Source organism: Somniosus microcephalus, chromosome 5 (genome assembly GCF_052327205.1).
Source record: "Somniosus microcephalus isolate GS21.2 chromosome 5, FLI_Smic_1.0, whole genome shotgun sequence".
Lineage (NCBI taxonomy): Eukaryota > Metazoa > Chordata > Chondrichthyes > Squaliformes > Somniosidae > Somniosus > Somniosus microcephalus.
This window is the reverse complement of record NC_140991.1, coordinates 172164368-172308546: the sequence shown is the minus strand read 5'-3', so window position 1 is coordinate 172308546 and position 144179 is coordinate 172164368. Positions and strand designations below refer to the sequence as shown.

Sequence of the window (144179 nt, the reverse complement as noted above, 5' to 3'; positions counted from 1 at the left end):
AAGGGGCGATCGGAACGCAGGTTGGGGGGTGATCGTGGTTCAAGGGGCGATCGGAACGCAGGTTGGTGGGAGATTGTGGTTCAAGGGGCATTCGGAACGCAGGTTGGGGGGGAGATCGTGGTTCAAGGAGCGATCAGAGCACAGGTTGGGGGGGAGATCGTGGGTCGAAGGGGCAATCGGAGCGCAGGTTGGGCGGGAGATCGTGGTTTAAGGGGCGATCGGAATGCAGTTTGCGGGGGAGATCGTGGTTCAAGGGGCGATCGGAGCTTAGGTCGTGGGGGAGATCATGGGTCAAGGGGCGATCGGAGCGCAGCTTGGGGGGGAGATCATGGGCCAAGGGGGAGATCGGAGCGGAAGTTGGGGGGGAGATTGTGGGTCAAGGGGGAGATCGGAGCGCAGGTTGGGGGGAGATCGTGGGTCAAGGAGCGATCAGAGCACAGGATGGGAGGGAGATCGTGGGTCAAGGGGCAATCGGAGCGCAGTTTGGGGTGGAGACCGTGGGTCAAGGGGCGATCGGAATGCAGGTTGGGGGGGAGACCGTGGGTCAAGGGGCAATCGGAGCGCAGGTTGGGGGGGAGACCATGGGTCAAGGGGCGATTGGAGCGCAGGTTGGGGGGGAGACGGTGCGTCAAGGGTCAATCGGAGCGCAGGTTGGGGGGGAGATTGTGGGTCGAAGGGGCGATCGGAGCGCAGGTTGGGGGGGAGATCGTGGGTCAAGGGGCGATCGGAGCACAGGTTGTGGGGGAGATCGTGGCACAAGGGGCGATCGGAGCGCAGGTTGGGGTGGAGATCGTGGATCAAGGGGCAATCGGAGCGCAGGTTGGTGGGGAGATCGTGGGTCAAGGGGCGATCGGAACGCAGGTTGGGGGGGAGATCATGGGTCAAGGGGCAATCGTAGCACAGGTTGGGGTTAGATCGTGGTTCAAGGGGCGATCGGAGCACAGGTTGGGGGGAAATCGTGGCTCAAGGGGCGATCGGAGCGCAGGTTGGGGGGGAGATCGTGGGTCAAGGGGCGATCGGAACACAGGTTGGGGGGGAGACCGTGGATCAAGGGGCGATCGGAGCACAGGTTCGGGGGAGATCGTGGTTCAAGGGGCGATCGGAGCACTGTTTGGGGGGGGATCGTGGGTCAAGGGGCGATCGGAGCGCAGGTTGGGGGAAGATCGTGGGTCAAGGGGCGATCGGAACGCAGGTTGGGGGGAGATCGTGTGTCAAGGGGAGATCGGAGCGCAGGTTGGGGGGGAGAACGTGGTTAAAGGGCGATCGGAGCGCAGGTTGGGGTGGAGATCGTGGGTCAAGGGGCAATCGGAGCGCAGGTTGGGGTGGAGACCGTGGGTCAAGGGGCGATCGGAATGCAGGTTGGGGGGGAGATCGTGGTTAAAGGGCGATCGGAGCGCAGGATGGGAGGGAGATCGTGGGTCAAGGGGCAATCGGAGCGCAGGTTGGGGTGGAGACCGTGGGTCAAGGGGCGATCGGAACGCAGGTTGGGGGGGAGACCGTGGGTCAAGGGGCAATCGGAGCGCAGGTTGGGGGGGAGACCGTGGGTCAAGGGGCGATTGGAGCGCAGGTTGGGGGGGAGACGGTGCGTCAAGGGTCAATCGGAGCGCAGGTTGGGGGGGAGATTGTGGGTCGAAGGGGCGATCGGAGCGCAGGTTGGGGGGGAGATCGTGGGTCAAGGGGCGATCGGAGCGCAGGTTGGGGTGGAGATCGTGGGTCAAGGGGCGATCGGAGCACAGGTTGTGGGGGAGATCGTGGCACAAGGGGCGATCGGAGCACAGGTTGGGGTGGAGATTGTGGATCAAGGGGCAATCGGAGCGCAGGTTGGTGGGGAGATCGTGGAGCAAGGGGCGATCGGAACGCAGGTTGGGGGGGAGATCGTGGGTCAAGGGGCGATCGTAGCACAGGTTGGGGTTAGATCGTGGTTCAAGGGGCGATCGGAGCACAGGTTGGGGGGAAATCGTGGCTCAAGGGGCGATCGGAGCGCAGGTTGGGGGGGAGATCGTGGGTCAAGGGGCGATCGGAAAGCAGGTTGGGGGGGAGACCGTGGATCAAGGGGCGATCGGAGCACAGGTTGGGGGGAGATCGTGGTTCAAGGGGCGATCGGAGCACTGTTTGGGGGGGGATCGTGGGTCAAGGGGCGATCGGAGCGCAGGTTGGGGGAAGATCGTGGGTCAAGGGGCGATCGGAACGCAGGTTGGGGGGAGATCGTGGTTCAAGGGGCGATCGGAACGCAGGTTGGTGGGAGATTGTGGGTCAAGGGGCATTCGGAACGCAGGTTGGGGGGGAGATCGTGGTTCAAGGAGCGATCAGAGCACAGGTTGGGGGGGAGATCGTGGGTCGAAGGGGCAATCGGAGCGCAGGTTGGGCGGGAGATCGTGGTTTAAGGGGCGATCGGAATGCAGTTTGCGGGGGAGATCGTGGTTCAAGGGGCGATCGGAGCTTAGGTCGTGGGGGAGATCATGGGTCAAGGGGCGATCGGAGCGCAGCTTGGGGGGGAGATCATGGGCCAAGGGGGAGATCGGAGCACAAGTTGTGGGGGAGATTGTGTGTCAAGGGGGAGATCGGAGCGCAGGTTGGGGGGAGATCGTGGGTCACGCGCCGATCGGAGAACAGGTCGGGGGGGAGATCGTGGGTCAAGGGGCGATCGGAGCTTAGGTCGGGGGGAGATCGTGAGTCAAGGGGCGATCAGAGCGCAGGTTGGGGGGGAGATCTTGGGTCAAGGGGCGATCGGAGAGCAGGTTGCGGGAGATCGTGGGCCAAGGGGCGATCGGAGCGCAGGTTGTGGGGGAGACCGTGCGTCAAGGGGCGATCGGAGCGCAGGTTGGGGGGGAAACCATGGGTCAAGGGGGAGTTCGGAACGCAGGTTGCGGGGGAGACCGTGGGTCAAGGGGTGATCGGAGTGCAAGTTGGGGGGGAGATTGTGGCTCGAAGCGGCGATCGGAATGCAGGTTGCGGGGGAGATCGTGGGTCAATGGGGAGGTCGGAGCGCAGGTTGGTGGGTAGATCGTGGTTGAAGGGGCAATCGGAGCGCAGGTTGGGGGAGATCATGGATCAAGGGGCGATCGGAGTGCAGGTTGGGGGGGAGATTGTGGGTCGAAGGGGCGATCGGAGCGCAGGTTGGGGGGGAGATCGTTGTTCAAGGGGTGATCGGAGCACAGGTTGGAGGTGAGATCGTTGGTCAAGGGGGAGATCGGAGTGCAGGTTGGGGGGAGATCGTGGGTCAAGGGGCGATTGGAACGCAGGTTGGGGGGGAGATCATGGGTCGAAGGGGCGATCGGAGCGCAGGTTGGGGGGGAGATCATGGGTCGAAGGGGCGATCGGAGCGCAGGTTGGGGGTAGATCGTGGTTCAAGGGGCGATCGGAGCGCAGGTTGAGGGGGAGATCGTGGGTCGAAGGGGCGATCGGAGCCCAGGTTGGGGGTAGATCGTGGTTCAAGGGGCGATCGAAGCGCAGGTTGAGGGGGAGATCGTGGGTCGAAGGGGCGAGCGGAGTGCAGGTTGCGGGGAGATCGTGGGTTAAGGGGGAGATCGGAACGCAGGTTCGGGGGGAGATTGTGGGTCAAGGGGTGATCGAAGCACAGGTTGCGGGGGAGATCGTGGGTCGAAGGGGCGATCGGAGCGTAGGTTGGCGGGGAGATCGTGGGTCAAGGGGGAGATCGGAACGCAGGTTGGGGGGCAGGTTGTTGATCAAGGGGCGATTGGTGCGCAGGTTGCGGGGGAGATCGTGGGTCAAGGGGGAGATCGGAACGCAGGTTGCGGGGGAGGTTGTGGGTCAAGGGGCGATTGGAGCGCAGATTGTGGGGGAGATCGTGGGTCGAAGGGGCGATCGGAACGCAGGTTGCGGGGGAGATTGTGGGTCAAGGGGATATCGGAACGTGGATCGCGGCAGGTTTGCTTGAGAGGCTGGGGGAAGCACTCCTGCTCTTCCTCGCCCACAAGCAGTGCTGGAAAGGCACAGCTGATGGATCCAGCCTGTCTCACCTCCCTTCAACTGCTGGGTTTCTCGAGCCCTGGGAAACCCAGCCCGCAGCTGTTAAATCTGAAAGGCTATTGAAATTTGAGGCACGCAACCTCATTAACGTATTTAAATAACTGACCCGCCTCACGAGTGCAGATTAGGCACCACACACACTGCCCCCTACCCCCCAACCCACTTCCTTTTAAACGGGCGCATTGGAGGTGGGTTGGGGTCTGGTCAAGATTTTTGAAATTTTAACCTAGCCCCTCCCCTACCCATTGTGGGGTTTAAAATGACCCCCTTGGTGTTAGGAAGAGGGATTCTACTTTATGAGACGTTAGCAGCAGTTTTGGGACCGAGTTATTCTGTAAGGATGGGCTACATCTGAAAATGAAGGGAGCTAATGAACTGGAAAAATGATTAAGGAGGGAAGTGAAGAGATATTTAAACCAGGAGGGGAGCTAGAAAAATAAATCTAACCAGCATCACCAAATAGTGAAGGGAGAAATAGATGAGGATAATATTTATGCAGAAGATAACTTGGCAAGAGGGATATAAAGTAGAGGAATGAAATCAAATGGACTAGTTATAACTGGGGAAGATTGAAGGGGGTAATTGAGACAAAAATAATCATGGGACAAGGAATAGTGTTAAAAAAAAACAAACAAAAAGGTAAACAAAAAGGTATACATGCTTGTATTGCAATGTGCAGAGTGTGGGAATTGGAAGCAATTCTTTTCCAGGAAGAGCTGGACTTTATAACGTTAATAGAAACCTGGCTGCAAAACAGGCAAGAATGGAAAATAAACATATTGGGATACATTATAATTCAGAGGGATAGAAAAAATAAGAAAGGAGATGGATAAAAGAGGAATTACAAGCTGCAGAGAAGATTGATGCGGATAAGGGTTACAGAGTCAATATGGTGGAAGCTGAATGATAAAACAAGGCTTATTATATTAGTAGGGGTATATTACAGCCCTCCAACTTGTCGGAAGGAAATAGAAGAGGAAATTTGCAGTCAGATTAAGACATGAGTATGAATAACAAAATTATTGTTCTGGGAGATTTTAATTATCCACTTATCAACTGGGTCAGACAGGGAATAATTGGAGAAAATGAAATGGAAATTCTAAAATGTGTGCAGCACTCATTTCTCAAGCAGTATGTTAAAAGGCTTACAAGGCAGAGGCTTTGCTAGATCTGGTTATGAGTAATGAGATAGATCAGGTAGATGAGCTAAATGTGGCTGAGCACCTTGGGAGTAGTGACCACAATATAATAAGTTTTAAAAGGCAAGTAGAAATGGAAAAAGTCAATACACAAACTAAATTACCAGATTGGATTCGGGCAGATTTCAGAAAGATGTGGAGTGAGCTAGCTGAGGTCAGCTGGAAAGAGAAATGGGCACACAGAACTGTAGATCAATGTGGGGTGTTTTGTAAAAAGGGATTGTAAAGGTACAAAAGCAAAATACTGCAGGATGCTGAAAATCTGAAATAAAAACGTTCTGATGAAAGATCATTGACCTGAACTTTGTTTCTCTCTCCACAGATGCTGCATGACCTGCTGAGTATTTCCAGCATTTTCTGTTTTTATTACAAAATAGGTATATTCCATAAAAAAATAAGGAAACTACTCAGAGACCATGGATAACTAAAGAGGATAGAGTTCAATTTAAATTGTCGTAAGCCTATAGGGACTATAATAATAATGCTAATATAATAATGTAAAAACTAAAGTAGAATATGAAAAATAAATAGAGGTTAAGAGAGATAAAGAAAGCTGAAAGGGAGTATGAGGAAAAAATTTCAAAAGGGACATGGGACCCTGAGAGGAGAGGATAGCCAATTTGTCGATGAGGATCAAAAGATGGCGGAGGTATTTAATAAGTACTTTGCATTGGTCTTTACTAAAGAAAAGGATATCGGAGAGGAGGTGAATCCTGAAGGAGTTGAGAGTGAGATGTGTGGCATTATGATAGATAAGAGGAATATTTTAGATAAGTTGATTAGGCTGAAGGAAGACAAAGCACCAGGGCCTGATAGGATACATCCAAAGATCCTGAGAGAAATGAGGGAGGTAATTGCCGAGGCCGTAGAAATGATATTTCAGGGCTCTGCTGAGAGTGGATGTATGCCAGAAGACTGGAGAGTGACCAATCTAGTACCCTTTTTTTTAAAAGGGAGGCAGAACTAGACTGGGTAATTACAGGCCAGTTATCTTAACACCTGTGGTAGGGAACTTTTTAGAGTATTTAATTAAAGATGAAGTTACCGTGGGGTAAATTGTTGTTTTCACCACCTGAGCATTAATATGCCAAGAGTGGATCGTCCACCCACTGTAGAACCTGCCCAATTTTCATTTAATGTAAATGTAAATTAGGCAGGCTCTACAACAAGTGAGCAAGCCGCTCCACTGGACTAGAATCCAGGTGATAAAGACAAAGAATTACTCCCATGTATCCATACCAAGAGCAAATAGTTAGAAGTAGCCAGCACAGATTTCAAAAGAAACGATTGTATCTGATAATCCTCGATTCCTTTAGCAAGTAACAGACATGATTGATGGGGTAAATGCAGTGGCTGTAGTCTACATGGACCTCAGAAAGCCTTTGACAACATATCACAGGTGAGATTATTAGAGAAAAGTAAGGGGTATAGAATTAGAAAGACTATAGGAAACTGGATTAAAAATTGGTTAGAAGGGAGAAAATGGAGAGTAGGAGTTAAGAACAGTTTTTCAGAGTGGTCGGAAGTGGGTAGTGGTGTCCCACAGGGTTCATTTCAGGGGCCACTTCTGTTCACTGCATGTATCAATGAGCTGCACATAGACCTAGAGGGATAGCAAAATACTGCGGATGCTGGAAATCCGAAATAATAACAGAAAATGCTGGAAAAACTCAGCAGGCCAGGCAACATCCGTGGAGAGAGAAATAGAGTCAATATTTCAGGTCGAAACCCTTCGTCAGGACTGAAAAAACACAGGAAATGAAACAGATTAAAAGGCCAGTTTGGGGGCTGGGAAATGGGGATGAAAGAACAAAAGAGAAGTGAAGAGATATTAAGAGGTATTCAAAATGAGACGAGATGGTGATAGGACTAGTAAAGAGACAAAAGACAGCTCTGGATTAGGTGTGAAATGCGCTGGCAGAATGGGAGACAGCTGCCATGTGGGAGAGAAAAAAAGGGGAAGGGCACAAAACAAAGGTGTGGTTAAAAAATATATATAAAAATGTAATGGGGGCCGAGGTTATGATCTGAAATTGTTGAACTCGATATTGAGTCCGGAAGGCTGTAAAGTGCCTAATCGGAAGATGAGGTGCTGTTCCTCGAGCTTACGCTGGGTTTCCGTGGAACAATGCAAGAGCCCGAGTACGGTGAGGTCTGAGTGGGAATGGGGCGGTGAATTAAAATGACAGGCAACCGGAAGCTCGGGGTCACCCTTACGGACTGAACGGAGGTGTTCCGCAAAGCAGTCACCCAATCTGCATTTGGTCTCCCCAATGTAGAGGAAACCACATCGTGAGCAGCGAATACAGTATTCCGTAGAGACTGCTCCCTCCGAGACACCCTAGTCCACTCCTCTATCACCCCCAGCACCCCTTCCCCTTCGCCCGGCACCTTCCCGTGCAAGTGCGGGAGATGCTACACCTGCCCTTATACCTCCCCCCTTCCCACTGTCCAGGGCCCCAAACACTCCTCCCAGGTGAAACAGCGATTTACTTGTACTTCTTGCAATCCAATATACTGTATTCGCTGCTCACGATGTGGTCTCCTCTACATTGGGGAGACCAAACGCAGATTGGGTGACCGCTTAAAACTTGCCGTTGAGGGCCTCTGCTTCTTCCCCTAGATGTTTTACTATAAATGGGGCGGAATGGTGGGAGCCCTACGCAATACTCCATTAAAATGCCATTGGTGTCCTATGTATGTTACATATTAGCATATTAATAAGACTCCCGCCTGAGACAGGCAGGTGCTCTGCCTAAGGGCAAAACAGGTTAGATCTTCTGCGGGGCGGAATGGAACACTCGATTTTAACTCCCTTTCTGCCTAGTTTTCGCCAGGCAGATGGAGCTAAAATTTCCCCTTACATCAACATTCAAGATTAGACTGCATAGGTGGATGAAAGTACAGGGATAAACGGATATGGGAATAGGGTGGGTAAATGTGATTGGGATATTTGCTGATATGGCCTGGTTCAGCCAAGTGGCTTGTTTGATCTTGTAACTTTTATGTATTTCTATGACAGTTGGCAAGTGTTATATGATTCATGATAAATGGGTTGCTGCGCAACAGAACATCACTTGCCTTAATTATAAATTGTCCTGATCAGACTGGAATAATTGAGAACAGTGCAAGATCTGAGACCTGTATTAAACTTACATCAACTAATTTTACAGTGATTTTCTTCCATCAAAGTGACACCATCTTCCAATGCAAGTGCCTCTTGCAGCCAACAGCAACCCCAAGCTAAAGTTTTCAGGTCAATGACCTTTCATCAGAACTCAGTTCAGATGAAAGGTCATCAAGCTGAAACGATTACTCTGCTTCTCTCTCCACAGATGCTGCCTGACCTGTTGAGTGCTTCCAGCATTTTCTGTTTTTATTTCAGATTTCCAACACCTGCAGTATTTTGCTTTTGTTCCAAATTAAGCTTGGCAGATTCACTAAGTCTTGTGGTCTCAGCCACACTTATGCACTTTGTGTTCATGATTTCCAACACATCTTTGGACTGCTCCTGTTTCCGCAGGAGAATGCACGGTTTACATATATAGCTAAAAATAGCGATATGGGGAGATAGTGGGCAACCGAGAATTCACCGAAAACTTTTAGTAATCAGCAGTCCATCCATGAATTATGCAATAGCTAAATTGCTAAATGCATCTCTTGCTGGGCCATACAGAGTGGGAGGAGTGTGCGTTTAGGGAGGGTTTGCTGGTATGCTCCAATTAGCCTCAGGACCCTGGCTTGTGAAAAGAAATATTAGTGAGAGATCCTGTTTCTGATAATGATCCAGTAACTTCTGCAATACAAGGTTGGGAGCAGTTGTGCTGGAACGCATGATGCAATAGCTCATCAGCACACATTGTCTAGCCTCATGAATAAAGAATAACAATTGGGAGAGGTCGTGGAGAGCAGCTACCTGCAGAACTATCTCCCAACAAGAAGAGAAAGATCAGGGGAGATAATTGCAGGGCACACCTTAGAAAAATAAAATAAATTAAACAACGGTGATAGCATATGTACTGGAAAAAAATGTTATCCTTCCAGAAGATTTTACTGATGTTTATTTCGAGTTTTCGGCTATGTAATTTCCCGATCATTCAAAACCTAAATAATGTGGAAGTGAATAAAAACATCTTGCATTATATGACAGACAGGTAAATTGCAAAGCGTTCTGTGTCAGCAAGTGTAACACTGAAATTTTTGGCAAGTTCTGCAAGTGTAGACAGGCTTCCAAATTACAGTAATCTTGCAGTAACTGAGAGTGGCATTGTTTAATTTATATTTCCTTTTGACTTGTTTTATTCATGCATTTCTTACAACTGTGTCAGCCTAAGTAGCAGTAACTCCAGTTCAAAGTAATTCATTATACTAAAAGTGCGTTGAGATGTGTTTGAGACATCCTAAATAAATGCTTTTGCTTTACTTTAATTTTGTCATAACATTGGTTAGATTTTCTCACTGACATTCCTGGGTAGACGGAAATATCATCAGTTAGCTAGGCAGATATTTTTAGCATGAGTACACTGAAGGATCAGCAGCCTTACTGAACTTCTCTTCCAGGACCGCCACCAACACAGAAAACAATGGCAAGAATCTGCCACCAAAACAGACATTTAAATCATCAGCTGCTTCTCATATTCTTTCTAGGTGGCTTAAACATCCACCCCATCCACCATTGATGTACCATGGTTGCAATGGGTACTATCTACAGGATGCACTAAGGCAACTCACCAAGGCTTCTTTGGCAGCACCACCTAAACCCGCAACCTCCACCACCTGGAAAGTCAAAGGCAGCAGGTGTGAAGTGTTAGATCCGTGTGTTAATGGAGACACGGAATGCAGGAGTTGATTTAAAAAGTGTTTACTGAACAAAGTCTGGAGGTGAACTAACAACACAAGATGCTACACAGGCTTATATACCCGAGTGGTCACTACTGGTACTACAGTATACAGGGGCTTCAAAAACATAGTTCCTCTTAAAGGTACATACACTACAATTCCTCCCCTTTTAGATAAATAGTACATAACATTTTAAGTAATCATTAAATAACATTTTTACAAGAACAATAATATACACATTTGCTGAAGTTAATCAATTACAAATTCAGTCTCTCTGGAGGCTTCCTGACTCGGTCCGGATAACGCCTCGGTGGTGTAGTAGGTTCGTTTGGCAAGGTCGATTCGGCTTCAATGCTAGTGTCGGGTTCATCTGGTTCCAGTGTCACCGGATCGGAGGTAGATACTATGGGTATCTCTGCTTCATCACTAGGCGTATAGAGTTGTGGTGTAGGTTGTCCTTTTTCGGATGACTCTATGATCTGGTCAGCATGGTGCCTTATTATGCTTTCTCCAATGTTCACGGTATACATCAGCGGTCCTAGTCATGTGCAAATAGTTCCAGGCTGCCATTTCTCGGTACGGTAGTCCCGGGCTAAAACTGGTCGACCTATCTGGAAGGTTCTAGTTGGCCTTTCATTCATGCTTTGAAATTGCCGGTTCTCTACGTCCCTTCTGACGTTTGGCTTGACCAAATCCAGCCGGCACCTTAGTCTTCTATTGAAAAACATCATGGCGGGGGTTTGGTTTGTAACCACATGTGTTGCATTCCTGTATGCAAACAAGAAGTTATCTACCTTATGTTGTAGATTTATGTCTTCATTACCCATGGCCTTTATGGCCTTCTTGAAGGTCTGGACAAACCTTTCAGCCAATCCATTGGTGGCGGATGGTATGGGGCGGACGTGTAGTGCTTAACCCCATTGTTTTTTAAGAACTTCCTGAATTCTTCGGATGCAAATTGCGGTCCATTATCAGAACAGATCTGTTCAGGCAGCCCATTCCTGGCAAATATGGTCCTTAATACTGTGATGGTTTTTTCCGTGGTGGTGGAGGACATCTTTATTACCTCCGGCCACTTGGAGTGTGCATCCACCGTGATTAAGAACATTGAGTCCATAAATGGACCAGCAAAGTCGATAAGTACCCTTTGCCATGGAGATGAGTGCTACTCCCATGGATGTAGAGGGGCTTGTGGTGGGGCGTTTTGGACCTTCTGGCATCCTAGACAGTTCTTGGTCATTTCTTCGATGTCTCCATCGATACCTGGCCACCACACAAACGCTCTGGCTAAGTTCTTCATTTTCACTCCACACAGATGCCCCTCGTGAAGCTCCTTTAGCACTCTATCCTTGAGCTTGGGTGGAATCACCACTCTGGATCCAAACATCAAGGTTCCTCGGCACACTGACAGCTGTTCTCTTCTTTGCGAGAATGCTGGCAACACTGGTTCGCCATGTGCTGGCCATCCCTTCACCATTAAATCGTAGACTCATGAGAGTCGGGTCATTTCGCGTTTCCTTTTCAATGGTAGAATTTGTCACCGGTAGACATTCCACTATGATCGAGTGAAATATCTCCACTGGGTCCACTGTAGGCGCCTCTTCCACCGTTGGCAACGGTAGGCGCGATAACCCATCAGCATTCCCATGCTGTTTTGTTCCTTTGTACTCTATGTCATATTGGTGTGCCCCTAGGAAAAGGGACCACCTCTGTAGCCTTTGCACTGTCATAATGGGAACACCCTTTTTAGGGTTGAATATGGAGACGAGGGGTTGATGGTCAGTCAACAAGGTAAACTTTTGTCCGTGTAGGTAATGGTTGAATTTCTTCACCCCCCACACCAGGCTGAGTGCCTCCCTGTCGATCTGGGCATAGTTACGCTCAGCTGAGTTCAATGAGCATGACGCAAAAGCTATCGGCCGCTCCGAGCCATCAGGGAATCTATGCGATAATACCGCTCCCACGCCGTAAGGGGATGCATCGCACGCCAGTCTGATTGGCAGTGATGGGTTGTAATGAGCCAACACTTCCCTGGACATAATCAAGCCTTTGCATTTATGGAAGGCACGTTTACTGTTTTCGCTCCATTTCCAAACTACTCCCGTTTGTAGCAGTGCGTTAAGCGGGTGCAGAACCGTCGACAAGTTTGGTAAAAATTTATGATAGTAATTTACTAATCCCAGGAACGACCTTAATTGTGAGATATTTTCAGGCGCTGGGGCCTTTACGACCACTTCAATTTTTTCAGGTGACTTATGCAACCCTTCTTCGTTAATGACATGGCCACAATATGATATTTGTTTCTGGAAAAATTCGCATTTAGGGCGATTTGCTCGTAGGCCCCGTTCTCTCAGCCTCATGAGCACCTGCTCCAAGTTGGCAAGGTGCTCGTTGTCGTTTTCTCCTGTTACAAGGATGTCGTCTAGGTAGCATTGAGTCCCCGGAGTCCCTTGCAGGACTTGCTCCATAGCTCTTTGCCAGATAGCCGGAGCTGATGCCACTCCGAAAACCAGTCGATTGTACTGGTACAGGCCTTTGTGTGTGTTTATCATGAGATACTTTTTAGAGGCCTCCTCAACCTCCATCTGTAGATATGCCTGTGCTAAGTCAATTTTGGTGAAACGTTTCCCTCCGGATAGTGAGGTGAAAATATCTTCTATCCTCGGAAGAGGATACTGTACCGTGTGAAGAATCGGGTTTACAGTCACCTTGAAGTCCCCACAGATGCGAACTTTTCTCTGTTCTTCAGATTTATCATTATTCAACATTTTCTTCATGACCGGGCTGGTGGGTATTGCCCACTCACTCCAATCTACCTTGGCTAACACGACTTTTTCCAAATTCTCCAGCTCTGCCTCGACGGCTGGAAGAATTGCGTATGGCACCGCCCTTGCCTTAAAAAACTTGGGAATTGCCGCATCTTCCACTTTTACTGAGGCGGTGGTGCCTTTCAGGGTTCCTAGTTCCTGTTGAAACACTTCTTTGGCGTTAGCCAAGATTTCTTTTAATCGTCCAGGTATGACGTCATCATCATTTTTTTTCTTACTGGTCACCGTCAGTGCCTGAATGGACTGCCAGTCTAAATGTATCTTTCTGATCCATTCACGTCCCAACAACGGCGGACCACCATCTTGCAGAACGTATAAATACAACTTCTGTATTTCCTTGCCGTTGTATACAACAGGCACCCTTATTTTCCCTCTGGGGTATACTTTCTGGCCCGTATATGTCTTCAAGACAATGGATGTGTCTTTCAAAGGTATATGCGGAAATAGCCGCTCGTAATCCCGTCGACGCATGACGGTCAGAGCTGATCCTGTATCTAGCTCCATTTTGACTGGGGACCCCGCTATCGTGCGGGTAACCCAAATGGTCTGGTAATCTTCTTTGGCAATTACATGATGTAATTTGAGACAGCTTAGTCTCTTGTTTCCGGAGTCGCTATCGCTCTTCTGGTCTTCGGAGCTACTGTCCGTCATCATTTGTACCTTTCTGTACTTTTCCTTATTGACCTTTTTACTGTCAGCGGATTTCTTTCCAGATCTGCATACACGTGCAATGTGTCCCATCTTTCCGCATTGCCTGCATGCTTTGTCCTTGAACCAGCAGTCCTTCTGGTCATGGGTGGATCTGCCGCAGCGATAACATCTCTCGAAACCCCGTGTCATTTCGTGGGTGCCGAAGTCCTGTGGCTTTTGCTGTATCTCTGCAGCTCCTCTTGCTGCTGCTTTGTATGATACAGCCACACTGAAAGCCTTGTCCAGTGTCAAATCTTTCTCAGAAAGTAGTCTTTTCTGTGTTCCTTCGCTTAGGAGGCCGCAGACGAATTTGTCTCGTAGCGAATCTGCCAGTTCTGCCCCGAATTGGCAGTGCTTTGACAGCTTTCGTAATTTGGTGAGGTAATCAGCGTTACTTTCATTCTTGTGCTGATTCCTCCTGAAGAATTTGAATCATTCCGCTATCAGCAGCGGTGTTGGGTTTAAGTGCTCCTGTAGGGTATCAACAATCTCCTTAAAATTCTTGTCCATCGGTTTGGCTACAGTGATCAAGTTTCGTAACAGCCCGTATGTCCTTGCGCCCATCAGATTTAGAAGTACCGATGCCTTTTTATCATCCGCTACTTCATTTGCCTTGCAATATACCTCCACTCTTTCCACATATGTGGTCCAATCTTCTATATCACTATCGAAAGCAGTAATATTGCCAGTCTTCGGCATCTTGAAAATCTAAAATGGCGCTTCCCGCACTTTTCTTTCTTCCCCGCCGAGTTAAGATGGTGCTTCCCGCGCTTTCCTGCTGCTGCTGCTGCCAACGCTGTTCTCTGCGGTTCCCGTTGCGACCTGCAGCTTTTCGCTGTATTTCTATTTTTTTTTATATATCGCTTCAATAGTTTCTCCGTTACTTGGAGAACCGTTCCCATCATGGAGCGGACCCTCTGGGACTTTCCCCTCCCTCTGCTCAGTCCGAACGCCGACCTGCTTTGCAGCACCGGCCGCGCCCTGAGTGCTCCAACCTCTCTCTCTCTTTGCTTCTGCTTCCCGACACGCTGCCCGGCCCCGTTGCAGAGCCACCCGATCGAGCTCTAGCCCGCCGCAGCCCAGGAAGGATCAGTGCACTACCTGCCACCAGCCCGTTTAGCTGGGGAAACCACAGACTGGAGACCAAGCCTGGCCCTCGTTTTCGAGTTTCTTCGAGTTATTTTATTTATTTATTTATTTTTTGCTTCTGGCTTCGACCTTCGTCTGAGGAATCGATCCCCTTGAGGTGCTGCCGAATTGCAGGTAAGTTTGTTTCTAACTCGTCGCCACTGTTAGATCCGTGTGTTAATGGAGACACGGAATGCAGGAGTTGATTTAACAAGTGTTTACTGAACAAAGTCTGGAGGTGAACTAACAACACAAGACGCTACACAGGCTTATATACCCGAGTGGTCACTACTGGTACTACAGTATACAGGGGCTTCAAAAACATAGTTCCTCTTAAAGGTACATACACTACATGAAGGAATAAGCCATATAACATATTGAGAAAAATACACCATTCTATGAAAGAATTCTGGCCTTATTAAAACATGAAGAACTGGGACCGGAAATCTAGAAACCTAACTATGAAAAAGCTGTGCTAGTGTCCTGGCTATAGAGATAAGATAGTTGTTGACACTGAATCAATAACCTTATTGAAACAGAAGGTTAAAGGCTCCAGTAAGCTGACCTTTCAGAACAAGACAATGGTTCACCCTGGTTAAGGTGTTCTAATTTACACCTTGTAAAGAAGCACAAACATCTGCCTTCGTAAAAATGACATCAAGTAAAACGCACCTGCCTTTACACCGTTTTTTATGGTAAACTTAGAACACCTGGAGAAGAGACATAATTCTGTAATGCTACCAGCTGAGGTGACTGTAAGAATTGCAGGGGTCAGCAGAAAAATGACTAGAGATAATTAACTTACATCAGCAGAAAACTTTAAAGGAAATACTATTGGAAAAGGGTATAAATATTGAACTCTCTCAAATGGGATAGTAGACTCGCTTTAAAGGGGCAAAGCGATTCTCGGTTTCAGAGGCGGCTCTGTAAGTCTCCAACTCTTTGTACCTCAAGGATCAAAGGTATTTGATTTTGGTGGATATCCTGTAGAAAATTAAGAATTTTAAAACTGTAGTGAAGTTAAGGTTTGGGAGTAAGGTTCTCTGATAATAGAATTGTAAGCTTTCTCTTTTTGGAACTGTTAATGTTGCGTTTGACTCACCAACTCTAAATTATATGTCGGTTCTTTAATAAATCTATATATTTTTAGAATTGTCTCACAAGACTTCTGTATCAAACTCACAAACTCAATCTCTACACTCTTTGGTGAGGAGTTGCAGAATTCTGGGGGAGTTTTCCGGACCCTCATAATATCCGGAATGTTACAGTCTAGCTAAACTTATTAAAAGTGCTATCTGGAGGACGGTAACATTTTCAGGTTGTTCCCTTCCTTTAGACCCAATTAAGTGTCTTTAGGATCGGCTACCTCTATCTTTAGTTGAAAGTGAACATCTGGGGAATACACCTGATCTGAGGTAGCCCTAAAGGGGCTAGGACTGGTAATAATCCCTTCACAGGTACATGTTGAAAACATCACCTCCAAGTTGCCCTCCAAGACGCATACCATCCTGACTTGGATGTATATCGCTGTTCCTATATAAGGCTGCTAAAAAATCATATGGGATCCTTGGCTTTATTAATAGAGGCATAAAATATTAAAGCAAGGACGTTATGCTAAACCATTATAAAGCATTAGTTAGTCCTCATTTGAAAGTATTGTGTTCAATTCTGGGCACCACACTTTAGGAAAAATGTCAAGGCCTTAGAGAGGGTGCAGAGAGATTTACAAAAATGGTACCAGGGGTGAGGGACTTCAGTTATGTAGAGAGACTGGAGAAGCTGGGGTTGTTCTCCTTGGAGCAGAGAAGGTTAGGAGTAGATTTGATAGAGGTGTTCAAAATCATGAAGGATTTTGATAAAGAAAATAAGAAGAAACTTTTTCCAGTTGCAGAAGGGTCGGTAACCAGCACACAGCTTCAAGGTGATTGGCAAAAGAACCAGATGAGACATGAAGAAACATTTTTTTACGCAGCGACTTGTGATCTAAAATGCACTGCCTGAAAGGGTGGTGGAAGCAGATTCAATAGTAACTTTCATAAGGGAATTAATGTAATACTTGAAAGGAAAATGATTACAGGGCTATGAGGAAGGAGTAGGGGAGTGGGACGAATTGGATACTTCTACCAAAGAGTCGGGACAGGCACGATGGGCTGATTAGCCTCCTGCTGTGCTGTATCATTTCATGATTCTATGAAAAAGGCCCACCATCACCTTTTCAGGACAACTAAGGATGGGCAATAAATACCGACCTTGCCAGCAATGCCCACATTCCGAGATTGAATAAAAGAAAGTACAGAATCTTGAGAATGAGCTTATCACTTAATTTATCAACATCAGCATTTTTAGAAGCCTTTGATTAGAAGACGTCCTCAGCAAGGCAGGTGTCAATGAGGTGAACTCCCTGTGGGCCAAGAGTCACCTGCCTACTGCCCCATTTTTCACTGTGAATGGGTGGTAGCAGAACAAAAACTGCAAACAAAAATAGCAGAGTTTCTGCCAGCGGCCCACCCATTGCAATTTCCAAGCGGGTCTCAATGTAGGCGGCCAGCGCTATGGGCCGAAAAAAGGTGGGAATCTAATAAATATATTATGATGTGATTAGGACCCAGACGCCATTTTTGTGTGAGTCAGCACTCCCACCACTGCTTCCTAAATGCCCCCACAAATCATGGATGATGCAGGGTGGGAAACAGCCAGTTGGAGAGGATTTAAAGTTTTATTCACTTGCTCCAATTTAAATCGCTGTAAACATTTGGCAGACATCTTGCATGTGTTTCTCAGTCATTTTTGTGTGCATAATTGCCTTTTCTTATTACTCGTAGTGGCTGGGCAATCTTCAAGAAGATTAGGGGCTTTTACTCTGAAAATGGGAATCATCTTAGCCACTTTCAGTGTCCAGGGTGAACACGTGTGCAGGAGGCATCTCCAGCTGCAGCTACTCGAAATCCGCATTTCAGATCTGGAGCTGCGGCTGGAGTCACTGTGGAGCATCTGCGAGGCTGAGATCTACGTGGATAGCATGTTTAACGAGGTGGTCACACTGCAGGTAAAGAGTGCACAGGCAGAAAGGGATTGGGTGACTGCCAGACAGAGTAAAAGAACTAGGAAGGTAGTGCAGGAGTCCCCTGGGTCCATCTCCCTCTCCAACAGATTTTCCGTTTTGGTACTGCTGGGGGAGATGGTTTCTCAGGGGAATGCAGCAAGAGCCAAGTCTGTGGCACTACGAGTGGCTCAGCTGCACAGGAGGGGAGGAAAAAGAGTGGGAGAGCAACAGTGATAGGGGATTCTATCGTAAGGGGAACAGATAGATGTTACAGTGGCCGCAGACGTGACTCCAAGATGGTATGTTGCCTCTCTGGTGCCAGGGTCAAGGATGTCACTGAGCGGCTGCAGGACATTCTGAAGGGGAAGGGTGAATAGCCAGAGGTCGTGGTCCGTATCGGTACCAACGACATAGGTAGAAAGAGGGATGAGGTCCTGCAAGCAGAATATAGGGAGCTAGGAAATAAATTAAAAAGCAGGACCTCAAAGGTAGTAATCTCAGGATTACTCCCAGTGTAATGTGCTAGCGAGAGCAGAAATAAGAGAATAGATTAGATGAATGTGTGGCTGGAGAGATGGTGTAGGAGGGAGGGATTTAAATTCCTGAGGCATTGGGACCGATTCTGGGGAAGGTGGGACCTGTACAAGCTGGACAGATTACACCTCGGCAAAACCGGGACCAATATCCTTGCAGGGGTTGTAACCGGTTTTTGTGGTGGCCAATTTCCTATGGACCCTGCCGCAATCGTCAATTATTGAAAGTGGTTTCGCCCCGCCCGTAGCGAGCATGCAAACCCCCTTACTACAAGTTCTGGACGATAGAGATTACTGAGGACAGATTTGAACACGGACAGCATTTTCAGGCTCACCCGTACAGTGTTTATTAAGGTTAACAAAAACCACTCCACTCGCATACAGTACAAGCAGTGTGAACGCAACAGTACAGTTCAAAACAGTACAACCCTGACTTGTCCAACAAGCCCCTGCCATGCTGACTTACCACGGCCACGCACCGTACCACACACACGCATCATTTTTCGCTGCCTGCGCCGAGGCATTCTGATCCTCCCTGATCAAACTATTGATTGTCTGAGCGTGTGCCTCCAGCTCGGCTATGACTTCGTTTAAATGTATCGTCATAGCCTGATCTTCCCGTAACTCCGACTCCTCTAGCACATTACCCTCCCCCAGTATCCTTTCGCAGCTGGTCCCTTAAGGTGTTGACCTGCATCTACAACTGTGCATCGTCCATACTGTTGATAATGGACGTGCCCGTGCTGAAGGCTGTAGCCGCATCATTAAATACCACCCCCCGTCTATATCTCCCTGAACCAACGTGATGGTTTACCGTTAAATCGTACAGACTTTCCCGATTCACGTCCCCATAACTTAATTCATAAAATTGTCAGAACATTTCCTTCAACAGGGCCTCATATAATTTTTCAGTTTCCACCGGACACCACCGGGGCAGCTGTACCCAGGTTAAATTTAGAATGACCGACACGACTTCATAGTGAACGTCTTCGTACAAGATCTTGCTGCTCGGGACTAACACTAACCCATTCCTTGGTCCCGGTGTGGTGGTGGGTCAACTAATCTGTGTTTCCTGTACCAGTGGGGCTGTGGGCAGGGGCTTCCTCTCATGTGCTACCAGTTCTGTGGAATTCTAACAGCAGCCGATTTTTCTGGTGCTGGCTCCCCAGGTTACTGGCTGCTTGCCAGTGAATCTGTTTTAAAGTCTCGTAAAGATTCTGGACAAACCTGTCTCGGTTTACCTCCCTGGCCTACGCTTCGGTGAGGACAGGCGCCAACACATGGGTTGGGGTGCGCATAATCCTCCCGGTCATAAGCTCATGTGGAGAGTACCCTGTGCTTCTGGAGGGGCTGACCCAGACACCCATTAATACAAGAGGCAAGACCTCGTCCCATCTCTGCGGGAACAGGCTTATTCCCTTCCTCAGTCTTTCTTTCAGTATCCGGTTCATGCGCTCCACAATCCCCGATGACTGGGGGTTGTGACCACATGCCATTTCCCTTGTATTCCCAAGAGTTTTAAGGTGGCCTGCGTCACCTGCCTCATGAAATGGCTCCCTTGGTCGGACTCCACGACCTGTGGCATCCCCCATCGGGAGAACACTTCCCTCACCAGGATTCTAGCTGTTGCTAGTGCCGTGGCTGCTCGGCAGGGGAAGGCTTCCACCCACTTGGAAAATACGTCCACCAGGACTAAACTGTACTTGTTGCCTGCTTTAGTGGTGGGCAACGGTCCGATGAAATCGACCAGCAGGGACTGCCACGGCCCCTCTATCCTCCTGGTGTGTCCTATGGGGGCTTTCCTGCGCTACGGATCAGGGTTATTGGCTGCGCACACCAAACAGTGCACACAGAAAACTCGGACATCCTCCTTGAGCTGGGGCCACCACCCTGCCTCCTCTACCCTTTGCCAGGTAGTTTCGGCCCTGGGTGTCCCACTCCCAGGCCCCCATGGGCCAACTGGAGGAACTCCTCTCGGTGCTGCTCTGGGACTACCCCCAATCCCCTTTGAAAAGCATCCCCTCATTGATACTAATGTCTGCTGCCCCTAATGGACCTTCTATGGACTCCCCCTTCTCTCTCTTTACCAGGACGGCCTTAAGGATGGGATCCTGGGCTTGGACCTGCTTTAAGTCCGGGGCCAAAGCTACCCCCTGTGTGCCTCCCTTGTCCCGGATTGCAGCTACCAGACCTGCTTTGTACGGATCCAAGAATACTCCTTCCCTGGCCCCCTGTTTGGCCAGCTCGTCTGCCTTTTGGTTGCCCTCCCACTTGGGCTCTGTCTTTGAATGGGCTTTAACTTTGTGATTATAGTGATCTCCCCGGGTGCCTGTGGCCTCCAACATTTTACCTAGCAGCGGTGCTGTTGCTAGGGGCTTCCCATCTACGGACTTGAATCCGCGCCTGGCCCAGATTGCCAAGTATTCCGTGCATGAGTTGCAGGTGAACATAGAGTCCGAGCAAATGGTGTAGGGGGTGGGGAACTCGTCAGGGTGGGTGACCACGTATGCCACTGCCGCCAGTTTGGCGTGCTGAGCGCTATGGTTGCTGGGGAGTTTAATGGCCTTTGCTATTTTAGCCGTAGGGTCATAGATTCCGCACCCGGTCAGGCGCTCCCCCTTCATGACTGAACTGGACTCGTCTATATAGATGTCCCGGCCCGTCGGGTGTATCCTGGCCCGGAATCCTTCATCTCCATCCCACAACCCTTCTACCATACACGTGTGGACCGTCCCTGGGTAAATCATGTTGGCTGCTAGCTTTGGCTCGGTCAACCCTGTAGGATTCGCAAAAATCCATGAAATACAGTATATGGGTAGGGCCCCTGAAGTGGCCACATTGTGAGAACACAGAATGGAGTTGGCAGTTCTCATGGCCCAGTTCAAAAGGACACACACACAGTACCTAACAGCAGTCTGAGTCATCATCGATTAGAAGAATCCAGAACCTTACTGTTTTTGATATTGTAATGTGGTTACAGCAGTAAACAAAACTATTAGCACCTGGAGGTGCGCTAATCGCTGGCAGAGCGGTAACCGATCTCAGAAACCGCTGAGCACACACAAACGGAGGGACACTAAACGGATTCCCATTATGGCAAAGCGGTAACCGATCTCAGAAACTGCTGAGCACACACAAACAAAGGGACACTAATCGGATTCCCATTAGTTCGATTTGCGAGCAGTTAAAATTAATGTGCTTGCTTTTGTTAAAGCAACCTTAACAAAGGAAAACGGTTGATTTGGCGCCAAGATTAGGGCCAGAAAAGAGTATAACCTTTCAGGTAAATCATCAGCAAGTCAGTCTAAGATTCGACCAGAGTAAGGAAGACTCCTCCGGAGACGGTTCACACCGTGAAGTCCAAGTCCAGTTACCATCAGGAGTTCGAGGACCGTGCGGAACAGAAAACGGCTCGAGGATTTCGGAGGACCTCCAAAATTTGTACAGGAGAGCGAGTCCAGGAGCCGGTCCCATAAGGAAGGTCGGAGGTCCCGGACGACACCAAGTAACAGGGTCCAGGAGCCGGTCCCATAAGGAAGATCAGAAATTCCAGACGTAACAAGAAGTACCAAGGTCCAGAAGGGTTTTGAAATTATGGTGAGCATAAAGGCCCAACTCTACCTAACTGACATAATTGAGGTATATTCAGTAATGGGAGGGTTTGTAACGTTAAGGGTATTTGTAAGTCAGGAATGTGATTTATCCCTGGATGTGTCCGTGCGCTTCCCTCACCCCCGCTTTTAGCTTATCGCTATTTTAGAACTGTTTATATGCTTTAAAGTTATTTTTCTCAGTGTATAATTTAGTCCTCTGTGAGAAACGTTATTTTTCGTCTGCATTTATTCTTGCCATTTTTCTCTGTGTACATTCTCTTTCAAAAATAAAGATGGTTTTGATTTAAAACTCAATCTGTCTCATCTGACCATTTGTCTTCCGAGTCACGAGTTGGGCCAACACACAAAGGTTGTCTGGCAATAAGCCCAGTGTCTAGAACCGTGAGGGGGGAGCGCTTCGAAACCGCTCACGAGTAGTGCGAAAATCAAAACTGATTTAGCACACCATAAGCTCGTTAAAACGACCACTTACAGAATGGCGACCGCAGCAGGACACTGGCTACAGAAACCTTGTGTGGTGGACAAAGACTCGGGTGAGACAGATGTGATGGAAGATAAGTTAGCTTCTTACGTGTGTGGGAAAGTCAATGTAGCGAAAAAATGGGTGTATGACATGTTAGGAGTCGAGCGTCCCCTAAAGGCAGCCGCTCAGTGGACGGCTAGTAAAAAGCACTGCAAGGGCATTGAGAAAGCGGTATGGCTCATGTGTTATAAAAAGCAGGTTCTGGTACTGGACCACGCGGTGGCCAGTAAAGAATCTAAGATTAGGTATTTGTCCCAAGAGCTGCAGGAAAAGGTTGCAGCAGAAGGGAAAGTGCTAGTGGCCCTGGAGGCAATAAGCCAAGAGAGGGCAGTGATGGTCCGGGATCATCGGGGGAAAGTAGAGCACATGGAAAGCCAGGCCGCTGAAGTACAGCATGAGCACCAAGCCAGGGTAGAAAGGCTAAAGGGCAAGATAGCTGAGTTAGAGGGGAGTGCTAGTTTTAGGGTAGAACATGTTGAGTACCAAGCAAGAGAATCTAGGGAAAGAGAAAGGAAGTTAAAGGTGGAAATTAGCAGTCTCATGGGGGAACTTAAGGCACAGGAGGAGAAAGTAGCTGATGTAAAAGCAGCTTATAAGGTGGCTTGCGCTCAGGGGTTTGAGGAAGCAGACCACGGCCCCTGTAGGCAGGAAATTGAAAGCCTACGCATGGAGTTGGCCAAAGCAAAGGGGATGATATGTCTCATTAGCCCAAAAATCGGCCAGGCCGAATTTAACGGCAACCCAGTCAGGGCAGTCCCGCAGGCAGCCCCTAGAACTAAACGGGTTAGGGAACCTGAGGTTGCACAGCCACCACCCCTAGCCCCTAGTTTTCCAGAGGTCTGGGAACAGGAGCAGGTGGGGGATGAAGGACCCCAGGTAGACCAGGCTAGCCCAAGAGAGAGTCAGGGACCGGGACCGGTGTACCCCGTTATACAGCAGAGGTACGGACCACCCGGTAACGACGGGGAAACTGGGGACATCCAGAACCAATTCCAGATTCCACATGGTACGCAACAATTGCGTTCCATGGTGAGCTACATCCCCAAGCTCACCATGAGGGGGGACCCTTCCCTGCACTTTAGGGAGATAGAGCAGGCGGCCTGTGTGAATGACTGCGACGAGGCAGAAAAGGCCAAAATGATGCTGTTCTCCCTGGGTAGCGATCTCCTTCAGACGCTACCCGATGAGTGTAAGAGGGGTCAGGAGAATTATGGCAAGCTCAAGGAAGAGATCCTGGAGGCCATGGGGATGAACGAGGGGAGTGCGTTCTCCCAGGTAGAGAGAACAGTCCAGCTCCCCGGGGAATTCCTGCAGGCGTTCGCGGACAGGCTGTGGCCAGTCTACCAGGATGCGTGCCCGGGAATGCCGGCACGAGCGCACCTGGATGGGGAACCGTTAGTTCACTGGCTAAGGTGCCTTATGAATAACTCCCTGCCCCGCGTTCGAATACAGTCAATGGCTTGGTTCGACCCCCGAAACCCTCTGACCACGGAGATGACGGTAATCCATCAACTCACAGTCACTTTTAGAAATGGAAGAGATAGTGAAACCCCCCCGAAAAATGGGAAGGTTTGTGAGGTCAGGCCTGGTGACCAGCCCCATAAGGAGTGGCGCCAGGAAGGGAGCCGTCCCAACCAAAGCAGGCAAACTTGCTACGGTTGCGGAAAGGAAGTGCATTGGCGCAGGGACTGCAAAAATCCTTGGGTGGATAATAGGGAGAAGGTCCCAACAGCCCCAGCCCAAGCCCCGGCTACAACTCCGACCTCTGCCCCAGAAAAGGAAACGGAGCCAAATGCTCCTCAAGAGCTGCTGGACATGCTGCTAGCTTCAGTGAGATCATTGGTCCTCACAAAGGGTAAGATAGCAGCCACCACCAGTCCAGTGGTTCCCCCAACCCCTTTCCAAGGTGGCCCGCAATGACTGGAACCCGCGCAGCCCATCTATCAGTGTGCGCTCCGGTATGACGGATGGAAGAGACCACTCGTGCAGATGGAGGTAGAGAAGGGTACGGGGACTTATCTGTTGGATACGGGGGCTTCCTGCACCGTGATTCATACGGAGAATCCCACCGCCTCACCTCTGTCTAGCGGGGTTCCATACGTCTTATCGGGGTTCACAGGGGCAGAGCAGACGGGTGCGTTCTCCAGGCCGCTCTCGATCCGCTTGGGCACACTACACACAAAATGGACATGTGTCCTGGCGAGATGGGACGCGGAGGGAGGTAAAGGGATCCTAGGGGCCGACTTCATCGTGGGCCATGGGATCCTCGTAGACCTCAGGAACCATTGCCTTTGGGGGGCCAATACCGGGAAGGAATGTGGAGTAGTGGTAATCCCGGGAAAGGATGGGAAGGGAACCCTGTGTACCATGAAGCCGAAAGGGAGCTACGACCTCGGTGAAATGATGGAGGGTATTCTGGTAGTATTTAGGGCCGAAGTGCAGGCTCAGTTAGGTGCGTTCGCCACGCACAAACACGACTGTGGGAGAGTCGTCAGCTTTGAGGTCAGGGTAGATGGGGATCCCATGGCCCGGCCCCAAAAGCAGTACAACTTCCCAAAGGAGGCAGAGGCTGATATGGAGGTGGCCATATCAGCGCTAGTACAGCAGGGGGTGCTAAGGCCTATAGCCACCCATGTGAACTCTCCGCTTTGGCCGGTTAAGAAACCGGACAATTCCTGGAGAGCCACGGTGGACTATCGGGTGTTGAACAGCAACATCCCCGCATGTGCCCCTACAGTGGCAGCAGTGGCCGACCTCATTGGGAGTATTCCCGCATCCGCGACCACGTTCACGGTGCTGGATATTTCTAATGGGTTCTGGTCAATCCCTGTGCGGAGGGAGGACCAGTATAAATTTGCCTTTACTTTTAAGGGGCAACAATATACTTGGAACTGCTTGCCACAAGGCTTCCACAATAGTCCCAGCATTTCCCACCAATGCATGGCGGACAGCCTGAAGGAGTTCAGTCAGCCCCTTCAGTTAGTGCAGTATGTGGACGACCTGCTCTTGTTTACCGACACGGTCGGAGAGCACGGCCCACTGCTGGCTGAATTGTTGGAGCTGCTGACCCGAAAGGGGTTTAAGGTTAACCCAAAGAAGGCGCAGATCGGTCAGAAGGAAGTCAAGTTCCTGGGGCTGACCATCCGTGCCGGAGAAAGGGCCATCGATAGGGCTAGGAGGGAGGCGGTACAGGAGTTACCGGTCCCCGTCACTATAAAGGGTGTGAGGTCGTTTCTAGGGCTAACCGGGTACTGCCGAGACTTCATGGAGGACTATGCGGCCATGGCAGCCCCGCTACTCCGACTCCTGCACAAGGGAGTGGAGTGGTCGTGGGATGAAGGATGCCAGGCCGCGTTTGAGCTCCTAAAAAGGAAGCTGCAGACTGCACCGGCCCTGGGAGCGATAGATGGGGGAAGGGAGTTCTTCCTGGAGGTGGCGGCCAGCGGGGACAGCCTCAGCGCTGTGTTGCTCCAGGAGCGGCATGGTAGGCTGAGACCCGTGGTTTACTCCTCCAGGGTGCTCACCGATGTGGAGAGGAGCTACTCGGTCTGCGAGCAGCACCTCTTGGCCACACACTGGGCCTTGAAGAGATCCGCAATCTTCATGGGCACCTCCCCCATCACCCTCCTCACACACCACACGCCTACCAAGATGCTGTTGGATGGGAGGATCAAGGATGGGACCGTGAGCAGTGCCCGCATTGCGCACTTGACCCTACTCCTCTCCCAAATGGATCTGCGGGTAAAAGGCCTGTGTGAGCCCAGATTAGCCGCCAACCTGGCTTACCCTGGGACAGCCCATCAGTGTTCTGTAGAAGGGGTATGGGAGGTCAACGTGGGTCTCCGGGCTGGGATACATCCCACCGGCCGTGAGATCTACGTGGATGGTTCCAGCATGGTATCTGCTGGAAAACAGCTCACGGGGTGCGGAGTTTATGACCCACCGGCAAACATTGCGTTGGCAATTAAACTCCCCAGCACCATGAGCGCCCAGCAGGCAGAACTGTCCGCTGTGGCGTATGTGGTCACCCATCCCGAAGTCTTCCCTACCCCGTACACGATTTGCTCGGACAGCATGTTCACATGCAATTCGTGTACTGAGTACCTGGCCATCTGGCCCCGTGGTGGATTCACTTCTGCGGATGGGAGACCCTTGGTGGTCAAGCCCCTGCTGGAAAAGATCCTGGCAGCCGTCGGGGAGAAGGGTGAGGTCTTCATCCACAAAGTGAAGGCTCACTCCTCCACAGAACCTCGCGGTCAGGGAAACCAGCGAGCTGACGCACTGGCGAGAAAGGGTGCCATGTCCGGCATTCTCTGGGACCCCTACGGGCCTGTGCCAGTGGCAGCTGTAAAAGGCAGGGATGGGATTCAGAAGAGTGTAGGGGTAGCACTAGCCCCGGACCTCAAATCGGTCCAATCTCAGGACCCTGCCCTGAGAGGGGTATTTAACGCGGTTAGTGAGGGGAAGAAAATAGAAGGCCCATATGGCACAGCATCTCTTTCCATAAGAGAGGGGATGCTGTTTAGAGAAGAGCAGTGGGTGGTGCCTCAGCAGCACCGGAGGGAATTCCTTCAACTGGTGTGATGAAATATTTCCATTCATCACTGCCTGTGACTGAGATCGGTTTCAGTGTCATTTCCCTTCCCCCAGACCTCATTGTATTGTGTACTGGAATGTGCTGTATTGTATACTGGAATGTGCTGGAATGTGCTGTGTGTAGGGCTCCGCCCATACCTGGCCCCGTTTGTAAGCTAGCTTCAGTCTAGCCCCAGTCTCCAGAAGGACGACATCTCTCTCGCTTACGTGTTTCGTTCTAAGTTAATAAAAGCCTTGTTTTGTTCTGCTACCTTCGAGTCTCGGAATTATTGAGGCACATCAACTGGCCCATGAGGGACCAGGAGCAGGGCACCCCGGGCCTGAGGTCACCTGGCAGCGGGTAGAGCAGGCAGGATGGTGGCCAGGACTCCGGGAGGACGTCCGGGAGTTTTGCGCGAACTGTCTTGTGTGCGCGGCAAATAACCCTGACCCTCACAGGAGGAAGGTGCCAATGGGATACGTTAGGAGGGTAGAGGGACCATGGCAGTCAATCCAAACTGACTATATCAGACCCTTACCCGCCACCCAGGGAGGCTATAAGTATTGCCTCGTTCTGGTGGACGTGTTCTCTAAATGGGTTGAAGCCTTCCCCTGCCGAACAGCCACAGCATTAGGAACTGCAAGAATCTTGGTGCGGGAGGTGTTCTCGAGATGGGGACTGCCCCAGTTCGTGGAATGCGATCAGGGAAGCCAGTTCACCGGCCAAGTCATGCAGAATACCCTGATGCTGCTGGGCATTCAAGGGAAATGGCACGTCGCCTACAATCCCCAGTCATCTGGGATTGTGGAGCGGATGAACCGCACCTTAAAAGAGAAAATAAGGAAGGAGATAATGGGTTCGCCCCAAAGGTGGGCAGAAGTCCTGCTTCTTATCCTCATGGGGGTCCGCGCCAGCCAATCAAAGAGTACGGGGTACTCTCCGCATGAGCTCATGACCGGCAGGATCATGAGAACCCCCACTCATGTCCTGGCCCCAGTCCTAACGGAGGGGCAGCTAAGGGAGGTGAATCGGGACAAATTTGCCCGCACGCTCCTTGTACGCCTCCAAAGGATTTATGAGGGAGCCGCAGGTAACATGGGGAGGCAGCATCAGGGAAATAAAATGCCGCTCGAGCCCAGTAAAACCCATCGCTGGGAGGTAGGGGACCTAGTAATGGTAAGAAACTTTGCCCGTGTAGGGAGTTTTGAGCCACTTTACATGGGTCCCTACAGTATTGTAGATCAGGCCAGCCCCATGGTGTATGCTGTGAAACTGCCCCGGCGCACTAAATGGTTTCACATTAACCAATGTAAACTGTTTAAACCGGAGGCAGGGAAACAGGCAGCGGGGGCTGAAAAGGCCAGTAAAGAATCAAACGCTGTAGGGGAGCTGCAGCCACAGGTCACACAGGCTGGACATGCAGCCTGCGGGAGGGGAGGAGTTGTCCCATCTAAGCGGGAGACTCCCCCATTGTTCTGGGACCTAGGAGGGGAGGAGCCGGAGGTCCTAGGTCCTGTCCCTGGCCAAAGTGAAGCCAAGTCGGAGGACGAAGGTCCCGCCCTCGACAGCGGTGAAGGGGAGGAGCCAGAGGTCTTAGGTCTTGCCCCTCAGTGTAGCATTGAAAAGGCCTGGTCGCCGGTTACTGTAAAAAGATACCCCCGTAGGAAAGCTGTGGGAATTTTAAACAGTTTACAGCCAGCAGCTACAGGCTGCTAGGGACCAGCAGCTGAAACTGAGGTGGGAACGCCGCAGGGGGAGGCCTGCGACAGTCCCCACAGGTTTTAAGCTGGCCGTCCGGAGACGGACGGCACATGTACATACACCATAGTTTGCTAAGTAAGGTTTAGTTATTTGTAAATTTAGTATGTATGTATAAGGTTTTTCTGAGGTATGGTGGCATTTTGGAACGGTACAGAGTGGCAAGTTAAGTGAGCTAGGGTCGCGGGACCCACTCACCCCACACCCAAGCCGAGGAGCCCAAGGAGCCCGGCTCGAACATTCTCTTTTATCTCTCCAACAGATATTAATCCAATGATGCTACTAAGAGGCATCATCGCGCGGCCCTGGTGGGCCTCAACATCGCGTGGCGAGGGGAAACAAGGATCACCACATCTTCGGATGTACCGGGGAAACAGCGCACCTGGCCCACGACGGGCAGGGCCTGCGCAAGGCAGAGGAAGTCACTGGATATACCCACGAGGGCAACTGGCCGGGTTGGCTGGGATCGAACGCCACTAAATACTCTAATGGCATTGGTTTCACTTCTGGAGAAGTTTCACTATCGTGTCCGCGGGTCACGAGCAAGGCCACGCGGATCAGTGTTACTGTGGGAAAACAAATTTGTTTAACGTGCAGGGGGAACGTCCCCCTGGATAGGTGGTGGTGGCTCAGGAAACTGAGCAAGGACATGGGGAACCCCAGAGGACAGTGGGAAAGGTTAGGGAACAACACTCACCGGACCATCACAGGGACCCAGGGAGGGCTGACATTGTGCTGGGATAAATGGTGGGAACCCGATCAAGGGATTTACGTATGTATGTGGGGTTCAGGAAAAGTCTGCCCCGCAGGTGTTTCCATCATTTTCCACAGCCAGTGGCAAGATAACGGGAGGGGGATGGACTGGGAAACGCGCTTGGACGCATGCGCGGTCCCCTACTCCCCAATCGCAGTTAATGCCACTGAGTTAGTGACCCGCCCCCGACAGCCCCTGCCCACGACCCAGACACCACGGACGGTAACAGAGGGGTGCCCCACCACCACCAAGGGACCGGGGAACGATTTCGTTTTAGTTCCGACTGATCAAATGGTTTACCAGGGGGTCCATTACGCAGTGGCCTCGGTCATCCTCAACCTGACCGAGGTGCACCTGCCAGAATGGTGTCCCGTAGAAACAGGAAGGCTATATCAGGCCCTGCTAAAAGGGACCCTGCAGAAGTTCTTTGAATTTGACTTCGCAAGGGTCAACAGAACCAAGCTGTATACCGAAAGCCACAAGCAATGGGAGCAAGCAGGGAGACTAAAGAGGGGCACCGTGAATGACTGGTTCACAGGGTTTAACACTGGGTCGTCCATCATAAATAGTATGGACGACATCGAATTGCAACGGCAGGTTAACTGGTTAAAGACCCAGTTGAGGGGGATCCTCACGGACTAAAATCGGGTGGTGGGTTCGGAGCTCCATGAGGATCAGGCTATGACTCTCCACTTAAAAGAGATCATAGCAGAGCTGGAGAAGCAGGCTCGGACGGTCAACGCTCTCATTAGGGAGGACAGGAATGCCTCAGATCAGGCTGCACAGAATGAGGTGTGCGTGCTGTACGGGGCATTGTTGCTGGGCGAGGGCCGCAGCAATCTGGAGGACTTGAAACAGGGTTTGCTCCCCTCCTGGATCAGTAACAAACACCTCGCAGCCCTCCACCCTTTTGAGAATGCGTTGAGTCCCTGCCAGCTCCGGCTCGCTTCTGAGGCCTATCCAGTCCCGGTGGACTGTGGCCGCTCCAACCATACCATCATGGGGGTCGTCGTGCGGATCCCCATAATGAGCAGGACAGCCTGACCTGCGCCGGTGTATAGGGTGGTGAACATTGGAGTCATTCGGGGGGGGAGCTCATGTCCGTTTTGCAGAGGTCCCACCCTACGTCATTAAGTGGGAGCATGCTATGACGGGGACTGACTTCTCGGGGTGCCGTAGCCAGGGAGCACACATAATCCTGTGTCCCCAGCACTTGAATGCCTATTCAATACCACAATGCGGGTTCAGGTCTGCTGATGCTAAGCCTATCAATTGCACTATGGAAGCCATGGCACAGGGCCATGTTCCTCCACAGGTGGCATACATAGGAGTTGGGACATATTGTGTCGCCACCGCAGCGTCTCACTACCGGCACGGACAGCACGGCTGGTGCACGGTCAGTGACAGCAGCTTCTGTTTTAAACCCGAGGCAATAGTTCAAGTGGCACAGCTGCAGATTATCCCGATCCCCGAACCATCCACTGTTCACTTCACCGTTATGGAGAATTTCACTGATCTCCAAAAGTATGTAGCACATTTTGGTTTTACGATTCCCCCTCTCCCAGAACACCTAACCGCGCTGCTCAAAGCGGTCGCCATCTCGCAGAAACACTTTTTCACTTTGGAACAAAAGACCGTTGATATAGGGGCAGAAATTCAGGATATAGTGGTTCCACCGTGGTGGGAACTTTTTGATAATATAGAGGTCCCATCATGGATCCGACTGGCTTCCCACATTTTGGTGGTGTGCCAACTGGGGATAGTTTTGTACCTGGTCTATGTACAGTGCAGAAAGAAGGGACACAGCAGGGAATTCCCTAGTCAGCCGAATTGGCGGGGCCACTATGTCAGTATAAACGGGGAGTCGCCCGTGTAATTACTGTTGTTTTAATATTTTGGATTGTTCTGTACCTTGTTTGATTTTGCATTATATTGTATTATGATTATTCTGTTATGACTCTAGGTGAGTCTGTATATTGTTTAAAGGTTTGTCTTCAATAGGAAATGTTTTCTCAAACTTCGTTGTTCGGAATGAGGAAAGTGCGGGCGAGGTACACTCCTTAACAAGGTAAATTACGGGGAAGGTCAGTTGGGGAGGGAACGGATTTGTGCTCACCCAAAGACATTTTATGATACAAAGATGATTGAAGATGCTCATTGTATCACGGGGAGGACTATAGGATTCGCAAAAATCCATGAAATACAGTATACGGGTAGGGCCCCTGAAGTGGCCACATTGTGAGAACACAGAATGGAGTTGGCAGTTCTCATGGCCCAGTTCAAAAGGACACACACACAGTACCTAACAGCAGTCTGAGTCATCATCGATTAGAAGAATCCAGAACTTTACTGTTTTTGATATTGTAATGTGGTTACAGCAGTAAACAAAACTATTAGCACCTGGAGGTGCGCTAATCGCTGGCAGAGCGGTAACCGATCTCAGAAACCGCTGAGCACACACAAACGGAGGGACACTAAACGGATTCCCATTATGGCAAAGCGGTAACCGATCTCAGAAACTGCTGAGCACACACAAACAAAGGGACACTAATCGGATTCCCATTAGTTCGATTTGCGAGCAGTTAAAATTAATGTGCTTGCTTTTGTTAAAGCAACCTTAACAAAGGAAAACGGTTGATTTGGCGCCAAGATTAGGGCCAGAAAAGAGTATAACCGTTCAGGTAAATCGTCAGCAAGTCAGTCTAAGATTCGACCAGAGTAAGGAAGACTCCTCCGGAGACGGTTCACACCGTGAAGTCCAAGTCCAGTTACCATCAGGAGTTCGAGGACAGTGCGGAACAGAAAACGGCTCAAGGGTTTCGGCGGACCTCCAAAGTTTGTACAGGAGAGCGAGTCCAGGAGCCGGTCCCATAAGGAAGGTCAGAGGTCCTGGACGACACCAAGTAACAGGGTCCAGGAACCGGTCCCATAAGGAAGATCGGAAATTCCAGACGTAACAAGAAGTGCCAAGGTCCAGAAGGGTTTTGAAATTATGGTGAGCATTAAGGCCCAACTCTACCTAACTGACATAATTGAGGTATATTCAGTAACGGGAGGGTTTGTAACGTTAAGGGTATTTGTAAGTCAGGAGTGTGATTTATCCCTCGATGTGTCCGTGCGCTTCGCGCACCCCCGCTTTTAGCTTATTGCTATTTTAGAACTGTTTATATGCTTTAAAGTTATTTTTCTCAGTGTATAATTTAGTCCTCTATGAGAAACGTTATTTTTCGTCTGCATTTATTCTTGCCATTTTTTCTCTGTGTACATTCTCTTTCAAAGATAAAGATCGTTTTGATTTAAAACTCAATCTGTCTCATCTGACCATTTGTCTTCTGAGTCACGAGTTGGGCCAACACACAAAGGTTGTCCGGCAATAAGCCCAGTGTCTAGAACCGTGAGGGGGGAGCGCTTTGAAACCGCTCACGAGTAGTGCGAAAATCAAAACCGATTTAGCACACCATAAGCTCGTTAAAACGACCCCTTACAACCCCTGCACACTCAAGTTCTCACCCTCACTACACCCATTGATCCCCCCTACTTGCTCGACCTCCATAAAATGAACTGAGGGGTCCCCATCCTGTTTTAGTTTGGGCAACTCTGCTACCATGGCTTGCAACTGCGGGGTGGTGAATGGGACCACGTAATCACTCTGCAGCGGGCCCTAGTCCCCGTGTGGTGTGGGTGGACCACACTTTTGCTTCCGCAGAGGTTACATTGGTCTCGGTGGCGCTTCTGGCGCCAGTGGGACCTCCCTGTCCTGAACTTTATCCTTTGCTTCCTGATCCTCCTCGTCCCACTCCACCCGGGTTTGCCCTGGTGCCATTAAACAGACCATGCCTCTGGCCCCAGACAAGGCTTGGGTCAATTTTTTAATCCTTTCTTCGCAGGGACCGTGATCAGAGTCTTCATAGCCCCTACTTCTAGCTATCTTATGAGCTATTTTAATGTCCCTTAGCTGACCCTCCAAACTGCCAGCTCTCGTTGTTAATCTTGTGTTCTCCTCCCGTAAGGCCTGCTCATTTAACCTGGTCTCCGTAACCTGGCACCGCAGGTCTATATTATGGGAGGTCTCTTCCTGTGCGCATCTTTCCTGTCTTTCCTCCCGTAACTCCTCCACTAGTCTACTCCCGACTATCCCCCTTGCGTCTGCCTTGTCTTCAGACTCCTTCAGCTCGTTTTTGAGCTTTTCAACCTGCTCCATGAGCAGTTGAACAGGCTTTTGGAAGCACAGGAGCCAAATCGTCTTCTCTTTGGACTTCCTGTGCTCCTTGCTCCCTGTCCACTCTGCGGCCCTATCCTGGGGACTCTCAGAGCGCAACATCTCCAGCACCCATTGCTATGACACGTTAACCTTTTTAAACACGTAGGAGGAAATTCTGTCCTCCATTTCAGATCTCTTGCCCTCCAAACTGTTCATATCTAATCCACAACCTATTGGCCTGCCAGCGGTCGCCAAATCTGTAACCGGTTTTTGCGGTGGCCAATTTCCTATGGCCCCTGCCGCCATCGCCAATCATTGTAAGTGGTTTTGCCCCGCCCGTAGCGAGCAGGCAAACCCCCTTACTACAAGTTCTGGACGATAGGGATTACTGAGGACAGATTTGAACACGGACAACATTTTCGGGCTCACCCGTACAGTGTTTATTAAGGTTAACAAAAACCACTCCACTCGCATACAGTACGAGCAGTGTGAACACAACAGTACAGTTTAAAACAGTACAACCCTGACTTGTCCAACAAGCCCCTGCCGTGCTGATTTACCACGGCCTAATAAACACCCTCCCGTGAACTAAACTATCACAGAACCCTTCCAACGCTAAACCCCCTCTGGTTTGGTAGGAACATACAGGCACCCCCTCACACAGCTAAGTGATCTTGTGGGTGTGTAGGCTTGGCAATGCTCACCTAGATTGCCCTTTTGATCTTGCTTGCAGCTTTCTCCCGTACGTCTTGGCTACCTGGTTCCATACCAGCCTTGCGGCATGCGAGTCCCAGCACCAGTCGAAGTCCATCTCGGTTGGAAGAGCAAGGCTCTGCTCCCCTTGATGTTCCGTTGTGTGGAGGGCAGGAGAGAGAGAGAGAGAGAGCTATCCAAACTGCTCTCTTTTATACCCCTCCAATACACAGACCGCAGCCTGTGGTATTAATGGACACATGGCCTGGGGGAATGTTTTTCGATCTCCTGAATGGTTTGAATGGTTTTTGATCTCTTTTTGATTTTCCAGCTGATTAACTTAACGAGTTCATCTTGACTAGAACAATGAGTCGTCAGCCTTGTTAATCAAGACTTGGGAGTGGGCCTCTCGGGCCATTGTTCCCAGGACAATTCGTTTCCATACGAATGAGTCATCTCCAGCTTGAGTGGTTTTTCACTGCTTCCCCCCCACCCCGCAACAGCCTGTCCAGTTTTTAATAGGGGTTAAAAATCCAAAAATCCATGAAGTCTGCGTCGACTGCCACAGGGTTTTGCTAGTGCTGTTGGGAAGGATTTAAACTAGTTTGTCGGGGCTGGGAACCTAAGTGTGGGCCCAGAACGGAGAGTAACAAAACTGGAAGTGCAAGTTAGAAAAGTAGTCAGCAAAACTAGTAGGGAGCTGAAACAAAGGCCAACAGTAAAGAGGGTCAAAGTGCAGAAAAATATTAAACAGGCCAAGTTGAAGGCACTTTATCTAAATGCACGTAGCATTCGCAACAAGGTGGATGAATTAATGGCACTAATAGAAGTAAATGGGTAAGATGTAATTGCCATTATAGAGACATGGTTGCTGGGTAACCAAAGCTGGGAACTGAATGTTCCAGGATACTCAACAGTTAGGAAGGACAGACAAAAAGGAAAAGGAGGTGGTGTAGCGCTGTTAATAAGGGATGAGATCGGTATGGTAGAGATAAAAGATCTTGGCTCGGCAGATCGTGATGTAGAACTGGAATCAGTTTGGGTGGAGCTAAGAAACAGCAAAGGGCGGAAAGCATTGGTGGGAGTTGTGTATGGGCCACCAAACAGTAATGGTAATATAGGGCACAGTATCAATCAAGAAATTAGAAGTGCATGTAACAAGGGCAATATGGTAATCATGGGGGACTTTCATCTACATATTGACTGGGCAAATCAAATTACCACTAATGGTGTGGAGGGCGAATTCTTGGAATGCACGTGAGATGGTTTCCTGGATCAGTATGTGGAGGAACCAACCAGGGAACAGGCTATTCTGCATCTGGTACTGTGTAATGAGAAAGGGCTAATCAATAATCTTGTAGTAAAGGGGCCTTTAGGGACAAGTGACTAAAGTATGATTAAATTTTACATTAAGTTTGAGAGTGATGTACTGAAACTAAGGTCTTCAATCTGTACAGAGGAAACTACAAGGATATGAGGGACAAGTTGGCCATGGAAGATTGGGAGACTACACTAAAAGGTATGAAGGTGGACATACAATGGCTAACATTCAAGGAAATAATGCATAATTTGCAACAATCATATATTTCTCTGGGGCATAAAAACCCAAAATAAAAGTGATCCAACCATGGCTAACAAAAGAAATTAAAGCTAGCATTAAATCAAAGGAGGAAGCTTATAAAGTTGCCAGAAAAAGCAGTCAGCCTGAGGATTGGGATCTTTTTAGAAATCAGCAAAGGGCGAGCAAGAAATTGTTAAAGAAAGGGAAAATGGAATATGAGCACAAACTAGCACAAAATATAAAAACGGATTGTAAAAGCTTCTATAGGTATGTGAAAAGGAAAAGACTGGCGAAGGTAAATGTAGGTCCTTTACAGTCAGAGGAAATGGCAGAGTAATTAAATAAATACTTTGTTTCTGTCACATAGGAAGACACAAAAAAATCCCAGAAATACAAGAAAACCAAGGGTGTGGGGAGAATGAGGAACTTAAAGAAATTATTATTAGTAAAAAAAAGTACTGCCAAAATTAATGGGACTAAAAGTCGATAAATCCCAAGGACCGGATAACTTACATCCTAGGGTTTTGAAAGAGGTGGCCATTGGGATAGTGGATGCATTGGTTGTCATCTTCTAAAATTCTATAGATTTTGGAACGGTTCCTGCAGATTGGAGGATAGCAAATGTAACCCCGCTATTTAAGAAAGGAGGGAGAGAGAAAACGGGGAACTACAGACCTGTTAGCCTCACATCAGTAGTTGGGAAAATGCTGGAATCTATTATAAAGGATTATAAAGGATGCAATAACTGGGCACTTAGAAACTAATAGTAAGATTGGGCAGCGTCAACATGGATTTATGAAAGGGAAATCCTGTTAACAAACCTATTGGAGTTCTTTGAGGATGTAACTAGTGGAGTAGACAAAGGGGAACCGATAGATGTGGTGTATTTGGATTTTCAGAAGGCCTTCGATAAGCAATAATCCTGAGGATTGGGAGCAGTTTAGGATTCAACAAAGGAGGACAAAGGGATTAATTAAGAAAGGGAAAATAGAATATAAGACTAAGCTTGCAGGGAACATAAAAACTGACTGTAAAAGCTTTTATAGATATGTGAAGAGAAAAAGGTTGGTGAAGCCAAGCGTAGGTCCCTTGCAGTCAGAATCAGGGGAATTTATAATGGGGAACAAAGAAATGGCAGACCAATTGAGTACATATTTTGGTTCTGTCTTCACAAAGGAGGACACAAATAACCTCCCAGAGGTGCCGGGGAACATAGGGTCTGATGAAAGGGTGGAACTGAAAGAAATCAGTATTTGTAGGGAAATGGTGTTAGGAAAATTGATGGGACTGAAGGCCGATAAATCCCCAGGGCCTGATAATCTACATCCCAGGGTACTTAAGGAAGTGGCCCTAGAAATAGTATATGCATTGCTGATCGTCTTCCAACATTCAATGGAATCTGGAACAGTACCCATGGATTGGAGGGTAGCTAATGTTACCCCACTATTCAAAAAAGGTGGTAGAGAAAAAGCGGGGAATTATAGACCGGTAAACCTGACATCGGTTGTGGGGAAAATGCTAGAGTCCATTATAAAAGATGTAATAGCAGAGCACTTGGAAAGCAGTGACAGGATCGGACAAAGCCAACATGGATTTACAAAAGGTAAATCATGCTTGACTAATCTACTGGAATTTTTTGAGGATGTAACTGGTAAAATAGATAAGGGAGAACCAGTGGATGTGGTGTATTTGGACTTTCAGAAGGCTTTCGATAAGGTCCCGCATAAGAGATTAGCGTGCAAAATTAAGGCACATGGGATTGGGGACAAGGTATTGACTTGGATAGAGAACTGGTTGGCGGACAGAAAGCAAAGAGTTGGAATAAACGGGTCATTTTCCGAGTGGCAGGCAGTGACTAGTGGGGTACCGCAAGGATCGGTCCTAGGACCCCAGCTGTTCACAATATATATTAATGATCTGGACGAGGGAATTGGATGTAATATCTCCAAATTTGCAGACGACACAAAGCTGGGTGGGAGGGTATGCTGTGAGGAGGATGTCGTGAAACCCCAGTACGATTTGGACAGGTTGGGTGATTGGGCAGAAACATGGCAAATGCACTATAATGTGGATAAAACAGGAAGGCAGATTATTATTTGAATGGCAATAGATTGGTAGATGGGGAAGTGCAAAGAGACCTGGGTGTTCTTGTGCACCAGTCGCTGAAGGTAAGCATGCAGGTGCAGCAGGTGGTTAAGAAGGCAAATGGTATGTTGGCCTTCGTAGCAAGAGGGTTCGAGTACAGGAACAAGGATGTCTTGCTACAGTTGTACAGGGCCTTGGTGAGACCGCACCTTGAATATTGTGTGCAGTTTTGGTTGCCTTACCTGAGGAAGGACATTCTTGCCATGGAAGGAGTGCAGCGAAGATTCACCAGGCTGATACCTGGGATGGCAGGAATGACGTATGAGGAGAGATTGTGTCGATTGGGCTTATACTCACTGGAGTTTAGAAGATTGAGAGGGGACCTCATCGAAACCTATAAAATTATGTCAGGCCTGGACAGACTAGATGCAGGAAGGATGTTTCTGATGGCCAGGGAGTCCAGAACCAGGGGTCATAGTTTAAGGATAAGGGGTAAGCCATTTAGGACTGAAATGAGGAGGAGTTTCTTCACCCAGAGAGTGGTGAACCTGTGGAATTCTCTGCCACAGAGGGCAGTGGAGGCCAGTTCATTAAATATATTCAAGAAAGAGTTGGATATATTCCTTAAGGCTAAAGGGATCAAGGGATATGTGGAGAAGGCAGGGACAGGGTACTGAATTTGGATGATCAGCCATGATCTCATTGAATGGCGGAGCAGGCTCGAAGGTCCAAATGGCCTACTCCTGCTCCTATCTTCTATGTTTCTATGTTCCTATGTCCCACACAAGAGGTTGGTGAACAAAATTAGGGCACATGGAATTGGGGGTAATATACTAGCATGGATTGAGAATTGGTTAACAGACAGAAAACAAAGAGTAGGGATAAACGGGTCTTTTTCAGGGTGGCAGGCTGTGACTAGTGGGGTACCACAAGGATCGGTGCTTGGGCCCCAGCTATTCATAATCTATATCAATGATTTGGATGAGGGGACGAAATGTAACATTTCCAAATTTGCTGATGATACAAAGCTAGGTGGTAGTGTTAGTGGTGAAGAGGATGTGAAGAGGCTTCCAGGTGATCTCGACAGGCTCAGTGAGTGGACGAGAACATGGCAGATGGAATATAATGTGGATAAATGTGAAGTTATCCACTTTGGTAGAAAAAATAGAAAGGCAGAGTATTTCCTAAATGGGGAAAGATTGGGGAAAGCAGATGCACAGAGGTACCTGGATGTCCTTGTACATGAGTCACTGAAAGTGAATGTGCAGGTGCAGCAAGCCATTAGGAAGGCAAATGGTATGCTGGCCTTCATTACAAGAGGATTTGAGTACAGAAGTAAAGAAGTCTTACTCCAATTATATAGAGCTTTGGTGAGACCACACCTGGAGTACTGTGTACAATTTTGGTCTCCTTACCTAAGGAAGGATATACTTGCCATAGAGGGAGTGCAACAAAGGTTCACGAGATTGATTCCTGGGATGGCGAGACTGTCGTATGAGAAGAGATTGTGTAAGCTAGGCCTGTATTCTCTTGAATTCAGAAGAATGAGAGGGGATCTCATTGAAGCATACAAAATTATTACAGGGCTTGATAGGGTGGATGCTGGGAGAATGTTTCCCTTGGCTGGAGAGTCTAGAACCAGGTGCACAGCCTCAGGATAAAGGGTAGGCCATTCAGCACTGAGATGAGAAGAAATTTCTTCACACAGAGGGTGGTGAATCTTTGGAATTCTCTACCCCAGAGGGCTGTAGAGGCTCAGTCATTGGGTATATTCACAACAGAAGTCGATAGATTTCTGACTAGTAAAGGCATCAAGGGATATGGCGATAGGGCCGGTGAATGGAGTTGAGGCAGATGATCAGTCATGATCTCATTGAATGGTGGAGCAGGCTCGAAGGGCCGAATGGCCTACTCCTGCTCCTATTTCTTATGTTCTTATGTTCTTAATCCATTCTAGCTAGAGGAAGAAAAGGAAGAGGCGCAGCAGCAACAGATGGAAGGAAAACATGGTGCTGCAGCTGCAGGGAGAACACAGAGAAGAAGTCGGGCTTGCAGACGTCCTTACCCTGCAAATAGGGCATATAGACTCAGAGTTACATACCTGCACTTCTCAGAGGAGCTCTGTATAAGGAGGCTGTGATTCTCTAGGAAGGTTGTCCCAGGCCTGTGTCACCTCCTGCAACAAGACCTGCAACCAAACCTGACACTGCATTGCCTGTTGCAGTCAAGGTAACTATGACATGCAACTTATTTGCCTATGGCTCCTTCTAGATTGGAATAGGTGTTATTAGCAACATCAATTAATCTTCATTGTACTGCATTAAAGGTGACTGATGCCATGAAGCAAATAACTTCATTACGTTCCCCATGGACAACTGGAATCAGGAGTATAGGGCTCCGAAGGTCATGCAGATTTCAGACTTCGACCAAGTCTAGGGCATCATTGACTGCACACGTATCACCATGAGCCTGCTGCCTCATGAATCGCAAGGGCTTCCATTCCATTAATGCGCAACTGGTGTGTGATCAGCAGCTGTGCATCATGAAGGTAGTTGTCCCCTGTCCAATATATTGACAAATTGCTGTTGCGCAGAAAACACTTATCTTTTGAAGGCTGGACCCCTAAAGTGTGTACCTTTTTCTCCAGTAGAGCTAGAACCCGAGCTTGCCCCCCAGCAAAATGTTTCCTGGACTATCCTTTCCACTTGCACCTGCTACTACTCACTTGTGCTGTGAATTGCCCTGTGAAGACCCGTCTAACCCATTCTCTATACCACCCAGGGTGTCCATCTCCATGCTGGTGGTCGGGAAGCTATCAGCGAGTGACGGTGCTTCTCTGGGAGGTTAGTTCCCCCTGCTCCATCGGCGCAGCTGCAGAGCCCGAGTTGTTGGAATGACTTAGAAAAAGGGCAGAAGGACTAGGGTTAGGAGGTAATGGCAAGGGTGCATGTGTGTGAGCTAGAGAGTTAAGTGGAAAGAGTAAACCAAGGGAAAATGGTCAAACATCCTGGTGTGCATGGCCTCCAGCCTCGCCACTGCCAATGCTGCATGTGCAATGGAAACGGAAATCAGGAGAGCTGTATAACTGGTGGCTGACCCAATAACGCCCCGTTTACACTATTGCCAAAAGTTAGTTATCCCTCACCCCCCAGAGCTGAAAGGTTACTATTCAACTCATTGTATCATTCATATAAATTCTTATTGTGGAGTAAATAACTTTACAGAATTTTACAGTTTGTAAATGTAGGATAATTTAAATTAAAAAAAGATAATATATTACAATCCCTACCATTAAGTAACATAGTAAACCTTATGGTTTATGTGAGGCAGTTCTTTTCCAGGAGCGTAGTTACAAATTATACTGAGTGAGTGATTAATTGCAAGTTGTGATTGAGTGATGATCATGGCAACAATGATTTAAATACTGTCTGTCCATGTTCATGCGTTTATCTCACATCTGTGGCAAAATTTTGGAGGAAGTGCATTTCATCAAACCATGGAATCTGTTAGAGAAAACTCCTCGTTTTCTACTAAGTGAAACTTTGCCTTATAACTGCAGCTGCACCTTTTGTCTTTATTCAAAATTATTACCTGAAAATCAATAATTATTGGCCATTAAATTGACTTCAGAGCTTGATGCTATGAGTCAAAAGCATCCTAAATAACTAGAGTAATCTCCCAGCAAAGAATGAAAAATATGATTTTCTTCCTTCGTAGATGTCAAGAGAAATGAGTTAAAGGCAATTGGCTTTTATTGGTCTTTTAAAAGATATGTTTCTATTTACATTGACATTAGTCAAATTTGTTAAAGACAAGGACCTAGAAATTCAGTGCCCTTAGCACCGATTTTGCGGCGCTAGAGGGCCTAGCGCTGCAATTGGCGCCGGTTCCTAAATTGCCTGGGGCCCTTCCGCGGCAGTAGACCGGTAGCGCTGCGCCGGCACCGATGACGTCATCGGTGTGCGCAGCGTCCCGGTTGCCGTGGTAACCCGGCCCCAAGCCGAAATTCAGTTGCGCCCGCCTCGCCCGTGGCAGGCGCAACTAAGACTCTGGCAACAGAGTCTTCCCCCAGTGTGCGCCGGCGCATAAAGGTGGAGCGGCGGCCGGCCGCGTTCCCGGCGGCCGCCTGCCCGCACCTCCCTTCCCGGACTCCTGCATTCCCCCCCCGCGGCCCTGATCAGTGTCTCATGCGAGCCCGGCACTTCCCCGAGGTGCCGGGCTCAGATGTCGGGTCAATCCGCCGGACAGTTGTCGGCTGCAGGCAGCTCCTCCTTAACAGGAGGAGGAGGCCTGCAGTTCCCCCGCCTGCCGCACCGCATCGGGTGCCGCAGCGGGGGATTAGCGCCGGGAAACCCAAGTTCACGCCCGTTTTGAGGCGCTAAAGGAGGGTTTTAGCGCCCGCCGCCGTCTGGGCCCGGCGCACCCGAATTTTCGTCGGGCGCTGCCGCATTACCGCTGGCGCAAACTTTCTGGCGCTACAGCCCTGGCAAGACCAGAACCCAATTTCTAGGCCAAGATCTTGGTGCATGAATTTAAGTTCAAACGTAATAGCAAAATACTGCAGGTGCTGGAAATCTGAAATAACAACAGAAAATGCTGGAAATACTCAGCAGGCCAGGCAGCATCCGTGGAGAGAGAAACAGGGTTAACGTTAACTCTGTTTCTCTCTCCACGGGTGCTGCCTGGCCTGCTGAGTATTTCCAGCATTTTCTGTTGTTATTTAAGTTCAAACGTGTTTGTTTTTAAAATTCCGAGACTTAGCATGTGTCGTAAAACTTCAACAGGACCTTGATATAAAATAAAAAGAGAAACACAATGGCAAATTCTAGAAATGTGATAGTAAAACAGAAAATGCTGAAAATGAAGTATGCCTGAGTAGAGAAAGATAACTTAATGTTTTGGGTAGAGACTGATGAACTCTGCATTTCCACCTTTAAAATGAAATCTATGGCAACAATTAACTTAAGGATTTTAGCACAGTGACAGATATAGGCCCAGGAATTCGGGTCTCCACGGGTGAGGACGCATGGGGTACTCACCCGTAGGCCCAATGGAAGTGCCGGTTTCCTGCATGCACTGCGCATGCGCGGGAAACCGGCACTTCCGTTCCCCTGAACGAAGAGGTTCAGAGGTTGAACGCATGCGCGGGAGAGGCTGCGCGTGCGCATCGAACTTCGTTTTTTTTTGCAGGTTTTCCCGGGAGAGTAAGTCTCCAGAAGTTAGACATGTAAAAAGCAGGCGTAAGGCCTGCTTTTTACGGTAAGTAGTGAATTAATTAAAATTAAAACATTGTTGCCACAGGTTTATTATTTTTAAATACTTTAAAGCAAGGTAAGTTTATTTTTAGCCCCGTTAGAAAATAAAAAACAATTTTTCAAAAATTTAAATTATTGTTTAAAATAGTATTTTCATGTAATTTATAGTTTATGTAAAAAATGTGATTTTTAAAAAAAAATGTATTTGAAGATTTAGTGCTGTTTTGGGGCCATAGTATTTATAACTTTTGACAGGTCTTCCTGTCAATCTTATGAATGGAGCAGTCCCTGCACCGACTGGCTCCCTATGGCCCACATGATCCCAGGGGATGCATTGAACTAACTGCGTCCCTGGGATATGCAAGCACTGCGTGCCGGCAGTTGGAGCAGGCCCAGGATTGGAATCCCACGTGGGTCCACAGCACAATGGCCGGCGCGCAAGGTAAGTGCAGGTAGGGGGCTTGCACCCGCTGGAAGCCCCCGACCCGAATTTCTGGGCCAATACTTTTTTAGATGCAGTAGATAGCTTAGCAAGTACCTGAATCAATTGTTATCAGCTACGTTACATACAGTATGATGCAAAAATACTTTGAATGGCTGAAATGTGAGTTAATTGGACAACCCTGAAGAAGGAATATGTAGTGTTAGAGTAGTGTCCAATCATAATGTACATAAACAAGGTACTCAGTACATAACAGAATAGAAAAGATGGAAGTTTTTTATTATCATTTAAAGTTAATCCTGGTTATCCCCTCTTCAGAAGATAATTCTCAATAAGTAACACAGACTGACACTGAATCAACTGTTTCTGTAAACTCTCCTCAAAAGTTCATCCATTGCCTGTTGTGGAATCTAATGAGTGGGCAACTATATCTTAATCAATTCACTGACTCGATTACCTGCTTTGCCATAAGAGGCCTTAAATTAAGAATTTCAACACTTTATTCCCAAGCAATACTCCCTTTACAGTCATTCTATAATTTGCTTGCAGTATTCTCTCTCTTTCCCTACAAAGCAGCATTGCAGCCGATTAGCATATACCACTCTGAGTCACTTCCAGTTTTTGCCTGCAGGCATTTCAATCTGTGAAATGAAAAGTGATAGCTACCTTACTGGTAATAATATAAGTGTTATGTTCATAAATAAATACATGTTTTCATTATGAACAGCTAGCTTGAGCTAGTCATTTATTCAGCTATGTGGACTAGTGTACAGGCATCAATCTTGACTATTGCTTTGTGGGTAGCCCCCTACTAAACATACAGCTCCACCTAGTGTAACATTCTAGAATGACATGTTACTGATCATTACATCCCCCTTCCTTAGAGGTTAAACAAAATCAATATCAATCAATCATAACGACATAAACATCTTCACAACAGTCAACACATTTTCAAAGCTTTACTTTATGAACTCTAAGCTTTTCATTCTTTTATTATAGTTTACTTTGTGCTCAAAGATTAAGTCTATCAGGCTTTTTTACTTCACGTGTGGATCTTCTCAGCACAGGTAAGTCTGATGTGTTTTCATGAGAGCCTGTATGCGGTTTGTGTTAGATTGTTCTGGTGGTGAGTGACAAGATTCAGTTGCGACATTGTCATCAATTTGCTCTTGGATAGTTTCTTGTGTTTTCAGGAGGGAACGGCGGTTCCTCCTGAGAATCTGTCCTTCCTCAGTTCTAACAGTGTATGACCTTACTTACTCAAGAACTGTAGCTTTCCTGTTCCATGCATCTGGATCCTCAATCCTGACAGCATCATCCCTTGTCAATGGTTTCAGAGTTTTGGATAACTTGTCATAGTGTGATTTCTGTTTCAGCTTTAATAGTTGAAATCTCTGTCTCAGTTCCTCACTCTGCTTTTCTTTTGCACAGCAGGGTAGCGTGGTGCGTAACTTGCGACACATTAGGAGTTCAGCAGGTGAAGAACCGCAGTCTAAAGGGGAGGCTCGGTAGCTCAGCAGGGCGAGATAAGGATCAGACTTGCTTTCTGTTGCTTTCTTCAGTAGCTGTTTGAGAACTTGAACACCTTTCTCTGCCTTACCATTTGACTGAGCATACAGAGGACTGGATGTGATGTGCTGAAAGTCATAATGTGCTGCAAACTGTTGCCACTCATACAGTTGAAGCATGGACCATTGTCGCTAACGGTGTAAGGGGTCGTTTTAACGAGCTTATGGTGTGCTAAATCGGTTTTGATTTTCGCACTACTCGTGAGTGGTTTCAAAGCGCTCCCCCCTCACGGTTCTAGACACTGGGCTTATTGCCAGACAACCTTTGTGTGTTGGCCCAACTCGTGACTCAGAAGACAAATGGTCAGATGAGACAGATTGAGTTTTAAATCAAAACAATCTTTATTTTTGAAAGAGAATGTACACAGAGAAAAAATGGCAAGAATAAATGCAGACGAAAAATAACGTTTCTCACAGAGGACTAAATTATACACTGAGAAAAATAACTTTAAAGCATATAAACAGTTCTAAAATAGCGATAAGCTAAAAGCGGGGGTGAGGGAAGCGCACGGACACATCGAGGGATAAATCACACTCCTGACTTACAAATACCCTTAACGTTACAAACCCTCCCGTTACTGAATATACCTCAATTATGTCAGTTAGGTAGAGTTGGGCCTTTATGCTCACCAGAATTTCAAAACCCTTCTGGTCCTTGGTACTTCTTGTTACGTCTGGAATTTCCGATCTTCCTTATGGGACCGGCTCCTGGACCCTGTTACTTGATGTCGTCCGGGACCTCCGACCTTACTTATGGGACCGGCTCCTGGACTCGCTCACCTGTACAAACCTTGGAAGTCCTCCGAAATCCTCGAGCCGTTTTCTGTTCCGCACTGTCCTCGAACCCCTGATGGTGACTGGACTTGGACTTCACGGTGCGAACCGTCTCCGGAGGAGTCGTCCTTACTCTGGTCGAAGCTTAGACTGACTTGCTGACGATTTACCTGAACGGTTATACTCTTTTCTGGCCCTAATCTTGGCGCCAAATCAACCGTTTTCCTTTGTTAAGGTTGCTTTAACAAAAGCAAGCACATTAATTTTAACTGCTCGCAAATCGAACTAATGGGAATCCGATTAGTGTCCCTTTGTTTGTGTGTGCTCAGCAGTTTCTGAGATCGGTTACCGCTTTGCCATAATTGGAATCCGTTTAGTGTCCCTCCGTTTGTGTGTGCTCAGTGGTTTCTGAGATCGGTTACCGCTCTGCCAGCGATTAGCGCACCTCCAGGTGCTAATAGTTTTGTTTACTGCTGTAACCACATTACAATATCAAAAACAGTAAGGTTCACGATTCTTCTAATCGATGATGACCCAGACTGCTGTTAGGTACTGTGTGTGCATCCTTTTGAACTGGGCCATGAGAACTGCCAACTCCATTCTGTGTTCTCACAATGTGGCCACTTCAGGGGCCCTACCCGTATACTGTATTTCAAGGATTTTTGCGAATCCTACAGTGGCAATCCTGGGAAATCCATGTCTGGCGAAGATGGATTTAACATGCATTATGACATTGCTTGCTGATGTGCTTGAGAGCAGTGCCATCTCAGGATAGTTGGAATAGTAGTCAATCACTATTAGATAGTCTTTACCATTCAAATGAAAGAGGTCCATACCAACCTTTTGCCATGGTGCTGTTGGTAAGTCAGCTACTATCACTGGTTCCTTTGCTTGTTTGTTTTGGTGTTTCTGACTTGTCTCACATTTGCCTATCATGTTCTCAATGTCCTTACTTATGCCAGGCCAATAAACAATGTCTCTTGCTCTCCTTTTGCATTTTTCAATTCCGAGGTGTCCCTCATGAATCCTTTTGAGCATATCTCGACGTAGAGCCTGTGGAATGATTATTCTGTTCTGTTTTAATAATAGTCCACTTGCGACACTCAACTTTGACCTGATGTGATAGTACTTTGGACAGGAACCTTTTGGCCAACCATGATGAATGTTCTCTATTACTGTGTGCAACACTGTGGCCTAGAAATTCAGTTGGTTGCGCCAGCAGTTAGCGCCTAAAGAAAAGTGAATGTCGGGCGCTATGCATGTTGCGCCCGGGAGCAGCGCAGTTTGCGCCTCGCCCCAAATTAAGTTGGCCGTTAGCGCCGGCGCAATGTTTAGCGCCCGCCCGGATGCGCGCGCAGAAAATGACGTCACATCCTCGTGCAACGCCCTTTCGCCGCCCCGATTCCAAACTTCAGTCGGACCGCCCCATTGTGCGGCTGGCGGCCGGAGCGTTTGAAAAAGGGAATGCAACACAGCCAGCGCGGGCCCCGGGGGGCGCAAATTAAAGGGGACGTACCCTCCAGTATAAAGGCCAGCCATTTTGCAGCAAACACTCTTGTGCAACGCATTTCTGGACACACAACAAGGAGGATAGCTAACTGGTTTCAAGCAGCAACAGCTCAGGTATTTTTGGACTCAGGCCAGAGCGCTGCAAGTGGCCTTTTGGAAATTTGACTGTTTGCCAGGATTTGATGGGGGTTGCATGGGGTGCCAACGCGGAGCTGCAGCGCCATGTCCGTAGGGCTCGCAGACGCATTGTGAGAGGGGCAGCCCTGGCTAGAGGCAGAGGGGGCAACAGGCGTCGGCCACGTAGGCCTTACCCAGTCAGGCTATACCGCCAGCAGCGCTCCTACCTCAACATGACTGGCGCGCGATGTGTTAGAAGGCTCCGATTCCGAAAGGAGGTGGTTGCAGAGATCTGCCACCTGCTTCGCAGAGATCTGCGTCCAAAGCTCAGGTGCAGGACGTCTCTGTCGGTGGAAGTGAAGGTGACGGTGGCATTGAACTTCTATGCCACCGGCTCCTTCCAATCCACTGCTGGGGACATAGCTAACATCTCCCAGTACGGCGCGCATCGCTGCATCCGCCAGGTGACCGAAGCACTGTTCAGAAGGAGACGCCAATTCATCTCCATCCCCATGGCCCTGGAGAGCCAGCATCAGCGCGCATTGGGATTTGCAAGACTCGCGGCCTTCCCCTTGGTGCAGGGCGCCATTGACTGTACGCATGTGGCTTTGCAGGCCCCTCTGGAGCATGGCGAGCAGTTTCGCAACAGGAAGGGCTACCATTCTCTGAATGTGCAGCTGGTGTGTGACCACAAGCAGCGCATCATGGCTGTCAATGCCAGCTTTCCAGGCAGCAGCCACGATGCGTTTATCCTGCGGCAGAGTACTGTGCATGACATGTTCGAGGCACAGCCTCCCCCAAGAGGATGGCTACTCGGGGACAAAGGCTATCCTTTGTGTACCTGGCTCATGACCCCGCTCCGCGCGCCCAGGACCGCTGCTGAAGAGGCATACAACGAGTGCCATCAAACCACCCGCAACATCATCGAGCAAACTATAGGGGTCCTCAAGCAGCGGTTCCGCTGCCTTGATCGCTCCGGAGGATCTCTGCAGTATTCGCCGGACCGGGTCTCTCAATTTGTGGTAGTTTGCTGCATGCTACACAACCTGGCTCTCCGCAGGACTCAGGCACTGCCACCTGACGTTGGACCACCTCCTCAGGAGGAGGAGCAGGAGGAGCAGGAGGAGGAGGAGCAGGAGTACGTTCCCAGGAGGGAGCGACCAGGGCCAAGGGCCGCACGACGCCACCTTATTACACGTTACTTCTAAGCCCCCTGTCAGGGAATGCCTTGTGGCCATGAGGGAAGATGAATGCAGCCGCTCCGCAAGCCCTCAGCCGGCGAAGCCAACAAACACTTACAAAAACAACCATGGAGACTGTATGAATAAAGATAATTATTTATTACACAAAAATGAAAACCCCTTCCCACATGAATCCCCAAAAACAATCAACGGGCCCCACAAAAAGCCCAACAAACGACTCACTCCCACAAACTGGGGAGGAGTAACTCCACATTTGTACAAACCTGGCCTCAACCTCGGCCTTAACGCAAAAAATAAGCCCACGAACCAAACAACCATGGGTAAAAGAAAGATGGCCACCGCCATATAAAACGAAAGCTGGCCACACCCTCTACTGAGTGGCCCGTGAGGGCGAGACCTTGTCCAGCCTTTTGCCTCCCCTGCCCGGCCTGCTGCTCCTTCGCAAGCTCTGCCCAGTGGCTGCTGCGAGGCTGGGGGAAGGTGCCTGAGGCTCAGATGTCCTTCCACCAGATGCCCTTGGGGGGCACCCTACATGGCCTTTGGGCCTCGAGGGGCCGGCTGCTGAGTGGCGCACCTGAGCCTGGCCACCATCAGCTCCAGCCGCTTGCCCTTGACGCCCCAGTGGGGGAGTGGCGGCGACGGATGGCGCAATGTGGGCAAGCTGGCGTCTGGGATGTGCTGGCTGGTGCTGTGGCGCGCTGGCACTCGGCCGGGCCCGCACTGCAGGATCCGCACCAATCAGCCGAGGGGCGACTCGCTGGGATGCTGCAGCGCGGCGGGTGCCCTGGCGATGCCTGCCTGAGACAGCGCGTGTGGCAGCAGTGAGTGCCCCTGTTGTCCTGGTGTGCGCCCGCATCACACCCACCAGGGACTTGACGGCATCAGTGAGCATGCGGCCACTCACGGCAGTTGATGCCCCGAACTCGCGCACACTGGTCGCCAGCGACTCGATGGCCTCAGGCATGCGCCCCACCACGCGCATGAGCTCCGTGTGGCGCCGGTCCGAATCCTCGGCCATTTTGTCCAGCTTCCGCACCTCCTCCGAGGTGAAGGTGTCCGGACTGGAGTCGGGACTCTCCCGCTGGGGAGCAGGGGACCGAACTAGGGGAACCTTGCCAGGTTGGTGGCGGCGAGTGTCCCGATCAACTGCAATCCCCTCTGATCCTTCCCCCCTTTGGGGGGAAGGCGGCGGCCCACGCGCAGGGCTCCTGGGTGGCTGGACGCCACTGGTCCCAGCAGCTGCAATCCCCTGCGACAGTTGGTCCAGGCACTCGTCCAGTGAGGACGTGTCAATCATTTTGTCCTCTCCTGCGGGACCTGAGTGTTCCCCTGATGGTCCGGCTTGCTCTTGCTCCTCCTCCTCCTCCTGCTCGGAGGGGCTGTCACTGGCAGCTTCAGGGACCTGGTCGTCACCAGCTGAAAGCAGGAATGCACAAGAGTAGCTTCAGAGTGAGGAGACGGCGTCAGCGAGGGAGTCAGGACTGGTGGCATTCAGCGCATTGGTGGGACAGTGGCAAAGGAGGTAGCTCGGATGCGCAAGTGCGACACGAGAGGGCCAAAAGGTGAGGCCCTTACCATTGCCGGGCAGTGGAGGGTCGGCTACTCCGCACACTGTGGGCACGATCAGCCGGGCTCCCATGAGCCCACTCACGCGCTCCTCCAGGGGAGTGAGCTTCTGCAGCTTGGCGCGGCCTCCCCTGGTCTTGGCACGGGCCTGGCGATTATTGGCAAGTTTAGCCTGCAAGAGAAAGGACGGGCTGTAAGTATGGAGTGTAGCCCTGATGTAGTGTGCACTGCCTCCCATGGTGGAATAGCTTGGCCAGAGTGTAGAGTGCAGAATGGGCAATTGATGCTCATGGCTGTCCCAAAGCTGCTGGCTGAGGGTTGGCCATTAGGCCTTTCAGCTCCCTTTGCCCATCATGTCAGGTGTACATGCAAGGATGAGGAGGAGACTGGAAAGGGTACTCACCCTGACAATCCTGGTCAGGTTGTTGTATTTTTTCCGACATTGGGTGTGGGTCCTGGGGGCATCGCCGGTGACCGTCACCTTGTTGGCGATCTGCTTCCAGGCTCTGGTGTATTCTTGGTGGGTCGGATTCCTCCCAGTCTCTGGGAACAAGATCCTGCGCCTCTTCTCCAGAGCTGTCACCATTATTCCCAGATCACGCTCTGAGAAGCGCAGGGCACGCTCACGGGCCTTCTCTGGCGTTGCCATGACTCCCTGGGGCTGAGCAGCAGTGTTGAGGCCTATTTGCAAAGCTGCAGTGTGCAGGGCGTGGCAGCAGACCAAATCGTCCCTTCCCCCTTTAAGAGCTGGTCGGCGCCACGGGGTCTGCTGTCAATCAAAAAATGACCGCACCCGCGCTGCGCCCCGCCTCGGCGCTATCCCTCTGCACCGCCAGCTTAGCACCTAAAGATAGTAGTGGAACGCCTCTTTTAGCGCTCCAGCAACCTCTTAGGGCGAAGCGACTGAATTTCCGGCAAGGGGGCGCAACTTTGGGGCGGGCGGTAACTTCGGGCGGGCGCTAACGTTAGCGCCCCAAAACTGGCTATACTGAAATTCTAGGCCCGTATCTTTTACTGTTTCTTCTGCTATTTGCTTTGATTTTGTGTCTGACACGGGCAGCGCAGCAGTGACCATACTCACATGAACATCCACGTCTTCCTCAGTAGAGCTCACATGACTCATTGTGGGTGCTCGGGATAGTGCATCTGCTAACACTATGGCCTAGAAATTCATTGGGCTTTGTGCCCAGTTACCGCCCAAATAGGGTTTCTGCGCCAGTGTAAGAGGGTGCGCTGATATTCAGCGCTGCGGTAGTGGCGGCGGTAGCCGGTAGCGCTGCGCCGACACTGATGACATCATCGGTGTGCGCAGTGCCCCGGTTCCGCCCCGCTTCCGTCCCAAACCCTATATTTAGTTGCGGCCGCCTCTTCTGCAGCGGCCGCAAACAGCGATTGAAAAACGGGGCCGTACTGCTGCGCTACTGGGGCGCTTTAAGGTGGAGGTGCGGCCGGCCGCTTTTTCGGTGGCTGCCTGCCCGCACCTCCTTCCCCGGCCTCCTCCACCCACCCCCCCCGCGGCATTGCCGGCTGCTTTCCGCGAGCCCGGCACTTCTCCGTGGTGCCGGGCTCATTTGACTGCACAATCCAGCGGCGATCTCGCTGTTGCAGGCACCTCCCCCTTAAGAGAAAGAGGAGGCCTGCAGTACCGCAGCCTGCCGCTCCGCAGCGGGTGGCGCAGCGGGGCCTACAGCGCAGAAATTCAGTTTCAGCGCCCCAAGCGGGGGCGGGCACACCCTGGAATAGCGCCCGGTTCTGACTTGGGGCGCAAAAGCCGAATATCTGACGGGCGCACCTGGCTCCACGCGCAGCGCTAACTTTTGGGCGTTAGCCTGCTGGCGGGCCTTAACTGAATTTCTAGGCCTATGTGTTTGCCTGGTGTGTAGATCAGTTCAAAGTCATATTTTTGCAGCTTCATCATGAGTCGTTGAATCCTTGGAGACATCTCATTCAGATTTTTTTTTATGATGGCAACCAGTGGGCAGTGGTCTGTCTCAACTGTGAAGGTGGGAAGTCCATATATGTCGCCATGGAACTTTTCTAGTCCAACTACCAAGCCTAGACATTCCTTTTCAATCTGGGCGTATCGACACTCAGAGTCAGTCATAGACCTGGAGGCATAGGCAACAGGCTTCCAAACTTCACCCTCTGCTTGTAGCAAGACTGCGCCTAGGCCATCTTTTGATGCATCCGTTGACACTTTGATTCTCTTTGTTGGGTCAAAGAAGGTGAGTACAGGTGTGGTTGTCAGCACTGTTTTAAGGTTCATCCACTCTTGTTCATGTCTTTCAGTCCATGCGAACTCATTTGTTTTATGTAGCAGGTCTCGCAGACAGGCTGTCTTGACTGACAAGTTAGGAATGAACTTTCCAATGAAGTTTATCATTCCCATGATGTGTAGCACTCCTTTTTTGTCAGTGGGTCGGGGCATGTTGAGTATGGTGTTTACATTTTCCATATCTGGCTCTATTCCTTTACCAGATAGATTATCTCCTAGGAAAGTGACTTCCTGGACGTCAAACCGACACTTGGCTTTGCTGAGCTTCAGTCCATTCCGGCGTATGCTCTGTAGCACTTCAGTCAGTCTCTCATTGTGTTCTTTCAGTGCGGAGCCCCAGATGATGATGTCATCAACATAGACCCGAACTCCTTCCAGACCTTCAATTATGTGTTCCATCGCTCTATGAAAGATTTCACATGCAGATATTATCCCGAAAGGCATTCTGAGGAAACAATACCTGCCAAATGGTGTGTTGAAGGTACAGTATTTGGTGCTCTCTTCATCCAGTTTTAGTTGCCAAAATCCTTGTGAGGCATCGAGCTTTGTGAAGTACCTGGTACCTGACATTTCACTGGTGATTTCTTCTCGCTTGGGAATCTGGTAGTGTTCACGTTTTATGTATGCATTTAAGTCCCTTGGATCCATGCATACTCTTAGATCATTGTTCTTTTTCTTTACACATACCATGGAGTTAACCCAGTCTGTTGGCTCTTCGACTTACCTGATGACTCCTAGTGTGGTCATTCTGTCCAGTTCTTTCTTGAGCCGGTCACGCAGGGGTGCTGGAACTCTCCGTGGAGCATGTACCACTGGCTGAGCATCCTCCTTTAGCTGGATCTTGTAAGTGAATGGTAGAACTCCAAATGCTTTGAACACATCGTGGAAATTACTCACTACAGAATCCACCAAGTCATCTGGTCTGCTTATGGCACAGCTTATACGGTAGACTCTCTTGACCAGTTCTAAGTCCTCACAAGCTTTGTCACCTAATAGTGAATCAAGTCCTTCAGCCACAACAGAAAACATGAGGTGATGCACTTTGCCTTTGACTGTCACTTTAAGTCTGCATACACCTAAGCTATCTATTTTCTGTCCATTATAGTTCTTCAGTAGTACTGACTTTTTCTGTATTTTGGGCTTTCCTTTCATATGTTTAATGTCACTCATACTGATTAAGTTTGCTTTTGCCCCAGTGTCTAGTTTCAATGTAACTAATGCTCCATTTACCTGCAGTGGCATCATCTATTTGTCCTCTTTTACTGCATTAACTTTATGTTCAGCATTGTCCATTCCTGAGGACTGCACATTTTCTGTATCCTTTTCTATATTGTCACATGACTCCATTCCTACAAAAAATGTCTCACTTAAATCAGTGTCCTCAATCACATTGACTTGTTGCCCTTTCTTTGTTTTTACTTTTGAAAAGCATTGTTTGGCAAAGTGATTCTTTCCATTACATTTTGTGCACTTTTTCCCCAAACGCTGGGCATTGTCTTGACTGGTGCTGGTAACCACAGCATTTACAATTAAAAATTCCATCCTCCGATTGCTTTACGTTTCTGTTCTGCCCATATTTCTTCCCCTCGTAGGACACAGCACCGACAGCAGCACAATCACTCATTACAGTCGCATCATTATTAATTTCACTGAAAGTCTTTGTGTGCTGCCGAGCTAGCTCACTGGCATGGCATATTTTTACAGCATTTTCCAATGTTAGTTCGGTTTCTCTCAACAAACGTTCCCTGACCTTTTTATCATGAATACCAAACACAATCTGGTCACGAATCATGGATGATTTCAGTTCAGAGAAATTACATGTCTGTGCTTTCAGTTTCAGATCGGTCACAAAGCTATCAAAAGTCTCATTTTGCTGCTGTGTCCATGAACGGAACACATACCTCTCATAGGTCTCGTTCTTTTTGGGAGAACAATGTGTATCAAAGTTCTTTAGCACATTGTCCATCTTTTCTCTGTCCTCCTCTTGATCAAATACAAACGTATTAAATACCTCTATTGCCTGTGGGCCTGCAACCGTGAGCAGCAACGCTATTTTCCTTGTGTCTGGCATCGTACCGAACCCGATGGCGGCAATGTAGAGTTCGAATTATTGTTTGAAAGTCCGCCAATTGCAGTCGACATTCCCCGTGAGTTTCAAACCCTCTGGTGGCTTCAAATTCTCCATGTTGTGTTTCACAATATTCAGCAGATATTACCAATCCTGGTACCATGTTATGTTCATAAATAAATAGACGTTTTCATTATGAACAGCTAGCTTGAGCTAGTCATTTATTCAGCCATGTGGACTAGTTTACAGGCATCCATAAGGACCCAACCAAGTGGGAAAAGATTTCTTGGCACTTTTAGCATTCTGGCAGCAACAACATAAAATAGTTTTTCACTCATGTGATGCTCAGTCCGACAAGCTGTTTTCAAGATGAGTTTCTTCTTGCAATAATTTTGCAGGACAACCAGAAACAGCAATCTTTTTCACATGATGAAGTTAGTAACTATGGGAATTATTTCCAGTTTCCAATATGGGTTTAAAATGGCAGCAACAGTCTTCTGACAGTCGGCCAATTAAAGGCTTTTTGGGTGGACTGATCTATTTAACTGTATGTTACATATTTGGACTTTTACCTCACTTGTTACGTAAGGGCATCAAAGAATTTGGAGCTAAGGTGAGTAATTGGAATTGAGGTACAGATCATCCATCGTCTAATTGAATGGCAGAGAAGGCTTGAGGAACTGAATTGCCTACTCTTGTTGTTATGTTCCTCACATACTTGAGCCAAATGCCAAAGACCGCATAGATAAATGAGCTCTCACTCCCAGTGAATGAGATTGCGCCTTTACCTGCCCAGTATCTGGATAACTGTAGTGAGGTCCACGGGTAAAACACAGAACTTTTATCACTTTTCAACTTACTGGGTATGTCCACATGTGATCTCCTTGACTTCAGAAAGTAGTAGAATAACAATTATAGCAGACTATGGCTCAGGCTCTAAACTCCAAACCACATTTTTAACAATGTAAATAAATGAGATAGAAAAAAATCTAATCTTGCCCATTGTAGTTAAGGAAATCCATCATGTCACTCACTGATTTGGCTGATATACAGTTACGCATATATATGGCCCAGAAATTCCGTTTCCTACGGGTGTGTACGCACTGGGGTCGATGTTAACTCAGCCGTGAGGCGGGCTTTGAGGCGTGTGGGGGTTTAAAATCGCAAAAACTGAGGGTTGGGACCCCCCCTGCCTTGTTCCCGACCCTGAGCCATTTTAACCCAGCCGTGATTGATGGTCTCGAACCAGTCCCACCTCCAACAGGTGGGACTGGTCTTTAAGGCCCTTAATCAGCAATAATTGGCCTTTATAATCCCATTTCAACAGGCCCTTGCATTTTTAACCCTTTTTCCACGTAAAACACGCCTGGTGGGGATCACGCCTGTGAAACCTGGCGTGAGCACTATTGGCTTGCTGACTATTAGCTGCAGGTCAACCATTAAAGGGGAGATTTGATCAGTCATCATTTGCAGGTGATAGGACTTTGTTGTTTCAGGACTGGGGCAACTTTTACCAGGCTTAACCACACCTGTGGAAGTTTGGAGCCTCACACACATCTCCAGTGTGAACTCCTGGGAAACCCCGCTCGCCAAATTCACTCAGCGCTTCCTCAACGGAGGCATATACCAGAAGCATGGGAGCCATTTATTTCCTTCCCTTCTGGGCATTAGATGAGCTCGACCACCAGCCGCGGCACCAGCAGAACCAGGAACAACAGCAGCAGCAACAGGAGCGCCAGGCTGCTGCTCACCCACCTGAAGCTGCACAGGCCAGAAGGGGCCAGCGCTTGGAAGTGGCTTGAGAGCACCTTACTGCACATCAGGGGGCCATGGGGACACGTATCTGCACTGGCAGTCCTACTCAGAAGGACTTCCATGAAGGTCTGGTTTCTCTGTTCAATCGCTCCTCAAGAGGTGTCATTCTATTATGAACACTCACCATGTTTTACATACCCTGGCAACTTAACTCCTCCATGGAGGTTGCCATCCTTTCCATGTTGATGCGTTCATGTGCCAATGACTCCACAAAGGCTCTGCTCATGTTCGCTATGGACTCCTCCGTTCGCTCCACACTCACATCGACCCTGGAGACAATACCTGCCAGAGACTCCTGCATCTGTTCCTGGAGTTCCAGCCCAGCTGATCTTATGGATGGACCCAGAGGCAGAGGGTCGACATGCAGCTGAGCCAAGCTGGCAGAGTCCTGCGCCCTCCGACTACATAGAAGCATAGAAGATAGGAACAGGAGTAGGCCATTCGGCCTCTTGAGCCTGCTCCGCCATTCAATGCGATCATGGCTGATCATCCAAATTCAGTACCCTATCCCTGCTTTCTCCCCATACCCCTTGATCCCTTTAGCCTTAAGAAATATACCCAAATCCTACTTGAATATATTTAATGTATTGGCCTCTACTGTCTTCTGTGGTAGAGAATTCCATAGGTTCACCACTCTCTGGGTGAAGAAATTCCTCCTAATTTCTGTCCTAAATGGCCTACCCCTTATCCTTAGACTGTGACCCCTGGTTCTGGACTCCCCGACCATCGGGAACATCATTCCTTCATCTAGTCTGTCCAGTCCTGTCAGAATTTTATAAGTTTCAATGAGATCCCCTCTCATTCTTCTAAACTCCAGCGAGTACAAGCCCAATCGACCCAATCTCTCCTCATACATCATTCCTGCCATCCCAGGTAGCAGCCTGGTGAATCTTCGCTGAACTCCTTCCATGGCAAGCACATCCTTCCTCAGATAAGGCGACCAAAACTGCACACAATACTCAAGATGTGGTCTCACCAAGGCCCTGTATAACTGCAGCAAGACATCCTTGTTCCTGTACTCAAACCCTCTCGCTACGAAGGCCAACATGCCATTTACCTTCTTAACCGCCTGCTACACCTGCATGCTTACCTTCAGCGACTGGTGCACAAGGACACCCGGGTCTCATTGCACTTCCCCTTCTCCCAATCTGTTGCCATTCAAATAATCTGCCTTCCTGTTTTTGCCACCAAAGTGGATAACCTCACATTTATCCACATTATATTGCATCTGCCATGCTTTTGCCCAATCACCCAACCTGTCCAAATCATCCTGGAGTTTCTCGGCATCCTCCTCACAGCACACACGCCCACCCAGCTTTGTGTCATCTGCAAATTTGGAGATATTACATCTAGTTCCCTTGTCCAGATCATTAATATATATTGTGAATAGCTGGGGTTCAAGGACTGATCCCTGCGGTACCGCACTAGTCACTGCCTGCCACTCGGAAAAAGACCCGTTTATTCCAGCTCTTTGCTTTCTGTCTGCCAACCAGTTGTCTATTCAAGTCAATACATTGCCCCCAATCCAATGTGCCTTAACTTTACACGCTAATCTCTTATGTGGGACCATATAGAAAGCCTTCTGAAAGTCCAAACACACCACATCCACTGGTTCTCCCTTATCTATTTTACCAGTTACATCCTCAAAAAATTCCAGTAGATTAGTCAAGCACGATTTACCTTTTGTAAATCCATGTTGACTTTGTCCGATCCAGTCACTGTTTTTCAAGTGCTCTGCTGTTACATCTTTTATAATGGACTCTAGCATCTTTCCCACTACCGATGTCAGGCTTACCGGTCTGTAATTCCCCGTTTTCTCTCTATCACCTTTTTTGAATAGTGGGGTAACATTAGCTACCCTCCAATCCATGGGTACTGTTCCAGATTCCATCGAATGCTGGAAGATGATCAGCAAAGCAACAACTATTTCTAGGGCCACTTCCTTAATTACCCTAGGATGTAGATTATCAGGACCTGGGGATTTATCGGCCTTCAATCCCATCAATTTCCCTAACAGCATTTCCCTACAAATACTGATTTCTTTCAGTTCCCCCCTTTCATCAGACCCTATGTTCCCCGACAGCTCTGGGAGGTTATTTGTGTCCTCCTTTGTGAAGACAGAAGCAAAATATGTATTTAATTGGTCAATCATTTCTTTGTTCGCCATTATAAATTCCCCTGATTCTGACTGCAAGGGGCCTACGCTTGACTTCACCAATCTTTTACTCTTCACTTATCTATAAAAGCTTTTACAGTCAGTTTTTATGTTCCCTGCAAGCTTACTCTCATATTCTATTTTCCCTTTCTTAATTAATCCCTTTGTCCTCCTTTGTTGAATCCTAAACTGCTCCCAATCCTCAGGTTTACTGCTTTTTCTGGCCAACTTATATGTCCTCTCCTTGGATCTTATGCTATCCCTAATTTCCCTTGTTAGCCACGGTTGAGTCACCTTTTTTGTTTTATTTTTATGCCAAACTGGGATGAACAAATTCTGTAGTTCATCCATGCGGTCTTTGAATGTTTGCCATTGCCTATCCACCGTCAACCCTATGAGTGACATTCCCCAATCAATCCTACCCAACTCGCGCCTCAGACCATCATAATTTCCTTTATTTAAATTTAGGACCCTAGTCTCTGAGTCAACTACTTCATTCTCCATCTTAATGAAGAATTCGATCATATTATGATCGCTCCGACCCAAGGGGCCTCGTACAACAAGATTGCTAATTAATCCTTTCTCGTTACGTAATACCCAGTCTAAGATGGCCTGATCTCTGGTTGGTTCCTCGACATATTGGTCCAGGAAACCATCCCGTAAACACTCCAGGAATTCCTCCTCCACAGTAGTGTTACTAATTTGTTTAGCCCAATCTATATGTAGATTAAAGTCACCCATGATGACTGCTGTGCCCTTATTGCACGCTTCTCTAATTTCCCTTTTAATGCCATCCCCAATCTCTGCATTACTGTTTGGAGGTCTATATACCACTCCCACTAATGTTTTCTGCCCCTTGGTATTTCTCAGTTCTACCCATACAGATGTCACATCATCAGAGCTAATATCCTTCCTTACAATTGTGTTAATCCCTTCTTTAACCAGCAAAGCTTCCCCACCTGCCTTTCCTTTTTGCCTATCTTTCCTGAATATTGAATACCCCTGGATGTTGTGTTCCCAGCCTTGGCCACCCTGGAGCCATGTTTCCGTAATCCCAATCAAATCATATTCATTTACCTCTATTTGCGCAGCTAATTCATCCACCTTATTACGAATGTTCCTCGCATTAGGACACAAAGCCTTCAGGCTTGTTTTTTTAATGCTCTTAGACCTATTAGAATTATTATTTACTGTGGCCATGTTTGATTTAAACCGTTGATTTCTCTGGCTGCCATTTTTGTTTTTCTTCTTCCTATCTTTTGCTTTTAACCTTGTTTCCCTTTCCTCTGTTCCCCTGCTCAGGTTCCCAACCCCCTGCCATTTTAGTTTAAACCCTCCCCCAGAGCAGTAGCAAACACTGCCCCTAGGACATTGGTCCCAGCCCTGCCCAGGTGCAAACCATCCGGTTTGAACTGGTCCCACCTCCCCCAGAGCCGGTTCCAATGTCCCAGTAATTTGAATCCCTCCCCCTGGCACCATTCCTCTAGCCACGTATCCATCTGAAATATCCTTCTATTTCTACTCCGACTAGCATGTGGCACTGGTAGCAATCCTGAGATTACTACCTTTGAGGTCCTATTTTTTAATTTACCTCCTAACTCCATATATTCCACTTTTAGGACCTCATCCTGCTTTTTACCTATATCGTTGGTACCTATATGCACCACGACAACTGGCTGTTCACCCTCCCCTTCCAAGATGTTCTGCAGCCTCTCTGAGACATCCTTGACCCTTGCACCAGGGAGGCAACACACCATCCTGGAGTCTCGTTTGCGGCCGCAGAAACGCCTATCTATTCCCCTTACAATAGAATCCCCTATTACTATAGCTCTACCCCTCTTTTTCCTCCCATCTTGTGCAGCAGAGCCACCCCTGGTGCCAGGAAGTTGGCTGCTGCTGCCTTCCTCTGATAAGCCATCCCCCCCAACAGTACTCAAAGTGGTGTATCTGTTTGAGAGGGGGATGTCCACAGAGGACCCCTGCACTACCTGCCTGTGCCTAGTACTCTGCCTGTTGGTCACCCATTCCCTTTCTGCCTGTCCAACCTTTGACTGCGGTGTGACCAACTGATTAAACGTGCTATTCACAACGTCCTCAGCCTCGCGAATGGTCCAGTATGAATCCAATCGCAGCTCCAGCGCCGCAATGCGGTCTGCCAGTAGCTGCAGCTGGACACACTTCCTGCACACATAGCTATCAGGGACACAGGAAGTGTCCCTGAGTTCCCACATAGTGCAGGAGGAGCATACAATGGGGCCGGGCTGTCCTGCCATGACTTACACTTTAATTAATTGCATTTAAATTAAATCAAATCAATCCCACCAATTACACGACAGTTAAATACTATATTTAAGGGCCCTGATATATAAACAGTCCCTGCTACATCACAGAGACTTTAGAAACTATAAACCACAGAGTTAAAGTTTATAAAGAGAGAAATACTCACCAACCAATCACTTACCTGCTTTCTGGTGACGTCACACTTCAATTACTTTTTACTTCTCTCCCTCTGAGATTGGAGATTAGTATGCCTACCTGAGCCTCTGGGGCCTTTTATAGTCGCTGCTCCACGATTCCCACCGAGATTTCTCCCGCTGATGCACTGAGGCCTACCTGAGCCTCTGGGGCCTTTTTATAGTCGCTGCTCCACGATTCCCACCGAGATTTCTCCCGCTGATGCACTGAGGCCTACCTGAGCCTCTGGGGCCTTTTTATAGTCGCTGCTCCACGATTCCCACCGAGATTTCTCCCGCTGATGCACTGAGGCCTACCTGAGATTGGAGATTGGAGATTAGTACGCCTACCCGTGCTCGGGCTTACCTTTTATACTCACCGCCGCTCGGGTTCCCGCCGCTGCCGCACTGAGGCCTACCCACGCTCGGGCTTACCTATTATACTCACTGCCGCTCGGGTTCCCGCCACTGCCGCACTGAGACCTACCTGAGCCTCTGGGGCCTTTTTATAGTCGCCGCTTTGCGATTCCCACCGAGATTTCTCCCGCTGACGCACTTCGGCCTACCTGAGCCTCTGGGGCCTTTTTATAGTCGCCGCTTCGCGATTCCCACCGAGATTTCTCCCGCTGACGCACTTCGGCCTACCTGAGCCTCTGGGGCCTTTTTATAGTCGCCGCTCCGCGATTCCTGCTGAGATTTCTCCCGCTGACGCAATGAGGCCTACCTGAGCCCCTGGGGCCTTTTATAGTCGCCACTCCGCGATTCCCACCGAGAGTTCTCCCACTGATGCACTGAGGCCTATCTGAGCCTCTGGGGCCTTTTATAGTCGCTGCTCCGCGATTCCTGCTGAGATTTCTCCCTCTGATGCACTGATGCCTACCTGAGCCTCTGGGGCCTTTTTATAGTCGCCGCTCCGCGATTCCCGCCGAGATTTCTCCCGCTGACACACTGCAGCCTACCTGAGCCTCTGGGCCTTTTTATAGTCGCCGCTCCGCGATTCCCACTGAGATTTCTCCCGCTAACGCACTGAGGCTTACCTGAGCCTCTGGGGCCTTTTTATAGTCGCCGCTCCGCGATTCCCGCCAAGATTTCTCCCACTGACGCACTCTCCACTGCTGTCCCTGTCTCCACAATCTGCTGATGCTCACTTGTGAGCTGTGATACACCAGGTGACAACATTACTCTATATCCCGAAGGTCCCACCGAGGTGTGAGTGTCTGCGCTGGTGCTGGGTGCGCTGAATCCTGCTGCGCCCTCCGAGGTTGCAGATTCCTCTGAGGAGTCTGGAAGTTCAGGCTCTTCCTCTTGGACAGTGGGGATGGGGGCTCTCGATGGTCCTGTTGGGGAGTAAAGGAAAGAGTTAGTGATGTGAGGTCAAGGTTACATGCACATTGCATATTGCAGATGATCATAGGTCCAGCTGTTATAGCTTCAGAATCATTTTCAGTGACTCATGCAATGTCAATGTGAGAGATGGAAAACTATTCTGTCACCAGCTTGCTGTGATGCACCCGTCTGTCCGTCCCCCACTTGCGCCTCATCCTCCAGTCCTACGATCTCCAGGACCGCCTCCTCCCAGGGGGTGAGGTGGGTGTAGTGTATGTACCGTTAAGGGGAGAACTACTTTTTACAGCTCCTGTATACTGTAGTACCGGCAGTGACCACACCTGTATATAAACCCTGAGTAGGGATCTGTATGTTAAGTTTTAGAGTAACCCTCATCCAGTAAACACCTGTTGACTGTTCCCTGCAGTCTCGTGTATAGTTATTGAAGGACACACAACATCAAAATACATGGATCTAACATTGGCGATGAGAAGATTCAAACCTACCTGCAACTCTGCATCACCTCCCAGGGATTCCCTCCTGGAGAAAAGAAAAAAAAAGAAAAAAGGCCGAGTCTAGAAGCACGGGCGTCGACCATCCAGCGGAGACTTGAGCATCGCAGGGGAGGCTGTTGGGAGCTGGGCTTGGTTCTCCAGTCACGGTGGTCCAGCGAAATGGGCCGGCAACAGGTACGGCACAGACCATTCCCGGACAGCGGCGGCTAGAGCCGACCGACGGCACAGAAAAGGCCGAGCAGCATCGATGGGAGAAGAGAGAGGGTAGAGCGCACAGGGTGCAGCCGGTGTCCAGCACCGAGCGGCATCGATGGGAGAAGAGAGAGGGTAGAGCGCACAGGGCACAGCCGGTGTTCAGGACCGAGCGGCGTCGACGGGAGAAGAGAGAGGGTAGAGCGCACAGGGCACAGCCGGTGTTCAGGACCGAGCGGCGTCGACGGGAGAAGAGAGAGGGTAGAGCGCACAGGTCGCAGCCGGTGTTCAGGACCGAACGGCGTCGACGGGAGAAGAGAGAGAGGCACGAAGGAAAACGCGCAGAGCGCAGCCGGTGTTCAAGAGACCAGCAGCGTCAGCGGGGAAGAAAGGGAAATGCGCAGAGCGCAGCCGGTGTTCAAGCGCCGAGCAGCCGCAGCGGAGAAGAGGGAGAGCACAGGAAACGCCATTTTGAGCCACAGCGGAGAAGAAGGGAGAGCGCGGCAAAACGCCATTTTGTGCCGCAGCGGAGAAGAAGGGAGAGCGCGGGAAAACGCCATTTTGAGCCGCAGCGGAGAAGAAGGGAGAGCGCGGGAAAACGCCATTTTGAGCCAGTCTAACCACACCCAGGGATGCCGAAGAGTGGAAGTATCACAGTGTTCGACAATGAAGTCGAAGATTGGACGACATATGTCGAACGCATAGAAGTGTACTGCAAGGTGAATGAAGTGCCAGATGAGAGGAAAGCACTGGTATTGTTGAATTCAATGGGTGCAAAAACATATGGCTTACTGCGAAACCTAGTAACCCCAGAGAAGCCAGTGGAAAAGGATTTTGGAAACATAGTGTCAATCCTACAGGACCACTTAAAACCCACACCGCTGCTGATAGCAGAAAGATTTAAGTTTCACAAAAGGAACCAGCATAAATATGAAAGTAATGCTGAGTATTTAACAGAACTGCGCAAGCTATCGAAACACTGCCAGTTTGGAACGGGACTAGCAGATACTTTAAGGGACAAGTTTGTGTGTGGGCTTCAAAGTGAAGGAACCCAGAAACGGCTTCTATCAGAAAAGGATCTTACGCTGGACAAGGCTTTCAACATGGCAGTATCACATGAAGCAGCCGCACGGGGCGCTGCAGAGATACAACGGAGACCGCAAGAATATGGCACAAATGAAATGTCATACGGAACAGTGAAATGCTATCGCTGCAGCAGAACAACACACGACCATAATGATTGCTGGTTCAAGGACAAAGTGTGCAGACAGTGTGGAAAAGTAGGACACATAGCAAGAGTCTGCAGGTCGGGAAAGAAAACCAGCAGCAAGAAATCTCCACAGGAGAAGTACAAGAAGGTACATAAGGTGACGGAAAGTAGTTCAGACGAACAGAAAAGTGATACAGACTCCGGAAGCAAGGAGCTGGGTTGTCTGAAACTACATAAGGTGATCAAAACGGAGGATCACCAAACTATCTGGGTCACGCTCAAGATAGCTGGAGTCCAAGTGAAAATGCAATTGGACACAGGATCAGCCCTAACAGTCATAAACCAAAGGGACTACAAGCGGCTATTCTCACATATACCCTTGAGAGATACAGAGATTGTCTTGAAGACGTACACGGGGCAAAAAGTCTACCCCAAAGGAAAAATAAGGGTGAACGTTATATATAACGGCAAGGAAACACCAAAAATGGACCTATATGTATTGCCAGATGGAGGACCACCACTACTAGGACGTGAATGGATCCGAAAGATACAGCTAGATTGGCATTCCATACAAGCACTGACTGTAGATGCCAAAAAGGATGACGATGCCACACCTGGACGACTGTCAAAAATGCTAACTGACGCACAAGAAGTGTTCCAGGAGGGACTTGGAACACTAAAAGGCATAACAGCGACGGTCAAAATAGAGGAAAATGCAAGCCCAAAGTTGGGCAGACTGCCTTATGCAGTCTGCCCAACCGTCAAAGCAGAGCTGGAAGGTTTGGAACGTTCAGGAGTACTGTCCAAAGTGGACTGGAGCGAGTGGGCTACACCCATCGTTCCTGTAATGAAGAGGTCGTTGAGTAATACGCCTGGGGAACCAAAGAAGGTTCGCATCTGTGGGGACTTTAAGGTGACAGTGAACCCAGTCCTTCGCACGGTACAATATCCGCTTCCGTGGATTGAAGATATTTTCGCCTCGCTATCTGGAGGGAAACGCTTCACTAAGATTGATCTGGCCCAGGCGTACCTGCAAATGGAGGTAGAAGAAGCCTCGAAACTGTACCTCACGATCAACACTCATAAAGGTCTCCACCAATACAACCGGCTGGTGTTCGGGGTAGCATTAGCTCCGTCTATTTGGCAAAGGGCATTGGGTCAAGTCCTGCAAGGGATTCCAGGGACCCAGTGTTATTTGGACGACATCCTGGTCACGGGCGAAAATGACAGTGATCACCTTGCCAACATGGAGCAGGTGCTCACTAGATTGAAGGAATATGGGCTCCGAGCAAATCGCCACAAATGCGAGTTTTTCCAGAAGCAGATCTCATATTGTGGCCACACTATTGATGAAGAGGGGTTGCATAAGTCACCTGAAAAGATTGAGGCAGTAGTCAAGGCTCCAGCACCGGAAAATGTGTCACAACTGAGGTCGTTCCTCGGGCTGGTGAACTACTACCATAAGTTCTTGCCGAATTTGTCTACAGTACTACACCCACTGAACACCCTACTGCAAACGGGGATACCATGGAAGTGGAATGACGAATGTTAACGAGATTTCCAGAAGTGCAAAGAATTGATCACATCAAAAGAGGTGTTGGCTCATTTCAACCCAGCATTACCAATTCGGTTGGCGTGTGATGCATCACCCTATGGCATTGGAGCGGTGCTGTCGCACAAGTTCCCGGATGGCTCGGAGAGGCCGGTAGCCTTTGCGTCTCGGTCACTAACCTCAGCCGAGCATAACTACGCCCAGATTGACAGGGAGGCCCTCAGCCTAGTGTGGGGAGTGAAAAAGTTCAACCACTATCTGCACGGGCAGAAGTTCACCTTGCTGACTGACCACCAACCACTTGTCTCCATCTTTAATCCAAAGAAGGGCGTTCCGGTGATGACTGCGCAACGGCTACAAAGATGGTCCCTTTTTCTATGGGCGAACCAATATGAAATCAAGTGTAAGGGCACGAAACAGCATGGAAACGCTGATGGGCTATCACGCCTGCCACTGCCTACTGCGGAGGAAGCACCAGCAGTGGACCCTGTCGAAATATTTTATTCGACTATAATTGAACGCTTGCCAGTAACTAACGCTGATATAGAGAAGGAGACCCAAAATGACCCGACACTGTCTCAGGTATATGACTTGACGGTGAAGGGATGGCCAACACGTGGCGACTCACTGTTGCCAGCATTCTCATCCAGAAGAGAACAGCTGTCAGTATGCCAGGGGACCTTGATGTGTGGATCCCAAGTGGTAATTCCACCCAAGTTAAGGGAGAGAGTGCTAAATGAGCTTCACGAAGGCCATCTGGGAGGGGTGAAAATGAAAAGCCTTGCTAGGGCTTATGTGTGGGGGCCGGGGATCGATCAGCAAATTGAAGACCTGACAAAGAGCTGCTCAGGATGCCAGAAGTTCCAAAATGCACCACCACATGCCACTCTACACCCATGGGAGTGGCCCTCATCTCTATGGCAATGGGTACATATTGATTTTGCTGGTCCATTCATGGACTCAATGTTTTTAATAGCCGTGGATGCGCACCCGAAATGGCCTGAGGTGATCAAAATGTCGTCCACCACCACGGAGAAAACTATTGCAGTCCTACGGACCATATTTGCCAGGAACGTCTTGCCAGAGCAGATTTGCTCTGATAACGGACCACAGTTTGTGTCCGAAGAGTTTCAAAGATTCATGAAAAGGAATGGGGTAAGGCATTACACATCCGCCCTGTATCATCCAGCCACAAATGGATTGGCTGAGAGGTTCGTACAAACCTTTAATAAAGCAGTAAGTGCCATGTGCGATGACGACATTCCACTGCAGCATAAGGTGGACAATTTCCTGTTAGCCTACAGAAATGCGACACATGCAGTCACCAACCAGACCCCGGCCATGATGTTCTTTAACCGAAGGTTGAGATCTTGTCTGGATTTGCTCAGACCAAATGTACGAAGAGATGTTGAGAATAAGCAATTCCAGCACACCAATGAGAAGCCGACAAGGAGCTTCAATGTAGGGCAACCAGTCTTGGCCCGCGACTACCGAACAGAGAAATGTCAACCAGGAACGATATGCACACGGCAGGGGCCACTAATGTACACAGTGGATGTTGGGGAGAACATTGTGAGATGCCATGTCGACCATATTATGTCCGTGTGTAATTGAGACACGGACTGCAGAAGTTGGTTACAACAGGTGTTTACTGAGTGGAGACAAAACTGGAACTACTATGCAAAGTTACTACACAGGCTTATGTACAGGGGTGGTCACTACTGGTACTGCAGTATACAGGGGCTGCAAAATATAGTTCCTTCTGCAAAGTACATACACTACAATTCCTCCCCTTTTAGCTAAACAGTACATAAAATTCGATTAATAATTAAATAACATATTTACAATTACAGTTGCTATATACATTAGCTGAAGTTAAGCAATTATAAGATCAGTCTTTGAGGAGGCTTCCTGATTCTGTCTGGATAACGCCTCTTTGGGGTATCAGGTTCTTCTGGCAAAGTTGATTCGGAATCAACGTCGTTGTTTGGTTCGTCTGCTTCCAATATTATCGATTCTGAGGTAGATGCAATTGGTACTTCGGTTTCATCACCAGGTGTATCGGATCGTGGTGTGGAATTGACATTTTCCAGTGACTCTAGAATCTGGTCAGCATGGCGTCTTACAATGCTCTCTCCAACGTCCACAGTATACATTAGAGGTCCTTGCCGTGTGCAGATCATTCCTGGCTGCCATTTCTCTATGCGGTAGTCCCGGGCCAAAACTGGTTGACCTATCTTAAAACTCCTGATCGGCCTTTCACTCATATTCTGAAACTGCCTGTTCTCCACATCTCTTCCGATGTTTGGCTTTACCAAATCCAAGCGGCATCGTAGTCTTCGATTGAAGAACATCACGGCTGGAGTTTGGTTGGCAACCGCATGTGTCACATTCCGGTAGGCAAACAAGAAGTTATCCACCTTGTGTTGTAGGGGTATGTCTTCATTACACATTGCCTTGATAACCTTCTTGAATGTTTGAACGAACCTCTCAGCCAATCCATTGGTGGCTGGATGTTATGGGGCGGATGTGTAATGCTTAACACCATTGTTCTTTAAGAACCTCCGGAACTCTTCAGACACAAACTGTGGTCCATTGTCAGAGCAAATCTGTTCAGGCAGCCCATTTCTGGCGAATATGGTTCGTAAGACTGTGATAGTTTTATCTGTGGTGGTCGAGGACATTTTTATTACCTCTGGCCACTTTGAATGTGCATCCACTGCAATTAAAAACATTGAGTCCATAAATGGACCAGCAAAATCAATGTGCACCCTTTGCCATGGAGATGAGGGCTACTCCCATGGATGTAGAGGGGCTTGTGGTGGGGCGTTTTGGACCTTCTGGCATCCTGTACAGCTCTTGGTCATCTCTTCGATTTCTCTATCGATTCCCGGCCACCACACAAACGCTCTGGCTAAGTTTTTCATTTTTACCCCTCCCAGATGACCCTCATGAAGCTCATTGAGCACTCTATCCTTCAATTTGGGTCGAATTACTACTCTGGATCCACACATCAAGGTTCCTCTGCACACTGAGAGCTGTTCTCTTCTCGGCGAGAATGCTGGCAACAGTGGTTCGCCATGTGCTGGCCATCCCTTCACCGTTAAATCATAGACCCAGGAGAGTGTCGGGTCATTTCGTGTTTCCTTTTCTATGTTTGCATTTGTCACAGGTAGACATTCGACTATGGTCGAGTGGAATATCTCCACAGGATCCACTGCAGGTGCTTCTTCCACCGTCGGCAACGGTAGGCACGACAATCCATCAGCATTCCCATGCTGTTTATTTCCTTTGTACTCGATGTCATATTGGTGTGCCCCTAGGAAAAGGGACCACCTCTGTAGCCGTTGTGCTGTCATTATCGGGACGCCCTTCTGAGGGTTGAAAATGGAGACAAGAGGTTGATGATCAGTTAGTAGAGTAAATTTTTGACCGTGCAGGTAGTGATTGAACTTCTTCACCCCCCACAAAAGGCTGAGGGCCTCTCTGTCAATCTGGGCGTAGTTACGCTCAGCTGAAGTTAACGAGCGTGACGCAAAAGCTATCGGCCTCTCTGAACCATCAAGGAATTTATGTGACAGTACTGCTCCAATGCCGTAGGGAGACGCATCACACGCCAGTCTTATCAGTAGTGATGGGTTGTAGTGAGCCAATACTTCTCTTGAAGTGATTAGGTCTTTACTCTTCTGAAAGGCCCGCTTACATTCATCGCTCCATTTCCATGCTACTCCAGTTTGTAGTAGGGTGTTCAGTGGGTGCAGAATTGTGGACAAATTCGGCAAAAACTTATGGTAGTAATTCACCAATCCGAGGAATTACCTCAGTTGCGACACATTTTCAGGCGCTGGAGCCTTAACTACCGCTTCAATTTTGTCAGGGGACTTATGTAACCCCTCTTCATCAATCACGTGGCCACAATACGATATCTGTTTCTTAAAAAACTCGCACTTGGGGCGATTGGCTCGTAGCCCGTGTTCTCTTAGTCTAGTGAGCACCCGCTCTAGGTTGGCAAGGTGTTCACTGTCATTTTCACCTGTCATTAGGGTGCTGTCCAAGTAACACTGAGTCCCCGGAATCCCTTAGCTGGACTTGTTCCATCGTTCTTTGCCATATTGCCGGAGCTGATGCTACTCCGAATACCAGTCGATTATACTGGTAAAGACATTTGTGAGTGTTTATCGTGAGATACTTCCTAGAGGATTCTTCAACCTCCATCTGCAAATATGCTTGTGCTAGGTCAATTTTTGTAAAACGCTTCCCTCCAGATAGTGAGGCGAAAATATCTTCTATCCTCGGAAGAGGATACTGTACTGTGTGAAGGACTGGGTTCACCGTCACCTTGAAGTCCCCACAGATGCAAACCTTCCTTGGCTCCTCAGACTTATTGTTTTATGTTTTTTTCATGACAGGAACGATGGGTGTTGCCCACTCGCTCCAGTCTACCTTAGGTAACACGCCTGCATTCTCCAGATTCTCCAGCTCTGCCTCGACGGCTGGGCGAATTGCATACGGTACCGGTCTTGCTTTGAAAAACTTGGGAATTGCATTCTCTTCTATTTTTATCGAGGCAGTTATGCCTTTAAGAGTTCCCAGTTCTTGTTGAAATACCTCTTTAGCGTTAGCTAAGATTTTTGACAATCGTCCAGGTGTGACATCGTCATCCTTTTTACCAGCCACAGTCAGTGCCTGAATGGAGTGACAGTCTAAACTTATCTTTCTGATCCTTTCACATCCCAATAACGGTGGTCCACCATCTTGCAGTATGTACAGATACAATTTCTGTATTTCTTTGCCGTTGTATTCGACAGGCACCCTTATTTTCCCTCTGGGGTATACTTTCTGCCCCGTATACATCTTCAAGACAATGGATGTCTCTTTCAAGGGTATGTGTGAGAATAGCTGCTCGTAGTCTGTCAATTCATGACGGTCAGGGCTGATCCTGTATCCAATTCCATTTTGACTTGGGACCCTGCTATCGTGAGGGTGACCCAAATGGTTCGGTGATCCTCTTTCGCGATTACGTTGTGAAGTTTGAGACAGCTTAGTCTCTTGTTCCCAGATTCACTATCGCTCTTCTGGTCTTCGGAACTACTGTCCGTCATCTTTTGTACTTTCCTGTCCTGTTCCTTAGTAGCCTTTTTGTTGTCGTTAGTCTTCTTTCCAGACCTGCAAACTCGTGCAATGTGTACCATCTTTCCGCGCTGCCTGCATATTTTGTCCTTGGACCAGCAGTCCTTCTGGTCATGGGTTGTTCTGCCGCAGCGATAACATTTTTCAAATCCCCGTGTCATTTCATGGGTGCCGTATGCCTGTGGCTTTTGCTGTATTTCCGCAGCTCCCCTTGCTGCTGCTTTGTACGATACTGCCATGCTGAAAGCCTTATCTAGTGTCAGCTCTTTCTCTGAGAGTAACCTCTTCTGGGTTCCTTCACTCAGGAGTCCACAGGCAAATTTGTCCCGTAGAGTATCTGTCGGTCCTGCTCCGAACTGGTAGTGCTTTGATAGCTTGCGTAGTTCCGTAAGGTAATCAGCATTGCTCTCATCTTTATGCTGATTTCTCCTGTAGAATTTAAATCTTTCTGCTATCAGCAGCGGTGTAGGATTTAGGTGTTCCTGTAGGATATCAACAATTTCGTTAAAACTCTTCGCCATCGGTTTGGCTGGAGTGATCAGGTTCCGCAATAGGCCGTACGTTCTTGCGCCCATTAAGTTTAGTAGTACCGATGACTTTTTCTCATCGGCTACTTCGTTTGCCTTGCAATATACTTGGACTCTTTCCACATACGTGGTCCAGTCTTCTATTGCATTATCGAAGGCAGTGATATTGCCAGTCTTCGGCATCTTGGAAATCTAAGATGGCGCCTCCCGCGCTTTGCCTTCTTCCCCGATTGAACAAAATGGTGCCTCCCACGCTTTGCCTTCTTCCCCGCTGGATTAAGATGGCGCCTCCCGCGCTTTCTGTCTTCTCCGCTGCTGCTAGCGCTTTGCTGGCGTTTTTATGCCTTGATGGCGACGCCCTATGGTCTTCACGCACTCCCCCCCGTGCTGCTGCTAACGGCGCTCTCTGCGGTCCCTGTGGCAAACTGCAGCTCCTCGCGGCTTTCTGCGCTTCTAATTTCTTTTATTTTCCCGTCGTCAGAGCAAACCCTACGGGACACTTTCCTCCCTCTTCTCGGGTCTGTACGCTGCCCGGCTTCGTATCACCGGCCGCGACCTGTGTGCTCCACCCTCTCTCTCTCTCTCCTCTTCCCGACAACGCTGCTCGGCCCGACCCGATCGAGCTCTAGCCCGCCGCAGCCCAGGAAGGATCAGTGTACTACCTGCCACCAGCCCGATTAGCTGGAACACCATAGACAGGACAACCAAGCCCCGCTCTCGACAGCCTCTCCTGCAAATCTTCAAATCCGATGAATCAGAGGCGGTTGCCCACGGTCGACACCCGTTTCTTCTGTTTGTTTTTTTTTTCTTTCTTCCTTCTGGCCTCGCCCTCTAACAACTTCGCTTCAGGGATGGAGCCCCATGAGGTGGTGCAGAACTGTAGGTAAGTTCGGATCTGCTCGTCGCCAGTATTATGTCCATGTGTAATTGAGACATGGACTGCAGAAGTTGGTTACAACAGGTGTTTACTGAGTGGAGACAAAACTGGAACTACTATGCAAAGTTACTACACAGGCTTATATACAGGGGTGGTCACTACTGGTACTGCAGTATACAGGGGCTGCAGAATATAGTTCCTTCTGCAAAGTACATACACTACAGACCAGATCCTAGAGTCACAGGAACGAGTCAACCCCATGTCTCGCGCACCTGGTGATGAACCCGACATACAGGTAGCATCTACCCCAGAAACAGTAGCATCGGAAGCTGATGAACCAACTGACGACAGGGGGCCTCCGCACCAAGAGCAAGACACTCAGGAAAGGCGCTATCCAGAAAGGATCAGGAAGCCGCCCCAAAGACTGAATTTATAAATGGACTATTTTCAGTTAATGTGCATGTTAAAAGTGTTAATTGTTAAATGAATGTTGTGGTACTGTTAATCTAAAAGGGGAGGAATTGTAGTGTATGTACCTTTAAGGGGAGAACTACTTTTTACAGCTCCTGTATACTGTAGTACCGGCAGTCACCACACCTGTATATAAATCCTGAGTAGGGATCTGAACGTTTATTTTTAGAGTAACCCTCATCCAGTAAACACCTGTTGATTGTTCCCTGCAGTCTCGTGTCTAGTTATTGAAGGACACACAACATCAAAAATACACAAATCTAACAGTGGGCTACTGATGGTGGCCCTCCTCCTGTCTTCGCTCATTCTCCTTTATTGTGAGCTCTCTTTTCCTGCAATGAGGGAGACAAGTGGAGTTTGAGTGAGAATGAAGGAGTGAGTGTAGAGAATCCATGGCATTGATGCTTAGAAGGAGACAAAGATAGAGTGAGGTGGCAAGACCAAGGGCCCTCCCTGTGTGTTGTCAGTTGTTTTCATAGCATCAGAGTGATAGGGAGTATGAGGGCTGCATAGTCAAATAGTTAGATGAGTGTGAGCATAGAGCGAGAGGGAATGGGTAAGGGTGCATGGATGTCAGTGTCAAGTGGGATGTGGAGGAAGAGATTGCTAAAGCTGAGTGCTGGTGAGGAGAGGCAATGGAGGTCAGATTGAGAGTGATGGGAACTTCATACTCACTTTTCCAGTGTGCTGAAGGTCATGAAATCTCTTCCTGCACTGTATCCAGGTTATGCGGGTAGCCGATAAGGAGTTGACCTCCTCTGCCACTTGCAGCCACGCAGCCTTTGTCAGCTGGGGAGGCATCTTCCTCCCTGATGAAGGGAAGAGCACCTCCTTGTGAGCTCTTGCTCCCTCCACTAAAGCCTGCAGGGCAACGTCGTCAAAACGGGGTGCAGACCTCGGTCTTTCTCTTGCCATTCTGCTTCCAGCTCAGTGTATCAGCAAATGCCAGAAGGTTGGCAGCCTGCAGAAGAAGCAAGGCTTGTTGCAGACCCTAAATGCAGCAGCAATAATAACGTTATATTATGCGACTTTCTGACTGGAAATACTCATTTGCCAAGGGTTCCCACACATTGGAAATGAATTGGCCAATTGAGTTAAAATTGCATCAATCTCACACACCTATTTAGAATTGTGTGGGAAACACCAAATTCGGGGAACCCGACAATTCCCCGCACCTGAGTTAAAATTGCCCCTGCTGTGTACTCACCCGTAGGGCCAATGGAAGTACCGGTTTTAGGCATGCACTGCGCATGCACTGGAAACCGGAACTTCCGTTCTGTGAAGAAAGGGCTTGACAGGTCAAACGCCTGCGCTGGATAGGCAGCGCGTACGGCTGCAACTTCTGTTTTTTTCACAGTTTCTTCAGTCCAGGTAAGTCGGAAACAGCTGCACCTGGAAAAGCAGGTGTACAGCCAGCAGCTCCTAGGTGCAAGGCCTGCTTTTACCAGGCTAAGAGTTGAAGAAAGTAAAAAAAAAAATTTCCACTGATTTATATTTAAAATATTTTAAAGAAAGGTAAGTTTATTTTTAGCCCCGTTAAAAACTTTAATTATTTTTCAGAAATTAAAACTTTTGTTTAAAAAAGTTAATTTATGTAATTTATAGTCATTTTAAAAATGTGATGTTTTTAAAAAAAATTATTTGAAGTTTTACTTATGTTTTGGGGCTGATCTCTATTCATAGATTTGACAGGTCTTCCTGTCAAATCTATGAATGGAGATTCCCTGCTCTGATTGGCTCCCCATGGCCCACGTGATCCCAGGGATGCTGCAAACTACCTGCGCCCCTGGGATACGCGAGCCCTGCACACCGGCAGTTTGAAGAGGCACAGCAACGGAATTCTGTGCCTCCCGGGAGCCCTCCGGTCCAGGCGGAGATTTTTCCAAATCGCAGCCCTCTGCCCGCGGGAGAGCTGCGAACGGAATTTCTGGGCCACAGACAAATCACAGCAACCATGCCCCCACATGGTAATATTGCAAAATAGAGCACATTTGTTTGCCATTGGACAAATGATCATTCTCCCATTGTTGAACGGGCATCCAATCCCATGACCTCAACCTACTGTGGCCTTTATGCCAAGCTACAAAGTTCACAAAGTTCACAAGCATAATTACAGTTGAAGAAGGATATTCAACTCGTCTAGTTTATCTTTCTTTAAAACCCATCAGAATGATTTGAGTTTTTGCTTCTACCTTATGCAGAGTACCATTCCAGGTACTAAATTACTCTTTGCATGAATGAGTTCTTTCTATCAGCAGTCTTGCCGATGGTACCTGTGGAAAAATACCCAGCAATAGTCAGTGACCTGAGGAGACAAAGCTCATGTTTCAAAACACAAAACATAGGAAACTATGGAGATATTGATAGAAAGCAACTTATTGACTGTTTTCAGTGAGTGCTAACTGTGTCTTCTTGGTTTTCCTCTTGAAATCTCTGTCGATAGGGAGGGGCAGGCCTTGGAGGGATTTGAACACGAGGAACTTCTATTCACAATTTTCACCTTGCCAACCACTTAGAAACAAAACACATTTATGCAATGAAACTGAATGATGACAATTTGTGAGGTTGGAATGCAACTCTCCAGGTGATCTTTTCCCCCTGCCCACTCCAAAATGAAGATTATGTGAATAAAAAGGGGAAAAAAGGAACACAAAATCACTTTATAATTGTGATATCTGCATGCAACTCTCACTGCCAGGTTCAATTCCGCAGCTAACTCTTTATATTTAACAGGACTGAGAGTGAAAGCAGCTTTTACAAGGAAAGTGATGTGGATTTCAATAAGTCAATTTAAATAATTGATTCCACACAACAACAGACACAAACAAAAATAGGGGTGGAAGAAAATAAAGTGCTCCTGAAAACAAGCTTTTCAATTTTCTTCAATCTTTTTTGTTGGACTGATTTCAATTTCTAATAGTTCAGTAATTTCAGAGGAACAAAATCTGAGAGAATGCAAAATCACTGGTCCATTTAACTTGTAATTGATGCACAAGGATTACCTTGTATCTCCCTTCATCTGTTTTTTCTCAGATCATACACAGGCTGGCATGTATTACAAGGCAATGTCGCCTATATCCCATTATAGGTCAGAGCTATATTTTAGGCTGCTTGTCCTCCTGCTGAGAAAACAACGTCATTTATCGCATGGGTGATTTTACCAACAAGAGAACAAGAATGGCAGTGATAGCATAATACTTCCTGAATTACTTTAAAATATGTGTGTGTGAGGGGTATGTGTGTGTGTGGGGGGGGGTGGGGAATGGGGGAGACTCAAAAACATTTCTTAAACTGTTGCACATTTGTGTCTAACTTATTTTTTGAACATTTTCTCCCCTCCCCTACTATTGTTTTTTGAGAGAACCAGGAAAAGACACCATCAATAAATTCAAGTAAAACGATTACATTACTAGTGCAGGAAGAGGGGGAATCCTTCAGTGTGTTGTCAGGTTGGTGGTAACTGAGCAATTAATAAACCATTTTTGACTTTGCACTGAAGTTCAAGTGTCAAATTAAAGCAACATGTGATTACCTCCTCTAGAGAGCTCACACTCTTTCATTCAAGACTCACATCAGAGTCTAAATCAAAGTTATACTCTCACATGAGCATCACTGTTAGGAGCGCTGGTGAGAAAGGTTGTATTAAGGAATCCATTTTACGTTAAAGACTCCATTTTATAGCAAACAGTGATCTTCTTCAGGAAACTGAAGCAGCAACTTTCTGGAACATGTCCAAACCAGCAAAAACTCTCAAGGACCCTTTGTACAAGCTGGAGTTGTAAAGACAGTTATCTATTCTTTACTTAGTTCTCAGCTGGTAGATAAATCTATCTGTCTTACAAACATATATGGATTTGATTTTACATTTCCTCTCAATGTAATCAGACAGGCAGCTACATCTTAAACCCATCATAGCGTTGATGAGTGAAGGCTGTTGATCTCTCACCCACTCGGAGCATAGAGACAGCAAGTCTCTGGAATGCTGAGCTAATGGAAGTTAATGTAAACTGGGGGTAAAGTTCACGGAATGCAAGACATAAGTAATGGTGTAGCTAAGCGATAAAAGCAAGAGACTATAATGCAAACTTAGGAACTCGAGGGCTGATCATCTTACAACTCAGCTCATTGACTGTAATGGGAGGTCTTCCGCAGTCTTCGCATCACCGGATGTGTTGTCTATGAGTATCAATTCCTCTAATATACTTATAAGTGTAAACTCCAGCATCTAAGACTCTCAATCCTGGCACATAGACAAAAAAGGCAGGCTTTGTCTAACTCAACAATCACAACATATTGTACCACATGGTACATTCTGCAGTGATATTAAGTGTTATTTTACAGCATGTTAAAAAGAGTAATATACCCAAATTATACTATAACATTGAATTTTTTAACTAATATCCAGTAATATATAAATTATACATTTTTATAATAAAAATTATTGTCTTGTAGAATCTATACATTGATTTCATATGTAGCTTCATCTAGCCTTCACTCCTCTGATTGCAATCATTTTATCTGTTTTAAAGATGCTTATTTGAAATAAAAGTAGTGAATGGTGAAAATACACAGCAGGCCAGTCAGTATCTGGAAAGAGAAAAGACAGGTTTGATATTTTGGGTGTATATCCTGTTTCCAGGAATACAGCTTGAAGGAGCTCTAAATATATTATTAATTTTTTTTATGGATAAACCTGTTCCTGAACAAGATAACGTTTGTATATGTATTTAATATAGAACATTGGGAAAAAATACTGCCATTTTGAAAACACTCTCCATATCACAAATATCACTATCCAGCTTTCAGCTGCAAACCACACTAACTTTAGGACTTTGGAAACAACACCCAGGCTCCAAGGTTATCAAAAGTATCCAACCAAACTAAACTACAGCAGGTGTCACCATTTCTTTTCAAACCTCAAGAGCCAGAAAAAAAATTGTGCACTGACAAGTGTCACAAGTTTTTGTTCACAGCAGAAATGGTTTGATTTCCCCAAGTGCAGGTATCTTGCCAGCTCACTCTATTCTGCCAGCTGTTCTGCATCCTGGTGAAGAGATATCCTAGCTCTGGATTGTGTAGTTCCTGTGCAAAATGAGGAAGCAACCTAAGTTCAGGGAGCTCAACATTTAGACTCATTTAATACCCAAGTTCTGCACATAAACCACAGAAACAGTGAGTCACTTAACAGCCTCATCAGCAATAGACATTGTAAACCTGTTATTAAAGATCGATAAGAGTACATTCTGAATATCAACCCACGCTAATTAAGCACTCAAATATTTAAGTATTAAACCCAAAGACAACTTGCAGCCCTGTTATTAGCCAATGTGATTAGGTTAGAAATGAATCCCAAATGATCGTCATCATGTTAAGCAAATTTTGAAGGAGGCAAACAATGTAATCGGGGAAGGAAAAAGAAAGAATTGCATTTATATAAGTGCCTTTCACAACTTCATAATGTCCCAAAATGCTTTAGTTTGGTTGAAGTACTTTTGAATGTAGTCACTGTTGTAATGTAGGAAACGCAACAGCCAATTTATGCACAGCAAACTCTCACAAACAGCAATGTGATAATGAGCAGATAATCTGTTTTAGTGATGTTGATTGAGGCCAGGACACCAGGGATAACTCTCCTGCTCTTCTTTGATATAGAACCATGGGATATTTTACATCCACCTGAGAGGGCAGACTTGGTTTAACATCACATCTGAAAGATGGCGCCTCCGAAAGTGCAGCACTCCCTCAGTACTGCACTGGAGTGTCAGCCTAAATTTTTGTGCTTAAGTCTCTGGAACGGGACTAGGAACCTACAACCTTCTGACTCAGAAGCAAGAGTGCTACCACTGAGCCACAGCTGACATTCTGACAAGAGACAATTTAGGATGAATTTACACTACAGGGTAGATTATCCTCTTACTGCACTGGGGCATAAAGGATACCTGGGCTCAGCACATGAAGGAAAATCGGGCAGGGAGGATCATTTGCCCAAAATGGAGCCTTTCTTAATTTCCTCCATGCATAGTGCCCAGGTGATCCTTCACAGCCAAGCACAATTAATGGAGAATCTGCCCTTACAAGGTGCGGAAGGGTTCAACTTTGCACTGATGCTCAACTTGTGCAGTGAGAATTACCTTAGGGGTTCCCCTGACTCTAACAGGAGGTCGGCGGAAATCCTATTTACGCGGTGCATCCGGGGTTTCTGTGAAAGTTATGGTGGCTGATTGGGAGAACCCCCAAGGAGGTCTCTTTAAGGGAACATCGTTATTTGATATTGTTGCCCAGTTCACCAAAGGGACATGATATGTACTTAATAATTAGGTTAAAGAGCTGATGAATTCCAGTTAATTTGAAAGCTAAATTTAACATTGAAATCTTTGTGTAGGAAAGATCATCCAATAAAAATAAATAAGGCTTGGAGGACCCAAACATTAGTGCCACAACCTCTATAGAACTAGATGAGGAACCCAGGGGTGATGAGTTCATAATCCCACCATGGCAAGTTCTGAAATTGAATGCAATAAATCTGCTCATTTTTGTGTCAGTGCCAGGAAACAAATGACCATGAAAGCAGCTGCTTTGTCATAAAAACCCAACTGCTTCACTAATGTACTTCAGAGAAAGAAACTTATCATACGTGACTCCAGTCCCACATTATTGGGTTTGCTTTTAATGCCCTCAGTGCAATTAGGGATTGGCAATAAATTCTGCCTTGTCAGTGTTGCCTTCAAAAACAAACAAATAAAAAAATGCACATATCGAATATACAGTGAAGAACAGATAGTTTGAACAGTTGGTAAATGGAGTGCAATGATCTTAGGCTTTGAACAGGTGTGAGGTTTGAGTCTTGTGTTTAATTTCACAGGGTGAGCAGATACATTTGGAAATGAAAATGTTAAAAAAGAAAGGCCCTGATATTAACTCGGAGGCATGTTGGGAGCGGGGGTGGCGGGCAGGGGCAGGTGAGGAGGGGCGCAGAGGGGCAGGGGCTCCGACATTGTGTTGGAAACCCGGAAGTAAGTTCAACACGTCTGTTGATGGCATTTTAACACCACCAGCTCATTATCATTTTACTTAAGGGTATGGCATCGATTGCGCAGCAGCGGGCATGATGAGAACGTGCAAGATGCAATCTGAACTCCAGTATTTAAAGGGCCAATCCAAAGATGGAATTTGGAGGAGTTTGGATTGGAAGAAAGAGAAGAGAAGGTGGATTCAGGACACTCAAAGGCTACGCCCCGCTTCAGTGATGCCTTCCTTGATGTACTGTTGGGGGCTCTAAGGCACTGGAGAGAGATACTCATCCCCAGCAATGGGAGAAAGAAACCTGCTGTTGCCACAAGGAAGGAATGGCTGGAGGTGGCCCAGGAGATCAGCAGCAGGAGCATTGTGCCACGCTCCTGGATTCAGTGCAGGAAGAGCTTTAATGACCTAACCAGGTCAGGAAAGGTAGTACAGTTGCCCATTCACCTACATCCTGCTGTGTGCATCATCCCACCCCTTCACTCAGTCTTGTCAAGCCTACTCCATCACATCACTCCTCACACCCATTACCTTCAAGTGCACCCATCCTCTTTCTTTGCACTGCCTCACATCCCCATCTATCCATCCACCACTGCCACTGACCTGATGCAATTTTATGCCTCTCCCTGATAGTCACCCTCACCAAGTGCACTGCATCCATCGGGTGAATATACTTACATTCAGTCAGAGGTCTGTTCTTTCCCCCATTGCAGGAGAAGAGAGCACAGAACACTAGGTAGAGGGAGTGGAGTGGTCCTCCACAGATTTCCCAGCTAATAATTGCAGAAGAGGAAGCGCTAGAGATCTGTGGTGTTTTGGCATCTCTGACCATCGGAGATGGGGAGATGGAGACCTCTCAGCTACCTGGTGTCACAATTAAATATCAGTAACCCACATGTCATAATACACTTAGGCATGTTGGCTTGATTTCAACAGTAATTAAATATGATCATCTTCATAATGATAAGTGGCAACAAACTTAACTTGGTAGCACTAATTCATGGCACTAAATAGGTAAAGAGGTGACCAAGATGGGATCTTAAGTTGAAATGCCGGTTTAGCCCGCGTTTAGTGCAAGACACCATCTTGGTAAAGGAGTTGAAGCCAGCGCTAGGAATGGCCGCCCGGAGGCTTGTTAAACAGCTGATCGCTACTTTAAATGCCTGCTAGCACTCATTAAAGAGGCTGCATGGCATTTTGGTAGCTAATGCTTCAACTAACGCCCTCTTCTAACAGCGATCAGCTGCTTGGGAGTAAACATGGCGTTGATGTCAATTTCAAACGCTACCTAAAGGGATACTCACCACTTCATGGTCATTGCTGCTGGAGCTGTGAAGAGGATCTCTGAAACACATGGAAGAATTTCTGGGACACTTTGACAAGATTTCACCAACACTCGAGCAACATTTATTCTGGAAATTCTCTGAGGACTTCACCTAAAAAGCGTAAGTGCTGTGCTATTCCATCTTATTGGACACCTTATAGGAGTCACCAGGAGAAAGGGAATGCTTGGTCATGTGCCTCTTGCTGGGGCTCCCAATTGGTCTGAATGAGGAATGGGAGGAGGACATGAGGCCAGGCAGAGCAGTACCAGCTCCTGCACGAGAGAGGGACAGGAGGGTGAGATGGCATCCTTTCCGCCTGCGGGTACAGGACATCCCGAGGGTTATTTTGGCCAAAGGGTGAAAACAGGTGATAAAAGGCTGCTGTGCTAATAAGACTAGCCTGTTGGAAAGTCAGGATTTAGCACACAATTTTGGTCCTAATTGCTGACTGCCGTAATTTGAACTTGCCTGGAGGTGCTAAACAGATACATAGGCAGGAATTTTTACTTTGAAGAGAGTGCAGCTTTGCAAACGGGTGGGCAATTAAAAGCGTTGAAATGGACAGCACATTGGGAAGCCGGCTTCATCCTATCAGCTTCCGCCTTTAACTTGGGTGCGTTAAGCAACGTGCCAGAGACCCAGGAGAGGCGGGTGACCTAAGTAAGATAGTTGGAAGCTTGTGAGGAGACTATTAATTGCATTTTTAACCTGATTTTGGAGCTTTTACTGGCTGTCCACGGGATTCATGGGCTTGCTGAAACTCGCCAATGAAAGCAAGGTGAGAGCAGAGAGGCTATTGTGTGAATTGCGGAGTAATTAAAAAAAAGTCACATAAATACTCACACCTGCTTCCTTGCCTAAGGGAAAGGTTAATGCTGACATCATTTGTGCTGAGAGTTTGCTTTCAGGAATTTGCAGATGATTTCCACAACTTCGGAAGTCACTCTCACTACATTGGATGATTGTGCCCCTGATTTCCACTTTATTTGGCATCTATCAGATCAGCATGGGTGCCGCTTATGCTGTAACACCTTGGACTTCAAATTCGGACCAAGATGAGCCCCAGCACCAACAACACCAGCCACACCAGCAGCAACACCAGCTGCAGCAACAGCAGCCTTCTCCTCACCAATCTACCACTCCACAGGAGAGAGGGGATGAGTACAGGGGTGCACTTTGCAGGAGGCGATACTCCCAACACAGGGTATGTAGGCAGAGGATTAGCTTCCTGGACATGACTCAGGAGGCTCAGGCTATCAGGTCAGGTCAGGGCAGACATTTGTAGCCTGCTGGAAAAAGATCTGCTGCCAAGTGGACCTGGTGGACATGCAATACCAGTGGCTGTCAAAGTCGCCACTGCCCTCAATTTCTTCGCCTCAGGCTCCTTCTGGGATCTGCAGGAGACATTTGCAGGATCTCACAAATGCATCACCCAGGTGACCGATGGCATGTTTGACAAGTCAGGCACTTATGTATACTTTGCCACTGATGAAGCCAGTCAGACTGAGCGCTTTGTGGCTCTGGCTGGCTTCCCACAGGTGTAGGGTGTCATCGACTGCACACATGTGCCCATCAAGGTACCCGCAGATCACCCAGGAGTGTTTGTGAACTTCCACTCCCTCAATGTGCATGTCATCTGCAACCATAAAAAGATCATCATGCACGTGTGAGCCAGATTCCCAGGGAGTTGTCATGACTCATTCATCCTGCGCCAGTCCACCCTCCCTCAGCTTTTCACACATCCGACCAGACTTACTGGCTGGCCGCTTGGAGACAAGGTGTATCCACTGAAGACATGGCTGATGACACCCTTGAGGAGACCTAGCAATGAGGCAGAAGAGCACTACAAGCAAAGCCACAGGACAAATAAATGTGTAATAGAGCAAGCAATCAGCATGCTGAAGATGCACTTCAGGTGCCTGGACAGATCTGGAGGAGCCTTTCAATACGCACCAGCTAGGTTCTCCAGGATAATCATTGTATGCTGCGTTCTGCATAGCATAGCACAGCAGCGAGGATTGGAGCTGCAGGAGGAGCAAGGCACAGAGCCTCTTTGGAGGATGAGGGGAGGAGCAGGAGGAACACGAGGAGGAGGAGGAGGGGGGGGAGGAGGAGGAGGAGCAACCTGGAGTAGACATGGCACCAGCACCAGGATGGCCTCATCATGGCACAATTTAGTTAAGTTGCACCAGTGCATCCATATGGCACCCAGATGCTGAATCAACTCCCTGCCCCGACCTCCCGCCCCCACCACCACCACAAAGCAGTCCTAAAATGACCAAACTATTCCTGTCTCAGACACCCATTGCTCGAAGTTAAGTGATGTCTTACCACTCACTCGAACTGACAAGGCTTTCCAGGTAGCAGGCAAAAATGGGAAAGTGGTGCAAAGAAATAAATTTATGTGGCTCATAACTTCAACTGAAACTTAACCCTCTCGCATCTTATAACACACCCATGTGCATCAACTTGTGCATCTATAATTGTGTCCTTTTTCTTGTTTTACTACTTCTACAATGTACACCCCCAGTGGCTTCAGCAGAGGTAGAGGCAGGCTGCTCACTTCCCTGCTGCGACTACATAGACACTTTTGGCGGACATCCTCTGGGTTTTAGAGCCTGTGAGGGCCCCGCCAAAGACTGCTCCTCTTGTACCTGTGCAAGGGCAAACTTGGCCATCAGGATCCGAGGCAGTATGTGGGGCTCTGACTGGCGGGGGGGGGGGGTGATGGGGGAGAAGTGTGAATGCTTTGAGCAGAGCCCCCACTTCCATGTGCCCGCTCACCATCACCCCTGTCATGGCCCACCCACTCTTCCCTGCTAGCAAGGAGCTGGAGAGCACTTTGCTGCAAATCAGTGGGGCGATGAACGGCCAACTCTAGGTTTCTATCCATCCTGGATATGGCTGCAATCAGATTCTACAAGCTGTTGTTCACAGCAAGCATGCACTCGTTCGACTGGCGCGCTTGATGCCCCATGCAGGTGGCCATCCTTTCCATGGAAGAGCACATCGTCGCCTGCGACATCATGCTGCTCATGTTGGAGATGGACTCCTCCATTCTCCATACAATCGAGCACATCGTGGCTGGAAAAGCTGCTAGAGCCTCCCGCATTTTTTGCTGCTCCTCAAGTATCATCTTCTTTGTCGATGGCCCCCGAGGTTCAGCATCTGCGTCCAGCTGAGCACTGTTTGGAGCATCCTGCGCCCTTTGACAAGGATTCTTCACTGATGTTCGTGTCTCCACCATCTGGTCTTGCTCACATGATCTGTGAGACACCAGGTGACAACATTACTCTCTCCCTCATAGGACCCACCGAGGTGCGCGTATCTTTGCTGGTGCTGGGTGTGCTTGGGTCGTGTGATGATGCACCCTCAGACATCACAGACTCTGATGAGTCATCTTCCTTCTCTGGCTAGACAGTGGGGGAGTGCAATTGATGGGCTTGTGGGAGAGTCAAGACATGAATTAGAACTGTTATACCAACAGCAGGCCCGCAACTGCACTGATGTCCAGCGGCTCCTCATCTGCAACAGTCAATGGTGTTATTATTGGAGGGCCACCTCCGGTTCTCTGCCTCTCCCACGTGTTCTGTGCTCTCTTCTCCTGCAAGGAGGGAAACAAGAGACCTTTGAGTGAGAATCATGGAATGAGTGTAAGGGATGGATGGGCTACATCTGTCGAGGGTGACTATGAGGGAGTGGTGTGACATTGCCAAATGGCCTCCTTCTGTGGCATTAATTTCTATGATTCTATGATTGCGTTAAGATGAGGATGAGTGTCAGTGCATAGTCAGATGGGGATGTGAGTAGGTACATAACCAGAGAGGAATGGGTGCACCTGAAAGGTAGGTTGGTGTGAGGAGTGATGTGCAGAAGTAGACTTGGGAAGGCAGAGTGATGGGGTTGGGGTGACATGCACATCAGGATGTGACATTGTACTCACCTTTCCTGCTCTCATGAGGTCATTAAATCACTTCTTGCACTGTATCAACAACCTGGGAACCATACTCCTGCTGTTTACTTCTTCCGCGATTCCAGCCAAGCCCTCTTTGTCTCGGCTGCTTAGTTAAAATGCCACTGCAAGACACACCGCTTCAATCTCTGTGTTCCTGACGCGATCCACAGCCCCTCCTCACACCCATCCCATTGGCAAGGTTAAAATTCAGCACATAGGGTGAGGAGTTGGGCACCCAAAAAATGGCTCATAGAGCTGCAAGTGGCATCTTCGGCACAGTCACTTGTGACATGAAGTGCACTGGACACCATTTTGGTGCAGGCATTAGGACGTGCTCAGTGAATGTCCGTTGGAAGTATGCAGAGGAGGCAGATCATGATGTCAATCAGCGTGCTACACTGATTTGATGCCAGCACTGCCATCTTGGAGCTCCACGCTCCAGCCAACGCCCTCTCTTAACCTTGCACAGCTGAACACACGTTAAGCAGCAGGAAGGACCCCCACCAGCACTATTTAAAGGGATCATCAAATACTTACAGGCTAGTTGCTGGTTCATTGTTTTCTGGCTGTTGGTACACTACAAACCTATATGTTTTTGGTGCTTTCCATAGTTGTTTCCAGTTTCAATAGTTTACAGGGAGTGGTGTGGCAGGTGCTGAATTACTTTTTGCTGTTTTCAAAGCTTCTGCACAATCCAGTTGCTCCCAGACAGGGGTGCACTAATAGACCTTCCTCTTGGAATAGAGTATGACTGGGAGAATAAGCAGAGACGACACAGAGCAGGACAAGCTGTTAGAAGAGGGAGGGGGGGAGTAGGGTGCTCAGCAGGAGGCCTTATCTGCAGAGAGTATTCAGGGAGCAATTATCCTACCTGAACCTGACCGAGAAACAATATGTGAGATGTCTGTGCTTCACTTAGAAGGTCCTCACTGAAATCTGTCAACTGCTGCAGCCACAACTGCAACCTCAGAGCAGGGCAAGGACCTCATTCCCAGTGGCTGTGAAGGTGACTGTGGTGATGAACTTATGTGTTTGGCTCCTTCCAGGCTGGAGCTGGAGATATTAGCAACATCTCAGTTTGCCATCCACTGTTGCATAAGGGAGGTCGCTGAGGCTCTCTATTCACAGAGAGCTAACTTTATTTCATTCTCTCTTGCCAGAGACAAGCAGGCGGAGCAAGCATAAGGGTTTGCTAGGATTGCAGGCTTCCCAAGGTGCAGCGTGCCATTGACTGCACACACATTGCTTTGTGGGCGCCGCATGTCAACTCTATCATGTACCAGAACCAAAAGGAATTCCAATCCCTCAACGTCCAGCTGGTGTGTGACCATAGGCAGCACAATGCCTAATATCTTGTTGGAAGCAGTCATGATGTCTTCATTCTGTGGCAGTCCGCTGTGCCAGATACATTTCAGCCACCACAGCAAACCAAAGGGTGGCTACTGGGCGACAAGGGCTATCCACTGACGACATGGCTCATGACTGTGGTCCGCAACCCATGCACACAGGTGTGTAGCATGCATACAATGAGAGCCATGCTGACACAAGAAATGTGATAGAGCAGACCATTGGCATGTTGAAACAAGGCTTTCGCTGCCTGGACTGCTCAGGAGGAGACCTGCAGTACTCGACTGAGCGGGTCTTAAGATTCGTGGTGTCCAGTGCATGCTGCACAACCTTGTCATCATGAGGGGACAGCCCTTGCCACCAGCTGTCAGGTGAGGAGCTGAGGAGCAGGAGCACAAGGAGGAGGAGGAGGTGGAGGAGGAAGAGGAAGAGGGGCAAGTGGAAGGGAGGCAACAATCTAGACAGCCCCTTTCTGCCTGGGCTGCACGTGAAGAACTCATTTGAGTACGATATCAGTAACTGCCACTCCAATTCCCCATTCACCAACAGGCCCAATCCTTACCTACACTCTGTCACTGACCATCACATCATCCTCTTGGCCAAAATGCAAAAATAAAAGCCACCACAAAATAAACATTCCATATCAAATTTATAAATGAAATCATGCCATATTGCATACAAACGTCAACTAATCACCCTTGTGCATTCCCTTAGTGTCTATCTTCCATGTGCCTTTGCTTGTCCTAGTGCTCCTACGCAGTGCTACCCCAGTGGCTGCAGCATGGCTGGTGAAAGGCTGCTGACTTTAAGTGGAGGAGACTGCAGATGGCCTTGGAAGACGACCTCGAGCAGCTCTGGGCCTAGAAGGCCCGGCTGCAGACTGCACCATCTCGGGATGGGAGGCAGCAGTCTGGGTAGGCTGGCAGACAGGCAACAGCAAGGGAACTGGCATAGTAGCAGCGGTGGGAGGATGAATGCTGTCATCCTGAGAGAGGACAGCAGGTTCCTGCTCCATGGAGCCACTGCCATTCCCCTGGTGCAAAGCCTCAGCAATCCTAGTGATCTGTTGGAGGACAGATTGCTGGACTGCTGTGACACCCTACAAGCCCCTTTAAATATTGGTATCCAAAGCCATAATGGCAGCAGTCTGAGCTTGCATGAGTTCTGTCTGAGCTCCCACTGCAGCACTCAGAGTTTTGGTGGAAGCTGCTGGTTCTGCAATGGTAGCTGATTCATCGGCCATCAGACATTGCATCATGGGTAAGTCCACAAGTGTGCTGATAGAGTTGGCCACCACTTCCATGATAGAAAGAATGGGCTCCAAGCTCTGCGCAAAGCCCTGTGCCAAGTTGGTGCAGGAATCCTCTGTGCTCCTTGACATTGAACTCAGGCTTCCTGGCATTACGTTGTGTATACCCATCAGCCTTCATTTGTAGCCTGGCCCATTGAAATCCTCATCTGAGTCCTCTGCAGCAGAACTCGTGTGCGACCTCACCCTTTGGTGAGCTGGCACCTGTGCTATCATTGCCCCCTACACTGGCTGCAGTGCACTTGTGCCCGGTGTCTCACTATGTGCAGGTCCCGCCTCTAATCTATCCTCTAAGTTATGTGCAGTATCAGTATCTAACCTGGTGGCTGTAAGTGTGAAATCAAGTGACAGTGTGTCTTCATCATCACTGTCTTTTTGGTGTTCCTCCACTGCCTGGCCAGGTTGCACTTCTTGGGTATCTGAATGGAAAGGGAACAAGGGTAAGTTTGTGGTGAGGGGAGTGGGGGAAATTAAGAGATGCATGCTTACCCCATCTGCAGCTTGTAAGTCAGAAGAGATTGTGAAATGTGAGGAGGAGGATTAGGTATGAGGATACTGTCATCTTCAATGGTTTCAGCCCCGCTGCTGGCCACGGCCTCAGCAATGGCTGTTCTGATAATAGCAAGCTCCATCTCCTCCATGGGGGTTAGAGCATGCAGCCATGCCTCTGTCCCTCCAGCTAGTTCCTGCTGCCTTCGGTTGTGAGCCACTTTGTGAAGGAATAGTCATATTCAGAAAAATACTCCACCTATGAACAGAATTTTGACTTTATTAAAACATGACATACTAGCTCTGGAAGTATGGAAGCCTTAACAATCAAAAGCTGTAAACAGCATACAGGCTTTTGAGATAAGATAAGTTGTTGACACTGAATCAATAGCTTTATTGAAGTAGAAGGTTGGAGGTTCCTAAAAGCCTGAAGCCTTGGAAAGAACACAATAGCCATACCCAGTTGAAACACAGAACATTAAAGAAACATGTGCCTTTGTAAAAATGACATCAAATGAAACATGGAGACACAAGTCTGTGGTACAACCAGCTGAGGTGATTAAGAATTGCATAGATCATCCTAAGTAAGGTGTTCTAAATGCAAAAGATACAAACAGAAGACCTTCGTAAGAATGACATCAAATAGATGCACCTGTTACAACCGTTTTTGATGATAAGCTTGAGACACCTACACAGCAGACATACTTCTGCAAGCTACCAGCTGAACTGATTGTAAGAATAGCAGGGGTCAACAGAAAAATGACTACAGATAATTAGCTTAAATCAGCAGAAAACTTCAAAGGATATACCATTGAGAAAGAGTATAAAAATTGGACTTTCAAATAGGAAGATAGATTTGTTGAAAGGGGCAAAGCGATCCTCAGGCTTCAGAGGCAGGCTCTGTAAGTTTTCAACTCTTTGAGTCTCGGGGATCAAAAAGGTACTTGTATTTGATTTTGGTGGATATCCTGGAATAGACTAAGAACTGTAAAAATATGTAACAGAGTTAAGATTTGAGAATAAGGATCTCTGGAAATAGAATTGTAAGCTTTTGTATTTGGAACTGTTAATGCTGCAATTGAATCATCAGCTGTAAGTTACATATCGGTTTTTTAATAAATCTCTATATTTTTAGAATTGTCTCACATAGTACTTCTGTATCAAACTCGCAAAGTCAATCTCTGTACACTCTTTGGTGAGGAATTGCAGAATTCTGGCGGAGTTTTCTGGACCCTCATAATATCCTTTAGGGAGAGATTGTCTGGACCTTTACACCCAATTATGCATCTTTAGGATTCAGCTACCTCTAACTTTAGTTGAAGGTGAACGTCTGGGGAATATGCCTGATCCGGGGTAGCCCGAAAGGGGCTAGGACTAGTAATTATTCCTTCAACCTTCTGCACGAGGGAGGGAAGTGTGTCAGTGAGTGCCTTGCAATATGTTTGGGTGATGTGGCTGTCATGGTTGAATTGCTGGCTGAGTGTGCAAGCTGTGAGATGTGGGTGTGAGACTTGCAACAGTGCTAAGTATGTAAGGGTGAAGTGAAGCATATGCATGTTAGGTATGATTCCTGATTGAGTGTTGGTGAAGTCTTGATGAAGTGTCCCAGAAATACTTCCGATGTATTGCAGAGGTCCTCTTCACAGCTCCAGCAGCAATGAACTGGAAATGGTGAGTATCCCATTAAGTAGCACTTGAAATCGACATCAACACCATGTTTACTCCCAAGCAGCTGGTCACTATTAGGAGAGGGTGTTAGTTGAAACGTTAGCCACCAAAATGCCATGCAGCCTATTTAATGAGCGCTAGCAGGCATTTTAAGTGGCAATCAGCTGTTTAACAAATCTCCAGGTGGCCGTTCCTAGTGCTGGCTTCAACTCCTTTACCAAGATGGCGCCTTGCACTAAACGCGGGCTAACCCAGTCTTTCAGTTTAAGACTCCATCTTGGCCAACTCTTTACCTCTTTAGTGCCTCCCATCTCCTCCTCTGGACCTCCTCCACCAGGACCTCCAGTGCTGCATCCGAAAACCTGTGCGCCCTCTCCCTCGGTCCCTCAGCCATCCTGCAACATGCTGCTGTGTGCCAGCCAGAGTACTCCACATCTTCAGTGGAAGTGGCTGCGAGGAGCCCACATATACTGCTACATGAAAATTGTGTCTATTCAGCACTTGATTACTAAACCTGTAGCATCCTGGTGAGCATCTCCAGGCAAGTTCAAATTATGGTAATCAGCAATTAGAACCAAAATTGTGTGCTAAATCTGGACTTTCAAACAGGCTAGTCTTATTAGTACTGTAACTGCTTCTAGTATTGGATGGTAGTGTGAGAGTGGCTGGCTGAAGGCACGGCCGTCAATGGTGGAGCGGTTAAAATCGGGAATGCACAAGAGGTGCGAATTGGAGGAGAACAGTAATCTCGGAGGGTTGTAGGCACTGTTCCCCGTAAGGTGCGCAGCTGTGCAGCGATCTGTAAGGTCCCGTGCACTTAAATTCAAAGGCCGTGCAGTGAGCTGGAGCGGAGGGAGGGGCCCAATACACAATGGCCCGGGAATCCTCACAGAGTCGTTTGTGACCTCTGAGCTGATCCGAATTGGAATGGCATTTACTAAGATATGGAGCCCTGGAACCCGGTGAGCATCGTCTCGGGATTCTGTCAGTACTTTTTTCTGTGGAGACGCGTGTAGTCCTTTCCCGGGGACCGAGCGGCGGCCGCACTTTGGAACAACACAGGTGGAGGCGCAGCACATGTACAATGGCCTCTGGAAGGAGGCTAAAACAAACAAGTTCAGGTCCCCGGTGAAATTATTTTTTTAAATCGGAAAATTTTTTAAAGCTGGAAAAAAATACAGTAAAAATATGTTGAATGTCCCGCGGTAAGTTCCAGTTAAATTTTGCTAGGTGTTGCCCCCTTTTTGAAAGCGTTTATCTGAGTTATTTAAATCCTGTTATGCGAGAGGGGAAACAGTTTTTGCCCCTGTTTGTACCTCGGAGTCTGAGAGAGACGGAGGGAACGGCAGCAGAAAAAGAGGGAACAACTTCTCCAAAACTGATCCCAACTCATCACCAAGGTGGGGGATAGATAACCTCAGAGCCTTCTTAGGATTGGGGAGTTTAACCACTTTATTCACTTCCTTATTTGAGCTCCATTTGGAATTAAAGTTTATTTTGGCTGTGATTTCGCCAACCGAGGCGGGTCCGGGGTGGTCGACGTCAGTGTCGCGGTCCCAGCCTGCTGCCTACCGCAGCCCGCACTCTCTAAGTGATTTTATGTTAATAGGGCTTGTTAAGCCTGCCTTGCGAGGTTCCCGGCCAATTAATAGGAAGCGGGTCTGATGCCATTATTTGATGATACGTCATCAGCCGGTTTCCTTAAAGGGGACATGTCCAAATTGATCTTGACAGTTGTGCTGTGAGGGTTCTAAAGCATTGAGGTGCTGCAAACACTGACAAGCACTGCACAGAGGTGCACAGCTGTACCCAGGCTCTCCCATGACTCGCTCCATATGCTTATGGAGGGAGTCACAGCACGCAGGAAGGTTCTTGTCCCTTCCCATGGGCGGAAGAGGCTTCCCCAGGAGACCAATGCAGCCTGGTTGCACATTGCACAGGAGGGCACAAGCAGGGATGTCGTCAGGAGGACCAGGCTGCAGTGGCACAAACCTTTCAATGATCTCAGTGGATCACGAAACATTACTGCCAAGCCACACTCAACCTCATCCTGCTGTGCCACTCATCACATCCACATCACTCTGCCTTCCCTACCCTACTCCTGCACATCCTTACTCACAGCAACTTACCTTGCACCTCCACTCATCCCTCTCTATCTACCTTATCACATCCCCATCTCACTAGCCCTCCCTCACACTCGCCCTCATCCTACTGCAAGCATATGAACTAACAACACATAAGGGTAGGCACTAGGGTGGTTTAGCCAATGTTCATGTGAAGTTTCTCTTAATGTGTTGTCAAATATTGAAATCTATATTTTCAACACTTTACCCTATTGGACAGATCTGTGCTCATCTTTGGAAGTGTCTTAGTGAGTTCCAGTGAATGTTGAGACATAACCTCCCCCCACAATTGTGATGAGTGTGAATGGAATGGCTTGGACATTGTAGGGATGCTTTATGGTGTTGATGTGGGGTGGTGTCAATCTGGCGCATCATGTACAGCATCAAGTGAAGTAAATCTGGCCATGGTGATGCCATTGTGAGGGAATATACCATATTTCAGAAAGATACACCATAATATGAACAGAATACTGATATTATTAATACATGATATACTGGGTTTCAAAATCTAAAGCCTCGGAGACACAGACTGTAAACAGAGAACAGGCTTCTGAGATAAAGATCAGTTGTTAAACAAAGTTGTAAAAAACCAAACAAGCTTTGAAATGGGAATTAGTTAAATAACTAAAACAATGAAAGATTGAAGCAAACCATTGGTGCTTCCGAAAGGTCTACGGTTTGCAACCAACACAATGAAAATGCCCAGTTTAAAGTGTTAATAACTAACACGTAAAACAGAAACACAAACATTAAAAGAACCATGTTCCTTTGAAAAGATGACATCAAGTAAAAGAAACACCTGCTGGTCAAATAGTTTTTATGTTAAACTTGGAAGACAGGAAACACGATTAAATATGCAATCAATTGAGATAGCGAGAAATGCATGAAACACTCTGGTCAAAGTGACTTTAATTTATACATATAGTAAATATGATACCAACAAGAACACTTTGAAGATATGACTTCAATAGATACACCAAGTAATTACATTGTGTTTGTATTAAACTTGGAGCAGCACGGAGTCACAATGTCTGCTAAAAACCAGTAAAGCCAATATTAAGAATTGAATGAAAGCATTTTGTAAGAATGACATCAAATAAAGACTACTGTCATTGTTTTAATGATGGTTTTTGAAACACCTAAAGGTAGAGACATAATTATGCATGCAATAGTTGAATTGACAGTAAGATAGAAAGCATTCGAAAGAGAATCAATAAAGACAATTAGCTGACATCAGCAGAGAACTTCAAAGAAGAAACCACTGCAGAAAGAGAATAAAAATAAGAGCTTTTCAAACAGAAAGTCAGAACTCGCTGAACAGGCCAAGCATTTCTCAACTTCACAGACACACTCTGTAAGTTTTTAATGATGAGTCTCGGGAAATCAAAGTAATGATTTTGGTGGATGTTCTGGATTTAGAAATAAGTAAGAAATGTAGAAATGTAACAAAGTAAAGATTTGAAAATAAGGATCTTTGAGAAATAAGAAATGTAAGCTATCTGTATTTTGAATTGTTAATGTGACTGATTCAACAGTTGTTAAATGAATGTCGGCTCTTAAATAAAACTATATATTTTTTGAATTGTCTCAAAGAGTAATTCTGTATAAACTCAAAAACCCAATTTCTGTACACTCTTTTGTAAGGAGTTGCAGAATTCTGGGGAGTATTCCAGACCTTCATAATATCCTGAAGGTTACAGTCTAGTTCAACTTATTAAAAGTACTATCTGGAGGATGGTAATATCTTCAGTCATTCCTTTCCTTTAGGGAGCGATAGCCTGAACCTTTAGACCCATTTAAGCGTCTTATGGAATTTGGCTATCTCTAACTTAAGTTGAAGGTGAACGTCAGGGGAATGTGCCTGATCTGGGGTAGCTCGGGAAGGGCTAGGACTTGTAATTATCCCTTCAGCCATTGCTAGCCTCCCGGGTAGCAATATTATCGGGTGCTGATGCCCTTTTTCCTGTACAGCATCAGGTGATTGCAGAGAAGGTTGGTGCTGTTGTTGGTGATGTTGGTGTGCCTGGTGATGTTGTTGGGGCTGTTCATGAAAGGATTCTGAGGACCAAGGTGAGATTTTTCAAGGGCACCAATGTTGCTGGAATAGATGGCAGTTGAAGTTCAGATGACAGAAGCGATCTGTCAATAGTGAGAGAGCTTGCTCCAAGGAGGTGACAGTGGATAGAGAGTTTTCTCCAAACGTTTCCAAACTGCACACAGCTCAAAATTGGCTTCCAGGTCCTGAAGGCTCAAGCTTCTGACATTGGAAAGTAACCAGCTCTGAAATGGTAGCTTTCATATCACTTTTGCAGCTGTCACCTATTCACAGCAATGGGAAGACATAGAGAACCTGACCTACTTACCTGACATGATCTCCAAACGACGTGAACCTTGTAAAAAAAATGGTAAAATAGAAATAGGCTGGCAAAATAGTAGTTAACAAGCGTTTAACAAGCATTTAACTACCTTAAATGCCTCCCCCGTCGCTTGGTGTCGGGTCTGTTCTGAAATCGCAGACCCGACACTTTGGAAAAATACATGGAGGTGGGTTCTGAGTGGGTTGCCAACCCACTGTCAATCATTTCAATTTTGACAGCGGACCGCCTCCGAACCCGCCCTCTGAGTGCCAGCAAAATTGCGGCCTTTATTTTTTTTGTTTGTTTAACAACAGCATTGAAGAGGGAAAGAGAAACTTGAAGCAACTTCTTCTGTCAAAGCTGCAACAAGACTTGAAAGATTTTTGAATGAACTTTTCCCAAAAAATTAGTGTTAAAAACACTTTTTTCTCCCGAAGTTTTGAATATGATTTTGGAAGAAACAAGCAAGAATCAATTTTCCCCTCATCTAAACAAGTTTCAACCAGGTCTTCAAGTCCAAATGCTTTTAAAGAGGCTCTGAAATGCTTAAAACATTTAAAAATTGAAATTTCTCAATATTTGATTTGGAGCGATCGAGTGAAGCTTTACACAAACATGCAACCATGCTGTTGAGGAGGGGGAGGTTGGGGAGGGTTTGTAGGAGTTACATATTACTTTTTATTGACTTTTTAAAAATATATCATTAAGGCGTTTAGGAAGAGAATTGTAATGTATACAACATTGAAGGGACTACTTTGTTTTGCGGATGTACATCCTTAGTTGCGAGCGTATAAAACAAACGCGTATCGATTTGTATAGTCAGTGCCGAAGTTCCAGTTACCCAGTAAAGATCACTTGAAGTTACTCTCAGTCTCTGCTGCTTTATTATTTTATGTAGTTGTGTATACCGGTACAAACACAACAAATTGGCAACGAGAATTATGAACCTACGTCTTCCTATTCTGGCATCGCATCCAGAGGACACCGAAATTTGGAAGAAAGGAGTGAGAAGGTAGAGAAAACGGAGCACGCTTGCTAAGCTAGGCAGGGGATACGTAAGTCAAGTGAAAAGTGCACAGGACTTGCAGGACGCTAGCTAACTAGTAAAGAAAGAAAAATGGCGATGATTGGCACTATTGCAGAATTTGATAGCAGCATTGAAGACTGGGCAACTTACATTGAAAGAGTGGAGTTGTACTGTGAGGCTAACGGAGTGGAGGTAGAAAAGAAAGCCATTGTTTTGCTGAGCATTATGGGTGCAAAGACATACGGGCTGCTACGTAGTTTATTAACCCCTGAAAATCCAGCAAACAAAACATTCAAACAAATAGTGGGCACACTCCAAGGCCATTTAAGCCCCAAACCACTGCTCATAGCCGAAAGATTTAAATTCCATAAACGGAACCAGAGCAAAAATGAAAGCATTTCTGAATATTTGGCAAAGCTGCGCAATTTATCAGAACATTGCCAATTTGGAGTGGGCTTATCAGATGCATTGAGGGACAGATTTGTGTGTGGCATGCAAAGTGAAAGCACACAAAAGAAGCTCCTGTCTGAAAAAGACCTCACATTGGAGAACGCTCTGAGTATCGCAATATCAATGGAAGCAGCAACACGTGGCGCTTTAGAAATTCAACAAAAATCCCTGGAATATTCAACTAATAAAATGGCACTGAAACAAGAAAAGAAGCGCTATCGCTGTGGCAAAATGTCACATGACCACAATGACTGTTGGTTTAAAGACAAAGACTGCAGACAATGTGGCAGACGAGGGCACATTGAAAGGGTCTGCAAAGCAAATAAGAAGCCGAAAACTGATACAATACAGAGTAACAAAAAGGTACATCAAGTGACTGAAAACAAGAAACCTTTCAAAGATAGATACAAGAAGGTACACCACGTGACTGGAGATAGTTCAGATAAAAAAAAAGTGACACAGACTCAGAGGAAGAGGATTTGGCTTGTCTGAAACTACACAGTGTGAAAGAAACAGCGGATCACAGAATAATATGGATTACTCCAGAAGTGGCAGGAGTTAGGCTGAAAATGGAGATGGACACAGGCTCAGCTTTAACAGTGATCTCTGTACATGACTACAAATGATTGTTTTCACACATACCGCTAAGGCCAACTAAAGTACTGTTAAAGACATACACAGGACAAAGAGTGTGCCCCAAAGGTAAAATAAAAGTGACAGTGACATACAAAGAAAAGAAAATACCGCAATTGAACCTCTATGTAGTGGAAAATGGAGGACCACCATTGCTGGGACGCGAATGGCTCAGGAAAATACAGTTGGATTGGCACACCATCCAAGCACTGTTTGTGTCAGCAAAGGAGGACAGCAACGCCACTCCTGTGAGACTGTCACAAATACTCTCTGACTCTCAGGAAGTGTTCAAGAAGGGAGTAGGAACACTTAAGGGCATGAAAGCAAAAATTAAGATTGAGGAGAATGCAAATCCAAAGTTCCACAAGGCCAGACCAGTGCCTTATGCAATTCGCCCTTCAGTAGAAGCAGAGCTGGAGAACTTGGAGCAGTTAGGGGTCCTGTCCAAGGTGGATTGGAGTGAATGGGCCACCCCTATAGTGCCAGTGATGAAGAAAACCTCCAGCACAAAACCAGGAAAGCCAAGAAAAGTGCGCATCTGTGGAGACTTTAAAGTGACTTAACCCAGTCCTCCACACAGTACAGTACCCATTGGCTCGCATTGAGGACATCTTTGCTTCCCTGTCAAGAGGGGAATGCTTCACAAAGATTGACTTGACCCAGGCCTATCACCAAATGGAAATTGATGATGCATCAAAGAAGTACCTGACAATAAATACGCACAAAGGTCTTTAACAGCACAATCAGCTGGTATTCGGAATAGCATCAGCTCCTGCAATCTGGCAAAGGGCAATGGACCAAGTCCTGCAGGGGATCCCAGGTACTCAGTGTTATCTTGATGACATCATCTTTACTGGCAAGAATGACAATGACCACCTTTCCAACCTTGAACAGGTGCTCATCAGGTTACGGGAGTATGGGCTCCGAGCGAACCGAGACAAGTGTGAGTTTTTCAAAAAGGAAATCTCATACTGTGGACATGTGATTGACAAGGATGGTTTACACAAGTCTCCAGACAAGATTGAAGCTGTGATTAATGCACCAACACCTGAAAATGTGTCTCAGTTGAGGTCATATCTTGGACTGGTAAACTACTATCACAAGTTCTTGCCCAACCTATCCACAGTGTTACATCCACTAAATGCGCTGCTACAGACAGGGTCACGATGGAAGTGGAGTCACAGCTGTGAACAAGCTTTTCAAGAGAGTAAAAGACTCATTACTTCAGAAGAGGTGCTAGCTCACTTTGACCCATCCTTACCTATTCGACTGGCATGTGATGCTTCACCTCATGGCATTGGTGCCGTGTTGTCACATAAGTTCCCAGGTGGCTCAGAAAGACCAATAGCCTTTGCCTCAAGATCATTGACTACAGCTAAATGCAATTTTGCACAGATTGACCGAGAAGTCCTCAGCCTTGTGTGGGGAGTCAAGAAATTCAACCACTACTTGTATGGTCAACAGTTTACACTGTTAACTGACCACCAGCCTCTTGTTTCAATCTTCAACCCAAGGAAGGGCGTTCCAGTGATGATGGCACAACGGCTGCAACGATGGTCACTCTTCCTAGGGGCTCACCTGTATGACATTGAATACAAGGGGACTAAGCAACATGGCAATGCCGATGGTTTGTTGTTATGTTCATTAATAACTAGACATTCTTATTATGAACACAGCTAGCTTTTGCTAGTTACTTTTATTGAGCACATGTGGACTTGTACAGCATCTTGTAGAGGCTTCCATCTTGACTGCTGCCTTGTGGGTAGCCTAGCCTCGTGGGTAATGCAGTCTTAATATAATATACAGCTGGGTAGTGTAGTCTTATACATACAGCTATATACAGCTCTACTGCTCCACCTAGTGTCCACCACAGAATGACATGTTATTGATCACTACATCCTCCTTTCTTTGAGGTTTAACAAGATCAATATAAATCAACTTTCAAGAAAACAATAAAGATAATATCAGTAACACTTTTGTTAGTGCTCTATAAACATAAACATTTTCAAAACAGTCAACACATTTTCAAAGCTTTACATTGTACTCAAAGATTAAGTCTATCAGACTCTTTTACTTCACGTGTGGATCTTCTCAACATGGGTAAGTCTGATGTGTCTTCATGGGATTGTTCTGGCGGTGAATGACAAGATGCAGTTGCGGCATTGTCATCAATCTGCTCTTGTATAGATCGAGCTCTCCTTGCGATCTTTGCTTGGAGAGGGTTTCAGTGTTTCCTTCACTCTTCATGCCATTACTCTCAATGTAGTCAATGCACTCTCGAAAAACTGCTGGCAGCTGGATCCCATCATACAGCATAGTCCTCTCAGCAGCCTTGGCTAATGGAACACCAAAGATTGGCCTGAGGAAAGAAGGAGTATCCACCGGAACTGCTTCCTGCTCTGGTGCAGGCTTCTTCTTTTTCTTTTTCTCTTTCCACTGCTTAACAACATCTGCTGCGGTTATATCTTTGGACTTTTTCTCCTTGTGTTTTTCCTCTTTGTGCTTTTCTTCCTTTGGCTTCTCTTTGACCTTAAAGTCTTTTTCTTTCTTCTTAGAGAAACTAGGCTTTTTGAAGACATGGACACCCTTTGGCCTTTTCATCCTTGATGGGCTCTCTGCTTCATCACCTGAGTCATCTGGTCTGCTTATGGCACAGTTTATACGGTAAACTCTTTTGACCAGTTCTAAGTCCTCACAAGCTTTGTCATCCAGTAGCGAATCAAGCCTTTCAGCCACAACAGAAAACATGAGATGATGCACTTTGTCTTTGACTGTCACTTTAAGTCTGCATACACCTAAGCTATCTATTTTCTGTCCATTATAGTCCTTCAGTAGTACTGACTTTTTCTGTATTTTGGGCTTTTCTTTCATATTGTTAATGTCACTCATACTGATTAAGTTTGCTTTTGCCCCAGTGTCCAGTTTCAATGTAACTAATGCTCCATTTATCTGCAGTGGGATCATCCATTTGTCCTCTTTTACTGCATTAACTTTATGTTCAGCATTGTCTATTCCTGAGGGCTGCACATTTTCTGTATCTTTTTTGATATCGTCACATGACACCATTCCTACAAAAAATGTCTCACTTAAATCAGTGTCCTCAATCACATTAACTTGTTGCCCTTTCGTTGTTTTTACTTTTGAAAAGCATTGTTTGGCAAAGTGATTCTTTCCATTACACTTTGTACACATTTTTCCAAACGCTGGGCATTGTCTTAACTGGTGTTTGTAACCACAGCGTTTACAATTAAAAATGTCATCCTCCGATTGCTTTCCATTTCTGTTCTGCCCACGTTTCTTCCCCTTGTAGGACACAGCACCGACAGCAGCATTATCACTCATTACAATCGCATCATTATTGATTGCACTGAAAGTCTTTGCGTGATTTCGAGCTAGCTCGCTGGCTTGGCATATTTTCACCGCATTTTCCAAATTTAGTTCAGTTTCTCTCAACAGATGTTCCCTGACTTTTTTATCATGAATACCAAACACAATCTGGTCACGAATCATGGATGCTTTGAGCTCAGAGAAATTACATGTCTGTGCTTTCAGTTTCAGATCAGTTATAAAGCTATCAAAAGTCTCATTTTGTTGCTGTGTCCGAGAACGGAAGATGTATCTTTCATACGTCTCATTCTTTTTGGGAGAACAATGTGCATCAAATTTCTGTAGCACATCGTCTAATTTGTCTCTGTTCTCCGCTGGATTAAATACAAATGTATTAAATACCTCTATCGCCTGTGGGCCTGCAACCATAAGCAGCAACGCTATCTTCCTTGCATCTGGCTTCGTACCGAATCCGATGGCTGTAATGTAGAGTTCGAATTGCTGTTTAAAAGTCTGCCAGTTGTAGTCAATTTTTTCTGTGAGATTCAAACGCTCTGGTGGCTTCAAATTCTCCATGTCGCTTTTCACAATTTTCAGCAGATCTTCACCACCCTGGTATCATGTTATGTTCATTAATAACTAGACATTCTTATTGCGAACACAGCTAACTTTTGCTAATTACTTTTATTGAGCACATGTGGACTTGTACAGCATCTTGTAGAGGCTTCCATCTTGACTGCTGCCTTGTGGGTAGCCTAGCCTCATGGGTAATGTAGTCTTAATATAATATACAGCTGGGTAGTGTAGTCTTATACATACAGCTATATACAGCTCTACTGCTCCACCTAGTGTCCACCACAGAATGACATGTTATTGATAACTAAAGTTTGTCACATTTACCACTGCCGACCTCAGAGAGAACTACAACATTTGATTCAGCAGAGGTATTTCACACGACAATAGTTGAGCAGCTACCAGTGACAAACTCCCTCATTGAAAGAGAAACACGCAATGACCCCACATTGTCAAAAGTTTATGACATCACTGTGAAGGGATGGCCAGCACATGGTGACTCATTGTTTCCAGCATTCTCAGCTAGGAGGGAGCAGTTATCAGTGTGTCGGGGAACACTGATGTGCAGCTCACGAGTTGTGATTCTTCCCAAGCTTTGTAACCGAGTGCTAGATGAACTGCATGAAGGCCACTTAGGTATGGTAAAGATGAAAAGCCTTGCCCGTGGTTACGTGTGGTGGCCGGGAATTGACAAACAGATCGAGGACCTGACAAAGAGCTGCTCAGGATGTCAAAAGGTCCAGAACGCACCACCACAAGCCCCTCTCCATCCATGGGAATGGCCCTCATCACCATGGCAACGTGTGCACATCGACTTTGCTGGCCCTTTCATGGACTCCATGTTCTTGATTGCAGTCGATACACATTCCAAATGGCCCGAGGTCATTAAAATGGAATTAACCACATCTGAAAAGACCATTTCAGTTCTGAAGACCATGTTCACTAGAAATGGCCTACCAGAACAAATCTGCACAGACAATGGACGACAATTTGTCTCTGTCGAATTCCAAGGTTTCATGAGGAAAAATGGAATCAAGCACTACACATCTGCCCCATACCATCCAGCTACAAATGGCTTGGCAGAAAGATTCGTACAGACTTTCAAGAAGGCCATCAAAGCAATGTACAGCGAGAATCTACCACTGCAACAAAAGATAGACAATTTCCTCTTTGCAGTACACGCAGCCACTAATCAGACTCCAGCGATGATGTTTCTGAACAGGAACCTGAGCTCTCGCATGGACCTTCTTAAACCGAATGTACGTCATGATGTAGAGAACAAACAGTTCAAACATTTGAATGCTAAGCCAACAAGAAGCTTCAGTGTGGGACAGTCAGTTCTTGCTCGTGATTTCCGGACGGAAAAGTGGCAACCAGGGACAATATCCACAAGAGAGGGGCCACTGATGTATACAGTGGATGTGGGAGAGAACGTTTTGAGATGTCATGTGGACCAAATTCTGGATGTTCAGGTGGAAAACACCCCTATACCTCGCCCAGACTCACCTGACATGGAAACAGACACTCCTGATTCATCAGCATCAGCACCAGCCTCATCCACAGCTGAAAGCTCTACCTGTGCTGATAGCTCACCTGATGCAACTATATCTGTACAGTCTCATTCCCCAAAGCAAAAGAGTCTGGAGAGACATTACCCAGAGAGGCAGAGGAGGCCTCACCAGAGACTTGACTTGTAAAAGGGCTGTTGGAATTTGAATTTTGTTACTTTTAAGAAAACCAAAAGGTTACTGTAAAGACAGGCTCTGTATGTTAATTATATAAATTTTGCATTAATATACTATTAAACTAAAGGTGGAGGAAGTGTAATGTATACAACATTTAAGGGACTACTTTGTTTTGCGGATGTACATCCTTAGTTGCGAGTGTATATAACAGACGCGTATCGATTTGTATAGTCAGTGCAGAAGTTCCAGTTACCCAGTAAAGATCACTTAAAGTTACTCTCAGTCTCTGCTGCTTTATTATTTTATGTAGTTGTGTATAGTGGTACAAACACAACAAGAACCAAAAAAGGGGATAAACACAAAGCATTTTATCTTGTCTGTTGTTCTATAGTCCTAACAAGTCCCAGGAATAGTGTAAATATAGATTTCCTCTTAAACGTTTAGTGGAGAGTTAATAGAAACAAGTTATGTAATGATGTATAAAAATTGCAGGAAGCTACTTTAGAAGAAACCACTATTTGTTTATTGAGAAAGACAAACTGATAATGTACAATTTCAATTGATGTAAATGTTTGAAATAGATTAAAAATTGAGAGTACAATGAAATTTGTTTCCTGCTATTTAATTGCAAAGTACATAAAATAATGCGACACCTATCGTGATAAGAGCAGGGATTAATATTGTGGTGAATGTTTGAGAGAAAAACATTAGAAGTGAAATTCGTAAATTAATATCTTTACGTCAACATATTAGTAAACATTTCCAAGTCAGTCTGATTGGTTCTCCTGTCCAGGAAGAAAGAAGAATGTTTATTTCTGTTAAATCATAGACTTTCCTACTTTTTGTTTTTAATTCGGTGACGCAAATTGTGTTTGTGTTTTTCAGCACTTTAAGTGCTGTATTTCTGATATGTTACATGGGGGGTGTGCTGGTTCAGGAAGACAATGTTTATTAATGGAAGAGATTGAAATTGAAAATATGGATAACTGTTTTTGTTCTGTTTTTAATACGGCGAACTAAAGAACTACAGCACTTTCTATTTGTTGCTTGCCTGGTTGCATAGTGTTTAATATTCTAATTACTTATGTGGACGTACAGCACATCAGTGCCATAGGAAAGCTGCTGCTCCTGCTGCTTGTGCAGTCATTGGTATAGTGACATGAGGGGTGGACTAATACATTGAAAACTTCAAAATTAATACTAATTGCACGAATAGCTATGCCTCTTTCAGCTCACCTTCGGCGTTTGTATTGTTTGTCGATGCATAACTGTGTAACTGAGTGGCGTTTCTGAAGTGTTAATGCATTATTATGCAGTTCTTTTATATCCCAGTCATTTCTGACAAGTAATTTTTTTTTTAAATAGAGTTTGTACGTGATGAACTAAAAGCTTTTAATTAATTCTACCGTAAACAAACTTGCAGAATGGGCATTTAAATGAAAAATTAATTTCAATATAGATAAGTGTGAGGTAGTGCATTTTGATAGGAGGAATAAGGAGGCGACCTTGGAAAATAAGAGTCTAAATGGGGTAAGGGGAAAAGTGATCTGGGGGGTATAGATTCAAAGTAGCAATGCAGGTTAAAAAAGCCATAAAAGTGCAAATTAAGCACTGGGCCTCATATCTAGAGGAATAGAATTCAAAAGCAGAGAAGTTATGTTAAACTTGTATAGAACCTTGTCTGATTGTCTCATGATTTGAGACGGTGGGGTGGCAATATGGCTTTACTGTATACATTCTTTTAACTGGTTGCTGTTGCTGTCGTTGTTGTTGTTGTAAAATTTGCCCACGGACTCAAAGGCCGCAATCAAAGGAGTTTGTGGCCCACTCAGTACAAAATAAATTAGAGGGAACATTGGTTGCACCATGTAGGAGCAGTAGGAAAAGGAAGAGTAAAGCTTTGTAGTTCCACAAGAGTATGCACATGGGTGTGTGATAAAATGTTATGTTGTGAAGTTTCTGTTCTTTATTAGAATCACATAAATTTAATTAGTTTGCATCACTTTCCTGTCTTGCCCAATCTTGGGTGCTGGGTGGCAACTTGCCTTTTAACTAGCTTTATGATGAATAGGAAGATGTGAATTGACGGGGATCAATTGGATGATGTGCAAGGGGTGGTTGCTTGCTTGCAGGACTGCTTTGTGTTAGTGGCATTGGGGGGTGCAGGAAGACTGGCTGTTGGATGTGGTTCTGACATTTGGCATGTACTTGTGACATGGCTCCACTGGTGCAACCTAAGTGAATGTTGCATTAATAAGGGCATTCCTGGCATCCAGGGCAGCAATGTGAGCAGCTGGTACTGCGTTGCCCTCATCATCTTCCTCTTCCTCGTATTCCTCCGTCTTCCTATCCTCGGAATCATCCACAGGCATTCTGCGTCTTGTTCCTCCTGCCAGTGTAAACGTTGCTGCGCAGCGCACCATGACCATTCTGGAGACCCTGGCTGGTGAGTACTGAAGTGCGCTCCAGTTCTCTCTAGACACATGAAGCATATCTTCAGCATGCCGATGGTCTTTTCAATCACACATCTGCTGGTCACATGGCATTTATTGTAGCGCTGTTGGGCTTCATTGGTTGGGTTTCTGATGGGTATCATCAGCCATGTTTGAAGTGGGTATCTCTTGTCTCCTAGCAGCCGCCCCTTAAGGGTGTTTGCAGGTCCAAAGTGGTCAAGGAGCTTAGGCTGCTTTAGGGCGAAAGCATCATGGCAGCTCCCCAGGAATCCTGCACGTACCTGCAGAAATATCTTTCTGTGATTGCACACCAGCTGCACATTGAATGAGTGGAAGCCCTTGCAGTATACAAATAATTCTGGTTGATCTGGGGATGCCCAGTTTGCCACATGTGTGCAGTCGATGATGCCCTGCACCTGTCGGAAGCCAGCCAGAGATGCAAACTTGAGCACCATTGTTTCCTTTAAGCTGCGCGGCCGCGCAGGCCGCTCACCAGCTTCTGCAGTGTAAATACCTCGCATGTGCGGAAATTTAAAGGGACGTGCACTAAAAGAAACAGGCCACACAGATCAAAGTGCAGCTTACAAGGAACATTGCCGAATGCCTGCTCATTATGACTGGCATCACTGCAGGCGAAGTTCACATAAATGCCGCCCCGGAAAACAAGCCATCAGTCACCTGTCTTATGCATTTGTGTGCCGCCGACTCGGAGATCCTGGCTATGTCTCTGGCAGAGCCTTGGAAGGAGCTGGAGGCAAAAGGTTGAGGGCAGTGGTCAGTTTAACAGGCACTGGCAGCACATGGCCACCAGGTCCAGCAGGCAGCAGGTCTTCTTCTAGGAGTCTGCAGATGCCTGCCACCCCCTGACGTGACAACCTGAGCCTCCTAAAGCACTGCTGTTCCAACATGTCAAGGAAACTCAGCCTCTGCCTGCACACCTGTGACGCGGGTAGTGCCTCTTGTGAGTTGCACCCCTCTGCTGTTCCCCTCTCTGCTGCTCCCCGCTTTGCTGCCCAGTTGCAGGGCTCTCAACAGCAGGCTGCGACTGCTGTTGATCATATTGCTTCTCATCCGAGGTCTAGTCTAAGGCAGCCAAGGCGCCATCCATCCTGATGTGATTCAGAAAACCTCCAAAGTGTAGAACGCAAACTCTCAGCAAAAGTACTCTGAACAAACCCTTTCCCAATAGTACATAAGAAAGCAGCCATGTGTACTGATCATTTATTGCAGTATTTGCATGACTGATAATCAGCCTGCTTAATTGCTGTTGTGTTCTCACCTTGCATTCAATGGTGAGTTTCAGGAAGCCTATGAAACCCATGGATGTGCCTTTAAACTTAAAACTGTGTCAAAATATTGCTCTAATTGAGCAATTACCATTTGTTAATAGGCAATGGGCCTCTACCAAAGGGGTTGTGTGCAACCAGCCTAACATGCTCGAGTTAAACACAGAAGCTGGAGGGTTGAAGCCGGCTTCCCAACCCGCTCGCATTTTGTCGGCTTTAATACCCCACCCGCACCCAAACCGACACATCCCTCCAGGTTCAAATTCCCCCCAAAGACTTGCATTTCGAGAGCACCTTATTGCATCACCAGAATGTTCTGAAGTGCTTTAAGGCCAATAGATTACTTTTGATGTGTAGTTCTAAAGGCAGCATTGTCAACTTATGAATCCCAATGTTTTCTGCCCAGAATAGAAATACAGTAAATTGTTGTGTTACCTTTTCCATGAGTGTATGTACTAAAAATAGGCAAACTGTGGGTACTGTTCATTTGGCAATTGTCCTGCGTCTCGAAAATATGTTTCACATCTACTCCCACAACCTAAGGACATAGCAGACTGTATCGACTCACCTGGCTAAACCACCCATGCATTTCTAATCGTGTTTCTGATTGAAAAGTGTTTCTCAGTTCTAAAGAGGGCAACCCTTCCTTGCAGAATTTCCTATATTAAAACGCTAGAGCAACATCCTTAAAAGAGCAATAATGCTCCTGGAACTCCTTGCTTCCATCCTGACCTATTAGCAGAAAGCCTCTATACTTTACAGTAATCACAAGCAGCAGCCTTTTAAGGGTTGCTATTTTGCCAGATAACCAACTCGGACACCCAGTTTGCTCTCTCTGCATCAGCCAATCTAAGCAGCAATAATTATTAACATGAGCTGGCCATGACAAATTATATGAGGTTTCTCTCTGTGCTACTTGAATGCCATGCATATGATGCATTGTGGCTGCTTCGGCATTGCAATGGGCCCTTGTAATCACACTCATATTCTAATGCTAATGCAGGTTTTCACTGACAGTCTGCTGGGATTCTGGTCACCCTAGATATTGTGAGGGACTATGTTTGAATCACTTAATTTGGTACAATGGTGGCGACCTGTTCCTGCCTATTTTCTGGCATCTTTACTGTTATTGCTTTTTTGAGGACACCAGAAGAACTCACTTGTTCTTCTTCAGTCAATGCCATGGCACTTTTTATATTCACCTGAACAGGCAAACGAGCTTAATGTCTTACAATAGAAAAATACTGCGGATGCTGGAAATCCGAAATAACAACAGAAAATGCTGGAAAAACTCAGCAGGCCAGGGCAGCATCCGTGAGAGAGAAACAGAGTCAATGGGGTCGATTTTATGCCAGCCGTCGGGTGGCTTTTCAGGCGGCCGGGGGCCGAAAATCACCGAAAAAGCGGGTCGCAACCCCCCCGCCTGATTCCCCGCCCCGTCGGACTTTCGGACCGCCGTTTCTCTCCGACCCGCTTCAGTCCAGCCCGCCGCTGGCGGGACTGGCTGTCGGAACACTAATGAGCAATTATTACCTTGTTGAAGCTGATTTTAGGGTGCCCTTGCGACTTTCAGGGGTTCCCCACGCTAAACACGCCTGCGGGGAACCCCGCTGATGAGACCTGGTGTGAAAACAGTTGGCTTGCTTGCTGTCAGCTGCAGGTCAATCGGAGAAGCTGCGATTTAAAGGGACAGCACTTGTATGTTGAAGGACCTTGTTGTTGCAGGTTTGGGGCTACTTCGTCAAGGCTTAGGCACAGCTGTGGAAGGTTGGAGCCTCACACACTTCTCCAATGCGATCTCCTGGGAAGCCCCTCTCGCCACCCTCACTCAGCGCTTCCTCAGCGGAGGCATCTACGAGAAGCATGGGACGCCATTTTTTCCCTCCCTTCTTGCCATTAGAGGATCTCCAGCAGCAGAGGCGGCAGCAGCAGAACCAGGAACAGCAGGATCAGCACCAGGAGCACCAGGCTGCTGCTCACTCACCTGAAGCTGCACAGGCCAGAAGGGGCTAGCGCTTGGAAGTGGCTTGAGAGCACCTTGCTGCGCTTTAGGGGGCCATGGTGACCCGTTTCTGCACTGGCAGTCCTACTCAGAAGGACTTCCATGAAGATCTGGTTTCTCTGTTCAACAGATGGCCAACGCTCCTCAAGAGATGTCATTCTCTTATGAGCACTCACCATGTTTTCCATACCCTGGCGAGTTATCTCCCCCACGGAGGTTGCCAACCTTTCCATGGTGATACGTTCATGCGCCAATGACTCCACAAAGGCTCTGCTCATGGTCGCTATGGACGCCTCCATTCGCTCCACACTCGCAGCGACCCTGGAGACAAAACCTGTCAGAGACTCCTGCATCTGTGCATGGAGATCCAGCACCTCTTCTCTTGCGGATGGACCCAGAGGCAGAGGGTCGAAATGCAGTGCAGCTGAGCTGAGCTGGCAGAGTCCTGCGCCCTCTGATGAGAACTCTCTACTACTGTCCCTGTCTCCAGAATCTGCTGAGGCCCACTTGTGAGTTGTGAAACACCAGGTGACAACACTACTCTATGTCCCGAAGGTCCCCCTGAGGTGTGAGTGTCTGTGCTGGTGCTGGATGCGCTTACTTCTGCTGACGCTGCGCCCGCAGAGGTTGGAGTTTCCTCTGAGGAGTCTGGCTGCACAGCCTCTTCCTCCTCCACAGTGAGGATGGGGGCTCTAGATGGCACTGTGGGGGAGCTAAGGAAGGAGTTAGAGATGTAATGCCAAGGTTCTTCTGGTGACTCCCAGTGAGTTGGCATCTGCTGACACCTGCATCTATGCAGCATTGGTCTCAGTGGGAGGCCTCTTCCTCCCTGACCTAGGGAAGATGACCTCCCTGTGGGCCCTAACCCCATCCAATAATGCCTGCAGTGAAGCCTCGTCGAATTTGAAGGCAGCTCGGGGTCTGGCACTGGCCACAGCTGCTGCAGGCTCCTCTGCCATCCTGTATGGTTCGTTTGGAAGCCTTCAAAGGATGCAGTGCTTGCTATGGACCTTGAAAGCACCACGAATGATGACATCATAATGTGGGGAATTCTGACTCGAATTGGACAATTAGCAAGGCTTCCCACATACTGGGAATTAATTGGCCACTTGAGGGAAAATTGCGTGGAGCTGGCTGACACTTTTTTATGTGTGTCAGAAACCCCACATTCGGGGAAACCCAACCATTTCCCACACAAGCCGAAAATCGGGGCCAATATTTCAGGTCGATGACCTTTCGTCAGAACTGGAAAAAAGCAGGAAATGGAAAGCAGGTTTGGGGGCTGGGAAAAGGGAGAGGGGATGAAAGAACAAAAGGGAAGGTCAGTGATAGGATAGAAAGCAGGAGAGATTAAGAGACATTGAGAGACATTAAGAGATATTCAAGGCGAGAGGTGGTGGTAATAGGACAGGTTAAGGAAAAAAGGATGGCTCTAGATGGGGTGTGAATTGCACTGGCAGAATGAAGGACAGCTGCCTTGTGGGAGGGGAGAAGAAAAAAGGGGGCCAAACAATAATTGTGGATAAAAAAAAGAAGAAAATATATATGTGATAGGGGCCGAGGTTATGATCTGAAATTGTTGAACTCAATTTTGAGTCCAGAGGGCTGTAGAGTGCCTAATCGAAAGATGAGGTGCTGTTCCTCGAGCTTACGCTGAGCTTCCATGAAACAGTGCAAGAGGCCGAGGACGGTGAGGCCTGAGTGGGAATGGAGAGGAGAATTAAAGTGACAGGCCACTGGGAGCTTGGTGTCCCCCTTATGGACTGAACAGGGGTATTCTGCAAAGCGGCCACCCAACCTGCATTTGGTCTCCCCAATGTAGAGGAGACCACATCGTGAGCAGCGAATACAGTATACTAAATTGCAAGAAGTACAAGTAAATCGCTGGTACACCTGGAAGGGGTGTTTGGGGCCCTGGACAGTGGGAAGGCAGGAGGTATAAGGGCATGTGTTGCATCTCCTGCGCTTGCACAGGAAGGAGTCGGGCGAAGGGGAAGGGGTGCTGGGGGTGGTTGAGGAGTGGACAAGGGTGTCGCGGAGGGAGCGGTCCCTAGGGAATGCTGAAAGGGGAGGTGAGGGGAAGATGTGTTTGGTGGTGGGATCACGCTGGAGGTGGCGGAAATGGCGGAGGATGATCCATTGAATGTGGAGGCTGGTGGGGTGAAAGGTGAGGACAAGGGGAACTCTATCGTGGTTCCGGGAGGGAGCGGCAGGGGTGAGGGCAGAAGTGCGGGAGATAGAACGGACACAGTCGAGGGCCGTGTCAACCACAGTAGAGGGGAATCCTCGGTTGAGGAAAAAGGAAGACGTGCCGAATGCACTGGTATGGAAGGTGGCATCGTCGGAACAGATGCGGCGGAGGCGGGGAAACTGGGAGAATGGAATAGAGCCCTTATAGGAGGCGGGGTGGGAGGAAGTGTAGCCAGGTAGCTGTGGGAGTCAGTGGGCATGTAGTGAATGTTAGTCAATAACCTATCCCCAAAGATGGAGATGGAGACGTCGAGGAAGGGAAGGGAAGAGTCGGAGATGGACCATGTGAAGGTGAGGGAAGGGTGGAAATTGGAAGCAAAGTGAATGAAGTTTTCTAGTTTAGGGCCAGAGCAGGAGACGGCACCGATACAGTCATCAATGTACCGGAAAAAGAGGTGAGGGAGGGGACCCGAGAAGGACTGGAACAAAGAGTGTTCCACATATCCCACGAAAAGGCAGGCACAGCCATGACCCATGCAGGTACCCATTGCAACACCTTTGATTTGGAGGAAATGAGTGGAGTCAAATGAGAAGTTGTTTAATGTGAGAACAAGTTCAGCCAGGCAGAGGAGGGTGGTGGTGGATGGGGACTGGTTGGGCCTCTGTTCAAGGAAGAAGCGGAGCGCCCTCAGGCCATCCTGGTGGGGGATGGAGGTGTAGAGGGATTGTACGTCCATGGTGAAAAGGAGGCGGTTGGGCCCGGGAAACTGGAAACTGTTAAAGTGGCGGAGGGCGTCAGAAGAGTCGCAGATGTAGGTGGGAAGAGACTGGACAAGGGGAGAAAAAATAGAGTTGAGATAGAAAGAGATAACTTCCGTGGGGCAATAACAGGCTGAAACGATGGGTCTACCAGGGCAGTCCTGTTTGTGGATCTTGGGAAGGAGGTAGAAGCAGGCTGTGCAGGATTGGGGAACTATGAGGTTGGCGGCCGTGGGGGGGAAGATCTCCAGAGGAGATAAGGTCAGTGACAGTCTTGGAAATGGTTGCTTGATGTTCGGAAGTGGGGTCATGGTCCAGGTGGAGGTAGGGGGAGATGCCAAAGAGTTGGCGTTCAGCCTCCGCTAGGTAGAGGTCGGTTCGCCAAACAACAATAGCACCACCCTTGTCAGCAGGTTTAATGACAATGTCGGGGTTGGATCTGAGAGAATGTTGTGCTGCAAGTTCAGAGGGAGGTAGGTTGGAGTGAGTGAGGGGAGCAGAGAAATGGAGAAGGCCGATGTCATGGTGGCAGTTAGCAATGAAAAGGTCTAGAGAGGGTAAGAGGACAGAGGGAGGGGTCCAGGTAAAATGAGAATTCTGAAAGTGGGAGAAAGGGTCAGCCTTGCGGGGGGAAGACTCCTGGCCAAAGAAATGGGCACGGAGGCGAAGGCGGCAGAAAAAGAGCTCAGCATCGTGCTGAGCTCAAAATTCATTGAGGTGAGGGCTGTAGGGTTCTCAAAATTCCCACATTCCCCAAAAACTATGGATAAAGGGACCCTGCTTGGACAAGTTGCTAAAAAGGCAGGGTACCCAAAATGGCTTCTGCAACCTCGTGACCAAAAGTGCAGGATTTTAAAAAGCAAGGCCCTGCAAACAGGCAGGCACCTTTTTCACACCTGAAACTTAAAATGCACAAATCTGTGAAGAGACTTTGTGGAGCCAGGCAGTTAAAGCAAACACAGAATATGCATTCCATTTGCCTTGAAACAGATCAGGTTAGAATGGGCCTCAATCAACGCCATTAGGTTTCTGCATATTTAATCGGTAACAGCTCACAGAAGCCATCAAGGCAGGAAACCCGATTAAGTTTCATACATAACCAACAGCCAGGACATCGAAACCATTAAAACACAGAGACAACCATTCCAGGAGTCGTTAGAGTAAATGGCTATAATCATCTTAAACGAGCCCGCCAAAAGTTAGACAAAGGACTGACCTGATTTGGCGCGCAGAGAAGGAATGAAGAATCGGGTATAATTGTAGGCCCATCGGTAGTGATCAGTCTCTTATCATGCTTGCTCTTGGCTCTTAGCTCTTGCTCTTAGTTTTCTCGTGCTCCGGCCTCATGGCGGGCTTTCTTCTCGGTCCCCGCACCGCTCAACACCAAGGATGCCCATTATTACACCGAGGGCCCAACGCAGGAGGAGAAAGAGACCCAAGTTCAAAACCACACAGGACACACAGGCCACAAAGGGGCAGATGAGACGAGACAAGACAAAGAATACGGTAAACCGATAAGAGCAGAGAAGGGCAGCGAAAAGACGCGTTGGAGAACAAACGCCTAGTTATAAGCTGGCATTTGGTGAATAAGTTGGCATTACATGCATGGACAGTAATAGCCCAGTTGAAGAATAAGCTGGTGTTCGAAGCATGGATAGCAAAATCATTAAACGGTAAAGTCTGCCAACCGACCCCCAACCGCAGCAATACCGTCAGCGACTAAACCGCCCGAGGAAGAAGAAGAAGATGAAGACGCGACTCGACGGCGACATTAGCTGAGGAAAAGGAGGGTGATTCGCACAGACAACTTCAGCACCGCGCCCTGTGACCACGTGGTGACGGGATGCCCCAAAGGACAGAAAGGGCGGTCCTCAAACCCCACCATCTAAAGCAACAGGTGTTGAATTGGCGAGCATGAATTCCTGGCCCCTCATAGCTTAATCTAGTTAGGTATAGGAGGTGGGATTAAGACTAAGGGGATTTTTAATGTATGTGTTTCCCTCGCTGTGCCGTGTGTTCCCCATTCCCATATAAGTGTGTTATTTGTTTATGCCTATAACTATACCAGTAATTCTCAGTAGCATTGTGTTTTATTCAGCCTTTTAATAAAATTTGGTTTTCTTGCACCAAACCACTTGTCTACTCGATTTTCTGTATCGCCGCCTGTACCTAAGTCCGGTGTCTAGAACCCAGGGGATGTGGAGCCATTCGAACCATTCAGCGACAGTCAGGGGCAGAGCTGACTGGGCACACATGCCAAAACCCCTTACAGGGCGTAATGGGATGAAGCTCAGGCCTTTGCTGAGGACTGATTGTTCGGGGTCAGAGAGGGGAAGGTCAGAAGGGATAGTGAAAACGTGGCAGGGGGTGAGATTGGGAGAAGGGGGGTCAGAGGAAAGTGAAGTGGAAGAAGGTTCCGGAGGGGTATTGGTGTTCAAGAGTTGATGAAGCTTGCGATCCTTGACATCAGAAAGGAAGAAATAATGTTTCTGTTGAAGAGTCGGATGAGTCGAAGGCTGAAATGGAACTTATCTGAAAGGCGGCACCTTCAACAATACAGCACGCCAAGGCCTCACACCAACAGTGTGAGCATTCAAGAAAGATGCTCACACTATCCAAGGTCCGTGCCACTGATGGGTCCACTGCAGGTGCCACAGGCAGACTGCAATTCAGACAACCGACTGCACATATCTGGGTAGTGGACTCCTCCATATCGCTCACCAGCACTTGTAGTGTATTTTGCACAAACAGAAGCAACTTGTGTAAATGTTCCAGCTCAGACAGCAATCTACATTTTGTAAGTGGGTTCTGTTGTGAAGGAATAAGCCATATTTCAGAAAAATACACCATCATATGAACAGAATTCTGATTTTATTAATATATGATATACTGGGTTTAAAAATCTAAAGTCTCAATGACGCAAGCTGTGCAAACAGGCTTCTGAGATGGGATGGTTTGATAACACAAAGGTTGTAAACATCACAAGCTTTTGAAATGGGAATTGGTTAAAAATACTAAAACAATGGCCCTATTGAAATAGCAGTTTGGCGCTTCCAGAAGGTCTGGAGTTTGGGAGAAATACAATGGAATGACCTAAGTAAAGTGTTAAAAACTAACACTTCGAACAGGAACACAGAATATTAAAAAACCATGTGCCTTTGTAAAAGTAACATTAAATGAAACAGGAAACATGATATAATATAACCAACTAAGATGGCTAGGAAAACAAACACCCTAGTTGAAGTGTCTTTAAGTTACATGTTGTAAATATGATAACAACAGAACACTTTGAAGATATGACTTCAATAGATGCACCAAGCAATCACATGGTGTTTGTATTGAACTTGCAACACCACGGAGACAGGAGTCTGTGGTTGTAACCAGTTAAGGTGAATTTAAAATTGAATGGAAGGCCTTCGAAAAGAATGGCATCAAATAAATACTACTGTCATATTGTGTTTTATGATAAGTTTTTGAAACACCTAAACAACAGACAGAAGTCTGCAAGCTAACAGTTGAATTGGCAGTAAGTATAGAGAAAAGTCAACAGGAAGATGATGAGAGATAATTAGCTTACATCAGCAGAAAACTTCAAAGGAAAAACCACTAAAAAAGGTATAAAAATAGAGCTTTTCAGATAGACAGTCAGATGTCACTGGAAAGGGGCAAAGCCATTCTCTCAACTTCAGAGGCACGCTCTGTATGTTTTTAACTCTGAGTCTCGGGGATCAAGGTGCTTTTAATTTGATTCTGGTGGATATTCTGGATTAGAAATAATAGAAATGTAAAAATGTAACGAAGTTAAGATTTGAGAATAAGGATCTCTGAGGATAAGAAATGTAAGCTATTTGTTTTTGAACTGTTAAAGTTGTGATTGACTCACAAGCTGTTAACTGTATGTCGTCTCTTAAATTAATTTATATATTTTTAGAATTGTCTTAAGTAGTATTTCTGTATCAAACTCACAAACTCAATTTCTGTGCACTCTTTTGTAAGGAGTTGCAGAATTCTGGGGGGAGGGTTTCCAGACCCTCATAATATCTGGAAGGTTACAGTCTAGTTAAACTTATTAAAAGTGTTATCCGGAGGACGGTAACATCTTCACGTTGTTCCTTTCCTTTAGGGAGAGATAGTCTGAACCTTTAGACCCAATTAAGCATCTTATAGAATTCGGCTATCTCTAACTTTAGTTGAAGGTGAACGTCTGGGGAATACACTTGATCTGGGGTAGCCCGAAAAGGACTAGGACCAGTAATTATCCCTTCACTGTGAGATCTGAATCCCCCTCCACTGCAGCAGATCCAGGACCAGTATCACCACTACTTGTTCCTTCTAACCCATTCACTGTGACTCATCCAATGTTATCTCCTCAACCTTGCCAACTATATCTGGTGTATGTGTAGCTGTGTAGGGGGTGGCGGGTGTGGCACATGCACCCAGTCAGTTATGCCCCTGAATGTTTTGTGAGCAGTTCAAATCGCTCCCGCGCCCCTGGGTTCCAGACACCAGGCTTAGGTACAGGCGGCAATACAGAAAACTCGAGTAGACAAGTGGTTTGGATGTGAGAAAACCAAGATTTTATTAAACAGAAAATAAAACAGTCTTATGAGAAGTCACTAGTATAAAAATACAGGCAAATTACAAAATAACTATACTTATACAGGGAATGGGGAACTCACGGCACATCGAGGGAAAAACAATTACTTTAACAATCCTCTTAATCCTTATTACACCCCTATACCTAACTAGATTAAGCTATGAGGGGCCAGAATTCATGCTCACCAATCCAAAGCAAAGCCAACTGTTTAACGAGTGCAGGATTTGAGGTTTGGTTCTCTGTCCTCTTAGGTACCCCGTCGCCACATGGTCTTCAGGGGCGTGGTGCTGGAGCTGCTGCTGCGACACACCTTCTTCTCCTCCGCTGCCGTCGTCGACTCGTCTCGATGGGTTCTCCTCTTCTTCTCCCTCGGGCGGTCGTTGGCAGTATTTATCAGACAGTTAGCAGTCTTTACCATTTAGATTTTACTACCCTTGCGTCAAATGCCAGTATATTCATTGTGGCGTAGACACCTGCATTATCGCAGTGTTCAACAAGATGTCTTGCCTCACCGTCCTCAAACACTCTCTTCCCCGAGCGCCAGCTTATAACTCGGCGCTCAGTCTTAATTAATACGTCTTCTGCTGCCCTTCTCTGCTCTTCGTTGGGACTACCTTACTCTTCATCTCGATTCGTCTCATCTCTTCGGACTACTATACAAGTCCTGGGCTACCTGCTCAATTTCGTCTCGGCCCTTTCTGCGGCCTGGGCATCCCGGATGACTAGGGACTCGGGTCTCGTTCCCCTCCCCTGTTGTTGGTATGGTGTCTTTGACTGCTGGAATCTCACCGCGGGGAGTGAGGAGAAACCCGCCACGAGGGCAGGGCATGAGTGAGCCAAGAACCAAGAGCGAGAGCCAAGCGCAAGAGAGAGCAAAGAGCGATTGCTACCCGGGGCCTACAGTTATACTCCTTTCGAATGGCCCTTATCTGCGCGCCAAATCAGGTTAGTTCATTGTTTCAATTTTGGCGGGCTGTTGTAAATGATTATAGCAATCTAAACTAACTGTTTTTTAGATGGCCGGTTATCGCACCTAATGGCCTGATGTCTGAGTTGTATTGTTATTAATGCATTCTAATTGGCCTGTCCAGCCTTGACGGCTCCCATAAGCTGTTTCCGATTATTTATGCAGACAACTTGATGGCCTCAAGTATAGGCCTAACTGGTTTTGATCTGTCTACGCTCTGGCGTAATGCATATTCAATGTTTGCTGTCTGTTTCTCAAAACACAAAGTCCTTTTTCATAGAAACTGCACTTTAGGTTTCGATTTCCCCAAAAGCTGCTTGTGCTGCCACAGAGTCCAAGCTTTTTAAAATCTTGCAGGCTTTTGGTCATGTAAGGGGTTTTCCTCGAGAGACTTCCCTGAGGTTTCTCTCACTAGAGGCCTCTCTCTCTTGCACAGTAAAACCTTGAGTGGTTCGACCCACTCGCCCCTTAGATTCTATACTCTGGACTTAGGCGCAGGAACTACAATGTAGAGAAAGCTCTTGTAGACCAGGTTTGATGAAACAAAATGAAATTTTATTGCATAAGGAAAAATATCAAATCAAATGCAAGCAGATAAGAGAGTACATGGGAGGGAAAAACACAAAACAAATCATAATGACACAGTACTAACTAAGGCAAATACAGGCATCTTATACTCTACAAAGATCATCATGAAATAAGGAAACACACAGAACATCGAGGGACAACAACTCATGTTAATTGTACCCTTAAATCCACCCCCTTATTAAACCAATCTAGATCTGATTGTGAAGGGCCAGAAACATGCTCACCAATCCCACTAGGAAGTGCAAGGTTTTGAAATCGAGTCTGTGTTTGGTCCTTTCAGGCGTTTCGTCTCCACGTGGATCGTGGAGCCCCTGTGAGCTGCGCCACACGTCTCTCCTGAGGTGGGGGTCGGGGGCGGCTGGACACCGGCGGGCCTGGATGTCGGCAGGGTTGAGGATCGTCGGCTCGACCCTGGTCAGAGGAGCCTTGGGCTGGCTCCCATCGCTTCTTCAGTTTTTTTTTATCTCTTCTCCCGAGCCGGGGTGGCTGGAAGGTTTCTTCTCTTGGGACCTTTATTTTTTTGTCTCTTCTCCCAAGTTGGGTCGATGGCCTCTCATTCCGGCAATGGCCCGGGGGTGGTCGATGATCTCCCGATGTGTTTCCCCGGGGCGGGACGTCGGCTTCGAGAAGGCCTTCTCGATGTTGGCTTTCTTCTTCCTCCTGCGAGTGCCTGCTTCTTCTTCTGAGTGTCCGGATTCAAAACTGCACTCAAGCTGCAAGCTTCCTTTCAACTCAGTAACCCTCCAAGCTTGCCCCAACTGCCGAAAAGTCTCTCCAGATATACCTTTCTTCCAGAAACTTCCGTCTCCCACCCAAAATCAGGTTAGTCTTTGTTTAACTTTTGGCGGGCTGGGAGCACAGCGGGGTAGTTATTATATTTTTAATGTTTTAAATGGCCGGTAAAGGCCCATCTCTGGTCTGGAATTACCTTCATTGTTTTTAATGTCCTGCTGATCTCATTATCTAGTCCTGGGTGCTGTTCTCATGAATATGAAATTGTCCCCTTTTGTCTGGCTCAACATTTAGATGGCCTCTGTCTCCAGGCTGATCTTGACTGGATCTGCATCTAATCCATATGCATACGTGTGGGTCTGGTTTCGTTCTCTCAGAAACGGCTTCCAGAACTTGCTGTAGGTTGAATCCACAAAGCTGTCTGAGGTTGCGCAGGAACCATTTTAAAGTGTCCCAATAAGCTGGTCACATGGTATGGCGGCCATTTTGTATGCCCCTTTTCCTGGGCTTCTTTTAAAACAGTCTTTAAAATCATGGCCTCTTCTGCCATTTGACCCTTATTAATATAAAGTCCAATTTTGCGAATCCTACAGTCACAAGGTGCGGACGCCATCTTTTGTGTACCCTTTTTAAATTGTCCATAGGGTCCCTTTTATTAATAACCTTGGGAGAATGTGGAAATTTTGCAAATCTTACAAGCTGTGCTAGTGTTTTCCTCTCAGGTGGATGTAAAAGATCCCATGGCACTATTTCAAAGATGAGCAGGGGAGTTCTCCCCAGTGTCCCCAGTTGCTGTGAGCAAATTCGCTGCCGCATTTTCTACATTACAACAGTGACTACACTTCAAAAAGTACTTCATTGGCTGTAAAGCACTTTGGGACGTCCTGTGGTCTTGAAAGGCGCTATATAAATGCAAATCTTTCTTTCTTTCTCACTACGGGATATATTAATGACCTGGACTTGGGTATACAGGACATAATTTCAAATTTTACAGATAACACGAAACTCGGCAATATAGTAAACAATGAGGAGGATAGTAACAGACTTCAAGAGGACATTGACAGACTGGTGAATTGGGCAGACACATGGCAGGTGAACTGTAATGCAGAGAAGTGTGAAGTGATACATTTTGGTAGGATGAATGAGGAGAGGCAATATAAACTAAATGGTACAATCCTAAAGGGGGTACAGGAAGAGAGAGACCTGGGGATGTATGTAAAAAATCTTTGAAGATGACAGGACAAATTGAGAAGGTTGTTAAAAAAGCAAATGGGGTGTAGAAGAGATTTATTATAATGGTACCAGGAATGAGGGACTTCAGTTGTGTGGAGAGACTGGAGAAGCTGGGGTTGTTCTCCTTAGAGCAGAAAAAGTTAAGAGGAGATTTGATAGAGGTGTTCAAAATCCTGAATGGTTTTGATAGAGTAAATAAGGAGAAACTGTTTCCACTGGCAGAAGGGTCAGTAACCAGAGGACACAGCTTTAAGGTGATTGGCAAAAGAACCAGAGGCAACATGTGGAAACATTTTTTTACACTGTGAGTTGTTGTGATCTGAAATGCACTACCTGAACGGGTGGTGGGAGTCGATTCAAAGTAACTTTCAAAAGGGAATTGTATATATGTTTCTATATATTTGAAGGGAAAAAATTAGATGGGGAAAGAGCAGGGGAGTGAGATTAGTTGGATAGCTCTACCAAAGAGCCGGCACAGGCCCCAATGGGCCAAATGGGCTCATTCTGTGCTGTATCATTCTATGATTCTATGAAGGGGTTATAAGTGTAAACTATTAAAATGCAAATTCAGGAGTGATGTTAAGAGGCACTTTGTACACCCTGGGTGGGCTTCCAGTTGGAGTATTAAACAGAGAGAGGGTGAAATTTGTCTTTGGTGGTAGCAAAACAGCGATAACAATTTGGCAGCCTGTTTTACACCCCGTTTGACTTTCTTTTCCATTCACTTCAGCCCCAGAGAGTGGTGAGAAGGTGGAACTCACTGCCACGTGGAGTGGGTGAAGCAGATAGCATCGACACATTTAAGGGGAGGCTTGGTGCATACATGAGGGAGAAGGGAATAGAGGGATGGGGGCTAAGGAGGGAAGAGGTAATTAGAGTGGGAGGAGGCACGTCTGGATTATAAAAACCAGCATAGACCAGTTGGGCCAAATGGTCTGTTTCTGTGCTGTGGCTTCCATGTAAAGTTAGCTTCTGTTTTTGTACATTTATTTAACTGTTTCATTTATACTGTGCTAGACATTTGTTAAAGCCTGTTTTCGGGTCCTTAACCGAGGGCATGCTTCCAGCACATGTCCAAACCGTGGAGCCTGAGGGTTGACCTTATTTTAACAATTGCTGCGAGATGCTGGCACCTGTCACGCCTTCACAGGCAGCTTGCATCTTCGCTTGGCTGGCTGCCTCGCTCACAGGGAGGACTCCTGCTCCTTCTGGCTCCGCATTGAGTTAAGTATAAACAAACGTCAACCAACGGTTTCTCTGGGGCCTGCAGTGATCCTTCTAAGGACCGCTGGTTAGGTCGCTGCAGATCCTGAAAACTAGTTAAAATTTGCAGGAGTGGTCACTGACACTGAATAGAAAAAAAAATACACATTCAAAATATTTCTCTCTGCTAACAATTTAACATTTTACTCATGCAAGATACTATGTACATTAGCTAGATGTAGTGCTGCCATAATAGAACCAATAATTTGTTTGAATGGGCCACCTAGGATATATGTTACACTTACAATTAGAGAGAGCACATGGCAACTTATGTGCATGCACAGCAAACAATTCTTAAAGTAGCTTCACACAAGGAATAAATATTCTCAATTTGCAGCATGCAGTTTGCCCCAAAGGCTATTCAGCTGTATGACACTATGCTGCATACTTTTAATATGTTTGTAATATTCTTCTGCTTACAGGACACGAGGGTTAGTTCCATAATTCTGATTTGTCATGCTGGTTCCCTGACACCCAGTCATGGATGAGCAGAAATTTTGTCTAATTAAATATTGGGAAGACCAAAGTCATTGGGGGTAATTATAACCCCCCAAAAAGGTTAGGTTTGGGTTGGGTGAGATGGTGACAGGTAAAAAATCGCAGACAAGAACGCAACCTGCCTCAAATTTGCCCATTTCCGATTTTAACGGAGGCGGGGTTGGGGGTTGGTGGGCAAATCAACCCCCTCCCAGGAGGCAGGTCACTCATTTAAATATTTTAATGAGGCTGTGTGCCTTATATTTTATCTCTCTTCCAGCTTTAACACTGGCCGGCCGGGTTTCCCGGGCCTCAGAAACTCAACAGCTAAAGGGAGGCGATGACTGTTGCTTGGAAGAGGTAAGTGCTTTTCCACCACTGCCTATGGGTCAAGAGGAGCAGGAGTGCGCGGACCCCACCCCGCAATTAGACCTCCATCCCCCCCCACAGCTCCCCCAGCTCCCCCAGCACCCCCAGCTCCCCCAGCCTCCAGCTCCCCCAGTTCCCCTAGCTCCCCCAGCGCCCCCCGCTCCCCCCGCTCCCCCAGCTCCCCCAGCACCCCCAGCACCCCCAGCTCACCTGGCTAACCAGCTCCCCCAGCTCCCCCAGCGCCCCAAGCACCCCCAACTCCCCCAGCTCCCCCAGCGCCCCCAGCTCCCCCAGCGCCCCCAGCTCCCCAAGCTAACCTGCTTCCCTTCCCATGACTGGACCCCACCACGCGATTAGACCTCCATCCCCCCCGACCCCCAGCGATAGGACCCTCTCACAATCGGAACCCCCACCGTGATCACCAACCAACATGCAATCACCGAAAGCCCTGTGATCACTGACCTCCATCCCCCCATCGCCCCCCCAGAATCACTGACCCCCCCCCCAAACAGAGATAATTGACCCCCCATCTCTCCCGACCCATAGCAGTCACCCCCGACACTTCAAACCATGCTGTCTCTGCCTCGTGACCTCTAACCTGAGCTGCAGGAAACCTACCTGCTCCTGGGCTCCGGCATCTTCCAATGTTCTCCTGGCCGGCCTCCCATTTATCCACCCTCCGTAAACGTGAGCTCATCCAAAACTCTGCTGCCGGTGTCCTAACTCACACCAAGTCCTGTTCATCCATCTTCCCTGTGCTCATTGACCTACATGGGCTCCCAGTTATCAATGCCTCAAATTTAAAATTCTCAACCTTAAATTCTCATTTAAATCCCTTCATGGCCTCACTCCTCCCTATATCTGTAACTTCCTCCAACCCTACAGACCTCCGAGAACTCTGGGATTCTCCAATTCTGGCCTTTTGCCAGATTTCCCCGACTTCCTTCACTCCACCATTGGAGTCGAGCCTTCAGCTGTCTCCGCCCTAAGTTATGGAAAGCCCTCTCTAAACCTCTCTGCCTCTTTCTCTCCTTTTAAGACGCTCCTTAAAATATACTTCTTTGACCAAGCTCTTGGTCACCTGTCCTAATATCTCATGTGGCTCGGTGTCAAATTTTGTCTGATAATGCTCATGTGAAAGGCCATGGGAAGTGTTGCTATATTAAAGGCGCTATATAAATGCAAGTTGTTGTTGTATCACACTATGTTTTCCTGCTGAGGGACTGTCACACATTAAACTGGAATAATACCATGCAGAGTCTAATGCAAAGAATCAGTTAAAGATGGTACAGTATATGAAACAGCGTGGTGATTTTTTTTTGATTTTTTTGCTTTCTTAGACAGTAAAGAACAGAATGCTGTCACTCGGCAGCACCTCACAGCACCCTGCATTAATATTACAACCTCTGTGAAGCACCAGCCCCTAATACTTGAGTTCTCGCAACAATCACTCCACCAGGTAGCAGACCACAACTCCCAGAATGTACCAGTGTCCTCAGTGGAAGAACTGTATGAGGAAATCTCCCAGAATGCAGATTAGGTGGAGTTGAATGCCTACCACATTTTGGAGCTAACAGGGTAGGGGAACTGGACATCGGAATTAGATTGACAACAAGACTGGCCATTCAGAGAGCATGCCAGCTTCCAAACTGGTAAGCCAGTCACCATTGTAAGCGATGTCTCCTCCCTACACCTTCTGGAGATGGAAAAGCCCTGACAATTAACAGCACTAAGAACTTGCACTGGCAAAGGAGAGATACTGGGGGAATTTTAACCTTATAAAACAGGTGGGTTTGGAACGTGGAGGTAGTTAAATTGTTAAAAATCGGAATCCCATCCTGAACCCGCATCCAACCCACCCACACCGGTTTTAACAGAGGTGGGACAGGGGGCGGGCAGGGCCGGGCAGCCAACCCGCTGCCAGGAGGTGGGACGTCAATTTAGATATTACAATGAGGCTGGAAGCCTCTTCTTTAACCGCCATTTTGTTTTTAACTCTATCTGGTTGGGTTTTACACACTTTGTAAAACCCAGTAGTTACAGCAAGTCGAGGACTGCTGCATCCAGGAGGTAAGTGCCTCTATACTTACCTCCTGGATCCAGGGTCCCTGCCTAGCCAACCCCCCGCAATCAGAGACACCTCCTCTCAAGGCCTCCAATCCTCTGGTGGCCGGCCCCAATCTGATCTTCCCTCCCCACCCCTCACAATGATCTTGAGGCTGGCCTCGATCCTCCAATGGCCGGCCACAATCTCCCTCAACCCGCCCACCCTCTCCCACACTCCCGGCCCCGATTTTTCTCACCGCCCTCTTCCCCGGTCCTTCGACAGCCCCGATCTTCCTCAGTTCCCCCACCCCCCGGTCCCTCAATGGCCCCGATCTTCCTCACCTCCCACCCCTCCCCCCAGTCCCCCAGAGGCTAGCATTGGCCCCCACCCGATCCCTCCCTCCATCCTCTGTGTGGCCTACTGCCACAGGCCTACCCGCCGGCAGCCAGCCTCTCCACCTGGCTGGCTGTGGGTGGGAAAACAGAGGCTTCAGATGCCAATCAGGCCCTGCCGTTAAAGTCGGCAGGGCCTGTGGGAAACCCGTTCTACCGGGTTTCCCGCCCACTTTGGAGCCCCTCTGCCCCCAACCCGCCTTCCCATGAAAATCCAGCATACTAAGTCAATAAGACAGAATTTTCTTTAAAACAAAACTATTAAACAAATGATGTAATACATTTGAGGACTTGAGATAACATAAAAACCAGGTAGTGATTAAATTTGTTAATAATTTGGCCATCAAAAGCATTGTCAAACAGAAAAACAAAATGTACCTGTAGACCCATGAGTATACACAGATGTGATGCAGTGCCAAATAGAATAACAAAATGTACCTGAAGGTTCATTGGTATGCACTGAAGCAATCTTGCCAACTCAAATTCAACCTATGATGTGGAAGGAGGTCTCAGAGGATCAATATTAATTTAGGAAATGTTTTACTGACTGGGGACATCATTTTATCTTATCTTGCAGTTTGAATAATGCATGAAAAGCATTAACCCACTGTGGAACTACATCCATACTCCATATGCATGTTGGCTCCCTACGTATTCAGTGCATTTGCAAATTGTTATATCAGCAGCAAAAGGCTAGAGGCTGTCCATTTACTGAATCAATGTTCAGTTGGCACAGAATGAGAATAATTATAAGAATGTGTGCAGGACTGATTTAATATTAAAAAACCTTCTAAGCAGGTATCATTATATTTGTGAACTGTAACTGGGTTTTCTTTCTCTTAATGTGAATTATTATATTACATATCTGCAGTGGATGGATGGTTATTTAATATTTTTTTATTGTATGCTTAAAAATAAGTTTCTTATATCTTAATCTAAACCCTTTAGGAAGTAAAGGAAGATTTCTTACCTGCTTACATGGGATATATTTTGAAATGAAAATCATTTTATCTATAAAACTATCATATAATTTTCAAATATATCGGCATACCTTTGAAATTATTATTGAAATATTCCTGCTGAATTCATGAATAAATCATAGCTCTTCCAATTATTTTGCTACTGTTGCCTTTACCTCATTTTTGTTTTATTATTTGGTTTTACCTTCTTTTCTGCTTTAATACCCACTTCACTTCATTTCTACAGGAGGACAGAAAATCAAGGCCACGCCACTTGAATCCACCAAAGTTTTCAGTCCTAACCCATAGAGTGGGAAATTTCTGTCTCCCCGAGTCAGCCAATTGCTTATGTTTTTAGTTCATTTACTGTGATGCTGAAGCAAACTCTAATATTACAGTAATAATAAAGCTTATAAATTGTTAGGAGTAGACTTATTGTAATATTATCCCTACTCTCCAAAGATACCCTAAAAACAATATTTTAAGGAAGAATTTAAAGAAATGTTATGAATGCCCAGTCCCGATATGGAGCCTTGCCCATCAGGAGCATATGTCAGTGAATTGTGTGGAGTGTGCTGCAGTTATATAATATGCACTGCGGGTGAGAAAGACTCTGCGTCAGAAGCATTTGTAAAATGTAACCTTTGAATTCTGTTGGCTCCATTGTGCACTCATCCCATTGTGGCTCCTTCTTCCGCTCTTTCTGTCCTTTTTTGAATTTTAATGTAACTTTCTGTATAACGTAATCTATCTTTTTTTTCTATATTTCATTTTCCTGAAAAACAAACTGTGAAACCTTTCACTTACCTTCTTTATTTGTCATCCATTTTGGAGTTCAGAACAATTTTCAAATAAATGCCTTTCTTATTGGCTGTAAACCTGGAAAATTAAAAATGCAGGTAGTAAAGATTAACATGGTATTAATGTGGTGCAAGCATGTTGAACTTTGATACATGAAAATACATCAAACCAGCAGTGATCTGGCGAACAAGTAAATTTGCGCAACAGCACCAGATAAAGAAACACCTAACTCTGGTTTAGTAGCGACTCCTCCAAGGATCAGTCAACAGGAGGAATATGTTATGGGCTATCGGGTGAAATGAATGTTATTATTACTGCCGTATAAAGCAGTTTGGGAATATCAGCAGGATTAAGATTCATCCGCAATCTGCCAATGAGTCCAAACTGTCATCGCAAAGCATTAATATTTCTGAAGTATTATAGGCCTGGAACATCCTCTGTCTTTTCTTATTACAGTTACTGACTGACCTCCTGTGTTTTTCCAACATTTATTTTAGATTTCCAGTTTTATCTTTTTAATTTACTAATGTTTTCTTATGCTCCTGTTAAAAATAACCAGTTAACTCGCAACACTGAATTTTGTGATTTTCAATGGGATCCTATTATTCAGAGGGCAACACACAATACCAAAGTATAGAGCACATAATAATGGAATGAAATCTACTAAATGTTCATGAATAAGGCCCTTCATTAAACCCCAGAGCAAGGGGTGCATTGTTTCCATTGGAGTAGTTGTGCTATTGTGACTTTGGGCCATTTCCTATCTTTGGTGCTGCTCTTGGCTTTGTATGCACAGTGAAGTCAGAGCACCACGGAGCTCAATACCTGTTTGTATGTTCAATCAATCATTTTTTTGCACCTATTGGGAGCCTGAGGTGACAATGAACATCAAGTAAGATATACTTTTATGTTTCCGTGCATATGATGTAATAACTAAGTAGAAAACCCCAATGGCAATTAATAGTGAACATAAAGCAAAATTAGGTCAGAAAAATAACAAGTTGAAAATCATGGGGCAGAATATCCACAGGGACATTCCTGATCGCCGGCTGGTAGAAGATCAGTGGAAATCCCAGGGAAAACAGCAAAAACTGCCACGTTTGCCTGCAAAACAACAATGATCATACTTAAGAAAGTAATTTGATAGCTGTGAAGCACTTTAAGATGTCCTGAGGACCTGAAAGACACTCTGCAAATGGTGCCAGTCTTGGCACAATGGTAGCACTTTGGCCTCTGAGTTAGAAAGTTGTGGGTTCTCAAGCCCCATTTCAGAGTCTTAAGCACACAATCTAAGATGACATTTCTGTGCAGTACTTGTATGGATAACCGTAGCTGTCGTAAAGACAGCAGGGTTTGATTGGCAGCTGGTTGACGGCTGACGTCATATCCGGGGGCGTGATCCAATGCCATCTTGGTCATGCTTGAGGTACTGTACTAGGAGACACAGGCCTAGAAATTCAGTATAGCCACTTTTGGGGCGGTAAAGTCGGGCGGTCGCTAAAGTTAGCGCCCGCCGGAAAGTGCAGGTCAGTTCGCCGAAATTCAGTAGATTTGGCCAAGAGTTTGGGCGAGTGCTGAAACTGGCATTGCACTCCTATCTTTAGGCGCTAAGCCGGCGGTGCGGACTGATAATGCCGAGGCCGGGCGCAGCGCAGGTGCGGTCATGTTTTGATTGACAGCAGACACCCTGACGCCGGCCAGCTCTTAAAGGGGGAAGGGTCGACTTGGTCTGCAGCCACGCCCTGGATAGTGGAGCCCTGCAGCTAGGCCTGAACACTGCTGGTGGACCCAAATAGCGCCTGAAGCCATGGAGAAGGCGCGTGAAAGAGCGCAGCGCTTCTCCCAGCATGCTTTGAGGGTGCTGGTTAGGGGGTTGGAAAGGTACAAAGAGATCTTGTGCCCGGACAGTGGCAAGAAGGCTCCCAGGAGGCAGTACAGGAGAGCCTGGAGGAAAATCGCCCACAGGGTGTCAGTCAACAGCGATGTCCCCAGGACTGGTGACCAATGCCGCAAGAAGTACAACGACCTCACTCGGATGGTCAAGGTGAGTACCCTTTCCAGTGTCCTCCTCATCCTTGCATGTGCACCTCACATTATGGGCAAAGGGACCTCAAAGGCCTAATGGCCAGCCCTCCTCCCGCAACTATGGCACTGGCATGATCCTCAATAGCACTTTCTGCACTTAACACACTGGCCAAGCTATTCGACCATGGGAGGCAGTGCGCACAACAACAGGGCACCACACTGGCCAAGCTATTCCACCATGGGAGGCAGTGCACACAACAACAGGCCACCACAATGTACTTAGAGGCCGTCCTTTCTCTTGCAGGCCAAGATGGCCCGGAATTTGAAGAGCCAGAATGTCACCGGGGGAGGCCGTGCCCAGTTCCAGGAGCTCAGTGAGCTGGAGGAGAGCGTGGCTCGACTCATGCGTGGCCGGGTGACTGGCCCTGTTGCCATTGGAGATGCCGACCCTGTGCTGCGACCCAATGGTAAGGACATGACCGTTTGGACCTCTCTCGTTCCCCTAGCGCATCAGATCTACATCCTTTGCCACTGTCCGACCAATGCGCTGAATGCCACCACTCATGCCTCCCTCGCTGATGCCCTGTCCTCACTCTAAAGCTACTCTTGTGCCTTCCTGCTTTCAGCTGGTGAGGAGGAGGTCCTTGAAGCTGAGAGTGCCAGTCCCTCGGAAGAGGAGGACGACGAGGACCAACAGGAAGGCGGCACATCGGGCGAAGCCTCATCCGCGCCAGGGGATGGCAATGGAGGGGAGACGTCTTGCCTGGAGGAGAGCCAGGGGGAAGTGCTGCAGGGGGTGTAGCTCCTGGGCCCAGTGGTGTCCAGGCACGTGGGAAGGGTCGGGCAGAACGGCGGCCTTCTCCCCAGAGGGGGCAAGTGTTGCAGGGGAGGCCAGTTCCTGGGCCCAGTGGCGTCCAGGCACGTGGGAAGGGTCGGGCAGAACGGCGGCCTTCTCCCCAGAGGGAGAGTCCGGCCTCCAGTCCGGAGACGGTCCTCGCCCAGGAGGTGCGCCTCCTAGATGAAATGTCCGCGGATTCTGAGCGCCGCCACAAGGAGTTCATGGGGGTTGTGGGACAGTTGCCTCAGGCCATTGAGTCCCTGGCTCATAGTGTGGCCGCTTTTGGGGACTCACAGGCCAGGGGTGTCGAACAACTCGCGGCAGCACAGGCCAGGGGTGTCGACCAACTCGCAGCAGCACAGGACAGGGGTGTCCAGCAACTCGCGGCAGCACAGGACAGGGGTGTCCAGCAACTCTGCCGTGCAGACACTCACTGATCTGATGCGGGCACAGACCAGGGCAGTTTGGGCACTCACTTCTGCCACACTCGCTGTGTCGCGGAAGCATCGCCAGGGCACCCACCGCCCTGCTGCAGCACAGCGGTCTGGCCTCCACCAGATTGTTGTGCTTGCTGCACTGCCAGCCCGGCCGAGTGCCAGTGTCTCTGGCGACCAGCGAGCGCCTGGCATCAGCCAGCTTGCCCCCATTGCTGCAGCCGCCACTGCAACTCCCCCAGCCAAGGTGCGATGAGCTGCTGCAGAGACTGATGCTGCCCAGCCACAGCTGCAGCAGTCAGCAGCCGGCCCCTCCAGGGCCGGTCCTCGTCTAGGCCGACCCCCAAGGACATCTGCCGTCACGCATTCTGCCCCTCAGGAGCCTTCCCCCAGCCTTGCAACACCCACAGGGCCCAGGTTGAGGCGGAGCAACAGGTCGGGCAGGGGCCGCACAAGGCTGCACAAGGACTCGCCCTCTCGGCACACCCAATAGAGTGTGTTGGCAACGTTTTTTTTTATATGGGGGTGTTTGTGTTGTGGGGGGGGCTTCTTTTGGTAAGGCCGAGGATGAAGGCCAATTGGATGGGCAAGTTTTGTTATTCCTCCCCAGGTTGTGGGAGTGAGATATTTTTGTGACTGTTTTTTGGGGGTCTTGTCTGTTTTTCTGTTTCATGTGGGAAGGGCCCTGAGTTTGTTAAATAAAGCTTTTTATTTATTCAGCTTGTCCAGGTGTCATGTTTCCAGTGGTTGTTGCATTAAGCGGCTGAGGGCTTGCGGAGCGGCTGCATTCAGGTGCGTTCATTGCCACAATCCATTCCCTGACAGGGGGCCTAGAAGTGTCGTTCAATAAGCCGCCGGCGGACGGCCCTTGGACCTTGTGGCTCCCTCCTGGGCTGGTACTCCTCCTCCTCCTCCTCATGGTCCTCCTGCGCGTCCTCCTGAGGTGGTGGTGCTACGTCAGGTGGCAGTGCCTGAGCCCTGCGGATAGCCAGGTTGTGCAGCATGCAGCAAATGACGACGAACTGGGAGACTCTATCCGGCGAATACTGTAGAGATCCGCCGGAGCGATTCAGGCAGCGGAACCGTTGCTTGAGGACGCCAATCGTTTGCTCTATGATGTTCCTTGTGGCTTGATGGCTTTCGTTGTATGCCTCCTCCGCAGGGGTCCTGGGCGCGCGGAGCGGGGTCATGAGCCATGTACACAAAGGGTAGCCCTTGTCCCCAATAAGCCATCCCCTTGGTGGAGGCTGTGCCTCGAACATGTCAGCCGCAGTAGTCTGGCGCAGGATAAATGCATCGTGGCTGCTTCCTGGAAAGCGGGCATTGACAGATAGGATGCGCTGCCTGTGGTCACACACCAGCTGTACATTGAGGGAATGGTAGCCCTTCCGGTTGCGGTAATTCTCGGCATTGTCGATAGGTGCCCGCATAGCCACATGCGTGCAATCAATGGCGCCCTGCACCATGGGGACGTCCGCGATCCTGCCAAATCCGACTGCACGCTGCTCCTGCCTCTCTAGGGTCATGGGGAAGGAGATGAATTGGTGTCTCCTCGTGAAAAGGGCATCAGTGACCTGCCGGATTCAGCGATGCGCGGCGAACTGGGAGATGTTCGCTATGTCCCCAGCAGCGGCTTGGAAGGAGCCGCTTGCATAAAAGTTCAGAGCCACCGTGACCTTCACTTCCACTGAGAGAGACGTCCTGCACATCAGCTGTGGACGCAGATCTCTGTGAAGCAGCTGGCAGATCTCTGCAACCACCTCCCTTCTGAAGCGCAGCCTCTTAACACAATGCGCGGCAGTCATGGTGAGATAGGACACCTGCTGCCGGTATTCCCTGAGTGGGTAAGGCCTACGTTGCCGACGCCTGATGGCCCCTCTGCGTCAAGGCATGGCTGGCCCTCTCACACAGCGCCTGCGAGCCCTTCGCACATAATGCTGGAACTGAGGGTTGGAACCCCATACAGCCCCCATAATAAACTTGCAAACAGTTAAATCACAATGATTCAAATTTCCAAGCTCTGGCCAGAAGCCAAAAATACCTCTCCTATGTTGTCCCAAATCAGTAAGCTCTGTTCCTTGGTCTCTGTCCAGAAATCCAAAGCAGTAAAGTCATTGCAGCAAAATGGCTGGGCTTTATAGGTCAGTGTAAGTGCCCTTTAATTAGCGCTCCCCGAGGCCCACAGGGCCTCTGTTGCGTTCCACTTCACAGTTCTTAACAGCGCCACGCCCACATTGGCCGGGCGCCACTGAATTTCCGGTTTGGGGCGCACAAACAGCGTTGCACGACGAAATGACGTCATAAGCTGCGCGCGCAGCTGAGCGGGCGCAAACACTTTGCGCCGGCGCTAAATGTCAACTGAAGTTGGGCGTAGGCGCAGATCGTGCTGCGCCCGGGCGCTAAGTGCCTAGCGCTGCAAATCTACCCCTCTTATGGCGTTAGCGGCTGGCGAACGCAACTGAATTTCTAGGCCACAGAGTCAGGACTGAATAAATGGCACTCCACTACAACTGCTTGGGAGACTCGCAATTAAGTTATTAAGATAATATTACAGTACTGATGCAGTAATTTCTTTCTTTCTTCATTCACACTTAGCGTACTAAATTTATAAAACTTGTAAGGAGGTGAACTTCATGGTCCATGGGTTAACACATTTAGACCTGTAGGAGTCTACGTACTCCTAGCAAAAAACACTGAACTCAGAGAGGTTCAACAGAAAAGGTTTAATTGTTGAGGCTGCATGCTAAACACAAAATGGAGTCAGAGACTACACAAAGTACAACTGCCTTTCATCAGTGCACAGCTTCGACTGCTCCTCCCCCGCTCTGGGCTTAACTATGTTGCAGATCGAGTTTCTTAAAGGTGTGATCCTTCTTAAAGGCATGACGCCTGATTTATAGTCTACGGACCGGAAAGCGGATTGTGTCCTTTCTGTGATCAGTACGCCACACAGCTCCCCCCAGAATCCGCTAGTAGGGAGTGTACGAACCGACGTGGTGGCTTGATGGCATGGCCGGAACGGCTCTTGGCGGTTGGTGTCGGGAGCGGGGCGGTCAAACGCGTCGGGCTCTTAGGCGGTCTGCCCCGCGGTGGGGGTTGGCCCACTTGAACGGGTTCATCGGGCTCTAGGTGCGCCAGCTTGAGCCGGTCGACCGACACCTTGTCAGTTCTGCCGCCCACTTCGAGGAGGAAGAACTTGTTCCCCATCTGGAGTACCTTGTAGGGTCCGTCGTATGGGGGCTGTAGAGGTCCTCAGTCGGCGTCATGGTGCACGAAAACAAAATTGGCCATGTGCAGGCTAGGTGGTACGCGGGTTGCTGGTTCGCCGTGCCGGCCGATGGGTACCGCAGCGAACTGTTGTGCTCGGTTGGCGAAAGCGCGGCGTTGCTGGTCAGCCGACCAGGGGGTCGTGGCGGTGGGCAGGAACTCTCCGGGTATGCGCAGCGGCTGGCCATACACAAGTTCCGCCGCCGAGGCTTGCAGGTCTTCCTTGACTGCGGAGCGTAGGCTGAGTAGCACCCACGGGAGGCGGTCGATCCAATCCTCGTCCTCGAGGCTGGCGCGGAGGGATGCCTTCATGGACCTGTGGAATCGCTCGCACAGTCCGTTGGCTTGGGGGTGGTAAGCCGTGGTGCGGTGAACGGCCACCCCGAGGTTTCGGGCGATGGCGGCCCACAGATCAGAGGTGAACTATGGGCCTCTATCCGACGTCATGTCGGAGGGGATGCCGAACCGAGCGACCCAGGTACCGATGAATGCCCTCACGATGTCGGCAGTGGTGGTGGACGTCAGTGGATTGGCCTCGGGCCAGCGGGTGGTATGGTGCACGATTGTCAGCAGGTGCGTGTGACATTGTGATGGCAGCAGGGGGCCAATGAGGTCGATGTGGACGTGGTCAAACCTTCTTTCTGGCACGGTGAACTCCTCGAGTGGGGCTTTGACGTGCTGGTGGATTTTGGCATGCTGGCAAGCTATGCAGGATCTGGACCAGATGCGCACATCTTTGCGCAGGCCGCGCCAGACAAATCGGTTGGCCACCAGTCTAATGGACGTGCGGGTGCCGGGGTGTGAGAGGCCGTGGACGATGTCGAACACCCATTATCGCCAGGACGCCGGGACTACGGGGCGGGGTTGCGCCAAGAAGGTGCCGCATTTGACTGTGACGGCGGACGGGCCGCAGGCGATGTCGGTCAGTCGCAGCCCTGGGAGGGTTGTGGGCGCGGAGAGCAGATCGGGGTCGGCGCGTTGCTCCGCTGCCAGTTGAGCATAGTCCACTGCCAGGTGGGCGCCGTGGACGGCGGGGTGGGATAGGCAGTCGGCCACCACGTTGTCTCGACTGGAGACTGTAAGGATTTGGGGCTTCTTTAAACTGGTTTAAAGTAATTTTCCTGGTCTTGCAGCCTTTGCCTGCACTCAGACCAATTTACAAATAAAATCAATTTTAAAACAGTGGTTTCGAATCGCTACCCCACCTTCCAGTTCTGACTGCAGGGCTTATAATTATTGATATTAAAACAGACACGTAGTTTGGATGAGAGAAAAAAAAATCAAGTTTTATTAACTAAAAGAAACTATAATCAAAATATCAAACTATCCCACACGAACACAGTAAAATTGTAAAACTATATAACGGGGGTTGCAGATGGTGAAAACGAGGGATACAATGGCTACAATGTTATTTAAACAATCTTAGCAATTCCCTTAAATCACCATCCCCCAAACTCCTTAACTAGGTTGCTTTGCTGAGGAGTCAGAACACTCTGCTTACCTGTGGTCCAGCGAAGAGAGAGAGAGAGAGAGATAGCTTCTCAGCCGCTATCTTTATACCTGGTGAGGCCCCTGCTGTTCTGCCTTGCAAGGGCTGTGTGCAAAATTCCCCACCCAAAAGGGTCCAATACACAAGAGAAAGCTGTGATTGGCTAACTCAAAGTGGTTAGACTGGGTTAATGTGTCTTCCGGAGCTCCCTGGGCTGAAACAAAGAGAATGCAACAGCCCTATTGTCCAGTGCTGGGTGATTTAAAACCCATTCAAATGTTAAACGTTTCCCATTCAAGGTACAAAAGTCTCTTCTGCAGTTTAGATGTATCCACTCGATATACAAACAAATGCGAATAGCATTCAATTGCTTTGTAAACAAAGCATTGTCCTTTGTCTTCGGCCATGTGGTGACAGCCATTTTTATCCCTGGAAATTTAAAAGCACATCGCCCAGGGATTCTTTAACCAAAAAAAATGAATCTTCAGAACTGTAAATTATTGTGAATTCTTACAGTCCGCCCTGGATACTTCCAGCTTGCTTGTAGTATCCTCTTGAAGAAATGAGCAATAATTTCTGACCCCCCACAAACAACCATCCCCTGTATTTACCTAATAGCTATCTGCCACTGATCCCCGTACCGTCTATTCCCCTTAAATTCAAGAAAAAAACCATGGTACGGTAGGCATCTTACAGATACTTCAGTTTTCAATAAGGGGTCTCATACCCCTACACGCTTGTAAAATTATACAGTGTAAACCAAATTTACAATCACTTTTTTACATCATAATTTATTACAAAATGTTGCAATCTTAGTTACACAATGTAATCAAAACGATCCTAAGCACGGAGAGGGTCCTACGTCTCTGCTCAACTTGGGGCTGTAACACAAAATACAAAAAATCATTAAACAACATGCTTAAATGAACCCCGATCATCACGTGCCGATGATGGGTCACGAAATTCGAGTGGGCATTGCTCCTCCCCCTCGGGCAGTAAAAGTACCTTCCACCCCCCTTTGATCGTCTTAAACTTTAAAACAGGCAGAATGGATTTACCAACCAGCCTGCTCCGCCAGCCCCGAACCGTTCCCTTGTCCCTTTGTGGAGGCGGCATACCCCTCACGTTTAAATTACCTTGGCACAGACCGAGACCGGGGAGTATGGGATCTCATGACTCCCAGTCCCTCTCCCTCCCGTCTTCCCTCGACTGGCTGCAGAAAATGATGGGTGCCTGTGTGGCGGCTCTCCCTGGCCCCACACTGATCCGGCCACCCACTCATCCTTCCCAGCCACACTTATCCTCTTTGCCCGTGGGCCCCCGGGTGAGTACCTCCCTCCCCCGACCGCACCCACGTGACTCTTGGGTCTCCCCCTCCTTTATACAATCTTCCCGGGTCATCACCACCCACCCCCGGGGAACGCGTCCCTATCACAAGGCGACAAGGCGCCCGCGCTTCCCCATCGTGACTCCTCGACAGCGAGGTCTCCCGCAAGTGAACTTCGGTCAAGATAGTGCTGGGTTGGGGGCCGTGCCCCACCCAGCTGGGGCCATCTCCTCCCCGTAGGAGGAGTAGGCAAGTTCCTCCGGACTCTGTCCGGTTTTTCCCGAAGACCGCTGCGGGGTCTCCTGGATTCGTCCAGTGGTGAGGTGATCCCCAACATTCCGTATCTTCATTCGATGTCCAGCTCGGGCTGGGCAAACATGGCTGCTTCATTTTCCAATCTCCTGCAAAAACTTAAAAGGACATGCAGCCAGGTCTCACTGACCTGCTGCCTTAGGTGGAGACATGGTCGGGTCCCTTGACCTCGGACCAAAATACAAACATTCGGCACACATGTAAACTTAAACTCTTTGCACTTTAACTTGAAACTAGTTAAATCAACAAAACTTAAAATACACCTTTTGCACACGCTATATTCACACACATAGCTTTAATACAAATGCCGCCCGTCTCCAGACGGCCAGTCTAATCTCTGGCACTGTCGCAGATTGCTGCTGGCTGCAGCGAAGCTGGTCTGCCTCCTGTCTCTGGTCCCCCGCAGCTTATGGCTGTTGAATGGGGACCTCTGTTCTCTGGCTTCTCCCTGGCTCGGGAGCCCGCCCTACTCCACTGTAAAGTGGGTGACCATGCTTTCTTAGGCTGGGGCACCCGCTGAGACCTTCTGAGGGGGGTCTCTATGGGGGAAACTTTGGCTGGCGGACCCTGAGCTTGGGTCACAGTCCCAGCTGGCTGGGAACCTTCTCCCCCATGTCCAAATAGCCCGCACTGTATAATGTACCGGGCAGCCTGCCGGTGCAAATCTCTCTCTGGGTTTGTCTGCTTTTCCCTGGAAACAAGTCATAGTTCCAGTTTTTGTAGGCTGTGAACTTGAACATGCATGGACAGCACACTCATGTTCCCTCACCCAGGTGGCTTTAAATGGGGAATTTTGGACCTGCCTTTCATCTGGGGCCAAAACTATCCCCTGTGTGCCTCCCTTGTCCTGGATTTCTGCTACTGGACCTGCTCTACAGAGGTCCCAGAACTCTCCTTCCCTGTTCCCCTGCTTAAGCAGCTTACTCTGAACATGAATGGCTCCGCCCCCCACACAAGCCACAGTGCTTGCCTGTGAACTCGAACTTGCTGTGGGCTGAGGATCCCTATTCTCAGGCTCACTCCTCACGGGCGGACCGTACCTCCGTTGTTGGAGGGGGTACACTGGTCCTGGTCCCCGCCTGCCTAGCGGGACCTGCTGGTGTTCTTCTATGACCCCATTGTCCACCCCTCCTCGCTGCCAGAGCTCCTCAAGACTCGGAGCTGTGGGCTGTGGTCTTGGGGTCTCTAATTCCCAATCCAGCACCGTTCTGGGTGCTGCCTGTGGGATGGTTCTACTTGGGCTGCCAGTAAAGCCCAGCTGACCTGCCTTCAGGCTGATCACGCAAATCATTCCCCTTGCTACCTTTAAAGCCACGTTAAGGCTTTCTATCTCTGCCCTACAGGGGCCATGATCTGCTTCACCAAACCTGGCATTCTCTTCCCGCAGTCTCATCTCATTTTCCCTGGCCTCAGTGATTTGGTACTTTAGGAATTCTATCTCGTTTCTCACATGGCTCTCTCTCTCGCTAGCTTCTTGGGTGAGGTGTGCATTCTCCTCTTGTAGCCTCATCTCTCTGTCCCTCGCCTCTGTGACTTCCTGCACAAGGCGCTCTATAAATGCCTGGCATTTCGTGACCTCTAGTGTGAGGCGTGCATTCTCTTCCCGCACCCTCATACCACTAGCTCTGGCCTCATACACCTCTCTGAGGCATTCTACCTCCACCTAGCATTTTTCAAGCTGGGACTCCCGATTCTTGGCCTCTTTAAACTCCTCCTGCTCTCCCATCTCACCCTTCCTAGCCCAGCCACCTATACCCCGATAGGTCAGCTTACACACTGCCACTACCTTCCGCAGGGCTACCCACAGACTGAAAGCAAGAAAGACAATAACTGATGCTTTCTCTAGATCCAGGCCACTTATCATATCAAAAACGGCCTGCAGTCCTGCCCGCGGTCGCCATTGTAAGGATTTGTGGGGCTTCTTTAAACTGGTTTAAAGTAATTTTCCTGGTCTTGCAGCCTTTGCCTGCACTCAGACCAATTTACAAATAAAACCAATTTTAAAACAGCGGTTTCGAATCGCTACCCCACCTTCCAGTTCTGGCTACAGGGCTTATAATTATTGATATTAAAACAGACATGTAGTTTGGATGAGAGAAAAAAAAATCAAGTTTTATTAACTAAAAGAAACTATAATCAAAATATCAAACTATCCCACACGAACACAGTAAAATTGTAAAACTATATAACGGGGGTTGCAGATGGTGAAAACGAGGGATACAATGGCTACAATGTTATTTAAACAATCTTAGCAATTCCCTTAAATCACCATCCCCCAAACTCCTTAACTAGGTTGCTTTGCTGAGGAGTCAGAACACTCGGCTCACCTGTGGTCCAGCGAAGTAAGAGAGAGAGAGAGATAGCTTCTCAGCCGCTATCTTTATACCTGGTGAGGCCCCTGCCGTTCTGCCTTGCAAGGGCTGTGTGCAAAATTCCCCACCCAAAAGGGTCCAATACACAAGAGAAAGCTGTGATTGGCTAACTCAAAGTGGTTAGACTGGGTTAATGTGTCTTCCGGAGCTCCCTGGGCTGAAACAAAAGGGAGATACAACTGCTCTATTGTCCAGTGCTGGGTGATTTAAAACCCATTCAAATGTTAAACGTTTCCCATTCAAGGTACAAAAGTCTCTTCTGCAGTTTAGATGTATCCACTCGATATACAAACAAATGCTAATAGCATTCAATTGCTTTGTAAACAAAGCATTGTCCTTTGTCTTCGGCCATGTGGTGACAGCCATTTTTATCCCTGGAAATTTAAAAGCACATCACCAGGGATTCTTTAATCAAAAAAAATGAATCTTCAGAACTGTAAATTATTGCGAATTCTTACAGACGTGCCGGATGTCCGTGGTGAATTCGGACACCGTGGCGAGCTGGCGTTGTTGCCTGGCTGACCACAGGTCCGCAGATTTTGCCATCGCGAATGTCAGGGGTTTGTGGTCGACAAACGCGGTGAAGGGATGGCCCTCCAGAAGAAATCTAAATGGCGGACTGCCAGGTACAGTGCGAGGAGCTCGCGGTCAAAAGCGCTGTATTTGACCTCCGGGGGGCGCAGTTGGCGGCTGAAAAAGGCCAGCGGTTGCCAGGCCCCGTCGACCCACTGTTCGTACACGGCGCCAACCGTGTGGTCGGAGGCGTCCGTGGTGAGGGCCACCCTGGCGTTGGGCTGTGGGTGAGCGAGCATGGTGGCATTGGCGAGCGCCTTTTTGGTCGAATTGAAAGTGGTCAACATGTCCGCCGACCACTCGATCGCCATTCTGTCTTTCTTACCCTGGAGGGCTTCATATAGGGGCCGCATGAGGGAGGCCGCTCCAGGAATGAAGCGGTTGTAAAAGTTGATCATCCCCAAGAACTCCTGGAGGCCTTTGATGGTGGTAGGCCAGGGGAACTGCTGGACGGCTTGCACCTTGGCGGGCAGGGGAATGGCTCCATCCTGCGTGATGTGGTGGCCGAGGAATTCGATCCTGCTGAGGCCGAATTGGCACTTGGCTGGGCTGATGATGAGCCCGTGCTCACCGAGCCGCTGGAACAGGGTGCGGAGGTGCTCGATGTGTTCCTGCTTGGAGGAACTAGCTACCAGGATGTCATCCAGGTAGACAAAGAGGAACTTCAGGTCCCGGAGGACCGAGTCCATGGGCCGCTGGAAGGCCTGGGCCGCGTTTTTGAGGCCGAAGGGCATTCAGAGGAACTCGAACAGCCCAAAAGGGGTGATTATGGCCGTCTTGGGAACGTCCGTGGGGTGGACTGGCACCTGAAGGTAACCGCGCACCAGGTCGACTTTGGAGAAGACTGAGCGGCCGGCCAGTCTAGCCGAGAAGTCTTGAATGTGCGGTATGGGGTACCGATCCGGCGTGGTGGCGTATTCCTCGCAGGGGCGCCATCCCCCGTCGGGTTTGGTGACGATGTGGAGTGGGGAGGCCCAGGGGCTGTTGGAGTGGCGGATGATGCCGAGCTGTTCCATTGTGGCGAACTCGGCCCGCGCGATCTCCAGCTTGGCCGGGTCCAGCCTGCGGGCGTGGGCATACACCGGTGGGTCTGTGGTGGAGATGAAGTGTTCTACCCCGTGCTAAGCAACCTTCGCGGAGAAGGTGGGGTTGATGAGGGCTGGGAACTCAGCCAGGAATGCTGAGTAGTCATCCGTTGAGCAGGCGCGGCACTGCCACGCCATTTTGGCGGGTTGGGGGGGGGCCATGGTGCCCGGGATAGGTGACATGGTGTTCATGTCCACGAGGCGGCGCCGAGGCATGTCGACCAACAGGCCCTGGGCACACAGGAAATCCGCACCAAGGAGCGGGGAGAGCACCTTGGCGGTGATAAACTCCCAGTGGTAGCGGCGGCCTGCGAGGTCGATGGTGACGGTGCGGGTGCAGTACGTCCGGATGTCGGTGCCGTTGGCGGCAGCCAGCACAGGGCCGCGGCCGCCTTGCTGGATCTCGAGGGCGGACGCGGGGATGATGCTGCGCTGCGCGCCCGTGTCGCATAGGAAACGGCGTCCGGAGGCGCTGTCCGTAACGTACAGCAGCGCGCCTGCTTGCCCCACAGCCATCGTGTAGGCCGGTGTGGGGGCGGTTGGAAACGTGCAGGGATGGCTGCAGCGGCGTGCCCGTGCGCCGAACCACGTATGGAAGTAGTAGTAGCCCTGGGTCGGAGGGCTTGGGGGATGTGGGGGCCTGGGGGGCCTCGTGGCCGAGCTGTGTGACCGCGCGATAGAGGGTGGAGCGCGCGCCAACGCTGCGGAGGCCAGGTTGGGGGTGACAGCGTGGTTGGAGCTGGCGGACAGGAGCCTATCGGCTTCATCGGCCAGGGCCTCGAGGTCCGTGAGGCTGGACGCCACGATCGCCGGGCGGATGCTGGGAGGTAGTTGGCGGATAAAGAGCGTGCGGAAGAGGGAGCCGGGCGGTTTCTCGTCGGTCAGAGCAAGCATGTGTGAGAGCAAGTCTGACGGCGTGGAGTCACCGTGGCCCGGGAGGTCGAGGAGGTGGCAATTGCGCAAGAATTGGGAGGCGGTGAATTTTTTAATGAGCGCGGCCTTGAGATGTGTGTACTTGCCTTCCTCTGAAGGGTTTTGTAGTGTTGTCCAGACTTTCGTGATTGTGGAGCTGCCCAGGGAGGCGAGGAGGTAGTCGTACATCGTTGCGTCGGCAGTGATGCCGCGGAGTCGGAATTGCGATTCGGCTTGAAGGAACCAGGCGGTGGCCAGGTTCTCCCAGAACTCCGGCAGCTTCACAGAAACTGCGTTTGTGTCAGCCATGGTTACGCTTAGGAGTCGTCCTGAGCGTCGGGGTCACCAATGTAGGAGTCTACGTACTCCTAGTAAAAAAATACTGAACTCGGAGAGGTTCAACAGAAAAGGTTTAATTGTTGAGGCTGCATGCTGAACACAAAATTGAGTCAGAGAATACACAAAGTACGACTGCCTTTCATCAGTGCACAGCTTCAACTGCTCCTCACCCGCTCTGGGCTTAACTATGTTGCAGATCGAGTTTCTTAAAGGTGTGATCCTTCTTAAAGGCATGACGCCTGATTTATAGTCTATGGACCGGAAAGTGGATTGTGTCCTTTCTGTGATCGGTACGCCACAGACCTCTATTTTAACCACCCGCCCAACCCATCGCCCCCTGACAGATGGGTGTGGGTCAGGGGGGGAAGTTAAAATATCAGGATCAGGCAACCCAACCCGACCCCATTCCTACCCCTTTAAATTTTAAAGTGCAAAAATCAGGCCATTGATGAGACTTCCACAAAAGGCAGGCAGGGGCCTACTTAACATACCAAAGTGGTGGCCTGATGACATCATCGGCACACAACTTAAATTTCACAGTATGCGAGGGTGAGCCCCGACCTCTGGGATTTCCCCGACAGCTGATCCGAGGTGGGAGCTGCCGACTCACCAAGGTAAGTGGCTCTTTCAGTAATCACTGTGGGCTAGGAGGAGTTGGAGTGCTTCCCCCAGGCCCCTCAAGGAAGCCTTCACCTCCCCCAGCCCCGATCTCCACCCTCCGCTTCCGCCCCCCCCCCAACCCCTAGCCCTCCCGATCTCAAACCTCCTCCCAGCCCTGCGTCCCAGGCTGCGGCCTCCTGCCACTTGTGTTCCCTCTCACCTGTTGGCCAGGCTGTCATTTATGCCGGGTGCCAGGTGGGAGCCCTACAGTATGAGGCCCTGTCATTAAGTTTGGCAATTTTTTGTATGTTTCCTTTGCCTGTTCACTACAAGCGTCATATGTGAAATGAGTCAGGGCAACCTCAAGCCAGTTCCTCTTGCATGTGGATGCACAGCACAAAACTGCCACTAATTCAACATTATGTTGCTTGTCTCACTACAGATCATGAAATCTCTGGTGCAATGGAGAGTGCTCAACTGAAAATTTGGTTAAAGTACATCATTGAGGAAAAACAGAAGGATGATTAATCAATATATGGCCTCGCTATGTCTATTTTAGGTGCCTGATAATACAGTGGGTGAAAATAAAATTGAGAAATATTCCATTTTCCAAAGCGAAGAACACATATTGAAGAGTGCATCTTTTTAAAGCATTATAAAGGAACAACAGTGGAAATAATTTGTGACTGTTGTACCAGCAGAGATACTGGCGTTCCTTAGTGTGGGAAAGATGTATAATTGACAGGACTCTGAATTATAAGGTTTCCTCACAAATGTAACTAAAGCCTTTGATGTACCTCCATGGAAGTAATTTTCTATAAATTAAGGTTTCATTAATAAAATTTAAAAACAGATATTGCTAAAAAACAAGTTTGTTTTAAAACAAACTGTTGAACTATTTTGTTTTGGGGAATAACATTATCTTTAGTGCTTCCTATGGCAATAATGATTCTATTGCTCTATGTTATTGTGATGTCACAAAGATACTCGTAAGAAGTCACACGACACCAGGTTATAGTCCAACAGCTTTATTTGAAATCACAAGCTTTCGGAGCGCTGCTCCTTCTTCACCTGAAGAAGGAGCAGCGCTCCGAAAGCTTGTGATTTCAAATAAAGCTGTTGGACTATAACCTGGTGTCGTGTGACTTCTTACATTTGTCCACCCCAGTCCAACTCCGGCATCTCCACACCACAAAGACACTCAGCTTTGGAAGGTATGTGGCCCTGGAGAATTCAGTGCGTGGTTCAGACTATGATATTTTCATTATTATTACCATTGAGTACCACAGACAGAGACTGTGCTAATACCATCAACAGTGGTGCAACAAAGACCACACGGGGAAGCTTTCCCCTGTGCTATTGTAGCAAGCATTTTGTAAATGTTGTCTTTGTACAAACATTTTTATCATCACTACAAACAATGAACAGAGAAAGCATCATCTTACCACTAAGTGTGATATCACATTGACAAATGACATCTACCTGGAATTGTCCTTTAATTATCTTGGGGTAAAAAATCTACATTAAAATTCAGCTTTAGTTGAAGGCATACCATAAGACTTATGACTAAAATATGACATGACCAGCAGTGTGGTGTGCCAAATACCATGATTTATGACCATAATTTACGTTTACCTTTGGTGCTCATAATTTATCCATTTAGCCTTGTTTGTGGAGATATTTATGTTCCCATCTTTCATTTGTAGCATACTTCCTTGGTTACTCATTAAGAATTGAGTATGAAACATGTATCTTGGACAGATAGGATTCTTTTCAGAAGCACATTTGCTTGCATCATAAAGTACTACACAAATTATCTCTGTTGCTGTTATGTTTTACAGACAAAATAAATGTATTTGATTTCAACTACTGTCTGTCCTAAGTCCCAAAACATGTGAAGTACATTAGTCTATGGAAGCTTGAATAAGACTCACATTAATTGATTGGCTCTGTCTCAATAGGAACAGCAAGTCACAATCCAACAATGACCCAGGGCAAAGGAAGGGAAATATCGCCGTCGGCACTGAAAGCCGCTGTAATCTCTGAATTAAACAAAAACACCAATCAAGGCATTTGAAAGAATTAGAAACTTATCTTTACTACCTGTGATTAACAATGAAAGGACTGCACTGCCATTGGCTATCTCCCAACAATCTTTATCCATGTTCACCATTTTCATAGGTTGTTATTTCTTCTGATAAATCAAAATTTACCAGCTCCGATTTTCCTAAGTGCACTCCACCTGACATGACCTGAACTCACCTGGATTTCTGAGGTCAGGTCATGAGCATTCGCTTCACATTCCCTGGGCTCAGACCTGCTCCTTTGGCAGGGGCCTGCACCCAGAATCGGGGGCAGAAATACAGCCACTGCTGCAGACCTAAGACGCTGCAGCAGCTGAAATAGCCACTGACTCCAGGGCCTTCTGTCTGCAGTCAAAAACCACTCCGATCCATGTCCTGCTGGTCTGCTGGAAGGAAACAACTTAGCTTCTGGCTGGCCTCCCAGTGGCACTCACACCTGCCCCCCTCAGATTCTCTGATCTGCTCCCAAATTAAATCACCTGGCTGCCCCACACTTGTTCCTGCTCCAAGTGCAAGTAATTTGGCCCCACCTTGGGGCCCCAGTAAATCCCTCAGCAATATTAAGGGGATGGCTACCCCGAGTCCAAGTTTATGCCCCTTTTTCCTTTCCTTTGAACCTGACAGTTGAGCACTCTCCAGGCGTACAGGAGAGGAATATCAACCCTATAGTCTTATGCATGGAGCGAATAAGTTAGCAGGCCGCAGTATTAACAAGTACCCTTGCACTGAGAGATTTCATATTGAAAAATGCCTACGATGCCAACCATGTGCTCCTGATATCTTTGATAGAAAACATGCTGTTACATCGTTATATTATTACATCGTTAAATGAAACTACTTGTTACATCGTTATATGGAACTACTTTGGTTAGTGTATTTATATTGCTATGTGGCACACTGTGAAAGGCAGTGCGCAGTGCAAAGTCGGACATCTTGTATCACTCCGCACCATGCGGCAGCAACATCATACAAGCAAGAATACAACTGAGTAAAAGTCGTAAACTAATGTGAGTTAAAAGTGTCTGTATAGCAGGGGGTGCCCGGCGTTGCCAGGGCAATTTTAGGCCACGTGGTCTCCTTACCCGTGTCTGTCCCCTCTCTCTCT

General features: G+C 47.9%; 1 long non-coding RNA gene across 2 annotated transcripts; it reads left to right on the top strand.

The window, feature by feature from the left end:
* Positions 1-81234: 81234 nt before the first annotated feature.
* LOC147117441 (uncharacterized) lies at positions 81235-142005 on the top strand. 2 transcript variants are annotated; one of them, XR_015078292.1, is made up of 3 exons: positions 81235-81479; positions 121130-121209; positions 141433-142005. It is a non-coding gene; the product is annotated as an uncharacterized LOC147117441 (long non-coding RNA). The 2 variants fall into 2 exon arrangements; XR_015078291.1 differs by lacking the exon at positions 81235-81479 and adding an exon at positions 90337-90654.
* Positions 142006-144179: the final 2174 nt, after the last annotated feature.